General features: G+C 32.3%; 9 protein-coding genes, 1 long non-coding RNA gene, 1 other non-coding gene and 1 pseudogene across 16 annotated transcripts; 4 read left to right on the top strand and 8 right to left on the bottom strand.

The window, feature by feature from the left end:
* Positions 1–7,715: 7,715 nt before the first annotated feature.
* On the bottom strand, positions 7,716–11,533 carry LOC109791792 (uncharacterized). Its single transcript, XR_014431101.1, has 6 exons — positions 11,178–11,533; positions 10,364–10,441; positions 10,232–10,282; positions 8,957–9,015; positions 8,196–8,366; positions 7,716–7,962 (listed from the first exon to the last, which is right to left on the bottom strand). It is a non-coding gene; the product is annotated as an uncharacterized LOC109791792 (long non-coding RNA).
* A 15,658-nt stretch (positions 11,534–27,191) lies between these two features.
* On the top strand, positions 27,192–36,415 carry LOC109804396 (Endosomal targeting BRO1-like domain-containing protein). Of its 2 annotated transcripts, XM_083074124.1 has the most exons (14): positions 27,192–27,481; positions 27,865–28,029; positions 28,249–28,300; positions 28,792–29,067; positions 29,163–29,237; positions 29,330–29,388; positions 29,526–29,664; positions 30,500–30,596; positions 30,705–30,771; positions 31,791–31,889; positions 32,175–32,264; positions 33,289–33,443; positions 35,885–35,986; positions 36,092–36,415. In XM_083074124.1, the coding sequence occupies exons 4-14, from the start codon at positions 28,821–28,823 to the stop codon at positions 36,237–36,239; spliced, it is 1,278 nt and encodes a 425-aa protein (XP_082930250.1). In that variant the 5' UTR covers positions 27,192–27,481; positions 27,865–28,029; positions 28,249–28,300; positions 28,792–28,820; the 3' UTR covers positions 36,240–36,415. The 2 variants fall into 2 exon arrangements, with proteins under 2 accessions (XP_082930250.1, XP_020221801.1); XM_020366212.3 differs by lacking the exon at positions 27,865–28,029 and having other exon boundaries at positions 27,193–27,481.
* Positions 36,416–36,572: 157 nt separating this feature from the next.
* On the top strand, positions 36,573–46,888 carry LOC109803378 (uncharacterized; annotated as a pseudogene). Its single transcript, XR_014433720.1, has 4 exons — positions 36,573–39,347; positions 44,162–45,787; positions 45,883–46,289; positions 46,556–46,888. The product of XR_014433720.1 is annotated as an uncharacterized LOC109803378 (transcript).
* A 17,471-nt stretch (positions 46,889–64,359) lies between these two features.
* On the top strand, positions 64,360–68,928 carry LOC109803277 (uncharacterized). 2 transcript variants are annotated; one of them, XR_003804529.2, is made up of 5 exons: positions 64,360–64,750; positions 65,944–66,898; positions 67,094–67,260; positions 67,549–67,813; positions 68,331–68,928. XR_003804529.2 is itself a non-coding variant. In XM_029272368.2 (4 exons), exons 1-4 carry the CDS (start codon positions 64,560–64,562, stop codon positions 67,754–67,756), a joined length of 1,521 nt encoding a protein of 506 aa, XP_029128201.1. In that variant the 5' UTR covers positions 64,360–64,559; the 3' UTR covers positions 67,757–68,126. The 2 variants fall into 2 exon arrangements, 1 of the variants encoding a protein (XP_029128201.1); XM_029272368.2 differs by lacking the exon at positions 68,331–68,928 and having other exon boundaries at positions 67,549–68,126.
* Positions 68,858–74,674, bottom strand: LOC109803278 (GroES-like zinc-binding dehydrogenase family protein). The gene is made up of 10 exons (XM_020364783.3): positions 74,515–74,674; positions 74,282–74,418; positions 73,370–73,407; positions 72,684–73,006; positions 71,548–71,630; positions 71,378–71,453; positions 71,226–71,287; positions 70,676–70,771; positions 70,418–70,579; positions 68,858–69,153 (listed from the first exon to the last, which is right to left on the bottom strand). Exons 1-10 carry the CDS (start codon positions 74,552–74,554, stop codon positions 69,037–69,039), a joined length of 1,134 nt encoding a protein of 377 aa, XP_020220372.1. The 5' UTR covers positions 74,555–74,674; the 3' UTR covers positions 68,858–69,036.
* A 6,471-nt stretch (positions 74,675–81,145) lies between these two features.
* Positions 81,146–83,932, bottom strand: LOC109803915 (S-adenosyl-L-methionine-dependent methyltransferases superfamily protein). Its single transcript, XM_020365593.3, has 5 exons — positions 83,619–83,932; positions 82,913–83,055; positions 82,191–82,375; positions 81,474–81,587; positions 81,146–81,385 (listed from the first exon to the last, which is right to left on the bottom strand). The coding sequence occupies exons 1-5, from the start codon at positions 83,865–83,867 to the stop codon at positions 81,258–81,260; spliced, it is 819 nt and encodes a 272-aa protein (XP_020221182.1). The 5' UTR covers positions 83,868–83,932; the 3' UTR covers positions 81,146–81,257.
* A 4,265-nt stretch (positions 83,933–88,197) lies between these two features.
* On the bottom strand, positions 88,198–92,214 carry LOC109804030 (uncharacterized). Its single transcript, XM_020365769.3, has 2 exons — positions 89,407–92,214; positions 88,198–88,813 (listed from the first exon to the last, which is right to left on the bottom strand). The coding sequence occupies exons 1-2, from the start codon at positions 92,027–92,029 to the stop codon at positions 88,425–88,427; spliced, it is 3,012 nt and encodes a 1,003-aa protein (XP_020221358.2). The 5' UTR covers positions 92,030–92,214; the 3' UTR covers positions 88,198–88,424.
* A 7,550-nt stretch (positions 92,215–99,764) lies between these two features.
* On the bottom strand, positions 99,765–99,849 carry TRNAM-CAU (transfer RNA methionine (anticodon CAU)). Its single transcript is given in 2 exon segments — positions 99,765–99,800; positions 99,812–99,849. It is a non-coding gene; the product is annotated as a tRNA-Met (tRNA).
* Positions 99,850–104,962: 5,113 nt separating this feature from the next.
* LOC109804189 (ankyrin repeat protein) lies at positions 104,963–108,757 on the bottom strand. Its single transcript, XM_020365981.3, has 6 exons — positions 108,543–108,757; positions 108,374–108,444; positions 107,461–107,509; positions 107,224–107,330; positions 105,628–105,710; positions 104,963–105,533 (listed from the first exon to the last, which is right to left on the bottom strand). Exons 1-6 carry the CDS (start codon positions 108,589–108,591, stop codon positions 105,218–105,220), a joined length of 675 nt encoding a protein of 224 aa, XP_020221570.1. The 5' UTR covers positions 108,592–108,757; the 3' UTR covers positions 104,963–105,217.
* Positions 108,758–110,286: 1,529 nt separating this feature from the next.
* LOC145957439 (uncharacterized) lies at positions 110,287–110,982 on the top strand. Its single transcript, XM_083073712.1, has one exon. The coding sequence runs from the start codon at positions 110,287–110,289 to the stop codon at positions 110,980–110,982; it is 696 nt and encodes a 231-aa protein (XP_082929838.1).
* A 4,147-nt stretch (positions 110,983–115,129) lies between these two features.
* LOC109804308 (Cytochrome P450 superfamily protein) lies at positions 115,130–121,370 on the bottom strand. Of its 2 annotated transcripts, none has more exons than XM_020366122.3 (10): positions 120,304–121,370; positions 119,343–119,612; positions 118,692–119,016; positions 118,203–118,352; positions 117,812–118,051; positions 117,576–117,659; positions 116,892–116,970; positions 116,621–116,742; positions 115,822–115,949; positions 115,130–115,670 (listed from the first exon to the last, which is right to left on the bottom strand). In XM_020366122.3, exons 2-10 carry the CDS (start codon positions 119,564–119,566, stop codon positions 115,556–115,558), a joined length of 1,467 nt encoding a protein of 488 aa, XP_020221711.1. In that variant the 5' UTR covers positions 119,567–119,612; positions 120,304–121,370; the 3' UTR covers positions 115,130–115,555. The 2 variants fall into 2 exon arrangements, with proteins under 2 accessions (XP_020221711.1, XP_020221710.1); XM_020366121.3 differs by having other exon boundaries at positions 119,343–119,569.
* A 5,565-nt stretch (positions 121,371–126,935) lies between these two features.
* LOC109804062 (hydroxyproline-rich glycoprotein family protein) lies at positions 126,936–133,111 on the bottom strand. Of its 2 annotated transcripts, XM_020365817.3 has the most exons (6): positions 132,887–133,111; positions 131,935–132,094; positions 130,665–131,046; positions 129,020–129,491; positions 128,854–128,944; positions 126,936–127,442 (listed from the first exon to the last, which is right to left on the bottom strand). In XM_020365817.3, exons 1-6 carry the CDS (start codon positions 132,942–132,944, stop codon positions 127,328–127,330), a joined length of 1,278 nt encoding a protein of 425 aa, XP_020221406.1. In that variant the 5' UTR covers positions 132,945–133,111; the 3' UTR covers positions 126,936–127,327. The 2 variants fall into 2 exon arrangements, with proteins under 2 accessions (XP_020221406.1, XP_020221405.1); XM_020365816.3 differs by having other exon boundaries at positions 128,854–129,491; positions 132,887–133,110.
* Positions 133,112–141,404: the final 8,293 nt, after the last annotated feature.

Raw genomic sequence — 141,404 nt, 5'->3', positions numbered from 1 at the left:
CACTAAATATAAAAAAATATATTTGTGACAGATTTTGTGACGAAAAAATTTTCGTCTCTAAAAATCCGTCTCAAATTTCATCACTAAATAAAAAAAAATGTTTGTGACGGAATGAACTTCGTCTCTAAAAAATCCGTCACAAATTTCGTCACTAAATAAAAAAAATTTAGTGACGGATTATTCCCTCTCAAAATTTCGTCACAAATAGGTTAAAATATTTTGTGAAAAAATTTGTGATGAATTGTTCCCTCTCAAAATATTAAATTTTATTTATGAAACTTTTATATATAAGACTTATGCATTATTAACGAAAATATGTTAAATTTTTTTTAAAAAAAATAATAAAATTAAAAATATTTTATTTCATTAAAGATCTGAAAAAATTATGAAATTCATTTAATTAAATAAAAAATTGTCAATTTTGAGCATAAGAAATTAAGACATTCATTAAAAATATTTAAAAAAAAAACTTGTGAAATTAAAAAAAAAAAGAGTATTAATTTAATTTTGGCTTAATTACATTTTTGATCCCTCAAGTATTGTAATTGTGCAATTTTGATCCCTAAAGTTTTAAATGAATAATTTTAGTCCCTAAAGAATTGTAATTGTGCAATTTTAGTCCTTTAATTTTTAATTGAACAATTTTAGTCCTTCAAATATCATAATTGTGCAATTTGAATCTCTCCCATTAAAAATTTAATAATTTTAAAATTTTAATATATATATATATAATAATTTAAAATTATACAATTATTTGCTTATTTAAGTTAATATACTATAGTTTTTATTAATGTAACAAATGATATATATTTATTATTACTAAATAAATAAAATTTATATATTATTAATAATTTAATATTGCTAATAAATTAATATCAATAGTATTTTTAGTATATTTATAAATAAATTGATAATTTGATAAATATAACTTAGTATATATTAATATATATTTAAAAAAATATAAATATAGTAGATAAGATATGTATATTTATAATTAATATATTTATATTTTTGTAAAAGTATATTAATATATAATAAGTTATATTTATCAAATTATTAGTTTATCTATAAATATACTAATAATATTATTGATATTAATTTATCAATAATATTATAAAAATAATAATATATATATTTTATTTATTTATTAATAATAAATATATATCATTTGTGTGACAGCCTCTACCCCACGTACCATAACACAAATAACAAAAATTGAATAACATAATTTTTTCATAATTGAAATACCAAACATGTTTAATTCAAATCAAAACTCATGTATTTGTGGAATTAAATAGATATTCATACATCTCATGCAACAAGGAATACAACAGAAGCAAAATATAAACTTGCATAGTTTGTTTGTTTCTCTCAGGATTCTCTTAAGAACCCACAGAGCACTTTAATCCATACAATAAATATCTTACTCATATAATTGTCTCTTACAATTACAAATGCATTCCCTTAGGTTTCTCATAGGAACTCATAGAGATATTAAAATTATACATTTATATTTAAATATAAGAAAAACAATAAAAGAAGCATGTATATCCAGAACGGCCCGTTCTGGTATCAAAATACTTTGTATTCTTCTAACTTACTCATTGACCTAGTATCCTTATTAGTTTGATGACCGATTTGATTTTTAAAATATTACCTAAATTAAACACAATAACAACAACATTAATAATAATCAATAGAATATTTATTTAATTAAATTGATTAAACTACTAATTAGTCATCACATACGCCCAGTTTGTGACGGATTTTGGTCATCACAGTTAGTGACGGATTTTATCCATCGCAAATTGTGACGGATTCTAGTCAATTCTGGTCATCACAGTTTGTGACGGAATTCTGGCGTCGCAAATTGTGACGGATTCTAGTCAATTTTGGGCATCACAGTTTGTGACGGATACTATTCATCACAGTTTGTGACGAATTTCTTTCATCGCAAATTGTGACGGATTTTAGTTAATTATAGTTATCACAGTTTGTGACGGACTCTATTCATCACAATTTGTGAGGGATTTATAGTCATCACAATTTGTGACGGACTCACATACCTCTCAATCCCTCTCAAATTGCGAGGGATTTAGTCCCTCACAAATTACGACGGAGTTAGACGCGTCACAAATTGCGACGGATTTTTATTAATTTCTAAACATTTATTGTTATAAATTAGTGACGGAAATTATATTGTTTGTGATGCCTTAATTCCATCACTAATTGTGACGGAGAAAATTATCCGTCCCTAAATATTTTGTGACGCCAATTTTTGTGACGGAACTGATTCCGTCACAAATTCCGTCACTAATTTATTTGTGACGGATTTTATAAAGATTAGTGACGGATTTGTTCTCTCTCTAATTTTAATTTTTCTAGTAGTGTAATTTTCAAATCCAAATCATTTTGAACCAATCCAAATTTTTTCTTCCAATTTCACTGGATCATTAGGTTGGTTCAAACCAATACCCAATTTCCACCTCTTGTTATTTATACAAGTGAAAATATAACTATTGAAATGACAATATGAAAAAATATTTAATATAATAGAAATTTTAATATTTATTTTTGTTTATTTTTATTTTAAATCTTTATGGTTTGAATATTATTATTTAAAAAATTAATATATTTCCTCTATTAACTTTTTTATTCATAAAAATATATATAAATGATAATGGAGATTAAACTGAAATTCTAAGTATTTACACCAACTCCTTATTATTCCAACCACCAGGCAATCCTATTAGTCATTTGACTCATTTCCCCTTTTAATTTAGGTATTGTGTTGAAATTAGTTTTTAAATGTGTATTATACTTTTATTAACAAAATTTATTTTATAAGTATGAAAATGTTTTATAAAGAGTTTAATAATGATACACTAACATTGTAAAATAGTTTTACATTATCATTTAATCATAAATTATTAGGATCGGGCATGATCCAACTCAATCTGTTAACTGTCTTGGTTTAAGGTTGATTTGAATAGACTTGAACTTCGAAATTGGGTCTGGTGCATTTTTAGGATGAACTTGGATTCCATTTAAGACAGCCTAACCTATTTTTGACATATAATATTTTCTTATAAAATATAAGTATTTTTGAAGTATTATGTATTAATATTAAAAAATTTGTAATACATTTTATAACATGATATTATATTTATAATGCAATATATATATATATATATATATATATATATATATATTATCCTAATTTAAGTTTTGTAATTTTTTATTTTATAATTTAATTATACATAATGTTAAAATCTATAATTTATAACTATTAATAAAAGGAATATTTTCTTTTTAATAATATATCGCTTTTGTTTTCATTTTTTTAAAACCTTTTCGTTTTTGTTATATTGGTAACCAAAGTTATTGGTGACGAAGGAGTAGCAACCAAAATGATTGATACAATAACAAATTAATCATGTATCATTGTTTGAGATTTTAACCAATTAGAACATTAGTTTGAAATCACACAGAACTCAAGTTGTCCATGTTAATATCTTACACAAATCAGTGTTTATGTTGGGTCTCTCATCGAGTTTAGTAACACGTTAAAAAAAAACTGTTTAGGATGTAGAATTCATAATCATTAACTTTTTAAAATCACATTTAAGATATAAAAAAACATTTTATCTATTAGTGTTTATGATGTTGAGCTAATTTGCCCATTGAAAAAGGGGTTTTGTATTTTCTTTAACTAATCCAAGTGACATTGTTGTATTCTAAACATCATTTTGTTATTTTATTTCCCACAAAAGCTTGAGGACTATTCATTTTATCTATTTGGTTGTTTGCAAATGAAATAATGGCCTTGATTGGTGAATTGGTTGAACTATTACCCATTTGGTGGTTGGTTTTCAATAGTTTCTGTGTGATGGCTATGATATTTATTAGTGGAAAAAAATACTTTTAAAATCGATCATTTTTTACTTTTAAAATCAATTCTTTGACCGATTTTAAAAAGTTACACTTTAACATCGGTCATACATAAACTGATTTTAGAAGTTAGACTTTTAACATCGGTCATGCATAAACAGATTTTAAAAGTTAGACTTCTAAACTGGAACAGGTCGTTCCAGGTTCCTCAAAAGCCCTAAAACTGTAATCTGGAACGGGCCGTTCTGTAATCAGAACAACCCGTTCTAGATGAAGAACTGCCCGTTCTGGTTGTAGAACAGCCCGTTCTGTTTGTAGAATAGCTCATTTTGGTTGCAGAACGGCCCGTTCCAGATTCGAAATTTACTAGAATAAAGCAACAACGAAACTAGAGACATGGGAAGAGAATGAGAATGTTACCTTGATATAGTAGTCTTGCAAAGAAAATGAGAAGCTAGAGACTTTAGATGAGAGCGCGAAGAAAGGAATAGAGGGAAAGATCAAAGAGAATGGAGGGAAAGAGAGAAAGTATAGGCGTTGACATTTTTAAAATCGATTAATTAAGAACCAATTTTGTATACTACATACAAAATCGGTTCTTAAATAACCGATTTTAAAAGTAGCATCAGATACCTTTTAAAATCAGTTAAAAGATAGTCGATTTAAAAAGTAATGTTATTATTTACAAAATTGTCACTGCGTCACTTTTAATATCAACTACTTTTTAACCGATTTTAAAATCCTAATTTTAAATGTGATTTTTGTACTAGTGATTTTAGCAATAAAAATCATTTTTGCAATGACTTGTGATAATAAGATCGAGGAGAGAAAGATAATAGAAAAATGTTAATAAATCACTTTATAATATATTTTTTTAATACACAGGTTTTTTAATGTGCTAAAATTAATTTGCAAATAAAAAAATTAATGAGTCTTACCCTTTATTTAATAACTCTCTTTTTTAATAAATTATAACTAATAAAAGAAAGTATATCATAATAATAAATATATTAGAAAGTGTAGTGTGACTAATAACACTTCATAATATAATGATTTGGGGGTATGAATAATAGATGGTGCAAGGTTCTCTACTTCTCTTAGGAGAGGTCAAATGTTGAGACTCCATTTTTCTTTTTTTAAGAAAAAAATGTTAAATAATAATGTTATGGCAAAAAAAGGAAATAACTTAACAACATGGTTAATAGAGTTGAATTAAATTATAATAGGATAGATTAATTAGGTTAAATGTTTTGGCATGTTTGTATTGACATTCATAATTGTGATGGTGTGATTTCAATATATTTTCAATGTTAAAAAAAATATATCCAAAGTCTAGTTTTTTTTTTTATCAGTGCTAAACCCAGGTCTGAGATAAACGATTGAACAAAAGTATTCAAAAACAAACATGTGTATAAGTTAAAAGTATTCAGGGATCAATTTATTAAAAGATTTAAAATGTTTTGAAATGAAATTGTGAATGAGATAAACCCATAGTTTGTTTTATAAATTGAAATTACACCAAATCAGTAAAAAGAAAATGATGTTGCACCATCCTGCAGGTAAGAAGCTAGCGTTTCTCTTGTGCAGATGAGATGAACTGCTACGCACGTAATCAATTTCCATTTCTTAGACTTATACGTTCTCCTTAATTTACATGCATGCATCTGCTGATCTGAATATATTTTAAATAAATAAAATTTTCGTACATTAAGTTTGAAAATATAAACTAATAGTGACAGATATAGGTTATATTCTAACAATACTATAAATTACGTACATGTATTAGTATTAATATATGTTACACCAATACAACTTGCATTAATATATGACAATAGCTTTTAAATCCACGTCAACAAGGATACAAATGAGCTAAATGATTTGAAAAGGAATTATAACCTTTTTGTTTTGTTTTGTTATGAAAAGACTTGATGCATTTTATTTAAAATCTGCTAAATAATACAAGAGGGTTTTGTTATGAAAAGACTTGATGCATTTTATTTAAAATCTGCTAAATAATACAAGAGTGTTTTGTTATGAAAAGACTTTATGCATTTTATTTAAAATCTGCTAAACAATACAAGAGGATGCAATTGAAATTATAACCTGTTTTACATTAGATCTCATTTTCTTATGCATATTTTAAAAGTAGAACATAACGAAAAGAATAATAAAAAAAAAATCCAATTTAAAACTAGATAATAAGGAGAAAATTAAATAATGGTAAATTATTGTAGGAAAATCCTAGCTATATATACATGTGTTATAATAATAAAATAAATAATAATCATAATAATTTTATTAATATTAATTTTAATGAATTTTAATAGCAATTGAATCATTAAACTAACCTAGTATATTGAGTGGTTGGGTGAAATTTTAAAGAGTTTAATTATAATTTACTTGACAATATAAAAATAATTTTACATCATTATTCATTCAGATATTATTATTAATATATCTTTTTTACCTTTTGGTTATAAGTCTAATAAGTGTATTTAGAACATTAATTAATGAATTAATATGCATAAAATTTTTATAATAAAATTACAAGAAAAATGTGCAGTTACATTTTTTTAATAAGAGCTTTATATTTTGAATTTTTTTAAACAAATATAATCAGCAATGATTAGTTTTTTCTATATTATATTATTTTTTTATCCATAAATATAATGTATATTATCAAAAAGTTAATAATTAAATATTAATTTATATTTATAAGATATATATATATATATATATATATATATATATATATATTAGTCAAATATTATTTTAATAATATTTTTATGAAAATTAAAATTTACAATAAATAATAGTCTATAATTAAACAAAAATACAAAAATAAAAAGAAATTTGTGTAAATATACTTTTTCAAGTCAAAATTTTATACTACTTTTGATTGTTTATCCATCACATAAGCTTATTTATTACACTACAATAAATGTTACATATAATGACATATAAAAAATATTATTATAAGAATAATATATATAACACTACAAGAAAATAACGATTTTGCGACGGTTATATGGCCTATATTGCGACGGTTACAACTGCCGCAAAGATAACATTGCGACGGTTTGGGAACTGTCGCAGAGTTGTCCGTCACCAAGCAATTTTGCGACGGTTACTAAAACCGTTGCGCAAACCGTCGCAATATTTGAATTGCGACCCTTTTATCAACTGTCGCACGAAATGCCTCAAAATTAATATTACGACCCTTGATGTACTCGTCGCACGAACTGCCTCTATATTAATATTACGACCCTTTTTTTACCTGTCGCACAAAATGCCTCTAAATTAATATTACGACCCTTATATACTCGTCGCACGAACTGCCTCTAAATTAACATTGCGACCCTTCACTTAACCGTCACACAAACTGCCTCTGTATTAGATGACGTGATATTTTTTATATAATTTTTAAAAATACATTTTATATAATTTTTTAAAATTAATTTATTCTTTAACTGTTAATTATTTTCTAAAAATTAATTTATACTTTTAAATAAATTTCATATCACTTTTTAAAAATACATCAATCATTATTTATTTTATTTTATAAATATTTTGTATCACAATTTAATAAAGGTTAATGCATACTTATATTAATATTATATATATATATATATATATTACAATACAATTAAACATTAATTAAATTACAATTTAGGAATTATTACAATAATATATACAACAATCATTTTATATATTTTTTTGTTACAATACTTGTCTAATTATTATTTTTATTTAAACTGTAATATAACTAAACAAAAATAAATAACATAAGCTAATAATAAAATAAAATAAAATTCATAAACATATAGAGTATTAAATTATGCTTCTCATACAACATTAAACAAATTCAAAGAAAACACAAAAGTATCATACAACATTAAACAAATTCAAAGAAAACATAGAAGTATGTATTTAAATTTCTTAATTAGAGTGCATAAATTAAAAGCAAAAAATAAACTAAACAGTGCTAGGTGAATCTAAGTCATGGCCTTCAGGAATATGACTCCCTTCAGAGGAAGGCTTTCCATTTCTGGGTGATTCCAAGTCAGGTGCCTGGAACAAAACAAAAAATTAATAAAAATAAGTAAAAATCAAAAGCATACTAGTGTCAACATTTATCAAGTATATTCAATTTTTCCACCTCTCACTGTGAGTACAAAATAAGCAGCAACATACACTACAATTCATCAAGAGTAAACAAAAAATAATGATCAAAATATAATTTTTCGTTGCATTTCTTCAATACTAACTTCAAAGAAATTACTTTAACTGACAATTCATCATACCTGGGAAGCTTCACGTATTAAAAATTCTTGTATAGCTTCCCTAAATTCTTCATCAACAAGGTAATGACAGCTAAAAGTTGTCACAGGAAGATATCCACGTTAAATCTTGTGTTCACCCTGAGCTCCCGCCTCTACTGTTTTAAGATTCAGTTCTATAGCTGCTTCAATTGCCTGTCATGTCAAAACAAAGACTAAATATATTTTTTGTTTCCCTGATATACTACATCTGAGTTATATGCACACATAATGACAGAAAGATCGAGTATAATTATAGTTTTTCTTCTCTTGATAAAAGAAAAAACTATATTGTAGTCCAAAAATGAAAAGTAAAAGATATCCTCCTAAATCAAATCAAAAAAGAAAAATAAAGCATTTTCATGTTCCTGAAACTTCCATAAACACTGAAGCCAATATAACAAAATGAAAGTGAAAAAGGCGTGGGTGGGGGGAGGGAATTGATAAACAAAAAATGGCGAAGGGTGGAAAAGTTAGAACTCATAAACAACTTGAAAGAAGAGGGTAAAAGCTCCTTTCAACCAAACAATAGGTGGAGGAGTGGCTAAACTAGAGGTTCAAGAGAAAAAAAAAATTATAAGCTGACAATCACTAGGAATCAAAAAGGGAAGTCTATTCCTTAAAAAGATGCAATGGAGGAACGTCTGATTGAAAACTACAACATTATTCCCCAACCATAAAATTAAAACCTAGCAAAAATAGAAATAATCATCTTATAATAATTGAAGGGGAAAAATGAGAAGTACCTGGTAATAACATGCTTCAAAATGCAGACTTCTTATAATGCCTTAACTTTCTCAAATAACTGTATTGAATGAGAGAAATCTTAAAAATAGGAAAGTCAACATATTGAGCTAAAACTAAACAGGGGCAATCTCATCTCATCAAGGAAATCATGTGATTTTTCCCAAATTTTTATAAACACCATTGATGTGTCAAAATTAGTTCCCATTTCATCTCAAAACAGGATGTTTTCAAAAATAGGTCCAGATTCATACTCATCTTTATAAGTTCATAAGTAAGTCTCAACTCATGCAAAATAGGTGCTTCCAAAACCATTAGAACCATCACAAAGTCTACTTTCAACAAAAGTGCCAAAGAAATATAATTGTTGTTATAGCAGTACAGTTTGCATAAAAAACATAGAGCATGTCTAACTCGCAGGGGACAATACCAAACTCATCAAAAATCACACAAGCATCCAAATCATATGTGACCAATTGTGTTAGGATCTTCTTTTTGATGTAAAAAAAAAAAAATCGAACCTACCAAGTAAAACCCCACACAAAAAAATCGAACCTCCCCACATACTTCTTTTCTTTTATACTAAATTTCTCCTTTTATATTAAAGAACTTGCCTGATTTCTTTTTTTGGCCAACAGCGGAATTAAACCTTAATTAATGAATGGGATTCAGACTAGTTTTAAAAAATGGGTATATGGTTCTTGCACGTTCAGGATAATTTTGGTGGTTAACACTATTGATAGTACATGGTCATAAAAGCTTTGATACTATCTCGTGAATTAACTACTACTAACACTAACATTATATGGTTTAAGAAAATGGATTATAAAAGAAAACAATTCAAATTGATGGTACATATTTTTTGTCTGAGAAAGCTTTAATGGGCAGAGAAAGCTTTTAAATGATACCTTCACAGTGGAAAGAGTAACAAAAATTATATTTTTAGTTTATTACTATCCATAAGCACAGAATATTTTAAAAGATATGTGGAAGATACGTGGAATATATATTCATATAAACATGCTACCTAAATGCTAATATCTAAATGCTAGCTACCTAAATCATTAGAACATCACATTTAGTACATGAATCAAAATATATTCATATAAACATGCTACCTAAATGCTAATAACTCCAGAAATTCTGAATCAACCTAAAAATTGAGAGAACCCAAAATAATTATGCTTATAACAACAATAAACTTTACTGACACGTGATCATATAATTAATTTCAGGAATAATCTATATTTAATTGGTACAACAATGAGATTACTTACCCCTGTTTCTTCTTTGACCTCTCTTACTGCTACTACAAAAATATCCTCTTCCTACATAAATTGAACAAGTAGATTATATGCACGTAGTATAGATCCTTATTTCTTTATAACAAAGATATTGAACACATCTACCTGCTCAACAACTCCAGTAGGGAATTTGTAGACTCCAATTCCCTGAAATTGTCCACTATTCTCCTGAACAGCTAGGACCTAACATTGTTGAATAAATAGAAAATAAGATTTTAATCATCAATGAGTTTAGTACCAAGAAAATTAAGATGCTCCTTTGTAAAACTACAATCATGAAAAAGACAGACCAATTCACATGGGGAAACAAGCAAACCCAACACTTGATGTAAAGCTATTTTTTAATTTAAAATGAGAAAATGATCTTCTTAAAAACTAAAATATATTCTCATTAGTATTACTCTACTTTAAAACATATTTTTATTCTATTACAAAAGTGAGCCTGTGGTCTATATTCTATTGGAATATTTATATATATTCATTGAACTCACCGTTCTGGCTGTCATATGCATGTCTGTCTGGTGCTGATTAACAGGTATTTATACACTTTTGCACCGTTTAATTTATGGGTCAACAGAAATGAACATCACATGAAAGGAAAAAGCTCAAATTGTTCAATCATACACGTAAAAACATAGATTGTTATTCACTAACCATCACAAAGGAACACTACGAAGACTTGAGAACGGTTCACACCATAGGGAATCAAGGTAAATTGAAACCCCAAACATTGATATCAAAAAACAAGGCAACCCTAACCATGAAATGTAAGGTGTATTTCTCGCTCCCTCTCGCATTGTAACATAAATAAACTGATTTTTGGTTTGGCGAGTTATGAAAGACTCTCGTGTTTGGGGGTTTTTGAGTCGAGACATAAATGCTACCAATTTGGGGGTAAAAAGAGAAAAAAGATATGTACCAGGGTTTTGTGCTGTAGAGGAGTGGAATAGCTCTTGTGTTGTAGAGGAGCGCAATAGCTTTTGTTGTAGAGGAGCGTAGTCAACAATGTGCGCAGTGCGGCGGGGTGGGCTGCGGTCTCAATGAAGGAGGAGGGTTTTGTGAAAACGGAGCATTTCAGTGAAACAGGCGCGAACAAAATTGAAGCTTTTCGTTTTGTGGCTCATTCTTTATACATTGCGACAACTCTACTAAACTGCCTCAATATTTAACAATTTAACGACAGTTAATGGGAACTGCCATGTAAACCGTCGCAATGTAGAAGCGGAGACGGTTATAGTATAACCGTCGCAATCTCTGGGTCGCGATTTTACTATTTTCTTGTAGTGTAAGTATATATCTATTTGACATATAGTTACACACAATTTTAGTATTGATTTTGAATGAAATTTAATAATATTTGCGTGTTACTATAATTTATATTCATATTTTTTAAATATATACTAATATATATTATATTTATTGTGTAAGTAAAAATAATTTTTAATGATATAATATGTGTCACTATAGGATGTATCACTATATCACAATTTCCTCGTATATATTAGTATTTTCCTTACTTTAAATGTAAAAGTTTTGAACTCATAATTGTATTTAATTATAATTATAATATATAATATTTTGTGCTCCTACAAGGAGTGACCATCCCAATGCAACAGGAGTAGCCCATAGTGGATCCCACAAGCGATCACCATTACGTGTCACATTTCTTCACCCAAAAATGTTAAGATGCATTGTAACTCACACTTTACATCCACGTGGCGCATAGTGATTGGTCCTCAGTCTCCCCTTTTGTTTTGGTCAGACAAAAGAGACGAAAGCATTGCTGAAAACGGCAGCGTCAGGTGCTGCTCCCACGTGTCCATCATCCCGCAACGCTCGTCGTTTCAATTGACTACTCTTGTCGTTTAATTAGGGCGTTTCCACGGCAACACGTGCGAGTCATGAAAGATGATACACCTGCGTGCACGTGGAAGAACCAACAGCATTGGTCGGTGTGGAGATGAGTTATGATTAGGATTTTGGGACCAACATACCGAACCGTGCCAAACAGGAATATGAAATAATTTGTTGCAATAATATGTTATACTTTTTTTTCTTCTTATTTTGTTTTATTAATATCATTACAAAATATCTAAATCAATCAACGTTGAATTTTTTTCAAAAAAAAAATAAAGATAAAAGATTGTATTTCGAAAGCAATGATTTGGCACTCATTTCATGGATATTTGTTGTTAGCACGTCCTTATTATACGTTTGAGATCTCGATAAAATATTATTATATGTGATGCCAATAAAATCTGAATCTGGAAATATAATATTTCATCTTCACGTACTTTGTAAACTTCAAACATAAGACATTTTAACCCTAAAAAGAAGACAATTTTTTTAATGGTTGGTTATATTAGTTTATAAACTAAACTTTATGAGTTTGCTGGAGACTTAAAAGTTATAAAATGTGTTTACTAAAATTAACATATAATAAACATATTGAGAGTTTATAAATTAGTTAAAACTTATGAAATATAACTTTTAAAGTTATAAGTAAAACGTTAGAAATTCATAATTAATTAATTGAATTGAAAGTGTTTGATAAGATTAATTAATAATATACAAAGAATTAATCACTTATACATTGCTAGTGTAAACTTTTTTTTATATATTAATAATCAATCATATTTTTTAATAGCGTCATGTCATTTGCTTATTTAATGAACTAAAAATAAAAAAATAATTTAAAAGATATGATTGGTTTTCAGTGTAAAAAACTTTACACTGACAGTGTATAGATGATTAACTCATAAACAAAATAGTTTTAAAATTTAAATATAAATATTGGCTCTAAATATATAAACTTTCATATACTAAATAAATTTATTTTAATCAAACTGACTTATAAGTTTGTTAAATATGTTTTATAAGCTTTTCAAATATCATGCTAAACATAAAGACACATTTATTTATTTGATAATGAGAGGAAGGTAAAAGCAAATTAAAAATATTAAAAATATATTTTAAATAAATTAATAAAGATTAAAAATATTAAAAGTATATAATCTATAAATTGCTTCAATGAATTTATAAAAAATTTATAAAAAAGTTATAAATAAATTTCATATCAAATAAATTTCCTTTAGTCAAATTAATGTTATACCAAATCTAATAAACTTCTCATGTGACTTTTCAAATTTTATTTAGAAGACACCTTTTGTGCCGACGTTTTCAATAAGTTGTTTCGATTGTGTTAATCTAGCCATCAGGATAATTAATCTGATACATATATAAGTTATGCATTACCTGATGATTAAGTAATAAGACATTTAGTTATCTTTATTTAATATATGTTTTAGGTTGAAGTACTGTAAAGCAAAAAAAAATTAACATCACTTTATATGATGTAGGCATGTAGCTGTCTCTTAATTAAATTATTTAAAATTTAAATATTTATAAAATAAATTATGTTAAACGATAAATATTCACTTTTCTAAGGATTGCATTAATGAGGTGGGTAATGAGGAAAATACTATGTTCTGGGATGATGTTTGGTATGGTAGTGGTGCTTTGAGCACTCGGTATGCACGACTCTATTCAATATACAATAATAAGTCGGCAACTTTAGCAGACATGTATCTAAGGCGTGAAGAGAGTGTGGTCTAGAATTGGTGCTGGAGAAGGGATCTCTTTAAGTGGGAGGAAGAACAATTGCAACTCTTGTATTTGGAATTACAAAGCGTAAAGTTATTTGAAGAAAAATTTGATGGCTGGAGGTGGAAACATGATTCGGGAGGATCTTATTCTGTCAAATATGCCTATCAAGTTATATAATAAACCAGTCTATATATGCTGATTTTCCTATGTATAGATATTTGTGGTCCAAGTTGATACCCTCCAAGGTTTCTAGTTTTGGTTGGAGGGACAGAATTCCAACAAAACAAAATCTAAACCTTCTAATGTAGCATCTTGTGTTTGGTGTGGTCTATATGTTAGGAAACCTCATCCCATCTCTTTTTTGAATGTTTCTATTCTTTTAAAATATGGATGTCTCGTCTTCAATGGTTTGGATTCTCCTTTGTTCAGAATAGTACTGGTTTGGCTAATTTCGAGCAATTTGTGGGAGTCCCAAATTGTAATGTTGTTAACCGGGTGCGATGGTCTTCTATTTGGTTGGTAACATTATGGTCAATTTGGCTTGCAAGGAATGAGGCAGTTTTCTCTCAAAAAATTATAGATTCTGAGGATGTAGTGGATTTAATTAAGTTGAGATCTTGGAATTGGTTAAGGGCTAAAGATTTAGCTTTTCAATACCCTTTTGCTCTTTGGTCTAATAACCCAATTTCTTGCTTAAATTTCTCCTGATATGGTTCTTCGTGTCTTACTTTCTAAGTGTTGACTATTGTTACTTATAATTGCCGTTTGAAGATCAATCTATTGATGGTATATTATTTCTTGTTAATGCTGTCATAATATCTATCGTTTGAGATGCTACTGTCATTGAGTTCACTACTTGGTTTTGAGGGTTACTAATGTCTAGCAACAGTTGTCCAAGCATTTGACTGTATTCATTAGATAGTTGGTATTTTTGCTAGTTTCATATATCTATGTCTAAGATTTTGAAGTTAATTTTTTTGTATTATGGGTTAGAGTATCCCTTGTACTCCTTTTTAATATATTTTTTCTTTGCCTAAAAAAAAAGTATTCACTTTTTTTTATATGTGAATTTAATTTTAAACAAAAATTAATTACTATTTTTAATTATAAATACTTCCCACAAATTTGACCTGTTCTCATTTAATTTAGGGAGTCTAATATTCAGAAATTTAATTTAGGGAGTCTAATATTCAGAAATGTGTTATTGTAAACTATATGACAAATTGGATTCTGATGGATAAAATTTTTTATATATATATTCTTTAAAAAAATACTCAGATATATGTGTAGTTAGATGCTCGATGAATTGTTCTTTAATTAATGATGGACTTTTATAGTTTGAGAAATCCTTTCTACCTGCTAACAAAATAACGAAGGGTAGCATATGTGATTTTTTTTTAAATTTTATTAATTACTTTTTAACCTCAAGTTATATGTTTTATTCTATTGTTAAAATAGACATATATTGAAGTTAATAATTATTCCGTCAGCAGCATCCGTAGCAAATGCTATCTTCTTGTCAAAAATAAAATAAAAAAGCAAATGCTATCTTAATTAACTTTTACCTAAAACTACATGGTAAAAGTGTTATTTTTTGGTCACGTACCAAACCTATAAATAGATACAATTAATCGTTATTTTATTTAATTTTGTCACTATGCATGAACTTACTTGCACGCTAAAATGGAAACTGCACTTAATTGCTGAATAAACTGTAAACAAATAGAGTGGTCACTCTCGATGATTCGTCAAAGAGAAATATTAATGGCACCAACATATTGTACAAAACATGGTACATGATTTCTGTCAAAAGTTTCATTTTATTTAATTTCTTCTTTAAATTATAGTTTATCCAATAACTTATATAGACACTTCAACCAGTATAAATCGTGAAACACAGTTTTTCACACTATTTATCAATGTTTTGATAAAAATTAATGGGGTGAGACTCAGACATGTTGTATTCCAGTATTTCTGGCTTTCTTTCTTTTAAATTGGCAAAAGAATTTCAAGATAAGAATTATATCAAAGATGTAAAGTTATTTTTGATAACTTTATTTAGATTTAGAAAATCAAACTAGTCTAGTCGAGTATTCTAACTAGTCTAGCTCAATTAATTAAGTATTATTTGAGTTGTTGATGACTAATTTTTATCTAAAAATTTGACTGATCAAATTATTTTTAGTAAAGTCTTTTTTTTAATCATATATTTTATATGGCTTAAAGTTAAATATAATTTTTGTTATTGTAATTTATTATCTTTTCATTTTTAGTTCTTATAAAAAAAAATTTGTTGTTTCATCCAAATTTTTTATAATATTTCAAAAATAGTTCTTATCATCAATTATTGTTAAAAAAATCTTATGTGGCAAACAAAACATATATTTATATTCATTATATTCCACTTCATCATATGTAAGTAAATTGATTTAAAAAAAATTAGACAACTTTCAAAATGTACTTCATTGTTGAAACTTCACTCGCACCCTCTTCAGGCCATAAAACATCACATCTTGACTATCGTTAGTGGCAAAGATGAACCACTAGTCTTCCTTCTTCGATGTGGTGTGTCCTGTTCGTTGTTATTGCAAGGGATGTATTAAGTGGTGGTGGTCTTAATAGTCCTAAGCCAACTAACACACTTCTTCTTGACCTTTGAGGAGGTGACATTGACTGTGGCACCAGTAAAGTGGTGGATGCTATTGTGGCACATGAGCTCCTATATGTGATGGAGGAGTAGCCTAACTTGAGGTCGAATTCCTTCATGGTAAAGTGGCGGTTGATGGGAACTTTGTAGAGGCAATGATCGTTGAAGATAAACTCGATGTCATTGTTAAAATCACATGATTTGTGAGAAACTAGTCCTCATCGGGATTGAACTTTGGATCGAGAGGTCTAGAGTTTGTAGTGTTAGATTTTAGATCCAAGAGGAGAAGTGTGACCACAAGGTGAGGATCATGAGAGTTTCTGTGTGATAAAATGCATTTTAAAATTCTTTCTAAAAAAATTAAAATCAATTTATATGAGAATAGTGAAGTGGAATATAACAAATATATATTTAAACCTTTTTATATTTACAAACTTTGACGAAACCATTATTAAAGAAATTAAGTCTTGCTCCAACTATACCTATTACTTGTTGATTTATTTTTTTTTTGTTATACGACAAGTTAAAAGTTTTAATTGTTTTATTAAATAATAATAAATATGAGAAGTAATTAATTTAAACCGAGATCAAATTTTATTTAATTTACTAATTAATTAGTCTAGCTTATTTGCGGTGTCACTATGAGGAAGAGTATGCATCATACACTTTCCAATGGTAACGACAGGAAACATATATATGAAGATGGTTCTCTGAACGCTTTGTGTTCATCAATTTATGATTTTCTTGGTCGACGTCGTTTTCCATGATAGAATTATGACAACACTCAAGCTTTTAGATGAAACAAAGTGTAAATTGACACTTTTGCGCATATTATTATATATTCACTCTCCATCATTTATTGATTTTGATTTATGAGACATGCATCAATTTTGAAGGAGTATGTGTGATAGGGTGATAGCTCCAATGGGGGAAGAGTGGCAAAGTCATGACCGGAACAAAATTCAACCCTTGTTACGTGCATGTTGCATTCTTATTACGTGTTGTTTGCCAAGAACAACAACGTTTCTCACTTGCCACGTGTATTTTTTATGGTTATACACTCCTCATGAGTCCAATTTATAGTCTATACTATGGTACAAATCATATATAGGTGCATGCATATTGCATAAAAAATAAGATAAGGAGCATTTGTTACATAAAAGAAATTTTCAGGTTTGATGATAATTATAAATGTTGATAAATAATTTTTCTGCTTAATTAATTATAGATATAATTTTGAAATATTTATAAATATTATCTGAGAAAAAAAAATTTGTATTGCATTGAGTAAAAAAGTGTAAATGTAAGGTGATACTTTTATAGTATTAAAACTTCATTTTTAACGTGTGAACAATTTTATGAGAAGTTATGTAAAATCTATTTTCATGAAATAATGTTTTCTAAAATATTACTTTTTAAATAATAAACCAAACATGAAGTATTAACATTTTTAACTTAAAATTTAATAAAAAAATAAAAAAAATTCATGATCAAATACTCTCTAATTTCAACATAGTACTTTAATAATTAGAGACAACATTATCAATCGTACTTGATGATAATGATGATAGTGATAATAATAATAACAATGACAATAGGGTAGGTGGCATTGTTACCATGACAACCATTGTCATCGTTACCTCCACTACGACCACATCGATGACAAATCCAAGACTCTAAGTTAGTGAGACAGTTTATCTTGAAAATAAAAAATTAATAATCATCATCATCATATATACAAAAAATAAAATATAAATGTCAAAAACATTTCTAAGTGGGTTCAATATATAAAATTAGAGAATGTAAAATATAATATTTTTAAATATACACTCATAATTTAATTAAAGTGAAAAGTACATTTGTCCACCATCATTCTAATATAGATACGTAGGTAACTGGCTACGACAACAACAATGATGATAGTGACACTTGCAACAATAATGATGTTAATAATTATAGAAGAGATAATATTAATAATGTTTTAAGGGAGTGTCTATAATTGATATTTAATATTAACTATTAATTATTTTTAATAATTCAAAGTCTACAATTTACTCATTTCTTAGCACACATAAGACATCATTGGATACGCTTCATATATATATATATATATATATATATATGAAGAGAGATCAAATTATATCAGTGCAATTTTAACAACTATTATATCGTTTAATGACTTTTAATTCAATGATGTCTTATCAAAATACACCATTAGATTGAGATTTCATTTCACTTAAGTTATATATAAAAAGTTGTATATTAATTAAAAATTATTAAATACCTCATTCAATGGCAGATGCAAAAAAATTGTTAAGTGGGATAATAAAATATTTTATAACATTTTTTTGTTTAATATTTTTTTGGATAAAATATATTTTTGTGATAAAGAATTTAATATAATTTTTTTATAAATTACAATTTTTTTCATAAATAGAGTGACAATTTCTCCTTTTTCTTTTTCTGTATGACTTTAACTTTATGATATTTAAGTATGACTTTAACTTTATGAGACAATTATTCTCATTCCTTTTGATGTGGTTCCTCTCCTACCAATACACAATATACATATACAAATCTTTTAGTTAAAAAATATAGTATATTATAATAAAAAAATTAAGACAATTTGTTAAGTCAAAAAATAATTTTAGATCTCTCATGGTTTATAAGTTTTAATGATACCAACAACATATTTTTGTAAGAAAACACGCTATAAAAGTCGTTGTTTCAGATTGGGTAAGTTGAAGTAATGTCTGTAAGACAAAGTTAATTAGATGAAGCATACAAACTGTTCCTAACGATCATTATTTATTGTAATTGACGAGTTTAAATGTTTAAATGAATGTTTTATACTTTAACAAATCAAAAGTTATTGTCTTGGAACTCACATTTTGTTTAGAGTGTATAAAGCATGAAGAGTAGCGGAACAAAGAACAAAGATCTCAAATTTCACTGAAAAGGCGTTGAAAAAAGGATTGCATTCTTACTTGCACGTTGACTTTGCTTTTTATTGTTCCCACTGTGCTACTCTACTTTGATAAGTAGCTTGAACTATCAAAGATAAGTAGTATGTTTTAGTTAAAGACATTAATTAAAATATTTAATGCACTAGTGAATACTTCTTCTCTCTAAATATCATATAAAGAAGTAAGATGAAACAGTTCTATGAGTTAGACTCAAGAAATTGCAACAATCATTTCTTTCAAAGCTACTATATAAGAAACCCTGAAACTCAAGAAAAAGAAGAGAATCACATATAGAGAATACAAGTATAAATATAGAAAAATGATTTGTACTCATCTCTTAAAAAATCTTCTTTTAGAGATTTCTTGTATTCAAAAGAATTGTTGTAATCACGTCTAAAAGAGACGACAACTACAACCTTGTAATACTTTCATAACCATTGTTATAAGGTAGAACCTAGAGAGGCTTGATGGTAAAAGAATACCTGGAATTGAACTTGGAGAGACTTATTTGTAAAAGAATACTTGGGTTGTGACTTAAAAAAATCAGTCAAAGAACACTTGTTTGAGCTTTAAAGTGTCTTGGTAAAAGAATACTTGTAACTTTGTTGAAAGTTAGTGGAACTTAATCTAATTGGATTGAGAACGAGATATAGTCTCGATAGTTGAGATGAACCAATATAAAAATATTGTGTTTTATTGATTACTCTTATTGACTCTTCGTTTATTGTAGATATTATTTCACGAACTTAAAAACGTGTGAGATTTTTATATACATTATTGAATCGCCCTTCTAGCGTGTATCTTTTCTCCACATAATTTTATCACAAAGTGAAAGCAATTGCACAATAAAATAAAATATAAATAAAATATTAATGTATTTTAACACATTAGATATAGTAAAACAATCATTATAAAAAAATATTACATATAGTGGCATACAAAAATTGTCACTATAAATATAATATATATAGGTATAAATTTATTTAATATATAGTTATAATTTTAATATAAATTTTGAATAAAATTAAATAATATATGTAAGACTCCTCCTGCAAGTCTTTCTCTCTCATTTTCCCCTTCCTTCCATTACTCTCTTCTCATTCCCTTTCTTGGCTGAAATATGGGTGTTAGGGTTTGATTTGGAAGGTGGAGCTGTTGAGAATCAAGAAGAGCAGCAAAGCTAATCTTCCTCCCCGAAGCAATTTTATTTCTCTTCTTCTTCTTCTTCTTTTTCTCTTCCCCGGGAGCTCGGAACCAAAATTCTTCTTCCTCCGAGGTAAGGGAAGCTAGAATTTGTTGATTTTGGGATAAAATATTGTATTGTTACAACAAATTGCTGGTTGCATGTTGATTAAATTGGAGTGTGTGGAATTAGAAAGAGGGGTTTTAAGTTGTTTGAAGAATGTGATGGATTGGGTTGAATTTCTTGTTGCACGTGGGGTTTGTGATGTTTTCTGAGTTGCATGTTGATGGTAGGACTATTTTCTTGCAAGTGCAGGTGTTGGGTCTCTTCGGGTTTTAAGTTTTGATGGATTTTGGGTGAAAAACATGTGGGAAGCCATGGAAGGGCAGAAATTTTAATCTGGAGCGCTGAATTGAGCGTTGTAGTGCTAGGGTTAGATGACCGAATTTGGTTTTAGGATCTTCATGAAAGTTGTAGCCTTGGATGTTAGCTTTCCAATGGCATCAGAATCACCCAAAAAAGAGGTATGGAACTCCAGATATGGTTGTTTTAGTGAACAGGGGTTAAGTTGTAAGCATTGGTTGTAGCTGTTGCGGTTTTTAAAATTTTTAACAAGGTAGGTGATGGAATTAGGACTTGGTATCTTCATGAGAGTTGTAGGAAATATTCTTATCTTTCATATGAGATAAGGATGATAATGATAGGAGTAGTATAAATTCATATATGTTGTTTTATGTGAAGATTGTCATTTCATAATAAGTGATTTGGTTAAGTCAAAAGTTGTTTTGAGTGCTTAGGTTGTTTTATATTGTTTGTGTGTGTAAGTTGGTATGATAGATGAGTTGTAAACATGTAGTGTGAGTTGTATTATATGGTGAAAATGTTGATAAAATATTTAATAATGATGTGGTGGGTGATGCTTTTGTGATGATGATGGGATGTAAACGAGATGTATGAGTAGCTATGATGTGTTGTGAATGTTGTAAGTAGTTACAGATGATTGCATAACATGGGTTGATGTGTGTTGTGTTGAAAGATGATTTTGTGTAGCATGATGAGGATACTTAGTAGTGAGATGTGAGATGCATGTTGTAGTTGAGTTGTGAAGTTGTGTAGTTGTGTATAGGTGTTAAATGAGTTGAAGAGTTATACGTTGAGTGAGTTGTTGTGCTAAATAGAAATGTGTTGAATATGTGGTTTGTTGTTAAAGTTACTTTATGTTATGTGTGAACTATTTATATGTTGTGAAACATGATGAGATGATATAGTTGTGAGTTGTGAGAAACATGATGTGAAGTGTGTAGATGTGTTGATATTTATACAAAATTTATTAGTAGACTGTGTTGCTAAGTCGTTAGATGAGAGTTGTATGTTGTTATAAAGTTGTATGTTGTACTATGTGTTGAAAAGATATTACTTTACGATGATTGAGTTATAAATTATGAGTTAAGCTTTTAAGTTGTTGAGTTGACTGTGTTGTTTAAAGTTGAAATGAGTTGATAATTGAGCTGATGAAATGATAACTATGTTGTTTAAAGTTGAAATGAGTTGATAGTTGAGCTAATGAGATGATAACTATGTTGTTATGCCATGATGATGAGTTATTGATCACTAGGACTAGGAGAGATGTTTTTGAAGTTGTTCATCCCATTATGTGGATTAGAGTGTTGTGGTGCTCTAAGAGCCCAATTTGTTAAAAAACCCTCCTTGGGAAGTTGTCCCTTGGAGTGAATGATGTGTTGTTCTCCTATAGGACTTAGTTGATCCTGTGTGTGGGCAAGGTCGAGGCACACCTGTATAGGGGCCAGGTCGAGCTATACTGATTACAAGCGGCTAATTCGAGTAAAGTACGAAGTCAGGAACTTAGTTCCTAACCAAGTATCGGAGGGTTGTAGTATTTGGAGGATAGTTAGTAGGCTAATCCCATATGTGGCTTAGTTGAGCTAGCTAATGCGGTGGTAGGCCTAAACCTAGTTGTCATATCCTGACATAGTACTATATTTTATTGTTTAAGTGGCAAAGTCTGATAAACTATTATCGTGTTGTAGATTTTTATCCAAATTTGTTGTGTACCTAGCAAGCCCAAAAAGGTTCTGTGTTGTGGTTTGATAGAACCTAGCCACTTAAGCTGCTCACCCTGTGTTGTAGGAGATCTCCGAGTTGAAATGAGTGACGACGCATGTATTGATGAGTTGATATTGTGATGATATGAGTTGTATGTGTCGGCATGTTGTGAAGGTGTTGTTGAGATGTATGTTGCTTATGTGTTGTGTGTTGCATGATGAATAAGCTGTTATTGTTGGTAGTGACGTTGTGTTGCAGGTTGCTTTTACATTCATATGTTATTTTAGTATTATGTATTGTATGTTGAACAAGTTGATGAAAATGATGACAGTGATGCTAAGTTGCATGTGTTGTGTGTTGAACTATTTGATGATGATAGTGATGTTAAGTTGCTAGTGTTGTAAGTTATTTTCCTATATATGTGTTGTTTATGTGTTGTGTGTTGTATGTTGAACAAGTATGATAATGATGATAACGTTGTTAGATTACCAGTGTTGTAAGTTGCTTTTTAAATATACGTGTTGTTGAGAGGTATGTAATACATGTGTTGCTTGTTGTTGTGTTGAATGTGGTGACTATTATTATGAGTTGTTTATTTTTCTCTAGCTTACACTTGCATGTTTTCATATGGTTTGGACTGCGATGATCATACGATGTATGAGAGCAGGACAAAGATAGGCTGGGAGATAACTGCTAGAGGCAACATGAGATGTTTGGAGTGGAGTGGATGTTTCTTTTGTAGGCTACCTTATGGTAACATATTTGGTTGTGTATAATTAAATTTTTTTTGGTTGTTTGCTTAACAACTTGTGTTGTAAATATTCTTATGATACTATTTTAGTATATATTTCAGTAAGGTGTTGTGTTATTCCGTAGTGTGACGACTAAGGCAGGTCATTACAATATATATTGTGTGTCACAATATTTTATGCTTACATTTTTTATCAATATATCAACATATATTGTATTTATATTACAGATAAAAGTAATTTTTAATAACAAGTACTGTGTCACTACATAATAATTTTTTAATAAATTAAAATATAATTAATAATATATATTATAAAAATATTAATATTATATATAAAAATTAGAGAGAGGAAAATTTTAGTGGGGACAATTGCCCATACTACCATAGTCATGGATTCATCCCTAACCTCATTCATATAAATCAAAAGGGACTAGGGATGGCAACGAGACGGGTCGGGTACGGGTTTCATGATACCCATCCCCATCCCCGCGAGTTAAACCCATCCCCGTCCCCGTCCCCATACCTATCGGGTATAGATTTTCATCCCCATCGGGTATCGGGTATACCCGTACCCGTCAATTTTTTTATTTTTTATTTTTTGTAAAAAAAATGATATTAATTTTTAAATTATTTTTTTATTATATTCTAATTATAATTAGGTTATTTCTTTATCTTATGTTATAATAAATAATCACACATAAAAAAATATTAATTTTTTTTAATATAATTAAATTAAAAGTGAGTATTAAATTAAAAATGAGAATGGGGACGGGTACGGGTATGGGTACCGGGCGGGTAAGTACATACCCGTACCCGTACCCGTACTCGATTTAATATATCGGGTTTTACCCGTACCCGTACCCGGTCAAACCGGGTATTTTCCGTCAAAGTCGGGACGGGTTCGGGTATTACCCGCGGATACGGGTATGTTTGCCATCTCTAAAAGGGACGCAATACATGAAATTTCAATCTAATAGTGAACTTTGCAAAAATATCATTGAATTAAAAGTTATTAAACAATATAATAATTATAAAAATGCACACACGTCCACACATGTACACGTACAAACGTATATGCACACATACACTCGTGTAGGCACACACACATACAGAATGTACACACGTGCACACACAAAATTTTAATAAAGTACATTGAACATTACACACCCAATTTTATTAAAATATATTAATAATTAATTTTTTAATTATAATTGTAATTTGATTTTAAATATTTAATTAATATTTTTATCATTTAAAATTTTAATATTTTAATAAAAATATAAAAATTTACTTAAAGGTTAAAATTCAAAAGTATAATATATAATTATGATATATATAATACATTTTTTTATATATAAATTAAACGAGTCAAATGACTTTGTGGCTTTGATGGCGGTGAGAAAAAAATTGAGGGTTCAAATATTATCTTTAACACTTCCATTAAATGCTCAATTACACTTTATAGATAAAATATGAAAATTTTTTGAAAAAAAAAATTACAATTTTGGGTAAAGTTAATATACTTGGATGGTATCTCATGAATTTTTCTTGCTTTATTTTGATATATGAAGTATCCTCATTTCTCACAATAGTAGCTCATTTGAAATTGTATAAACTAAGAAGTAATAATTTATTTTAAACTTTGTATTTGCAAAGTGATGTATCCATTTACGTGTTTATAATCTTGTTTTATTTACAACTGAAGTGAAACTTCTATAATATAATTTTTAAATGATTCTAGACATAATCATATTAGGTAATAGGTATAGTAGATTAATTTGATTGTTAGTAGATTAACTAATTTTTCAAAATCAATCATAATATTAAATATTAACTAAATAAATAAGTTATAAATATTATCTTAAATTTACACATATAATAAAATTAATGTTTAAATTTATAAACTTAAAATTTAATAATACAAAAAAATAAATAAATATGATTTTTAAAATTAAATTGTAACTTAAATATTTTAAGAGTAAATTTTTTTTAAATAAAAAACATCCAAGGAGAAAACATTTTCTGTTAAAGTTTTTTTGAACAGGAAGTGAATAGAAGTTTTCTATTCACATCCATCATGGGTCATTTGAAAAGAAAACGTTTACTCTTAGATATTTTCTATTCCCCTAAATATTTTTTGTTCAAATTTTTTTAACAAGAAATACCTTTTCTCAAATGTTTTGTTTAAATATTTTATGTTCAAAACATTATCTTTGATATATTTTCTTTAATATAATTTCATATTGACACAAATTATTAATTTTGATAAATAATTTTTTTATAATTTATATTTTTAATAATTTTATTTCTTTTAATTTAGAATGGAAAAAGAAAACCTTCAACTTACTTGCTATTGAAATTATGTGAACAAAGCATTAAAAACTTGGCCCACTTGTCAGTCAAGTGATGTAAGTTTATTTCAGTAGTAACGTTATATTTTTCACTATATTTTTCTATCGATTCTCTTATTACTTTACAAAAAGAGTGCTAAATAAAATAATAAATACATTCAACATCTAAGAAATAAAAAAAATTATTTTCTTATTTATCAAGTAGAAAAATTAATATTTGAGGTGTCTCTAACCTAGCGAGAAGATTAGTCACTGCTATCGGCGGATACTCTAGGAACAAATTAAAATAAATAAATAAATAAATAAATAAAAACAAAGTAGAAAATATATCTTTTTAATTTATTTTGATCTTAACAAAGAAAACTGAGACAGCGGCTGGCAACCTCATTGTCTGTCTGTGCCTCGATGGCAGCAGTTATCAACTGCCATTGTTTTAATATTTAAAAAAACTTTACAACTCCTAAAGATAGCATTGTTTAATAAAACATATTAAATAAAAATAAAACATATTAAATAAAAATAAAACATTTTAAAATATACAATGTATTTATTTTAAAGTATCTATTATAAAAATTAATAAACTTATCCTTCATAATTATTATGATTATTTAGCGATATAAAAATCTTTACCTTATTACTCTTTAGATTATTTATTCAATAACTAAAAGTGATAAAAATATAAAACTTTATATAAAAATTTAAATAAACATACATTGTCAACATAACTAGATAATCATATATACAACCTTTTCATTTTACACAGTCAGTTTGTGTATTATTTATTATAAAAAAATATAAAACATACTAAATAATAATAAAATCAGGCATTTAAAAAATTTAAGAAAAATTCTTTCATTGTTAAAAGTCAATTTTTTTTACTATACAAGAAGAAATATCCTGACCTAATGCCATTTCACTTTCTAACAATTGCTTGTGCATCTCTGTCTAAGAGCCTACGATAGAAGCAATGATTGATGTGTACATACATATATAACACATTTTGTAAAATAAAAAATAAAAATGATTTTTAATCTTTTAAATTTAAAATAAATTATTTTTAATTTTTTAAATTTAAAATTATTTTTAGTTTCTATAATATTTAATTTTTAATAAGAAATTGGGATGATTATACATTAACAACATTTAATATTATATTTCTATTAAAAAAGATATTAATAAATATATTTTATGTGATAATATTTAATAATTTTTAAAAAAATATTAAGTATAAGAAAAAGTTTTGTAATTATAGATAATATTTTTTTTTAAAATTTAAAAAATAAAAAACATATTTAATCCAAAAATAAATAAATGCACACATATCACATAACATACTTTATATACATAAAAACAGAGCAATACCATATGTTAATGTTGTCCAATAATTAAAATCAAAATACATTTTTCTACTTTTGTTTCCAGTTTCCACGGAAGGTTTTCTCTATCTGTCTCTGTTGCTCGCTTTGAAGCAAAAGCTGTGTCTCATTCTTTTTGAATTTTGGTTCTGAGATCTTCAGCTTCACTTTCAGCTTCTGGGAACCTCTCAAAATCTCTGCTTTCTTTGATTTTCAATTGAATTGGATTGAGTGTCACTCTTGTGCTTTCAATTGACTGCCTCAGCTTCCTGAATTTGCCACCACTGTGTGCTGTTATTGGTAAAAGAAAAAGACCAACTAGCATGTGATTCTTTTTGTTTTGTTTTTTTTTTGTTATAAATGACAAGCTTAAGGTTAGGAAGAATGAGGAAAAGATTCAATGATTGCAACTATGGTAATTGCTCTTAAAAAATCTGTTTTTTAAGATGTTTTATTTGGGGGGTGGGGGCAGGGGAGTTTATCATTTTAATTATCCTAATCTGGAAAATCAGCTTAAGTTCAAGTTTGGTATTGGGGTGAATTTGGAAAAGGGTTTTTGGATCTTTTGTGTGTGTTTTTTTTCATCAAATCAATGGAACATTTTTCTCATTTGTTTCAAAAACTTTTGAACTTTTAATTTTGAGTTATCTTACTCTTACCCATTTTTTGTAATGTTTGTGAAGATGTTAACAGACACGTTGTTTCATGATTTGGAACAAGGAAGATATGAGATGGTGAAAGAATGCCAATATTCCTTTGTGTTTCTGCAATTGTTGCTTGTTTAGTTGTTTTGGATTTCCTTGGAGACCCTTTACTCACAAGAGTTTCAGCTGTTTTCTTCTTGAAATGTAAAATCCAATAAAAGCTTTTACTTGATGCTACTTTACCTTTAAGTGTTGTCACCGTGTAAGCATGGTGCAAACTTTTGAAGCTTTTTCTCTTGTTTTCACAGTTAAACGTTGACACGGACAACACTTGTCATGTCTCATGCTGTTCTCGTGATGTTGTCACTTTTAGCTCTATTTCTTTCTCAAACTCAACTCTCTACCTGTGAATTTTTTGTGCAGAGAATACCAGAACTTTTGACTTGACTAGTCAACAGCCAGAGCAAAGGACAAGGTTCGTTGGTTAGATTAATCTTTCTTTGGTGCTTATTTTTAAGTTTTAATTAAGGATTTAGATTATGAAACTTTTTGGCTTATTTAGGAAGTGGATAACAAGGAGGGAATCATTAATGCTGCTGAAAACAGACCATAAAAGGGTATAACAATAAGCATGTTGAATAAAATATTTGTCAACTTTTTTAAAATATTGTGGTGAGTCCCATTAGATGTTAAATGTGATGGTGCTCGTGAGTAACCTACTACCACTTTTTGGTTGGTTGGCAACTTGCTATTAATTAGTCTTTTTTAGTGTTAATCTCAGCTTCCTTGTAAGTGTTCTCTAGAACTTTAATATAATGAATAAACTTTTTTGTCATTGGCATGTATCCCCTACCAGTACTTTATTTTCAAGTTTGTACTGCTTGATGACATAGACAAGTGAAACTCACTATAGTCACTGAAATAGAGATTTTTTGGGGGTGATTCATTGCATCTTATTTGTGCCAGCATTCAGAAGATATAGTAACCCTTCAGAAATGGGCTGTGTGGTGTCAACTCCGAAAGATTCTGGTGGAAATAGAAGGAAGCCAGGGAGTATTGGTGAAGTTTCAGTTTATGTTCCTGGTCTGAGAATTCCTAAACCTGTTGATTTTGCTCAATTGCTTGGTGATTATTTGTCCAAGAATATAGTGGAACGCCTTTCAGCTCTTAGAACACGTATAGTTGTAATGGCCGGTCAAGAGGGTCCTACAATTACAAGAACAAAAAGAAAAACTCAGCATGGTTAGTATTAAGTATTAACAACAATAAGATTATTTTATGATGAATAAGTTACTCTAATTTATTGATGGATCGGCATCTTTTGATTTCTTCTGCAGGAGGTTCAACACTGGCTGATCTTCTGCAGGCTCTTGAAGATTACTTGCCTGTTCTTTTGGGATTAGTTAAGGATGGTAAAGCTTGTGTTTAGTCCATTTGTAAATGATGTGTGCTCTCTGCAAGACAAGTATTGATTATTATATTATTGCATGTGTTTATGGTGCAGGAAGCCATTTACAATACAAAGTACAATTTGTTTGGGTGAATCAAGAGGATGACAAAGAGGTATACTGAACTTTCTTTTTAAAGTCCATACATGTTTTTGGATTTGAAGTGGTAGTTGCTTTCTATACTGAAGAGTGCTGATTAATTTGTTCCCACTACTATGGTTTATTGTATGCCGTGATTGGCACTCTTTACAGGAAACATCCATGTCTAACGCTTGGTATGAGGTGTTGTCAGTTTTGCATTTGATGGCAATGCTATCATTATCACAGGCTAACTTGTTACTGCTTCCAAGATCATCCTCCAATGATGGTCATCAGCCAAAAGTATCAGAAGGTAGGTAATGCTACAAAAAGCTTTTTGCACATGTCAACAAATTTGTTGCCCCATCCTTGAATCTCTTATTGCTTAATATATCAAGCTGCAAAAATACATTGAAATATATTAGTTTAGACCTAATTGGAGACGGATTTGGATCCTATGCAGTTGTTTTTTAAACTGTATGGATCTTGGCCCTTTAAGCACTAAAATTGTTTTATAAAAGAAATACAAAACACTGAAAGCTGCCATCGAAAGCTGTTTTATTCAAACTGCACCGGATGCAGTTTATTTGTGACATTCCTGCTATCAATTCAATGCTTTACTGTTCTGTTGATAAATAGTGACACACAAATGAAATATTCTTAGAAGATTTCCAAAAAATCTTGTTTCTTCTTTTTTGTGTGGTGGATATGCTTTTGTATGTATAACACATCCATTATGTGTCTATGTGAACTCTTACACTTTGATTTTTATTATTTGGATTATCTGTCTATTAAATTAATGGCAAAAATTGGCTAAAAAATATTTTAATTAAGAAAAATAATTCTTATCCTTGTTGGTTTTGTTTTTTCTTTCTCCTGATATGGTGGGTACATCTTTTCCATAACTAGGACTTGAAATACATGCAATACAATACATATGCTATGTTGGAAAATTTATCTTCTTAATACAAAGTATGCATGTTGTTGTTTTTTTTTTTTATTATTTTTTTTATCTCCTAGTATGGTAGCTAGCAAACACTCTATTATCTCATATATTGCAACACTTTATTTCTTTGTTTTTATTTTGTTTCCCTAATAAATTATATTGCCTTTATGAGAAAGTTAACGCATTTGGTATCTGCTAACAGAAAGCAGACGAGCCTCTGTAGATATCTTCTTAAAGGCTGCTGGGTATCTGGATTGTGCTGTCAAACATGTTCTTCCACAGTTACCAGCAGAACTCAGGTTTGTGCATATCTAATGTATGCAGTGAATTGACTATTTCACGTTTTTGTATAATCTAAATGGCTCTCTTCATTCTTTCAATGTTTATTACTTTGGTTCTGATTTTAGGAGGACTTTACCCGTGGACCTAGCAGAAGGAGTTCTTCGAGCACTCAGTCTACAAGCATTAGGACAGGTATTAACGTTTTCTTTGTATGGACACATTAATTGAAGTGACTAAAACTAATGAGTTTCATTAACATGACAAATTTATTGTCCACTCAACTTCTCACAAAGTTATGGTATTCAAACATTTGAGTTAGCTTTGCCAGCGTATGTTTATGCATCCATCTTAATTGAATGCATACGGTTTCTTAAGTATTAAAGTACAGAGGATGGGACTGGTAATAATGCTTATGATTCTTCAGTAAAAATGTATTTTTATGGAGAGAACAACTTTATTCTCTTAACCCTGAAAAATATTTGGGATAGACATAAAGTTGTCCTTCCAATCCCATAATTGTATTTAATTTCTTAAGAAAATCTAGGCTGTTAGCTTTCTTGGTCCAATAGATTCTACATAGGTTTCTTCTTTAAGAAAATGCAGAAATTGTCTGAATAAGTAGTTATAAATTATCCTATTTTGTCAGAGGGTTGGATAGTAAACAAACTTTTTATTGCATGTTGAACAGCTGAATCTGAGAACACTGCATTTAACTTTCAAGTCTCTTATTACTTGATTTTGTCCACATAATAAAAGAAAGGAATGAATTGATAAGGGCGCAAGGTAGAAGAGAACAACACTAGACTTCATCTAAAACTCTGATGTTGGGTATTTTGGTATTTTCAATTACAATGTACTTATTCATTGCGGGGAAGTGAAAGCTACGAAAGGACTTAAAAAGGAGAGCTTATCTGATGCTTTTTTTTCAACTCATCATATGTAAATTCCTATGATTTTTGTTGCAAGTAATGTGTTAATAGTTAAGAATTAAGATGTTTTGGGTCTAATAGTGTGCTGTGTCACTTTAAGAATTTGTGTGATGGTAAGTATTTGTATGGTGAACCTTCTTGGAGAGAGAAGTTTCTTGGGTAATGAAATCGATATTGAATGGAAGCTTGGAGAAGATGAAGGTTCAATGTATATATACCTTTACTCTCTTTCAAATCTGTTTCAATGTATATGTTTATTTCTACCCTATTTTTTTTTTTCAGGGTGTAGACATACAACTTGGAATGGCAATTGATAGTACGAAAGCCACTCTTGCAGTGAAGCGTAGGCTTGCATGTGAGATGGTGAAATGTTGGCAACAGGTATGATAACTTGTTCTGTATGGGATCTATACTCCACTAATTTATTGTTTTATCACTGGGGAATTGGTCCTTTTTTTTACTTATTTTTTTTTTTGGTTGTATCATACATTTCTTATAGGGTAACTCATTTCTCTTATATGTATTGTATTGAATACATTTTCTTTTTCGCCTGACAAATCTTTGTTTCTATTCTATATGCTCTGTTTATGTATGTGTTCACTATAAAGTTAACATGGGTGCATTTGATCAGCATACATTGCTTTGATTACGCTGTTTATTTTACAGGCTCAAGATAACATTATGAATCTTCCATTAACAAATGGTTGGGGTGAAAAACATTGCCTTTTTGTGAAATGGAAATATGTTGAAGCAAAGGTATGTTCTTTTCCCCCCAAGTTATTTGCTTATATTTAATTATTTCTTTCTGTAGTAGTGTGAGTGTAGATTGATTTTCTAGTTTATCGATCACCTTAAGCAAATAATGGACATGAAAGTACAAATTGTTTCAAATAATTGATTTCCTTCTACAACTTCAAAGTTTGTGTGGAAAATCGAGTTGAGGGGATTGAGTCTTTGTGTCTTATGAGACCAATTTCAGCTGGAACTAGCTAAAGGGACATTTAATTGATTGTTTCATAACAGATATTTTTTGGTGCTGTAGTCCGATGAAATATTTGCCAAGTTGTTGTTAATTTTGTGTATAGATGAGGATGATTACATCTTTTACTGATTCTATCAACAAATCCCAAATTCCCTTGATATTCTTGGACCATAATATTGCGTCTTAAATTTCAGCACACTTTTATGTATACGCATTATGCAGAGTCTATACTCTGCAGTCTGGAAGAAACTGTATAAGTATTGGTTTTCTTGTTTTGTCAACTACAAACTTCTATAAATTTCCCCCTTAAAATTATTTTTTTGGGAGGCACAATGCATATTCATATTTAAACTTCAAGTCTATTGAGAACTTATTTGGCATAAAAAATATTCTTTTTGGAATAATGTGATTGATTGGCTAATTGGTTGCATCTTGGTTAATGAAACGCTCAACTAAAGGATGATTTGATGGTCTTTGTTTCTGTTTCTAGACTCTTGTGCTATTTTGATGAAGTCTTAGTATTGATCAATGAGAACTAGTTGATTTGGATATATGAGATACGTTATCTGCATAGTAGCTGCAGTGTGGCCGTAAATTCTCAAGGAATTTGATAATTTCTTATTTTTTTTGTTTGAAATAATCATATTTGATGGCACAAGCACCATAGGTACATATTCCTACATGATTTCTTCTGCTCACAGCATATTCATATATAATTTAGGAATGAGTATAGGGGGTGAATTCTGCTACATAAGCAAGTAATATATGTGTGATATTTTTGTTGTAATGATTTACTAGGCTGCAGCATATTATTATCATGGTTTGATTCTTGATGAGGGAAATACAGAAAAATCTCATGGGATGGCTGTAGCTGCTTTGCAAGCAGCAGATGAGTATTTCAAAGAAAGTAAGAAGTTGTGTGAGGCATTCAACGCATCGCCTCCATTGTCAAGGTTATTCTTTTTTTCCCTTATAGACACTTTTACGCTGTTATCTGCTTTCAGAAAACATGATTTTACCTTCCTTAAGAACTTTCTGAACCAACAGTTAGATGTAATGAGCATGTTTTCTAAATAATATAATACCATTATTTGTTGTGGTTATCCGCTGTAGCTGGAATTGGTATTGTACTGGAGACCATTATAAACATATTTAAAATTTATCAGGACTAAAATTCACAAGGAAGTTTTTGAAGGACTAAAACTAAATTTAGTCATTAAAAATGCATTTAAACCTTTATATTTTAGAATCCATGGAAAATTACTGTGAGGAGTTATCCATTATCCGTTTCCTTGGAATTCAATGACATGCCTTAAAAGGAAGAATAGTTTTAGCATATTCTAATTTCTAACATGTAGTATAGTGACATAATATGCCATTATGATCGATCATTTCCTATTATACTCCCACTTTCTTCCTTTTTCTCTTTTATTTTAAGAGTGAGTCATAATTTGATTTTTTTGAACTACAGTCAACTCTCTGCTTGGCCTTTATTATTTTTTTGAAAAGAATTTATCAGCAATTGTTTATGTGTTCAACCTAACTCATTGATAATTATCAGGACCATGGTTTTGGCATACTTATCATTGTTGATTGGTTGATAATTATCACGACCAGGGTTTATATTTATACCAGTGATGATTTCTTTGAGTGTAAATTTTTTTACATGGACATTGCATCAAAATTAATTATTAGTAAATAGTATATGCATTGGCAGTGTAAAAATGAGATTTTTATATTGTCATCTAATTACAAATTACTAATCGTGTTGTATGGTAAGATGTATTGGGAAAAACCCAGGTCCCGCCAATCCTGGATCATTAAAAGGACCACTCACCATTTATCTACGTACTAAGCCCAATAGTGCTGGACGTGAGGGGGTGTATTGGAAAAAACCTAAGTCCCACATCGACTAGAGATTAGGCAATTGAATGGTATATAAGTGGAAAACAACTCTCACCTTATAAGCCGGTTTTGTAGGGCTGAGTTAGGCTCAAATCCACTATTTTAAGATGGTATCAGAGCTATCCTAGATTCTTAAAAATGGGTCACCCACCATTTATCCACGTACCAAGCCCAATAGTACTGGATGTGAGGGGGTATATTGGGAAAAACCCAGGTCCTGCCAATCCTAGATCATTAAAAGGACCACGCACCATTTATTCACGTACCAAGTCCAATAGTGCTGGACGTGAGGGGGTGTATTGAGAAAAACCCAAGTCCTACATTGACTAGAGATTAGGCAATTACTTAGTATATAAGTGAAAAACAACTCTCACCTTACAAGCCGGTTTTGTAGGATTGAGTTAGGCTTAATCCACTATTCTAAGATGGTATCAAAGTCATTTGGATCCATTTTAAATGGGTCACTTACCATTAATACATGCACCATGGGCATGAGGGGGTGTATTGAGAAAAACCCAAGTCTTACATTGACTAGAGATTAGGCAATTACTTAGTATATAAGTGAAAAACAACCCTCACCTTACAAACCGGTTTTGTAGGATTGAGTTAGGCAATTACTTAGTATATAAGTGAAAAACAACTCTCACCTTACAAAACCGGTTTTGTATTGAGAAAAACCCAAGTCCTACATTGACTAGAGATTAGGCAATTACTTAGTATATAAGTGAAAAACAACTCTCACCTTACAAGCCGGTTTTGTAGGATTGAGTTAGGCTTAATCCACTATTCTAAGATGGTATCAAAGCCATTTGGATCCATTTTAAATGGGTCACTTACCATTAATACATGCACCATGGGCATGAGGGGGTGTATTGAGAAAAACCCAAGTCTTACATTGACTAGAGATTAGGCAATTACTTAGTATATAAGTGAAAAACAACCCTCACCTTACAAACCGGTTTTGTAGGATTGAGTTAGGCTTAATCCACTATTTTAAGATGGTACCAAAGCCATTTAGATCCATTTTAAATGGGTCACCTACGATTAATACATGCACCATGGGCATGAGGGGATGTATTGAGAAAAACTCAAGTCCCACCAATCCTAGATCATTAAAAAAGGGTCACCCGCCATTTATTCACGTATCAAGCCCAATAGTGCTAGACGTGAGAGAGTGTATTGGGAAAAACCCAAGTCCCACATCGACTAGAGATTAGGCAATTACTTAGTATATAAGTGAAAAGAAACCCCCACCTTACAAGTCAGTTTTATAGGGTTGAGTTAGGCTTAATCCACTATTCTAAGAAGATGTATTGACCTTTGCAATGATTATTTTGAAAATCATATTAATGATGATTTTTGATTGATTGATAATGTAATTTTTTTACATTGACATGCATAAATTTTCTTCTTCAAGGATAATAGTACTATTGATGGTTATTTGCTGTATTATTTTTGGCCCATCTAACACTGGAAGTCATGGTTGCAGAAATCCACCCCCTTGGGGGACCATGAAGTATCTCTCTGAAAAAATTCCCAAGGATACTTCAAGCAAGGTGCGAATTAACCGTGATCTGTACTCTTATGAGAGGTAAACCTTCCAAAGTGCATGAGTAAATTGTGACTTAACTATTCTTGGCTAATGAAAAGAAGTATAATGTCTAACAAAACCATATTTTGTTTTTTTCTATTACAGGATCATGGAGACAGCACCAACATTGCCTGATTTTTCCTTGGCCTTGAAACCAGATGAGTATCAACTTCCTCAAGTGGATTCCTCTTGGAGAACAGAGAACATAAAAGTGGGACAAAATGATCCTAACCATCTCAAGGGTGACAAGTGATAAAATACAATGAATTTGCAGACCTCAAAGAAATGTTGGTCTTGCAGAAAGATGTTAGTCAAAGGGTGTTTTCTTCCAATTTCTTGTTAATAGAAAAAACAAATTTGTTTATTTGAATACTTTTCTACCTTCCGCATTTTTTTTTACTTTATATATTAATTTCCTCCTTTCCTCTATATTATTTGAAAGATGCCCTGTAAATAGAGGTTCAATGTAAATTGTCCTCTGAGGGAAAAGAAAGGGTCTCCTTGCCAATACCTGAATAATTACACTGCTATTTCTTTGTAAATGCAGTCACATACATCACCCATTTTTAAACCAAGTTTGTGTAAGGATCGTGTGTAAAATTGACTAGTGCATTGGATAGAGGGGATTATTTCCTTTAAAAATTCCCAAATTTCCTTTGCTATAGAATCATTGTTTTTCAGTGCAAGAAAAAAATGAACCTTTGGTTACCCTTAGGAGCAAGGCGGGTTCATGTTTTCATTGTCAGTGCGTTTGGATTGATTTCATAGTAAAAGATGATCAATAATTTTTTCATGGTGAAGGCAAAGTAATAAATTATTGCTTCTCCTTTTTCATTTAATCACCATGATTTTGAGCACTTTTTATAACATTGACAATACTTGATTGAGATGCAAAACAAATTCTAAACACAACAACCCCAAAACTTTTTATCATCCAAAATGGGAATAGTGGCAACTTACCCTCAATGTTACGTAACATTTGCAATCACACATTTATTTTCGAAATCAAGCTCACAACTTACACATGAAAGAAAGGTTCCGAAACTACACAATCACGTAAACTTTTAGATCGAAAAAAGTTTCTAACATAAAGGCATTACAAAAATATAAAAGCATCATCATCAATTCATCATATGAAGAAACACAGCCAATATTAAAAAAGCCCTTTAAGGAGAAATATGGGAAAATGCATAGAGACATCCAAAAATTTTAGGTTTGTATTGCGACATTAACTAACATCCAAATATGTAGAGACAAGCACAAGTGAGAAAACAAAGGATGAAAAGAATCAAACATAAGTTAGATAATTGACAGAATATTATTTCAGTTTAATTAATAGTTTTGAAGATGAGTCCTAAATATTTAATTACATTAATTCTATCCCTTATAATAGTATTATTTTACTCGAGCAATATAATTTTAAGTAAAGATTTGAATTTAAGTTGATCTTAAGTTTAAGTTAAGTTTTTAAACAAAAATTAGTCATTCACATAATTGATGATTACTTCATGACAATAATAATAAAAAAACAATCAATCTATTCCATTATCTTGTTTTAAGATTTGATTTTAAGTCAGATCTTAAGTTAAGTTAAGCTTTTAAACAAAAATTAGTTATTCACATAATTGATGATTACTTCACGACAATAATAAAAAAAATTAATCAATTTATTCCATTATCTTGTTTTATAAACAATTCTTATTTTGATTATATATTTAAGGTGGTTTGGATGAAACGCCATGTCTGTGAGTTAGGACATGTGCCCATCAACTGAGTTGAGTTGACTTTAAGGAAGTTTTCATTTTATGTTATTGCAATAGCTATAAAAATTGAAACTGAAGATGTGACATATGGTGTTCAACTATTCCTTATGTTAATAAATTTCAATTTAGCAATCAAAATTCAAACCGAAGATGTCACAGCTGTTGCCTCTGTTGTATATGTCCACACACAGACGGTAACAAAGGGAATGGTCTTATTCTGAATTGTCGGCCAATAATCAAAGAATAAACCTTAGATACAGTTTGTTACGTGTTTTTTTTTTTTTTATTTTTTTATTTTTAATGTTATTTTAATCAAAATTAGAGTTTCATTTTTTTAATATGATAATAAAGATTTGCATCAAAAATCAACATCTATCATATAAAACTCATTCTGATTGGAGAATAGTCCTAAAAGCACGTAAGTAACTATTCAAAGTTTTTTGCATAATTAATCAAACCCCAACAGAGTTATATTCAGCAGAAGAAATACACACAAGCTTGTCTTTTATTCTCATGTTCCAAAACCAAAAAATGAAGCCATTTTCTCCCATGTTGTCTGCATTTTGGTCCATATGTCTTCACCTACTTCTTTTAACTTTGAACACAACACTGTTGTTTGGCCCTAACACAACAGCCTCAGCAACAACAAATGTGACCGACCACGTGGCATTGCTCAAATTCAAGGAATCAATATCCAACGACCCAAATGGAATCCTAGATTCTTGGAATAGTTCAACCCACTTCTGCATGTGGCATGGAGTCACATGCAACCCCATGCATCATCAAAGAGTTACACAGTTGAACCTCGGAGGATATCATTTGCATGGAGTCATATCTCCACATGTTGGCAACCTCTCTTTTCTGGAATATCTTGATCTCAGGAACAACAGCTTCTACGATGTGATCCCACCAGAATTGGGTCGTTTGGTACAACTTCAGAAACTCATTCTCGTCAATAACTCATTGGTTGAAGAAATTCCTACAAACTTGACAAGTTGCACTCTCCTTGAAGGCTTATTCTTGTCAGGGAACAATCTTTTTGGCAAAATTCCTATTGATATTGGTTCTCTTAGGAAGCTCCAACAAATATTCATCACAAGCAGCAACTTAACGGGACCAATCCCTCCATCTATTGGGAATCTTTCATCCCTTATTGATCTTAATGTGGGGTCTAATAACTTGGAGGGAAACATTCCACAAGAAATATGCAGATTGAAGAACTTGAAAATCATATCAGTGGGCATAAACAAGCTAACTGGTAAACTTCCTTCTTGTATCTATATTATGTCATCCCTTACAATAATTTCTGTTGATATGAACCACCTTAGTGGCTCTCTCCCACCAAACATGTTTCACACCCTCCCCAATCTCCAAACACTTTTCATTGGTGGTAATCAAATGTCAGGTCCAATCCCAACATCAATCACAAATGCATCTATGCTTCAAAGATTTGATAATACTGAGAATCATTTTGTGGGACAAGTTCCAAATCTAGGGAAGCTAAAAGATCTTAAGCTTCTAGGTTTAGCACAGAACAACCTAGGTGGCAACTCAACTAAAGATTTGGAGTTTTTAAAATCATTGATAAATTGTAGTATGTTGTTTCTGTTAAGACAAGCAATGGGCAGCGGAAGCATAAAACATAAAAAACCATACAAACCATGAAACAGAGAAGAGGAAAGGTTAGGGAACAGAGCAATTTCGTATTTGCTGAACAACCATTCCATTCTGCTTGTTTTTCATTCATATATAAGGCAAATACATGAAAAATGACAGCCATACATAGAGCCCATAAATGCTGTCAGTAAAACACATGTTCCCATCATCATTAAGTGTGTAGATTTGCCTAAAATCAGAAACCTAACAAGATATTATCTACTGCACTAAGTAAACATAATTACTGTAGAACTTTACCCACTAATACAAGCAACCATAATTAATTATAGCAGTAAAAACTAAATGAAAAGTTTTACTGCATTAACACTCCTCCTAAAACTTTTCTTAAGGACTCCCAACTTGCTTCTTAGCTCATTAAACTTAGCACTTGGAAGGGCCTTAGTGAGTATGTCTGCCAATTGCTCCTCGGACCTGCAATACATCAACTGAACATCTCCATTCTTCTCAGCTTCCCTTATAGCATGAAATTTGACATTGATATGCTTGGTTCTTCCATGTTGAATTGGATTTTTAGCAATTGAAATGGCTGACTTGTTATCACACCATAGCACAGTAGGTTCCATTTGCACATGACTCAAATCTGTCAAGACTTTCCTGACCCATATAGCTTGATTTGAGGCTGCTGCTGCAGCTACATATTCAGCCTCGGCAGAGGATTGAGCAACCACATCTTGCTTCTTAGAGTTCCATGAAAATACTCCACTACCAAGTGAAAAAACATATCCTGTTGTGCTCTTAGAGTCATCAATAGATCCAGCCCAATCACTATCAACAAAACCTTCAACCTTTCCATCACTTTTGCTATACCAAATGCCAAAGTCAGCAGTACCTTTCAAGTATCTCAACACTCTTTTGCCTACACCAAAGTGTGTTAAACTTGGTGAATGCATGAACCTTGAAAGTAAACCACTGCAGAACATCAAATCTGGTCTAGTTGCAGTCAAATAAAGAAGACTACCAACCAAACTTCTATATTGAGTCACATCTGCCTTTGCATCACCATCAGCCTTGGAGAGCTTTTCGTTGACAGCAAGTGGAGTTGAAACAGGATTACAATTCTCCAGTTTGAATTTTTTCAGCAAGTCATTTGCATACTTTTTCTGTGAAAGAAAAATTCCATCATCAAACTGATGCACTTCCATCCCCAAAAAATACCTCATCATTCCAAGATCTGTCATTTCAAAAAACTGCAACATGCTGTTTTTAAATTCTTCAATTTCATCAACATCATCACCTGTAATCAACAAATCATCAACATACAGAGAAACCACAATTTTCTTTCCATTGCCACAATCTTTCACATAAAGAGTAGGCTCATTTTGGCTCCTCCTGAAATCATTTTGCAGAAAATGAGAATCAATTCTGCTGTACCAAGCTCTTGGAGCTTGTTTCAGCCCATACAAGGCTTTATGAAGCCTATAAACTTTTTCTTCATGACCTGCAACAATAAAACCATCAGGCTGTTCAACATATATTTCTTCTTGCAATACTCCATTTAAAAAAGCAGATTTAACATCCAAGTGAAAGATTTTCCATCCATATTGAGCCGCTAATGCAACAATTAATCTAATTGTTTCATGCCTAGCAACCGGCGGAAATGTATCACCATAATCGACTCCAGCCATTTGAGAATACCCCTTCACAACAAGCCTTGCTTTGTGCTTGTGGATGGAACCATCCGGATTTAATTTTGTTCTATAAACCCATTTGACGCCAATCACATGTTTGTCCTTGGGCTTTGAAGTAAGTTCCCAAGTGCCATTTTTGTTAATCATGGCCAGCTCCTCCTTCATTGCATCTTTCCATTCTTCATGCATTTAAGCCTCTTCAAAACAAGAAGGCTCACTTACAACAAAATTGCATTTTTCATAAATTTCAGCCAAAGACTTGGATTTTAGCACAGGAGAATCAGATTCAGCAATCTGACTTTTATTTTCATTTGCAGCTTGCTCCTGGTCAAAATTGGTTGTCAACTGTTCTGTTTTTGTGCTCCTTTGAACTTCATTATTTTCCCAATTCCAGTATGCATTCTCATCAATTTGAATATCCCTGCTGATCACAATCTGTTTTGACCTCATATTGTACACCCGGTAACCTTTGGAGTTTGCAGCATAGCCTAAGAAAATCCCCATTTCAGCTTTGTCATCTAATTTGGATCTTTTTGCTGCTGCAACATGAGTATAACAAATAGATCCAAAAATCTTCAGGTGTTTGGCAGTGGGCTTCACTCCATTCCAAGCTTCAATTGGTGTTTTCTCTTGAACAGCTCTTGTTGGCAGCCTATTCAAAAGATACACGGCTGTATAAACAGCTTCAGCCCAAAAACATTTTGGCAATTTCTTTTCAGCAATTAAACATCTTGTCATCTCCATAACTGTTCTATTTTTTCTCTCAGAAACTCCATTTTGTTCAGGAGTATAACTTACTGTCAATTGATGAACAATGCCCATATCTTCACAAAATGCATTAAACTCATTAGATGTATACTCCTTCCCATTGTCGGATCTCAACATTTTAATTTTGCAGCCACTTTGAGACTCCACCATGGCTCTAAACTTTTTAAAGACATCAAAAGTTTGAGCTTTGCTTGATAAAAAATACACCCATGTCATTCTTGTCAAATCATCAATAAACAGAAGAAAATATTTGCTTTGGCTAAGAGAAGGAACACTCATTGGACCACACAAATCAGTGTGAATAAGCTCCAATTTTTCCTTTGCTCGTGTGACATTTGTTGATGAAAAAGACTTTCTATGCATTTTTCCCAATTGACAAGCATCACATAAATCATCAATAATACCCATCATAGGCATGTCTCTCACCATATCATGAGTTTGCAAAAATTTCAAAGCACCCATATTAAAGTGACCATATCTTTTGTGCCATAAAACAGAATCATCATGTTTGGAAACAAGAGCTGATTCATTCACTTGATTCAAACTGATTGGAAAGCTATTATCACACATTTCAACCTTAATAACTTCAGAATCATTTGAATCCAATATGATACAACCATTGTTTTTTAAATGAAAGAGAATATCCTCTCTTCATTAGTTGAGCAACACTTAGCAAATTCTGATCCAAATCAGGAATAAATAAAACATCATGAATAAATTTAGGACCTTTGCTAGTGTGAACAGAAACTGTACCTCTTCCTTCAGCTTGTACAATATCTCCATTTCCAAGCTTAACTTTGGTTTGGACAGCCCTATCCAAAGTAGTAAAAAGACTTGAGTCCCTCGCCATGTGGTTTGTGCACCCACTATCAACATACCATACATCATTTGAACCTGAACTACTTGTTTGAGCAGCCATAAACAAGTGTTCTTCATCTTGGAGTTGCTGATCGGTGAAGTTAACTTGATGTGCATGTTGTGGTTGAGATTGGTTCTGCCTGGATCTGCAGTACCTTTCTCTATGTCCCCACTTCTTGCAAATGTTACATTGGATTTGAGGCTTCCCCTTATACCAACAATCTTTTGACAAGTGATTTGTTCTTTTGCATGTAGAACAAGGAGGAAAATGATTGTTTGCTGCAGATTCACTACTCCCATCCATCTTCGTTTTCCCCTTTTGGTCACCAACTGCTTTATAATTTTGCTTCTTTTGATTTTTCTGACCAGCTTGCTTTCCCTTGTGTCTTGCTTGAAATGCACCTTCAGTTACATCATCCATTCTCATGGAGAATCTTTGCTCATGAGCTTGCAATTTACTGACCATTTCGGAAATGGTTAGTTTCTTAAGATCACATGACTCTTCAATGGCAGCAACTTTGGCTTCAAATTTTACGGGTAGACTGATCAACATTTTTTCGACTACCTTGTGGTCATGGACCACCTCTCCATACAATCTCATTTGGTTCACCAAGTGAGACAGCTTTGAAGTGTACTCCTTGACTGATTCACTTTCCTTCATTTTCAGCATTTCAAACTCTCTTTTAAGAGTCAATAGTTTGATGGATCTCACCCGTTCATCACCGGCATACCTTTCGTTCAACTCGTCCCATATTTGTTTTGCTTTTTCCAAATGCATAATGCTTGTAAAAACATCATCTGTCAAAGCTGAATGTAAACATGAGACAGCTTTTTCCTTCTTCAAAGTCTCCTCCTCATGTTGCTTCATTTGAGCTATTGTAGGATTAGCTCTCAATGGTGGAACTTCCTTATCTTGATCTACATACTCCCATAAGCCAAAAGACTTCAAACATGATCTCATTTTGACAATCCATATGTGATAGTTTTCCCCAGAAAATTGAGGAACAACAAATACACCATTATTCCCCGAAGCCATTTTATCACTCACTCACAAGTGTTTAATCTCTCCTCTCAATTTTTTTCAGACCCACAGCCTATAAGAACAATGCTCTCGATACCACTGTTAAGACAAGCAATGGGCAGCGGAAGCATAAAACATAAAAAACATACAAACCATGAAACAGAGAAGAGGAAAGGTTAGGGAACAGAGCAATTTCGTATTTGCTGAACAACCATTCCATTCTGCTTGTTTTTCATTCATATATAAGGCAAATACATGAAAAATGACAGCCATACATAGAGCCCATAAATGCTGTCAGTAAAACACATGTTCCCATCATCATTAAGTGTGTAGATTTGCCTAAAATCAGAAACCTAACAAGATATTATCTACTGCACTAAGTAAACATAATTACTGCAGAACTTTACCCACTAATACAAGCAACCATAATTAATTATAGCAGTAAAAACTAAATGAAAAGTTTTACTGCATTAACAGTGGTTGATATATCCACCAATAATTTTGGAGGACATTTGCCAGATTCCTTGGGAAATATGTCCACCAAACTCAATTATATATATGCTGGGGAGAACTATATATCAGGAAAAATTCCTGTAGCATTAGGAAATCTCATTAACCTAGTTCTGTTGACTTTGGAAAATAACCAATTTGAAGGAACGATTCCAACTACTTTTGAGAAGTTTCAAAAGATGCAAGTGTTAGAATTGATTGGAAACAAGCTATCAGGTGAAATACCAGACTTCTTAGGCAACTTCAGTCAGTTGTTTCATTTGGGTTTAGGACATAATATATTTGCAGGAAATATTCCTCCAAGCATAGGAAATTGCCCGAAGTTACAATACTTAGACCTTTCACACAACAACCTTAGAGGAACCATACCTTTAGAGGTTTTTAGTCTTTCCTCTATAACAAACTTGTTGGACTTGTCCCAAAATTCTTTGAGTGGTAGTATACCAGAAGAAGTGGGAATGCTAACTAATATCAATACGTTGAATTTCTCTGAGAATCATCTGTCTGGTGATATTCCTGGAACCATTGGAGAATGCATAAGCTTGGAGTACCTTTATTTGCAAGGTAATTCCTTTGGTGGAATCATACCATCCTCTTTGGCCTCAATGAAAGGTCTTCGACGTTTAGACCTATCACGAAACCGCTTGTCTGGATCAATTCCTAAAGGTCTGCAGAATATTTTTGTCTTAGAACACTTGAATGTATCTTTTAACATGTTGGATGGCGAGGTGCCAACCGAAGGTGTTTTTGGAAATGCAAGTGAGGTAGCAGTGACTGGAAACAATAAGCTCTGTGGAGGAATTGCGAAGCTGCATTTGCCGCCATGCCTTGTCAATGATAAGAAGTCTACAAAACATCATAACTTCAGATTCATAGTAGTGCTAGTTAGTGTGGTTATTTTTCTTTTGTTATTGTCATTTATTCTAACTATCTACTGGATGAGGAAAAGAAACAAGAAAGAATCTTCTGATTTCTCAGTAGTAGGTCAGTTGGCTAAAGTTTCATACAAAGACCTACATCTTGGAAATGATGGATTCTCAGCTAGAAACTTGATTGGATCTGGAGGTTTTGGCTCTGTGTATAAAGGAACTCTCGGGTTAGAAGACAAATGCGATAAAGGTCCTAGACCTTCAAAAAAAGGGAGCTAACAAGAGTTTCATAGCTGAATGTAATGCACTCAAAAACACCAGACATCGCAATCTGGCTAAGATTTTGACATGTTGTTCTAGTACAGATTACAAAGGTCAAGAATTCAAGGCTTTGGTTTTTGAGTACATGAAAAATGGAAGCTTAGAACAATGGCTACATCCAATGACAGGAAATTCAAGACTAGACTTATTTCAAAGAATAAATATAATTATTGATGTTGCATCAGCATTACATTACCTTCACCATGAATGTGAACCACTAATTGTTCATTGTGATTTAAAGCCAAGCAATGTTCTTCTTGATGATGAGCTGGTGGCTCATGTGAGTGATTTTGGTTTAGCAAGGCTTATCTCAACCAATACTAGTACCTCTCATGAACAAACTAGCACAATTGGAATAAAGGGGAGTATTGGTTATGCACCTCCAGGTATGTTTTGAACTCTTGTAAATTCGGTGTTTCTTTGGATTCTTCTTTATTAGATATTGCGCTTTGTGCACTAACAGTTTTGCTACACATTTTAGAGTATGGATTGAGAAGTGAGATGTCTACGCAGGGTGATATGTATAGCTTTGGCATTCTTTTGTTAGAAATGCTGACAGGAAGAAGTCCAACAGATGAAACACTCGTAGATGGTCAGAATCTGCATAACTTTGTTGAAGTTGCATTTCCTGATAATCTTTTACAGATTTTGGACTCATCTCTTGTACCAAGTCCAAGAGATACAGAAGATGAAATTGAAGAAGAAAACAAGGAGAAGCTATCAAATGTTGAGAAGTACTTAGTTTCACTTTTTCAGATAGGACTTGCTTGCTCGATGGATTCACCAAAAGAAAGAATGAATATAGCGAATGTCATTAGAGAACTAAATATGATCAAAAGAGACCTTTTTTTGCTTCATCTCCATATTCGATTGGAGAACAATATAGAGGTACCACTTTCACACTTCAACATCTACTAATTTATAATAGCAGTTCCATTCCATATAATATGTTTCTTATCCTTTGTTTTATTTTTCTAAAGTATTTCTCATGTTCATGAACCTTTCCATTTAAAATTTAATAACAAAATAAAACTGAGATTTGTTCATGCTTAATTGATGATGCCATCCTACTAAAGCTGTTGTAATTTCTTTCATCTTGATGCATGCATACATACACGTTTCTAAACTACAAATATGACATATTTGCATTTCAGGTGTTTAAAAATGTGAAGAATCCAAGTTGAAATCTTTCATGAAAAGCATTGTTGACTTGGAAGAAGGCATTCTATCAATAAGATAGATGACTGAGTGAGTTGAAATCACTAAATGACAGAATTCACGCAGTGAGTTGCATGTTGTATATATTATGTGAGCATTGAGTGATAAAGGAGGGTATCCAGACTCTGAAATGTGTCTTTCTTCCCAAGTATCTTTCTTCTATTTTCCTCCCTAAATGTTCCCATTTTCTATTTTGTATTTGATTATTACATTTGTGTTGACTCATGTTCACATTGTTACATAAATAAAAGTTATGTACTTGTCTATCAGCTGCATTTCTTGAATATTCCATGTGAAGTGTGCAAACAAGTGTATTTTTCTGTATTTGCTCTTATGGAGAAAAATTCCAGAACCTAAAATATGAGCATAAATCCAACTAGTATAAATCATGAAACCTCAAGAAACCAGGAACTGTACCATCATTGCCAGGTACACTAATAAGAATGTCATGTTGTAAGCATTAATGAAAATAATGAGTAAATGTAATCTTGATATGGTTTTCAAGATTTATGTTGATCAATACATTCAGTTGTATAAACCTGGGATCTATTATAGAATTCTTCGGCCAACCAAAGAACAAAAGAAAGTTGATACTAGTAAGCAATCTTTTTCATCGGTATATCTTCGCTCATATTTTTCATATCTGAGCTCGAAATTAGGATGCTTATCAAATTTTAAAAGGCTAAATGCCTAATTTAGTCCTTTATAATATTAAAAAGTTTTAATTTGGTCCACTTTAATTTTTAGTTTCAATTTAGTCCCAATTTATTTTAAAAGACATCAATGTGAGACTTCCATCCAAATTTCACAAACGGCGTTTAAGAGTGTCCAACGTGGAAAAAAATAAATGTTTCATTATTCATTGAAATTCCAACATGGCTTCCTTTCCCAAATGTGAGAGAAGAATCGTTCATCCACCATCACCGACGTTCATGAACTCCGTAGGGGACATTCGTGAAGAAGAAGGATCGTTCACGGTGAGTGACTGTCGCCACCCGCCGAAACGGACATTGGCATTCGCGACGATGGTTGGACTCTGTTTTAGTTTTGAAAAATGATGGATTGTTAGAACGACTTATTCTCAAATTGAGACCTCATCGAACTAACAATTTTGTTAAATGATTCTCACCAATCCGTGTTAATCCCAAACGGGACCCTCCATGGATTAGTGGTTTTCGCAAAAAGGGGTTCTTGGAGTCGCCACCAATGTTTTACTCAAAACATTGGAAAAAGACATAAGGCAATTGATTTTCGCAAATCAACTTTAGCCATTACAACCAGAGTTGGGTAAGGGAGTCGATTACGTGTGGGGAAGGTGTTAGCACCCCACAACGCCCCTTTCGGGTTCCCTATGACGGATTATTTCATAAATAATAGCGTAAAATTACTAAACTACCCCTATTTATTAGAACGATTATAAGTAAACTATCTACATGATGAAAGCTTTAAACGTGCAATGCAACAATCAAAAAGCGATAAATGAAAGCGGTAAAAGAAAGGATTTGGAAAGAAACCTTCGAAGCGGGCTTTTATATATTCAAAAAGGAGTTAGGAGGCTTTTTGGCGCTCCTTCCCACTACACGTTTGCTCGCTCCTTTCCCTAAAAATAAATATTAACTATGGAAATCAAAGAGATTTCCCTTCGACTTGTTCGAGTCTCAAGCTAAAGGCTCGTGAACTCAAGAACTTAGTCGGATCAGCTCTCGGAGAGATTTCTAGGGCAGAGAATAGCTCAAAAACCCAAAAATACTAAGCCAGAGGGTGGAGAAATGCTCCAAATGTGTGGAAGGACGAGCCAATGACGTCCTATTTATAGGATTGAGGCGCAGTACGGCCTAAGGAGTCAATACGGCCCGTACTGAGTTTTTGAACTACAGTACGGCCGTACTGAATTCAGTACGGCCGTACTGAAGTTCAAAAACTTCAGTACGGCCGTATTGATTTCATTATGGCCGTATTGTAGTTCAAATGGCTCAGTACGGCCGTACTGAACCTCTAGGAGGGCGTATTGAGCTCCAATCCTCACACACCCTTATTCTAAGCTACTCTAAGACTTCTAGAGCTACAAAGAATCATCCTAGGGTCTTCCAGGAGTCCTTCCGGCTGACTTTCCTTCGGTCTTCGAGAGTCTTTGAGTCTTATTTCCGACCCGGACAATTTTAGGGGTCTACAGCTGCCCCCCCTTTACTTAGTCGAACGACTTTTTTGGTGTACCGGTTGACAAGTAAAGGAGTTGACCCAATTGTCCGGGGAGTAAGCCATCCTTCCGACTTGTAGTGTCTTCAGGTGGGAAAATTGTTAAGTAGCCTCTCCAGGTTGAGTTTGCCCTCTCCAGGGTGAGTATTAGTCGTCGCCTCTCCAGGCTCGTGCATACCTCGGTGTTTCTGACGACCTCGGTAGCGTGAGTTTGCCCTCTCCAGGGTCTGCATGCCTCCGTGTTTCTGACGACGTTGGCAGCTGCATACCTCCGTGTTTTTTACGACGTCGGTAGCTGAGTATTAGTCGTCGCCTCTCCAGGCTCGTGCATACCTCGGTGTTTCTGACGACCTCGGTAGCGTGAGTTTGCCCTCTCCAGGGTCTGCATGCCTCCGTGTTTCTGACGACGTTGGCAGCTGCATACCTCCGTGTTTCTGACGACGTTGGTAGCTGAGTATTAGTCGTCGCCTCTCCAGGCTCGTGCATACCTCGGTGTTTCTGACGACCTCGGTAGCGTGAGTTTGCCCTCTCCAGGGTCTGCATGCCTCCGTGTTTCTGACGACGTTGGCAGCTGTATACCTCCGTGTTTCTGACGACGTCGGTAGCTGAGTATTAGTCGTCGCCTCTCCAGGCTCGTGCATACCTCGGTGTTTCTGACGACCTCGGTAGCGTGAGTTTGCCCTCTCCAGGGTCTGCATGCCTCCGTGTTTCTGACGACGTTGGCAGCTGCATACCTCCGTGTTTCTGACGACGTCGGTAGTTGAGTATTAGTCGTCGCCTCTCCAGGCTCGTGCATACCTCGGTGTTTCTGACGACCTCGGTAGCGTGAGTTTGCCCTCTCCAGGGTCTGCATGCCTCCGTGTTTCTGACGACGTTGGCAGCTGCATACCTCCGTGTTTCTGACGATGTCGGTAGCTGAGTATTAGTCGTCGCCTCTCCAGGCTCGTGCATACCTCGGTGTTTCTGACGACCTCGGTAGCGTGAGTTTGCCCTCTCCAGGGTCTGCGATTTGCCCTCCCCAGGGTTGCATACCTCCGTGCTTCTGGTCACTTTGGTAGCGTGAGTTTGCCCTCTCCAGGGATTTGTGATGATTTTGTCTCCACAGTCCACGATGCTGCTTCGACGGTTGTTTTTGATTTTGGTGCCGCTGAGGGCTGGATAACGCAGGGATCCGTCTAGGGGATGTGCAGTTACTCATAGGTTCTTGTGTCCCAACTTTCCATTGCGTAGTTGGTGCCCACTGGGGAAATTCTGATTCCTTGGGGATGCAAACACAAAGATGCTCTTTCTGAGGTGAGCGATGCCTTATGATTGGATGACATCCTTTCGACGTTGGTGGAGTATCCCGGTTATCCTTATTCGGGTGACTTTTTTGATTTTCTGGTTTTGTTGCCTCTGCGTAGGCTGTTATCCGTTGGGGGATTCTGTCGTATTGATCTTGATTGGCCTCTTCTGTTAGGCAGATTATCTTGACGTTCGGTGTTTAGCTGAATACCGAATTCTGCTTGGGGAATGGTTATTGATCTTTTCGGATTTTCTGTTTTTGAAGGAGTGACTCTGAGTAGGCGAATGGGGATTGAGGATCTTATGTATCCCAGAGTATTATTTAGAAAGCCTCTTCAGGCTTAGCTTCACTCGTCGCTCGAGTTGGAAAGCTATCTTCCACTGAGGAAGTCTAAGTCCTTTGACTCGGATATTTTGTTTGGATGATCATGCTTCCATTGGGGAATCTTGCTGATCTTGCTCTGATAGCTTTCACTGGGAATTCGGCCCAAGAGTGCAAGCTGAGATGTCTCTGGGGAGTATTATTTCGGCAAGCCTCTCCAGGCTCAGTTATTCTGTACGATTGTTGGATTTTCTGAATTTTTTGCCTTTTTTGTCGATTTCGGCTTTTTCGGCTTTTTCTGTACAGAAGTTAAAGTGCTAAAGAATTTTGAACTCGAAAGTGGAAAATTTCATTAATCAAACGGAATGAAATTTGTACAATGATGATAAAAAGAGTGGGGCACAGCCCGATCAATCAAAATAAACAAAAAGCAGGAAAACACAGCAAATGGCCGGTCTTCATTCCTCTGCCGGCGGATCCTGTGGAGGGTCTGGGAAGCGACGATGCAGCCAGACTGACAGGTTGTCAAAATCCTGTCTCAGGGCGTCAATGCTGTGCTGTGCATTGTCGAATCGGGCGTCGATGCTCTGCTGCAACGCGTCGAAACGAGCATCAAAGTAGGCCCTGTCTTGCTGCGAGGTGTCGGCCTCTGTCTGCGGGTCCCCTTCACCCGGGAGCTCGATGTTCTCGAAAAGCTCACTGAAGGTGTCGTGGGTGGTCGCACGTACATATTGCCTCCCTGCCTTAGCAATGATCTTCGTATTGAGCAGGGTGGCAGCATTGATAGGCTTGGGCGCCAACTCCCCCGCATCTACGCCATCAGGGCACCCCCAAGTCTCGGCGAGTCGTGAAAGAAACGTAGAGACCAAAATGTATCCTCGCCGAGCGTCGCTGCCCTCTCTTGCCCCCAGATTCTTTATATGCTCGAGAAAAAAGAATCCGGGGTTGGCCTTCTGCCTGGTGGCCATGCAGTAAAGAGCTAGCAGATCCTGCCGCGTTACTGACTCTGGACTCTTCAGTCTGGCGTGGATGGAGCCGGTGATCAGCTTGTGGCAAATCCGGAGCGCAGTCGGGAGCCGGGTACCCTTTACTCCAGCGTGATAATCCATCTGACCCGTGACCTCTCTCCACATCTCGGTCGGGGTCAGATTATCAGGGCACTCACAGACGGCGTCCCGATATTCCAACTGATCGGCTCGCCGAAAGAAACCAGCCTGGACGTTGAATTCATCCAGTGTCAGGGAGCGGTATCCTCCCTTCATCCAGAAGTCTACAGAGTAGACCGTTGCGCCGTAGCTGTTCGTCGACTCTGTGACATCGACGGTAGCCAGAAATTCCTTTGTCGCGGTCGGATAGATCTTAGGGTGGGGATCAAGGAGGAACCCCCATCCTATGGCATCGATGTAGTCTCTGACCTCATCTTCCCATTCCATTGCCTGAAGGATGCTGAAGTCGAGCACCCTCGACGGCTGGAAGACGAATGACTCGAGGAAATCCAACCTCTCTTGGTGCCGCGCGGTCATTTCAAGTTGCGCAGGGACCCTCTGCCTCTTCCTTGAAGACTCAGCCATTTTTTCGGAATCGGAGGGATCTCAAACACACTCACAGATAAAGTATGCAGAGGAATGAAGATGTTGTGATGAATGAGAGGAGGAGAGACGTATTTATAGAAAAAATTAGGTCAGTACGGCCCGTACTGATCTTACTGTTGATGTACAAAAGAATGGGCCAATACGGGCCGTATTGAATTCAATACGCCCGTATTGGTGTGGACGTTATGGCCAATACGGCCGTATTCATTTCAGTACGCCCGTATTGAGTTGAAAATTTGTTCATAACCCTAATTTTAGTACGGGCGTACTGAACATGGTACGGGCGCATTGTTTTTTCTAAAGTTCATTTTTTTTCTTCAATAAACAGAGAATAAGTGATCTTCCAGTACACCTATCATCTGTATGCATGTATGCGGTATGATGCACCTAATTCTATTTGATTTATTTTTCAAAAGAATTAACCGATGCGTTTCTTTGCTTGGATTTTTGCCATTCCTGTAGACAGGCTGTGCACTGCCGATTTCTGTAACCGAGGAATGATGCGTGTTATATCGAGATTGGTGTCATCAACCCAGTGATCCTTCCCTTCCTTTAGAAGACGTATCAACCTTCCTATTGACCACTATATCTCCATGTTTCCACTAGATTATTCTAAAATCGTTTGGGACAAGAGAAAAGAAAGGAAAGATATTTTTGTTCAAAAGTTTGTGTTTTAGAGGGGATTATTATTGTTTTGAAAACGGTTTTTGTAAGAATGGTTGGCCAAGGTAGGCTCATGTGTTTAGGCTTGTTTGATTAAACACTTATGAAGTTAAGAAAGTCTTGTTATTGACGTTGTGATTCGACAACTTAGATAGTTTCCCTTGAACCTTTCTTTTTGAATTCAGCTCATGGTACCATCATGGATTTCTTTTGCTTTTTGATTGTCCTTATTTTTGCCTAAAACACCCCTTTGTGGCGTCTCAGCGGACCTTTGTTTTTGTTCATTTTTGCAACCCTAATTTTTGCCTAGGTCACCCTTTCGTGGGATTCCTAGCGGGTTCTTTGCTCTTATTTTTGCGCAGCCCCCTTTTTGGGTTTCCTGCCGAGCTTTTTTTGTTTTTAGGATTTTGTCCTTAAAGGATTTCTTTTTTATCCATGATGGCACTTGTCGAGGCCAAGGAAAGGTGCTCCAAGTTGTCACACACACTTCCACATAAAAATGATGCGGGTTTATTGTTATTAAGACGATTTTAACCTCATTCATGCTTATTCAAACAGGGTTAAAAATAATGTGGTCTAGAAATTTATTGCAAGTAAGAAAAGAAGCAATAAGAACTAATAAAGAACGATTTTATTATAATTCTAGCGGAAACATGTGCCCTATCGAGGCTCGGGGGTCGGGCTGTTCCCGAGGAGTGATCTCTAACAGTCATCAGGTCTATACATCCCTATCGGAAGAAGAAGAGCACTTGATGACGACGACCGACCTTGACGCTTGTGAACCGACCTTCCTAAAGATCTGGCTTAAAGAACGTCGAGAAGGATCTTGGTTCCTCTTCGTCCTTTGATCTTTATTAGGGTTGTATCCTAACCCTTGTTTCCCCGGATTATCCTTAATAATGGGTAGCTCGGGAATTCCTTGGGAATCCTTGCCAAGTCCTTGTCCAGGCAAGTATCCGTTCTTGGTGAGCATGTAGGCTACCTTCTTCATTTCTCGGGGAAACGTTTTGACATTGGCAATCTCCAATGCTTGGAAGGCGGTCTCTAGAGCTTCCTCTGCTGCATCCACGTAAGGTATGGCAGATGGCTTGCTGATGAGTATGTCATCTTCGGCTTGTACGGTCACCAGCTTGTCACCCACTATGAATTTGACTTTCTGGTGGAGCGTAGAGGGAACAACTTTCGCATCATGAATCCAAGGTCGACCGAGGAGACAACTGTAGGTTAAGTCTCAATTATACATCTTTTTGAATGAGAATTATTGTACAACTCTACTCATTCTTAGCACCATTGCAAGATAATTGTTCCCTTTTTGACTTATCTTTTGTGCAGATATAGCTAACCCATTTTAGCTAACAATACCTTAATACACCTCATTTTTTGTGCAGGTATTGAGCTAGAGATTAGAGGATTGAAGATCTTTTGGATTGGAAACATAAGGAGCCAAGGAACAGAGCAGTGGGCTTCTAGAAGTCATACATCGCCGGGCGCGAGACTCCACCACGCCGGGCGTGATCGAGGCAGAGAGTACCTCAATACTCTCTGGAACGAATTGCGCCGGGCCTAATAGAGAATTGCGCCGGGCTTGATCTAAGGCAGAGAATGCTTGAAAGCCTCTGGAAGACACTGCGCCGGGCGTAAAAGTAATTGCGCCGGGCTTATAACGAGGCAGAAAGTGCTCAGAAGACTCTGAGCCGGGCGCGAAGACTTAGGCGCCGGGCGCGAAACCCTAATCTGACCTCCCAGGCTCGTATTTGAAGCCATTTTCGAGGGTTTCTCCCTCATCTACACATTGGGCGCGTTTTGGGAGCTGTGGAAGGGATTCCCGGAGCTTGGAGCCGTTCGTGTGTGGGTCTTTCCTTCGGTTCTTCATTTCTCCCTTCATCTCTATTTTATATTTACCCTCTTTGTTGAGTGGTTTCACCCATTTTTGTGGGGTTAGATGTAACCAACGAATTCTATTGTAATCCTTACGGTTTTTATGATATATATACATGTTGTTTCATTCATTGTTGTTTATGTTTCTATTCTTAATGCTTGCTTTGGATTTAATCTCATTGCATGATATAGGTTCCATTGGGTATTGGAAAATAACCCTTGAAACTAGCTCTGAAACAAATGCCTAGTGGGAAATGTATCTAGGAATGGAGCTTAGCCCATTAGTAGTCTTAAACCCTAGCCCGTAATGCGGATGTAGATATTGGGTACTCAAGGGATTGATATTCAGTATCCACATCTAGGCTCTTGCTCTAAGGGATTAGGTTTGAGTAAACTATTGGGTTGACTAAGCAATGAATTTAACAAGAGATTAAGGATTCATTAGTTTGATGTTTGGTGAAATCTGACCCCACAATCTCACAAAACCATAAAATCATTTCTACCCTTTCCACTCACAAACCAATATTTATTTACAGCTTTCATTCCAATAGTCTTAACCTTGAATTCACATGACAAATTATGAAATTGGAATTATTTTTTAGTCACGAATAGTCAATAAATGCTTATTTTACCTTCTAATCCCTGTGGATACGATATTTTTACTACTTGAACGGCCGGTATACTTGCCGTGTTTGAGACCGTTGATAGAATTAAACGAAATTTCAATTATAACAAAAGTACTTCAACGGAAATCTCAACACTGTACGCGGGAGTAATGTCCATCACTTGAAATTCGACATTAAAGATGGTGGGTCCAATTTGGATTGGAAGATTGATTTCTCCCACCACTTCTCTTTTAGAACCGTCGAAAGCTCGGACGATCATGTTGCTCGGGCGCATTTGGATTCCCTTGATTGCCACTTGATCAAACGTTCTTTTTGGCATCACATTCAAGGAAGATCCATTATCCACCAAGACTTTAGCGATGTGATATTCCTTGCACTTTACAGAGATGTGCAAGGGCTTGTTGTGATTCGGTCCCTCAGCGGGGATTTCTTCATCGGTGAAAGTGAGGTGATCATTAGCCGTGATGTGACTAACAATCCCCTCAAACTTGTCTTGGGAGATAGTGTGCGACACGTACGCCTCGTTCAAGACTTTCAACAGAGCTTGCCGATGCGGTTCGGAGCTTAGGATCAACGACAACAGAGTAATCTTTGCTGGCGTCCTATGAAGTTGATCCACGATGGAGTACTCGCTCTGTCGGATATATTTTAACAGCTCGTCAGTCTCCTCCTCGGATTCTTTATTTTCCTCGGTTTTCTCTTTTTCTTTTTCCTTTCCTTTATTCTTGGTAGCTTTATCATGAAGATCTTCGGGAGTGTAGATCCTGCCACTCCTAGTCATGCCCCCAAGTCCAGCGATGTTAGAGATATCGCTGTCGGCAGAAGAATGGATGTCGTATATCCATGGCACAACTTTATTCGATTCGTAGGGAAAAGGTCTTGGAGAAGTGATCTTCAACGGTGTTGGACCTTCCCCTTTATTCGTCTTGATTACCAACAACGGAGTTGATGTGCGTTCGCTTGGCGCGGTTGTTGGCTTACACTTAATAACAAACGGCGTGCGATCCATTCTGAACATACGCATCGATTAATCCTTTCTTTTTATTAATGTTATTAATGAATTACTAGGAGAGATGTATGCAAATGAATGACTATGAAATGCAAAGGCAATTGAAAGATTTCATAGATCTCAAAAATTCGATTTATTAATCAAAGAAAGTGTACAACTCATTATACAATGCTTCGAAGCAAATTTTTACAAAATGAGAAAAGCCGATAGAAACCCACAGGCGGGTTCATGTTTCTTCTCCATTCAACTTCGGCTTCCTCTACATGACGGGCCATTGCTTCGGCTTGCGTATGGACCGCTTGGCTCATATTATCACTAATCTTTTGAGCGTCCTTCGCCTTTTGAATATAGTAGTTGATCATGGCTTGCAGCTCATTAAGCTCGTCTTCAGCTCGACCCTTCTCCTCTCGAAGCTTAGCCATATGTGCTAATCCTTCCCTTTCCTTCTTGCGAAAATCGGAAAGGCTTGCGGTTTGTTGTTGAGCAACTTCCCGCCATTGCTGCGCATCGGATCGAGTCAAGAGTAGATCATCTTGCATATCCTTGATCAACTGTGCCTGCCTTGCGTACTCGGCTTCAAGGCGTGTTATCTTTGCGTCGACATCTCGGAGTTGACTACTCGGTTCGACCTTTGGCATTTTGGATGCCCGAATAGCCTTCTCATTAAGGTTAGCACACTCGTCCTTAAGCCGCTCTATCTCATGGTCTTTTTTCTTGCACTGCCTTTGTAGACTATCAATGGCGAAACTGGATTCTTCACTTTTCTCCTCAAGAACTCTCATCTGAGCTCCCATGATTTCCAGCTTCTTGGTCAAGGCATCGACTTGTTCTTGTAGCAACCTCCTCGTGACTGCGGTTGCGCAAGAGGTGGATGGTTGGGGCACTCCCCTCTCGCTCCTCCAAGTCTCGTAGTCGGTGGAGACGGATACCCGAGGCTTTCCAAGCTCTCGATCTCCCTCGTAGATTGGTCTCTCCCATGTTCTAACGACAGCGTGCATGTCCCTTTGATGCTCGGAATCAAAGGAGAAACACAATCCTCCAAGCTCCTCTTTAGTAGGAACAATCTGAGTCCTCATAAGTTGCCTCATAGCCAATCTAGGTGAATAAGCTATGCAACCTCTGAGGCCCATCAAAGGTACGCTTGGGTAACTGCCACATCTCATCAATACGTTGCTCGGACGGAACCAAGGACAAACCCATGTGAAGTGCTCGATGCTCCACTGTTCCATCTCTTCCTTCCATTCGGAAGCATAACGGCGGCATACGGGGATCTTCGAAAAGCTCCTCAACGGATCGGGGAAAGTCCCCATGTGACTAGAGGCGTAGAAGTGTGTGATGCTCCACACATATAACAAGGAGGTGCAGCATCGGATAATCTTCCCTTGCTTCTGCTGAGATATGTTGATAGAAAGCAAGGTGTCGGCAAGAATGGCAGACACGAGACTCTTCATGTGCACGTTCCATGCGAAGAAAGAATCCATAGCGGCATGGTCCACTGTGTTAGCGTGAAGGGGGAATAGGACTGTCCCAAACACGGCTAACGCTAGAGTCTTGTTGAAAGCTAACCAATCTCCCTCACCAGCTAAGGAAGAAAGGTGATCCTCAATCAAAGCGAGCTTCCAACCTTTGATACTGCCGTTCCCCACTAAGGTAGATGATCGTGATGGTAGTTTGACTTGAGTAGCGACCCTCTCCACGGTCACATAATTACCATGAAAAACATAGACTCCTGCTGATTTGGGCCATCGCAGCATGAGCTTGTACTCCTCGAGAGTAGGAACTAAGTCAAACTGGGGGAACTCGAAGCAATGCAGATCGAGACTCCAAAAGTGAACCAATGCTCTCAGAAAGGCCGGATCCACACATATCTTCATCAAATCGAGGACTCGTCCATATGATTTCTCGAACTCAACACGAGCCTCATGTGGCATCAAAGAACAGAGGTGGTCCAACCTCTCGGCACGGTATAACAAGAAGTCCACTTTCTTCAACTGCCCTTGCACTCCCCTAGATCCCTCCATGATCTTCGATAAAAATGCATGATATGAGATGATGGCGTTGAATATGCATGCATTGTGTTTATTCAACTAAGAATTATCATGTTTTCAGGATGCTCCTAAGATGATGCATGATATTGCTTGGTTTGGATAAATAACTTTTTTTTTTTGGGTATTTTGTTTTTTGTATTTTTTGGGTGAAAAGGGAAACTACCTACATGAATGTGATGAGGGTAGATGTTAACACCATGTAATGGAAGATTCTTATTCCTATTTATTCTTATTCTAAAAGGGGAATGTTGTATGTTTAAAGAATGCAATGTATGCTCAAACAATGTCACATAAACAATGCACAAACAATTCACTCATCCACGAACAGTCACGAGCGAATCACGAGGTAGGGGTATCCTGCAGACAAGTGCATATTCAAGGAGGTTCTAATTGTTCTCACTGGTCTAAGGCCCCCAAGGTGCCCCCATTATAGGGACCCAATCCCTTTCGTCGTAAGTCGATGGAAAGCTCCAACGCACTGTCGGACTTGAGTTCATGGTTTTCACCTTGAGTGATGCTTTCCGACAACGGTCTACGGGCACCTATAGACCCATTCGACAACCGGCCGTACTAGCATCCACTCCCTATGGCTTTCCACTCATGCCCCCGGGTATAGAGGGAACTGTTGTGTGCAAAGGTTCGTGTGCAGTTTATATTTCAAACAATTGCGAAAATTTAAACACCCAACAGTTATTAAAGCCAATTAGGTAAAACATATTATCATACAAGCGAGGGGTAATGAAGTAATTTTAAACTATCATTTTAGAAATAATCCATCACTAAATGGGACTGACTCTCGAGGCTTCTCCAGTGGAGTCGCCATCTGTCGCCACCCCGCCGAAACGGACATTGGCATTCGCGACGATGGTTGGACTCTTTTTAGTTTTGAAAAATGATGGATTGTTAGAACGACTTATTCTCAAACTGAGACCTCATCGAACTAACAATTTTGTTAAATGATTCTCACCAATCCGTGTTAATCCCAAACGGGACCCTCCATGGATTAGTGGTTTTCGCAAAAAGGGGTTCTTGGAGTCGCCACCAATGTTTTACTCAAAACATTGGAAAAAGACATAAGGCAATTGATTTTCGCAAATCAACTTTGGCCATTACAACCAGAGTTGGGTAAGGGAGTCGATTACGTGTGGGGAAGGTGTTAGCACCCCACAACGCCCCTTTCGGGTTCCCTATGACGGATTATTTCATAAATAATAGCGTAAAATTACTAAACTACCCCTATTTATTAGAACGATTATAAGTAAACTATCTACATGATGAAAGCTTTAAACGTGCAATGCAACAATCAAAAAGCGATAAATGAAAGCGGTAAAAGAAAGGATTTGGAAAGAAACCTTCGAAGCGGACTTTTATATATTCAAAAAGGAGTTAGGAGGCTTTTTGGCGCTCCTTCCCACTACACGTTCGCTCGCTCCTTTCCCTAAAAATAAATATTAACTATGGAAATCAAAGAGATTTCCCTTCGACTTGTTCAAGTCTCAAGCTAAAGGCTCGTGAACTCAAGAACTTAGTCGGATCAGCTCTCGGAGAGATTTCTAGGGCAGAGAATAGCTCAAAAACCCAAAAATACTCAGCCAGAGGGTGGAGAAATGCTCCAAATGTGTGGAAGGACGAGCCAATGACGTCCTATTTATAGGATTGAGGCGCAGTACGGCCTAAGGAGTCAATACGGCCCGTACTGAGTTTTTGAACTACAGTACGGCCGTACTGAATTCAGTACGCCCGTACTGAAGTTCAAAAGCTTCAGTATGGCCGTATTGATTTCATTATGGCCGTATTGTAGTTCAAATGGCTCAGTACGGCCGTACTGAACCTCTAGGAGGGCGTATTGAGCTCCAATCCTCACACACCCTTATTCTAAGCTACTCTAAGACTTCTAGAGCTACAAAGAATCATCCTAGGGTCTTCCAGGAGTCCTTCTGGCTGACTTTCCTTCGGTCTTCGAGAGTCTTTGAGTCTTATTTCCGACCCGGACAATTTTAGGGGTCTACAGTGACTCCTAAGAGGGTATTTCGTATTCGTGAAGAAGAAGTTGCATTTGGATCTTATTCACATCGGATAAGTGTTGTGTTTAGGGTTCCATTAAAGGGTCTTATTGGGTTGTTGTTCATATATAGGTTTCAATTTAGTGTTTGAAATCGTGTGGGACCGAAAATGGGTTTTTTAATAAAAGGTTTTTTGTTGTAGGGTTTAATTTTGTTTTTTGTGTGGTCCCAAACAATGGGTTGCTGACATCTTGTACTGTCTTTTGCATATTTTGGCATGTATAGATGCATATCTTGGCCCACTGATACAATGATAGACTTATCCTAATTTAAGATGAAGGTTCAAATATGTTTCCAAATTTTAAGATGCCCAACAATATGGAAGATTATAAGTGAAAAATGGGATTGTATTTTTTGAGTAGAGAACAATTTAAAGATGCAATTACAATATATGTTGTTCATTCAGGGAGAAATTTCAAATTTACAAAAAATGATAAAAGAAGAATAAGGGTCACATGCAAACAAGGATGTCCATGGGTAGGATGCTATGGCAAAGTACCTTATGAAGAAAGTTGACAATTAAGGAAGATTGTTGATAGACATACATGCAGTAGGGACCACAACGTGACTTTGTTGAGTTCAAAGTGATTAAGTGAAAAACTTAAAACTTCAATTAGGGAGAATCCAAAACTGAAACTGAATGATATTAGATAAAGAGTGCAGAGGAAGTGGAATGCTAACATATCTAAGGCCATGGCAGCAGGTGTAAAAGTTTTGGCCATAACATATCTACTTGCAAGGAAAACCCAAGTAATACGCCAATACCAAATGAAGCACCTCAACCCACCCAACTACCTCAACCCACCCAACCATGTGAGCCCACCCAAACCTCTGAACCCACCCAACAATGGAAACCATGACAAAGTTGAAGATTGTTGTGTGTTGGTTTTATTTTGAAATAGTATTTTGTGTTTAGCGTTTATTGATGATTTATGATGTAGTAGACTTTTGAGACAGTGTTGTGTATGACAATATTAAGTGTTAATTATATGACAATATTTAAGTTTATAAGACTATTATGTATGACATTACGTATGACAGTATTAAGTAAATGTGATAAAAAAAAATGTGCTAAGTAAGAGTCGTGAAAATCACTCCCGTGATTCTCAATCATGCTCATGATTTCACAGTGTGAATCACATAAATAAATCTACTGAGTAAGAACTATGAGAATCACTTAAAAAATGTGCTATGTACCAGCGTGAGAATCATGCCCGTGATTCCCACAGTGTGAATCACTTCAGAAATGTGCTATGTACCAGTGTGAGAATCACGCCCGTTGGCATCTACGTAATCAACATTTAACACCATTTGTGAAATTTGGACGAAAGTTCCACATTGATGTCTTTTAAAATAAATTGGGACTAAATTAAAACAAAAAATTAAAGTGAAACCAAATTAAAACTTTTTAATATTATAAGGGACCAAATTAATCATTTAGCCATTTTAAAATCTACGATTCATGAACATATATTTTAAATGTTTTTTACTTGTTAGTCAATCCTAGGTGCTGGATATTTGTTTTTGATATTATGACATTACCGATGGCTGCAGAATGCGTGCACCGAAATAAATTCCATGTTTTAGGAGCGTATTAATCTGTCCAACTATACGATGGAATAAATAGAATTAGTTTTCGACAAAAATGACATGTACAAACGTTAATGAGTACATCATCTCAATTTTTTTATTTATGTTCTACTTACAAAGGAATGAAAAATAAACTAGGCATGAAAGAAACAAACTGAAAAGCTATGTCATACACATAAAAAAACTGATTGCACCTATCTTAATAGGAAAATCACGATAAATGTTAAGGAGTATATCATCTAGGAAACTCTGGTGCTAGTACAAACTTAGAATCAGGTGCCCTTGAAAAATATTGCTATTAGAGAAGGTGGTAGAGACTAGAGATGGCCTGTAATGATTTAAAATTTGCACTTTAGTTGTGTAGTATCTGGTGGCTCCCTCAAATATAGTATGCTAACAAGTACATTATTCGTGTATTCGACATGAAAGCAAAGCCAGACAGATAGAAAACCAATGAGTTATCCCCCCCGAGATAAAACAAAATCCTAATGTTTACAACACAAATATATTTCAATGTTACCACAAGAAGAAATTACTATATAATAATAATATCATTATCATATTCAATTGCTATCAATTTAAGATATGAAAGCACTGCACTTGGTGAGTTATAAGGTTTTTCTTTCGAGGGAAGAGGGTTGACTTACAATATCTTAATTTCTGCAGGTCGATGTTATAATATAACAGTATATATTCAAAAGGATCTCTAATGCAATATTTATTTCAATTGGAAATTGTATTTCTCTCATGCGTGATGGACTAGGTCTAGGTGTTGTAGTATGTAAAAAGAACTACTTGAATTAATAAATGCCACTCTCTGGAGCAACAAGAAAAACCTTGTCTCACTGGGTAGCCTTATCTGATAGGACTTAGGAGCCAGAAATCCAATAAACCAGAAATGAAATTCAACAAAATATGGAGTTATTTTTATGGTATTTGTTTAAAGGGATATTTTATAAGGTTATTTCACACGTAATTCTATAATTAATAAGATATTGTCCGTTTTGAGACTAAGTCCTTGTGATTTTATTTTTGATCATCATCCAAAAGACTTGAGATATTGTCTACTTTGGACTCAAGTTCCCATGATTTTACTTTTGGTTATCACTTAAAAGATCCCTTAATCATTGAAATATGTGTCTTTAATAAGTTTTTATTCTTCTCTTATTTTATCGATGTGAGATTTGTTTGTATCCCAATAATTTCAAATATAAAATTTAGACAAACTAGATGGTATTAAGTGGAAACAGAAGATAGAAGAGTGACGGAGGTTGATTCACGCTTAAGCAAGGTCAGGGATTCGAATCTTTCCTTGTGTATGCAGCCGCATTAAATCTTGGAGTCAGCTATCCCACCCTTTGAGGTGCCTCTCTCGTAGCGAGGAGATTAGTCACTGCTATCAGCGGTTATTAAATGAACAAAAAAAAAGATAGAAGATAGAGAAATACTCCTTACAAGAAAACAGGATCAAGGTAAAAGGGCCACCTATCATGCTCTGTTATGCCCCCTAACAGTTTCCATGTATCCATAGGCCTATACAGGTACATCTCACTCTACAAAAATCTTCTTAAATTTTTCTGAGTTCTGACCATTCAGCTTTGATTCTAGTTTGTGTTTCCACTGCCAAACCATGCTCTTGTTGCAAATGAAGTGCTTTCTCCACCATCTCGTATCTCCGGGTTTTAAGTGTTTTTCCTTCCTCAAAGATATTCCTCTTTCTGATAGATTATTTTTTTTTTTCAATTTCAGAATCAGAGTAGTTAGCTTTAATGGCCTTGATTTCCTCTTCTAGATTCTCTTTTCTTTTCTCCATCTAAGCTAACTTTTCTTGCAGTTCATTTTCCAAAGCCACTACTACTTCCATGAACCTGTTCTTGTTACTCCAAACCCGCTTCTAATTCATCAGTTGTCTGAAGACTGCAGTCGGATATCAATTTTCTTACTGGCTTCAGTGTAATTCCTACTCTAATGACTGAACTTCTTGAAGCTTATATAAATATATGATATCTATGATTTAAGTAAAATATTTGAAAATTATAAAAATTAAAAATAATAATTTTAAAATTAAGAAAAAATTAAATTTATTTTAAATTTAAAGAACTAAAAATATATTTAATTTTAATTTATATATATAAAAAGAAGATTTATATATTTATAATATAATTAATATATTAAAAATATTTATTGTAAACTTAATTATATAAAAATGAACATTATCTTATCCAATATACAAATTAAAATATTAATTATCTTAAATTAAATTAAGTTAGAAAATATTTTATATTTGTTTACTAAAATATAATAAAATGATTTTAATTTATATAAATAAACAATTGTTTATAAGATATATTTACTTAAGTTAAAATTGTTAGTTACTAAAATACATGAAATTATGTGCAAACGTTAAATTAACAAATCATATAAAAGTCAACTTTACACAAAAATAAATAATTTAATAAATAATATAGGAAGAGAAAAAAATTGATGACTTGCAGAAGAAATGGAAAATGGAAGCGGTAACCATGAAATTGGTACTAGGGTTTTAAAGGGGGTCCGTTATTATTTCACCAAGCTCCAAAAAGGAACAAGAAATAGGAAATTGGAGGAAATGGGTTTGCAATTAAAGAATAAAGTCGATTCCTTGGAAGCAAAAGAGAGTGATTAACAGAATGATGGAGGAACAGAGGGTTGCACAAGTTGAATTGGCGAAGCAGAGGTGCAAGTGCGTCATTGATAGCATTGACAAGTTACCTTGTTCCACCAACATCACTCACTCGTGCAGGCGAACCCTCCTCAAATTGGCACGTGCCGAGCTCGCTTTCCTCTCTCGCCCCTCTTCTTCTTCTTCTGCACCCCTCAGGTAACTCGTGTTCAATTTTGTAAAATGTTTGCATTTGATTAAATTATGATCACTCTTTTGAGTTGTCAGATATGGTTAACTAAAACCTACATAGTGGATTTGAATCCTCTCGTCATGTCATGATGTTGAGTAACATGATATGGTCATGGTTGTATTGGAGAGAAGAAAAAAAAAACAATTTTTATCAAGGAAGAACTTACCATGATTGATTGTAGCATCCAGTGTTTTAAAAACCAAACTTTGGATGGATTTAGTCAAGGTACTGGGTCATTGAGATTCATGGTTGAATCGTGATACTTGGTATAATATATACTTTTTGTATTGAATATATAATACAAAAATTATATTTTTCCTAAAATTAATAGAACAATACCTTGGCACAGTTGGTTCCATCCCTTTTAAGCAACCTCAAGGATATATGACATGGGGGAGCGTGAGAGTTTCAAGCTTTTTTTTTTTTCTTTCTTAAATTGCATAAACTGGTCCAAGTTATAACCTGCTGGTTCATTGGTTTGATCGGAAAACCAGTTAGGTCATACAGTAAATACCGAGTTGATGGCATTTTCAATTGAATAAAAGGCTCAGATTGGCTAGACCATCGGTTACTGGTCTCCAACTGCCTGAGTCCGTTTTTAAAACATTGGTAGGACCAATAATTATATTAAATAAAATTTTGTCATGTCTTATTATTTTGAATAGTGGAGTCCAGAAGCAATCTTTGTGACTCATCCTGTAATGTCTAATGAAGCTTTGAGAAATGCTACCAACACAATATTTTAGTATGTTGAATTTAAATGGGCCCTGCAAAGAAGAGATTTGATTCAATTATTTGTAGAACTCACATGAAATGCTCCTAATAATAAGGAGTGTGCTGGAAAGAGTGCATCTAAAAGCATGTTATTACTTGTTTGCATTCTTCATGAAACATTTACCAGTACCTATTACATTGTTTGTGACTGGAAGGATTTATTGTAACTTTACTCTGCTGTGGTGGCTTTCATTTTGTGTAAATTACTTATTTTTAATCTTAATAGAGAAGAGATAAAAAATGTATGTCTCCTTTTGTTTGAGTCATGTTTTCGTCTTTAATACGAGTACTCTTGGTTAGGCGTAACTATTGATGTTTTCTACATTACTTTTCTACATTGCTTCTCAATTTATGAGCATTTATATGTATGTGATGAATATACCAGTGTCAACATCGGGCACCTCGAAACAGTTGTACATATTCTCCAGCAGCCTTTCATAACTGGTGTTTCTCGAGTTTGCAAGTCAGTCCCACTCTCACCATCAGTTAGTAGTGAGGAGAGACGTGGTTCTTCTCTTAAACACATCCATGTTGACGTGGTTTGTACCCTCAACAGGAAGCCTGTCTGGATTATAGCATCTGATAGAAATCCAGAGTACATTTCTTGGAATAGATGCCGTAAAAGTAAGGGTTTAAAGCAACGCATTCAAGAAGTCCTTGCTGCAGCTCAATCTAACTTAACATTAAGACCTTCCTCAGTTATTCTTTTCTTTGCCAATGGACTTGCTACCAACATTTACAACAAACTTCAAGATGAGTTTGGGGCATCTGAAATCGGCTTGGATTTCTCAGTTTTCAGTTCTGATGTGTTGGAAGAAACTGAAGGTGACTGGATAAATGTTATTGCAAGATCATATAGAAATGCATGTGTTCTTGAAATCAACCCTGCCGATGGCAAGCATGTTGTTCCAAATTCTGGATGTGGTGTTCAAGGTTCAACTGTGGACTCTTCCCAACTAAAGCTTTCAGTAGGAAAAGCTGAAACTCAACCACAACTATTGGAAGAAAATGCCAGAAGTGGGGACTCCTTTCATATTGAGCTTTCAGTAGATGAAGCCAAAACTCAAACACAACCTACCAAAGAGAATGTCAGAACAAACTTGGGTGATACATTTTGTTCCATTCTTATGGGAATTAAACCAAGTTCAACAGAGAATAAAATGTCTGAATCTGCTTCTGGGAATCTTTTTGGTGAGACTGATCTGGTAAATTTTGATACAACAGCTTTGATAGCTCTTGTATCGGGAATTAGTAATGGTGGAACAGAGCAACTTTTGGCCACTCCAGAGAGTGAAATGAGGCAGCGGTTTAAGGGAAACTTTGATTTTGTGATTGGTCAAGTAAGTTATATTATTGGGATTTCCACCACTTGCTTTGTGTTCTAAATTTTTGCATGCTTACACTTATATTATGTAGTGGTAGAACATTTGATGATTAATAAGATCAGCCATTATTTTATGTAGTTTTTATAAATTATTCTGATTGTTGTCAGCATCAGTTGAACTGATAAAAGCTTTCCTCATTTTTTTTGGTAGATAATGTCTGAAATTCAAAACCCAATCCATACGGAATTTGGTAGATTCCTACAGGGTAAGACTGGCCTAATTTGTGATAGTGTTCTTATGGAATTTAAGGAGTTAGTATCAATGTGTGGTGGGCCCAGTGAGAAACTGAGAGCTGTCAGGTTGATAAATTGTCTCAGGTGAGTTTAATCTATGTTTATATTTGCCAAAAAAAAAAATTGCGAAAGAAAATTATTTTGACATTACTAGTTTGTTAACTGTGCTACATAGTCAATTGGAGGATGTTTTGCTAAACTTATGCAGTTGCATTTAACTACATTTAATGATTTCTTTTACTACCTAATCTTATATGTATATAGTTCACACTTGCATCAAGTGTCTGTGTACATGCTATTTTTTGTCCTTTTGCAAATGCCTAAAGTACTATTTGCAATCTTTTGCACTGACAAGTTGAAGGATCATCGCAGGGTTGTTCCTGATACTCCTTCAGAACGTATGATGGGCCTCCCAACAACTAGAAAGCTGGCATTGAAAAACAAGGTTGTATTTGGCACCGGTGATCATTGGCATGCCCCAACTTTAACTGCAAATATGGCGTTTGTCAGAGCAGTCTCACAGACGGGGATGTCCCTTTCTACTATTGAGCATAGACCAAGAGCCTTAACTGGTGATTAGTGACATACATTCATGAAAACATGTATTGAGGCATTCATTCACACTCCACAATTTCTGGTACTAAAATCTATTTTCAACTAAATGTTTGTCATGTCTAATAATAAAAAATCTATTGCATAAAGAAATAGGCAGATTCTCTTGGTGACTGTTGAGTGTCTTCTTAGTTAAATAAAGGTGTAATGGTAGTAATTTGTGAAAGATGAACATTATTCCCAGTGGTCAGTAGAATAACAACATTTATCTGATAATGTATTTGGATGCTTGTATTGGATTTTTTTTTTCTCTCTTTCTGATTAGTATTTACTGAAGTATTATAATCCCAAATTCCCAATTCTAGGTGGCAATATTAAACAATTAATTTTTTAATGGATATATGATTACCATATAAACATGTTTGTGTCATCAATGAGTTGCTTCACCCAAGCATCACAATATTTTGTCTCAACACTAAGATAATTACTAGTTGATGTTTCATTTTCTTCCATAGCACTTATAAATTTCCATAACCAAAATAACTGTTCAGTTTGCAAATTTTGAACTTTTCCATAATCTGACAACTATGATATTTATGCAGAAGAGTCAAGTCATATGGGCTACGACTTTTTGTATTTGATGCTTCAATCATCACATCCTTTTTACCTTGGTGCTTTAGCAGTGTCAATGTTACTTGTCAAATGGAATCATCATATTTAATTCCGGAAGCAGCAAGGTTTAATTGAATAGTCACCAAGAAAAATTGGGAAGATTTAAAGGATTCCTGCAGTTGCTGTGAATATAATGATCAGGAACAAGCAAGCATAGTGTCCAACGCATGCACTTTTAAATGCAGCCTCTTTTTGGTAGTGTTGAATGTATTGTTAACACAGCACATAGTAATGATCTTGAGGACCCTTTTCTGATCTTGAGGACCTGGAGCTACCAATGGAGCTCTTTGGTGGTGGTGGTGCTTCCACCTCACAGGTTGGATGCCAAGTCTATTTTCTGAGCTGCCATGAATACAAGCATACTGAGTGCTCTTATTATCTCATCTTTTATGATGGCTACACCCCTTGTGTTTGGTTCAAGTGAACAATGAGTGAGAATAATATAATGTTACTGCTCTGAGCAAAGACAAAATGGCATAGCATATTATTATTAGCATAACCAATATCGTCGTTTACAAGATGCAACTATCTCCAATGTGCAATGATAACTAGGCAAAATAGTTTCTACATTCTCCGGGGAATTGATTTCTTCGATGACTTTCTCTTTTTTCTTTTTGAAAAAATAAAACGCAGGTGTTATCTTGGCATGTGGATGACACAACGAAGACACTTTCCTTCCTTCATGAGATTGAAAGCTTTGTTAATGTCATCAAATGGCAAATTGTGTGTTATGTAGTCATCAATCTGGATTTCCTGCGTATTGTTAATCATAATATTAGTACATATTGTTTTTGCTAAAAACACTGCTTGAGGGAATGCGTATCCAAAATCAAACTAAATAACTATTACTTCCGTCCTTGGTTATAAGACTCTTAATTAAATTACATTCTTTAAGTAAATTTGTCAATAATTTTAATTATTTTTTTTTATAATCAACCTTTTTTATCTAATTAATTAATATTTGGAAGAGAGAAATATTTATTATGTATTTATCTTTTTCAATCTTAATAAGGGAGAAAATTGTTTTATCCGATTAATTTTAAAAAGTTATTAATTATAGATACTTTAGAAAAATATAATTAATATATATATAATCTTATATATAGATACTTTTAAAAAAATATTAATTAAAGATGGTCGTATAAAGAAGATAAACAAGAAAGTAAAAAAAAAAAAAATCTTATATATAGAAGGATGAAGATAGTATAAAATAATCCATGAGGGAAAAAGCACATGAAGCAAGAATCTATTTTTAATATGCATTTGGAGTTGCGTTTCCAAATCTTTCCACCCTCTCCAGTCTCCCCTCCAAAAAAACTAAAAATAAAAAACTTTCAGACTTTGGATAGCTCATCACAGACAGCTAAATAGCTCATCACATCCCCATTCTAAACAATGTAAGCTAGTTTTTTTTTCTTCTTCAGGTAATTAAGATAACGTGAATTTTTCCTCCACTTCAATGCGCATTAACAATACAATTAAAGCAGATAGAAGTAAAACAAGCGCATGCAACAGCTAAATCAACATAGACTAAGACATTCATAGACAAAGCATATAAAAGCAGAGTAAAACAGAATGTTCTCAGGGTAATGCTACAACAACTGTTTACCTTTGCAAAAACTCATTTTTGAACCATTAGATTTACCTTTTAATCTGTGTGGTGTCAGTTCAAAACATTATCTACACAAATTAACATGAAATATAATGGCTCTTCATATTTGTTGTCTTCTCTCCTTTAGTGTTATATATTCATGTAACATTACTCAATTTCTATGTTTTCTATAGAAATGTTCTCATCACTGGCTAATGAACATAATTATCTACGGACAAAAATGGCATTTTCAAAAGTCATAGAATACAATTTATGCAGAAGGTAACAACCTAAATTGCCAGGCTTCCTAGGAATTGGTTAGATAAGTATATGTATCCAACAAGGGGATGGATGACATTTTGGTCAAGAAATATATAAAGTATTCATGCACAGATTGGGAAGTATTTCTGGTACTGTTGTTGTTACCTTGTTGATATACTTCTCTACTAATGAAGGCAAGTCAGATTTTGGTTTCCATCCTCCAAATAGAGATCCTTTCAATGTTCTTCCCATTAGGAGAAGTCCATAATGAGCTGACATCTCAGGCTTCACCTTTGGCACACCAAGTGTTACAGCCGTACCCCATCCCTATGTAAAGCAAGGAAAGATAGAATGGAATACAAGTATAAAGAATATAAAGCTTGTAAATGTTAAAACATGAATTTTAGCTATATAGAGTATTACATCACAGCATGACTGCAATGCAGTGGTTATCATATCAGTGTCACCGACACACTCGAACGAAAAATCTGCCCCACCATCAGTAATGCGCTTGATAACCTGGAAATTTTCAACCTATGTAAATGGTTGTGACTTCAAAACTTTTCTTTGTGTACATTTTTTTTGTGCCGAAGTAAAGTCATATTTAACCATAATAAGATTAACAAAATATAAACTTGTATGGATCATACACAGGACAGTACCATAGGTGTAATTGTTGTTGTTCTCCAATCAGAATGGAAGTTTCAGATCAGTAATACATGTAAATATATATCAATGAGGTTTGCATTAAATTTAAATGTATATTATCAAAGTGAAACTCCAATTTTGATAGAAAAACAGCCCAATTGCACCTGTAGTATTGTACTAAGTTTTTTCCTCATACATATGTAATATTTGATCTAGCAGCAAACTTTTGATAGTCATCAATTACAGTTATATACAATCTTCTCCAAATGATAAAATATGAAAAAGTCAAATCAGATAATTTTGTAATGAGAAGAACAAAACCCACCTGAGCAATAGGTTCTTTACAGGAATTTGGGTCAACAACTTCTGTTACCCCAAAAGCTTTAGCTGTGGTGTCAACCAGCAAGACAACAGTAAGTAAATCAAGGGATTAATTGAATATAAATTTAGACTAATACGAGGAATCAAATATGGTACCATTTTCACACTTCTGTGGATTGTTGTCCACACCAATTATGCGAGATGCACCTCTTAGTCTGGCAGCTTGTGCAACCTAATTGAAAAGAAAGTTAATTACAATTTGGAAAATATTATCACCCATCTACTAAGAGCTAAGCTAGATACAATTGTTTAGTCTCTGTACTTACAGATAGGCCAACAGTTCCAAGACCAAAAATCACCACAGTTGACCCTTTTGACACGTCAGCAACATTCCATGCTGCTCCCAAACCTAATGTTGTAATACAATGAGTCCCATAATCAACGACGCACAATTGATCAATAACATTGACAACACTAAATGGGATCTAAGGCTCTCACAGTGCCTAGTAACAAAAGTTCGTAGTAAATTATATGTGAGGATTAAGAAAGAGAATGAAAATGAGTCCAGCATTTGTGTTATGGACTACAAATTCATCCAATGCCACTTGGAACTATTGCTTCAATGGCATTCCAATCTTCACTTATGCCAGTCACAATAGCTCAAGCATCATCGAATCTAATTTAATATTTAAACATTTACACTATTTGGTGTTTCCTGCCATTCATTTCTGGACCTGCTTTGGTTAATAATCTGGAATAACAGTACTGAATTTTGAATCATTATACATTGAATTATAATCAACTTAGTTTCCATTTTATCTGGAAGTCCTGAAGCTGTAACAAATCATCAAGTAACATCCCTAAACTTGCGATTAAAAATCCATTTTCCAACAAATTATTGGGCTCAAAGTCATTAATTAATATTATATTTGTTTTCATTCAAAAAAATTATCATCAATAAACAAGATATTAAAGGAATCAATACGAAACAAAAATAGATGAGGACATTTTAAAGGGTAACCTATGTGACAAGCAACGATGAGCCTGGTGATGGAACACTTATATGCCCTAAAATCAACTTAAACTGTAAGGAATGCTAGACCTTTGACAACCAGTGTCAGATACGCAACAGCAATTGTTAAAATGCAAAACAACATAAATGGAAATCATTATCTTGGCGACTGCAGCTAAGAGGATCACTTTTGATGATTTTACAATTATACATATTCACTTTGTTCATTTGCAAAGTTAATACTGTTCCTTTATAATTCAAACTTCTGAACACACAGATACAAGTCATGCCTCTTCTAATTATCCGCAGGGAACAACAAGAAAATAAGACAAAAGAATCAGACAGACAAATGGCTATTAACCAACACTACCTCAGTTAAATAATTTAAGTACAACTCCTTTGATCTATTCCCTTCTATTTCTTAGAACTAATAATAAACTTGAAACATACCTGCAGCAACCCCACAGCTCAGAAGGCAAATTTTCTCGAGAGGAGCAAGAGGGCTAACTTTCACTGCACATCCGGAATGGACTACTGTATATTCACTGAAACTTGAAACAGCACAATAATGATAAACAGGCTTCCCTTTTACTGAGAATCGTGTCTTCTGATCACTATGCATTAAACCCCTTCTTTCCAACCCCAAAACTTGACAAATGTTACTTTTTCCAGATGTGCACTGCCTGCATGCCATGCATTCTCCAATGAATACTGTTAGCACATGGTCCCCCTCTTTGAATTCAGTCACTCCCAGTCCCACACTCTCTACAATCCTGCAAAACTACACTTAACATTCAATATCTCTTGGGAAAAATATAAATTTTGCAATGATTTAGCTAAAGTGATGTCTATGATGCAATGTATCACATTCCCATATGCATAGTGTAATAACACTCTCTAACATCTATATTCAGTAGTATTCTCTGTGTCTGTGCTGATGCTGCTGCACACTCATAGTTGATCATTGTCACCCTAACTGAACTTGGAACATCAGTATTTGATCCAATTCTCATACTAGCCAATTGGGTAACTCTTACAAAAACAAAAATTCTTAAGAAATTCAAAGAAAATGACCTAAGGATCAATAGTGACTCAATGTTGCCTTATTCCAAAAATAGAACATAAGTGTAGATTACCCTGATGCTTCATGGCCAAATATGCGAGGAAATATGGCCTGCAAAAACAAAAGCACCTTGTGTTGAGCGCTTAACTCAATGCAGTCCATGGTTTTTTAACACAAGATACAATAATCATGACAAAAAAGAAATATTTATCAGCATACTAATCCACCACCACTTATCATTTTTAAAAGAACAGGAGACATACTCTGGAGGAATGAAACATTCAATTCAAGATTTATTAGTAAAACAATAATCAATCAAATTAAACACCAAATGTTGATAGGTATACAATGCCTAAGATGTTATTGAAATAGTGGTTGCAGGAAGTGCACCTTGTTACCCAACATATGATTAGATTAATATCCATGAGTTCAATTTTAATACATTGTCAGAGTAAAAAACTTTTACACTATCAACTAGTTAGAAATAACTTTAGTTATGACTTTTAAAAAAATTAGTAAAGAAGTCAATAATTTTCAATGATATGACAACTCATGATCACATGATAATATAAAAAACCTTTACCAAGTCAATATATTTTCGATCTTAGGATTTTATTAATCAGTGCCCTTCCGTAAGGGAACGAACACTGATTAAAGATTCAAAAGTAAAGGTTTCTTTTTTTGGCAATCATGGAAGTTGTGAAACAAAAAAAATTTCCCTTTTTCATTTTTTAACTAATGCACAAAGGGAACTTGTCAACATTTTCCTTTCAATAAAATTTTAATTTTCATATTCCAAATGATCAATGAAAAGTTTAATGAAACAAACTCTACATAAACGATGGAACATTGACACACTTCAAATTGGGCATGGCATGGCATGAGTAATCAACATGGTGGGTGAAGCAAACAAAACAAACACTTTGGTTTGGAGTGAGCAAAACTAGTAAACTCAATCAAATCAGAGAATAAGAAGTAGACTTACATGAGATTCCCAAGCAGAGAGATCACTGCGACAGAGAGAGGTGGAGACAACCTTAATCCTAATCTCCATCTGTTGGGGAGGACTCACTTGCACTTCCTCCATCACCAATGGCTCCCCAGCTCCCCATGCCACTGCAGCTGTTCCATGTCTCCACATAATGCCATTAACAATGTCCATTAAGTGATATCAAAACAGGAAAAAAGAGGGGGAAAAAAAAGGGTGGCTGAGTTTACCTTTGCAGGTGATGACTTGATGAGAGGTTGAGGATGACATGTTGATGTTGGTGAGTGAATAAGATTGAGAAAATGGAAAAGAAAAGGGTACTTGAAGTAGTAGTTGTTGGTGGTTGTGGTGGTAGGTAGAGTCTTTGAAGCACAGGGTTAGTTGGTGTTATTGGTATGAAACTATGAATGTAATGTCACACTGTGGAAGTTGGAACTAAATTTCCTAGTTAGACTGAATTTTATGAAAACTAGTATTTCTAGTTAGACTTATATAAGATAAATATTTATTTTATATAATTTTAATTTATAATGGATAAATAATTTAAATATATAAATTATATTCTAATTAAATTTATAATATATAAATATTTTTAGCATATGAAGTATAACTTGAATTTATAATAAATATTTTATATTATGATGCAAGAATATTTTTAACTATTGATAAATTATTAAAAATATTAAAATTTAAGTTAAAAATAAAGATAAAAACAATAAATCAAAAGAAATAACAAGTTTTTTTTTCTTCTTAAAACACCTTTGTTGGAAAAACAACTCAAAAATATTCTCATTAAAAAATTTCTCTTAAAAATACTGTCGCATAAATGTTCAATTCATATACAAAGGAGATGGTATTCAATAAATTGATTATTAAAATTTCTCTAAAAAAACTATACTACTTTTTTTCTTAAAAATTCACTTGATATCAGTTTGGCTAAAGCGCTTATCATACAATTTCTTTTTCTAAAATTGTTTTAATTTTTCTAAAATTATGTTTTAAATATAGATGAGATTTATAATTACACCGGTGTAACTTTTATTAAGTATTATACCGTTCAATAACTTTATATTTATTGTGAATTTTGTAAATCCAACTGTTAGATTGAAAGTTCATATCATTTTATATGTATATATCAATTTTTGTTAAAATTGAGCAATAACTTAAAGATAATTAAAGTATTCATATTTTAGTATATTTTAAAATAAATATATTACGTCAATTTTGTTTTATAAAAATGAAGTATCAAAACATCTTGAATTAATATAAAATTTTGTATATATGATCTAAGAGATGTGAACTTTCAGTCTAACGGTTGGATTTTTAAAATTCACATTTAATATAAAGTTAGTGAGCGGTATAATATTAGTAAAAGTTATACCAGTGTAATTATAACCTCCCTCGTATATATATATAAGACAATTCAAATTAATTTATTATTTTTAATTTATTTAATTTATTTTTATTTCTCTCTAACTTGATATTAATAATCATTTATAAACTTTGATGGTTAGACTTGGACAATGCTGGATATACGCGAATACTATAGTTTGCTTGACTTGTACTGCTTCAACTTTACTATATATTTTTTTAGTTTTTTAATTATTTTTTTTATTACTTCATTATATCCCAAATTGTATTAAGATATGTATTTTTTTATTATAATATTGACAAAAATATCCAATTTTTTTTTAAAATTAGTCTCTTATAAAAAATTTGACTGCATTAAGATTATCTTTTACAATATCATTTTTTTTTTGTTAAACAACACTTGGAAGAATAGTCTTAATACAATTAAAGTTTTAAAGGGGACTGGTTTCCAGCAAAATCAATAAATATTTTTGTCAATACTATGGTAAAAACAAAATACATATCTGGCTTAGTACAATTTGAGATATAATGGAAGAATAATAAATAATAAAAAACCACATCATATATTTAAAAAAGGATTTTATGTTTCATTTATAAAATTGAAATATATTGCCAATAAAAATACAAAGCAAAAATAGTATTCAGATTCTTTTATCAAAATTTGCAAATGTACTTTTAAATCACATATGCTAACATTAATAATATAAAAAAAATGGAAATTATTATTAAATAAATATACAACAAATGAATTACATATTTATCGTGCAATAGTTTTAGAGTGGAACTTGTAAGGACAAAACTAAAACTAAACAAAAAAAAAAAAGTAATAAATAGGTATGAATATTGAAGCATGTTTTAATTTATTTATTTAAGATGTATATAAGATACATATTTTCTAATTTAATAAATTTACTATTATTTTGATATCTATTAGTTTAAATAATTTAGGAGACTAACCATAAAAATATAAAAATTGAAAGATTAAATTACTATTTTGGTATCTCATTTTAATTAATTTATTCACGTTAGTTTCTCTATTATTAAAAGGTCTAATTTGGTCTCTCTTTTTTTTTTTTTTTTTTCCAATTGAGACTATTTTCTTGTACATGTCACACAATAAGAAAATGATACCTATGCTACATATTAAAAAAAGAGAGTTGAAAATGCATATAAAGTGGTTAACAATGTAAATATAAATGAGTGAAAATACATGATACTTTGATTTTTTTTAATCCAAAACGAAATAATCCAGTAATATTTGGTTCAGGTGGATTGATGGGACTTGTAAATAAAATGGAAAAAAATAAAAAAGATGAAAAGAAATGAAAAACAATTATGAAACTTGTGTCCCTTGCTGTAAGGATCAGTGAATCAAATATCTCCCATGCTGCTTTCTTCTTTGAATACACGAATTCCTAACTATTTGGGGGTTGATTGTAACAATCCCCCTTATATCATATTATTATTACATTACATTAGTTCTGATCTATTTTATAGATTGTTTAAATTTTAGCAAAATTACTTATAGAAGCAATTTTACTAAAATTTAAGCAACCTATAAAGTAGGCCAGAGCTGATTTAACAGTGATATAGTACAAGAAATTGCTTACTATAAATGCTTTAAGAGTATCTGTAATAGAGATTGGTTAGATGCTCTAACACACCTGCATATGTAATCTCCACATGCTTCCATTCCCTTTCTAAAGGCACTTCAAACACATCATCATTGAAACGTAACACGTGTAACTCTTTCATACAGGTTTAGCATCTTCCCATTTTTTAATACTTTTTCCAAACAAGTTGGAACCTATTACTTCCAAAGCCAATGGAAGGTCTGAAGCAAGTTACTACATGATTCAAGACCTCATTGTAACTTGGATTAACTTCTTCTCTTTTAAAAAGCAGTCCACGTAAGCAAACAAAGTGCATCCTTATTATTCAAGTCCTTCACCTCATGTGTTCTTTTAACCTCATGACATGCCAGCTATTGTTCATTTCGAGTGGTGATGATGTCTTTGCTGCCATCAACAAATGTCTAGAACCAAGAGAACCTTCTTTCAATGGAGCCTCCGTTGTATCATTGAAGGATGCTTTGGAGGTGTTTTAGCCCATGTTTGTTTGATTCTTCTCTCACATTTTGAAGAAAATAGAAATCATCAAAATTATCGACAATCAAATTATTATAGATAGCTCGAGTAAGTGTTGATTTTCCTACCCCACCCATTTTGTGAATCCCTACCACGCGGGCACCATCATCAGATCTAATATCCAAAAGCCACCTTACTTGTAGCACTTGTGACTCTAGTCCAACTGATAATCCACAAGATGTAAACAAACAAGATTAATCTTGTCGGTGACCCAGTCTACTATACTTTCAATAAACTTGTATTCATAATCATCTTTGATCAAACAAAAAAAATGCTTCATTGAAGTTAAACTTCAAGCCTTGCATCCATTTCTTGATACATACATTATCAGGGTTAACAAGCGTTTAAGGTTAAATTATTAGACAAGTAAAACTTAATCCAATATAAATTAGTTACCTCTTGTCTAATTATAAGTAAAATGAGACAAATCATCAATTTTAAGAAAGGTAATTAATATAGTTATTTTTATTTAATTCTACCATAAATTTCAATTTTGTCCAAACATGTCATATATTTTAAGTATAAGTAGGTCTTATATTTTCTAACTTTGTAGCATTGCAGCTCTTTCGGGAGGTTGTCATTCTCGCTGATCTGCCGGATAGGCTTAGGCTATTGAGAAAGAACATTGAGACCAATATGAAACATGTTACTCTACGGGGTTCTGTAACAGCAACTGAACTCACATGGGGAGATCTTGATGCAGAAATCGTTGACCCAACACTACGGTCATAATTCTCCCTCAACAGTCAGCCCCTTCCAACATTTAACGATGTGTTTCAAAATCAGTTGAGTTAAATTTAATTAAAGTTTAAAAAAAGTTACATTCCCAATTTTTTTTTTCCATCGGAAAACATATTTTCTCATTCCATGTAATTTTAAACTGATATCTAAAATATACTAACAAGTGACAGAGAGCAAACAAGATTCAACATCAGGTACCGTAAAACTTTCGACACCACACAGTCACTTGTGTTGCTGTGAATTGTGATTATAGCTATTATTGTGCACTAGGAGGGGGTTACCACGCATATACACATGTCTCCACATTGGTGAGATATTGTCCGTTTTGGGCTCAAGCCCTCACGAGTTTGCTTTTGGACATCACCCAAAAGGCCTCTCAACCAATAAAGACAATTGTGTGTATATAAACCCATGATCATCCTCTTATTTGAACGATATGAGACTTTGCTTGCATCTCAACTATCCTCCCCTCAAACAAAGGACCACGGTTTACCCTCCTCTACAACAAAAACTACGAGTATTATCTGATGGTGGTCCCACAGAGCTCACTCACGCACAGAGTGCTTGCACCGCCGCTCCATCATGACCTCTCTCATGACAGCGGGACACGCCTCCTAATCCTACATGTTACTAGGAAGCCTCTCTTCCACATGGACCCACCGTTAGAAAGACTTTCGACACAAGGGATCCCAAACTTGATCCACCTGCCAGCCATCATACCCGTCGAGCCGGTCACCTGATTAGACCATCATGACTTCCCTCAAACTTCCTTGATCACACTTGTAAGCATATCCACCTTGATCCAAAGTTCCAAGAGAAATTAAATTTCTCGAGTTCTGGAACATGTCTTATATCTTGTAGCACTCTGTCCATGCCGTCAAACATTCGTAGCCTTACGGAACCAATTCCTATCACCTTACAAGCTTTATTATTTCCCAACAAGACTGTGCCTCCATCAACTTGGTTGTAAGTTTCGAACCAGTCCTTATTTGGGGTCATGTGGAATGAACAACCAGAGTCCAAGATCCATTCTTTGTGTGTGTCTTGGTCTGTAACGGCCAACACCTCAGCACTTTATAACCATCTTGAGTACAGCCACATCTCCAATGTGTTTGTTTCGTTCATTGGACCTTTCTCTGTTTGGACAGTCTTTCTTGAAATGTCCTTCTTTGTCACAAATGAAACACCTCTTGTTCTTACCTTTGGATTTTGATCTTGAAGATTTCTTTTGCTTGAAGTCTTTCTTTTCTTGCCTTCCTCGTGTGAATAGGCCCTCAGCAACCTGTTCCCCTTTTGAGTCACCGTTTCTTTGGATTTCCTTCGAGTTCAATGTTGCCTTAACTTCTGCCATTATAAGAGATGCCTTCCCATACAACATTGTATCAACAAAATGCTCGAATCTCTTTGGCAAAGAACTCAGCAAGATGATTGCTTGATCTTCATCATCAATCTTCACATCAATACTCTTCAAATCCAGGATGATTTTATTAAAATCATCCACGTGTTTCTTCAAAGATTTTTCTTCCTCCATTTGTAGCATATACAACCGTTTCTTGAGATATAATCTGTTGGCTAAAGATCTCTTTAAGTATAAAGACTCTAACTTCTTCCAGATTTCCACGGCGGTCTTCTCCTCTGCAACTTCACGAAGAACTTCATCTCCAAGGCTGAGCAAGATTGCACTGTGGGCTTTCTTTAAAACCTCAGTGCGCTTTCTTTAAAACCTCAGTGTGTTTCCTCTCCTCCACCTTCTTGATGGCTTCATCCAACAATGCAGCACCCAAGCCTTGATGAACCATTACCCGCCAAAGACTGAAATCATCTAAGCATGAGAACTTCTCGATTTCCATCTTAGCCATCACCATTTTTCTCAAACTCAACCAAAGCTCTGATACAATTTATTGTGCACTAAGAGGGAGTTACCACACATATACACATGTCCTCATATTAGTGAGATATTGTCCGCTTTGGGCTCAAGCCCTCACGGATTTGCTTTTGGACATCCCCTAAAAGGTCTCTCAACCAATGAAAATAATTGTGTGTATATAAACTCATGACCATCCTCTTGTTTGAACGATGTAAGACTTTACTTGCATCCCAACAACTATTATTCTAATCATAGATTTGTAGTTGATTGTAACTTTTACTTCGGTTGATTTGTAATTTTGTATGCCTTGTTAAATATTTGAATTTTGTGACAAGATACTTTGCTAGCATTCCTTTTTAATACCTTTTTTTTTAAAAAAAAATTTAATCTGAGATTCTTTGTTTTAGTGATCATTGCAAACATAAACTTTTCTACAAGATTAGAATTATTAGATAATGTTATAATTTATACCACCATGGTCCCATGAAAATTTTCATTTGGATTCATATTTCAAACGTATCCTAAAATGGCTTTAATACTAGCTAAATAAGTCTTGGTAAAGGAAACCACTGTTCCAATTCCATTTTCCAGCTAAGAACCACGACTAGGAGACTACCAAACAAAATCTTCAGCATTTCATCATATTAAAATGTCACAAAATCGCAAACTTTTGTTTGGAAATCATCAAACCAAACCAAACTCGCATGGATGGAAAGTAACAAAATACTAGGGGGCTAACAAAGAGAAAATATAGTGGTCAACATGTTAAATTCTTTATGCAAAATATGGACATTACGTAACCAGCATTAGAACATTACGCAAGATAGCTAAACATTATTCTTAACAATCATTTCTTTACTAGAACATAAAGAACGACACGATTGCTGCAATAATCAGGGTGCCAGAGTGTTTGCTCCACACGGCCAATAGTGAAATTATTCATTGCAGCTTCTAAGAAGTACTCAAGAATGGCATCTGAAATCAGAAGACACTATTCAGTACTATGTTATGAATTGTGATCACAATCTCCCAGAAAAGAAGAAAAAGGAATGGAATTCTTTACCATTTCGGAGTTCTCCAGCCAAAAATATTGTTGTATTAGGTCCAGAGAGCTGCATAAGTGTCTCTAGCAGATCCACAACTGCCCTCTCACTGTATACTACATCAGACCCTAGCACTGAAAAGTGAAAACAAGAAATCAGCCAATCAGGTATTAAATCAATCAATAAGCAAATTCACATTACTAGTTGAAAACAAAAAAGGCATCTTATGGCACTCTTTCTCGTTCAATTAGTCATTAGCCCAAAACACCAAAATGGACAGTTTTTATACGCATACATAACATTAACAAGAACCCTATGATGCTAATCTGTAACAAAAAAATTATACATCTATTATGAATCCAAAATCCAAATGGTGGTATAAGTTGTAACAACATTATCTAATGATTCTAATTCTAATATTGTAAAAATGGTTATATTTGCAATGATCACATCACAAACAAAGAATCTCAGATTAAAAAAAATAAAATAAATAAAAAGGAATGCTAGCAAAGTATCATGAGACAAATGAAATTCAAATTTTTAAAGGGGCATACAAATCAATGGAAGATACGGATACAATTATCTACAAACCCATGAATAGAATGATAACTGTAATCACAATTCACGGCAACACAAATGACTGTGACATGTCATAAGTTTTCTGGAGCCTGTAGTTGAATCTTGTTTACTCCTTGTCACTTGTTAGATGTGAGAAAGGGCTGAGGGAAAATTATTACCATAATCCGGTGTGGGGTAAATGATTTCTGCATCAGGATCTTCTCCCCATGTGAGTTCAGTTGCAGTTATGGAACCCCGTATAGAAACTTGTTTCATATTGGTCTCGATGTTCTTTTTCAATAGCCTCATCCTATCTGGCAGATCAGTAAGAATGACTTCACCACCTAAAAGAGCTGCAATGCAACTAAGGAATAAAATATAAGAAAAGTGGATTATATAATTATTAAGAACTAGCTAAAAAATAATTCTCCACCATTTGCTAGACAACTTGAAGCTAGTTTGGATTTGTATATATTTCTCAGTTCTGGACAAGCACTTGTAGGAAAAGAAAATAAGATGGATCAATGAGGCAAAATGAATCATTATCAAACTCCTCTCATAAAATAAAATCATCTTATGCACAACAATTCAAGGAGTAGCAAGATTAGGACTTATCAAAAAGTTAAGGTGCATAAATTGATTTAAACTCATGGGAGAAGTTTGATTCATTTTACCTTCTCCTTAGTTCATCTCATTTTCTTCTCCTATAATATAAGGGCTTATTGAGAATTTTACCCAAATTGTCTCTTAGTTGTAAAAAAAAAAAAAAAAAAAGCAAAAGCTCAAAGCTCTACTTTCCTAGTTCATTAAATCCATGTGGAAAAGGCCTAAAGCTAATGAAGGAATTATTCTCCTTTTGACATGAATTGATCAACAAGACTGAACTTGCAATTGTAATTACCCAACTAATCCACAGCCAGATCCCAATTCAACAATTTTCTTGCCCTGAAGGACAAGCATCCCTGAATCAACAGAATGCTCCAGAAACTTCCCCAATACAACTCCACTGTCCCACATCACTGCTCCAGTCACTCCAGGAGTTCCCTTAAATCAAAAGTCCAAAATGCCATAACTGTAAACTTCAATTCAACAATAGCCAATTCATGGTACAATGGTCATTTCACCAACAAATCTTAAAACTAGATATCAACAATTAGAATAGCCACACGCTAAAGCAGCAGCTGTTTGAGCACTAATGTGAATTATCCATATCAACAGATTCATCACAACACCTAAAATCACCAAAAATAAATAAAAACAACCAAAACCACGTCTCTATCTCTGAATCACCAAAACATGCACGAGCACAGGCACAACAAAAATTAAACTAAGTCGGTCACCAAGTTAAGTTTGTTTCTTCTCTTATCTGAGTTCTGTTCCTACAAAACAAGTGCACATCATCCAAGACACTATACATATTCATAATTACTCGGTGTGAAGTTCATATGTTCATTTTCCCCAAATTCAGACCCTCAACAAGGGCCAATGCAAGCTTCTAACTTTAAGCAACAACAACCACCAGCATGGAATTTTACGAAATGGGTGACCAAGTTGAGTTATAACCCAAAGCATGATAAAAATGAAAGGTTGAAGTAAAGCAGTGATACCAAGGAAGAAGGTGATTGGAGAATGGAGAGAGGGTGGCCACATGAGTCGAGCGAGAGTTGCAAGGAAGATTGAGAAACAAAGGCGTTGGGTTTGGAATATGTGGGTTGCTGAATACCCCAAAGAAGCATGGTCTCCTCCGCAGCAGATTCGTCTCCATCAACCACCAAGCGAACCTCACCGCCGTACGAACCCAACTTCACCATTCGTGGTGCCGCGCCTTCATCTTCCTCTTCATTGTTGTTGGCCATGTTCACTTGTCACCTGTCCTTCAGATTCAAATGCCTTTTCTTATGTTATGCCTTTTTGGTTTAGATGCCCTTTTAGTTTCTGTGATGTAATGCCTAGGGATGGCAAATAAACCCGTACCCGTGGGTAATACCTGAACCCGTCCCGATTTTGACGGGGAATACTCGGTTTGACCGGGTACGGGGACGGGTACGGGTAAAACCCGATAAATTAAACCGGGTACGGGTACGGGTACGGGTATGGTGTCATACCCGTACCCGTACCCGTACCCGATTTAATTATATTAAAAAAATTTAACATTTTATTATATGTAATTATTTATTATAATGTGAAATATTTTTAATTGTATAATTATTAAGAAATCTCTTGATTAAAATATGAGATAAAGAAATAATCTAATTATAATTATAATATAATAGAAAAATAACTTTAAAATATTATATATATTTTTTTTGCAAAAAAAAAATAATTTTTTACGGGTACGGGTATACCCGATACCCGACGGGGACGGGGATGGGGATAAAAACCACATACCCGGCGGGTACGGGTACGGGTACGGGGATGAATTTATGTGGCGGGGACGGGGACGGGTATCATAAAACCCGTACCCGACCCGCCCCGTTGCCATCCCTAGTAATGCCCGATAACAATTTTTTTTTTTTTACTAAAACCCTATTTTGGTCCCTTATAATCTTTTTTTGTTTCAATGTAGTCCCACTTTTATTTTTGGTTTTAATTTGGTCCCAAATTAATTAATTGGTTTCAATTTAGTCCCAAATTAATTAATTGGTTTCAATGTGAAACTTCCGTCCAAATTATTTAAACGGAATTAACTTTTGAGCACGTGGATGTCACGTAGATGCATACGTGGATGCCACGTGGATGACATTTTTTTTGAAAACACCTGGACCTAGAATGGCCCGTTCTGAAACCAGAACGGGCCGTTCTGGTTGCACTTTTCTTGTGTTAATTTTGCAATTGAAACGGGCCGTTACAGATGCGAAAATTAACACACCACCAGTGCAGCAGAACGGGCCGTTCTGAAAACAGAACGGCCCGTTCTGGTTTCAGAACGGAACTGAGAATAGAATATTCTTTGCTTAATTGTGTTTTTGATCGCTCAAGTATTATAATTATGCAATTTTGATATCTAAGATTTTAATTGAGTAATTTCAGTCCTTAAAAGATTTTAGTTGTATAATTTTAGTCTCACAATTTTTAATTGAACAATTTTAATCTCTCAAATATCAAATATCATATATTTTATAAAATTATTAATATTTTATATTTATAAAAAATGAAACCGGAACGGGCCGTTCTGAAACCGGAACGGGCCGTTCTGGATGCACTTTTGGTGTGTTAATTTTGCATCTGGAATGGGCTGTTCCGGATGCAAAATTAACACACCAAAAGTGCAACCAGAACGGCCCGTTCCGGTTTCAGAACGGGCCGTTCTGGGTCCAAGTGTTTTAAAAAAAATTGTCATCCACGTGGCATCCACGTATGCATCTACGTGGCATCCACGTGCCCAAAAGTTAACTCCGTTTAAATAATTTGGACGGAAAGTCTTACATTGAAATTAATTAATTAATTTGGGACTAAATTGAAACCAATTAATTAGTTTGGGACCAAATTGAGACAAAAAATAAAAGTGGAACTACATTGAAACAAAAAAAGATTATAAGAGACCAAAATAGGTATTTAACCTTTTTTTTTAATCTTTTATCTATAATTTATAACATGGATAAAGACAAATTTGATTTAGTCTACATTTTTTTTTTATGATTTTGCTTTTATATTTTTAAATAATAAAAAATAATTTAAAAATTAATTATCCTTACCTTCACAAAATTCAAATTTAAGATTTTAAATTTAAAAATCAAACCCAATACATTTATTTAATAAATATTATTAATTTTTAAATAATTTTATTAAATAAAATATAAAAACATGAAATATCATGGCTCAACTAATAATTATAATGACAATGATAAATTTTAACTTAACACTCTATATATCTATTTGAAAAATCATTTAACACTACTTGAATGAATTTTTTCCACTTTCCAATAAAAAAAATTAAGTAAGTAATATGTTACTTTTGGATTAAGTTATTTGTAACGGTAAAACAAAAGCATCTTTAGGCATGACAATTTAACCGTCTCCGTGGGTACTCGCCCGAACCTGTCCCGATTTGGACGAGGAAAATCCGTGTTTATCGGATTTGGGTTTTCCCCGATTAATAAAATCGGGGACGGGAATGTTAATACCCACCCTGCCCCCGCCCCCCGCCCCGCTTAATAATATAATTAAAAAATTATGTATATATATATATAAACTAAAATTAGAAATATTTATATGTAAAAAATTATATTATTTTACTTTTTTTATTTTTTTAAAATTTTTCATATTTATTTAAAAGAAAAAAAGAAAAAAAAAAATAAGAACGGGGACGGGGACGGGGCGGGAAAACTCGAACCATGCCGGGAACGGATATGGAGACCTAGATTTTACCCCGGCGGGTATCGGGACAGGAGCGGGAGCGGTTTAAATCTGCGAGAGCGGAAGCGGGGAACGTAAAACCCGCCCCCGCCTTTCCCCGTTGCCATGCCTACACATCTTATATATTTTATCTTTAACTCTAGTAATTTTTTTAACTATTATTACATTTTGTGTAACAGATTAAATATTATTATAATATATTATATATATAAAAAATATATTATATGTAATATACAAGTTATATTTAAAATTTATGTAATCCAATTTCTAAATCTATCAAATCCTTTTATTTTACAATAGTTTCCAATCAAGAAATTGAAATGACTCAAGAAATTGATCGAATTGTATCGATTTTAAATTTTTTCACCCGAAATCATCAATAACCAACCAATAATCAGGCCTAATTAATTGTGAAGTTTGTTGGTGTATTATCTAGTGTGATATGTAATAACTTTATACTAACTTACGAGAATGTGATAGATAGACTTGATTGAAATTAACTTGTAGCATAAGCTTATACATATTACTACTATAAGGCATTTAACAATCAATAAAGCCAAGCTTTTATATTCATCTTTGTTTTTCTTTATTTTACTTTCCACACACTCAAGCTCTTTGCTACGACTTTACGTCAAAACCTTTCATTTATAGCTTTTGACTTGACTTTTCTTTCCATATCTATTTCTCAACAAATTTAGATAATTCTTATTTTTCACAGTATGCTTTCTAGAATAGCATCAATACCTAAAGTTGACTAGTTGAGGAGTTGAGTCCATTGGTTAGTACACCTTCATTTGCATTCCACATGTTTACATACCTAAAAAATGTTGTGATATCAAAAGTTTAAAATTTGGGAACAGTTTATATGAAAGAGGAGTTTTTCATTTAAAAATTAATTTCACAAATACTCACATAATTGTACTAACAAAACGAAATACATTTTTTTTTTCTCTTTTATCATTCTATGAATAAACACTTTCCTACTATTTAGTTGATAATTACAAGTTTTCTCCATACAATAAAGTCAAACTTAAGTTATCATACTTTTTTTCAACCTCTCATCATTATGTTAAAGTTAGTGGTTGTTCTTACCTTTTTATGATTCAACCCAAACATATTTACCATGTATTTCAAATTATTTTAATTTTTAATAAAAACATCTCTTTCTCAAAGTATCTTAAATTACAAATTGATTGAAGTAAAAATAATAATCTAAATACATTTTCATACTCGGAGCGAAAGGTTTAGCTTGAATTAAAAAATATATATTTTTTCCTAAAGATGTTGAAGTTCATCCACCCCACTAAGTAGATATTGGCTAGTTTATTATGATTTTGAGTTGTTTCCAAGTTTGCAACTATCCCAGCATTCAGAGTCAAAGCACTTAGGTCGTAAAGGCTATTACCAGCTAGAAATCAATATAAACAACTAATCTTATTGCAGAAATGAAGTTATATTCCTCTTTATTTAATGGTATATATCTACATCGCACATAGTTTCAACCTTGCAAAACTAAATTTGGCTGTCACCAACTATTGTTCATTGAAACAAATTTCATTTTTGATATAGGACATGTTTAAATAAATCTCTTTCCAAAAGCATTTTTAGGAGAAAAAATATTAAAAAAAATGTAATAATTTTTTTTATAAGTTAAAACTAGTTTATACATGAGTTATAAATAAGATTTTAAAAAAGCTAATAAGAAAACATTTTTACAAATTAACTTATACATAAATTAATTTAAATTTATGAAAAAAAAATTTCATTTTTTCTTTTTTATTTTATCTCTAAAAGTATTTCTTGAAAAAGTTATCCAAAAATACCCATAAATTAATTTCAACTTTGTTTATTTTCTTTCTTATTTTCTCCTTCAATAAATACTTATCAAAAATTTGATACAAACATGCGCTAAATCTATTCCATAAAAATCATTGCCTCAAATTGCTGAACCTGTTCCCCATCCTAAAATCCTATGTACTAGAATTTTCACAAACATGGCATCCTCTGGAATCCAGTTGGTTAGTCACTATCATTGTTACATATCACCAACATCCAACCTAGTGTTCCCCTTTTGAATTCTTAAGAAGGGGAATAGCATCATAGTAGTGGCTAAAATTCTTGTCTCCATAAGGATATGGTTCACCTAATGTGAGCAATATTTGTAGTGCCTCCTTCATGGAAGGCCTAGTAGCAGGAAGTGTTGCAGTGCACATGACCCCAAGTTTGAAAACAGTGCACATTTCATCTAAGTTAATGGCTTCCTTGATATCTTTGTCTAGCAATTCTTCAACATTGCTTCCAATGAGAATGTGACGCCAAGCCCACTCTGAAAGAGATGAGTGTTGGTCTCCATAATTTGCTTCTTTTCCTGTTGTCAGTTCCAATAGGACTACCCCAAAGCTAAACACATCAATCTTTTCACTAACTCTTGTTGTTTGAACATATTCTGCATATCAAATATGAAAAGTTACATTGAGAATAAACTTGTATGGTTATGGAAAAACAACAAAGTAAACCTCTATTTTGTGCAAAAGATTACAAGTGTGATCACTCTAGCTTCTGACTTTACAATACCTTCAATTTAGTCATACTTTGCAAAAAAAGTCATTCATTTTAGTCCTCATTTCATTCTAGGATTTGACTCATCTAAAGTGGAAAATGCACTTTTGAAAACAAAGTGCAATAATAAGTTGATAACTATTAAATAGAAATCAGCAATGGATATTGCAGTTAATTTTAGAGTATTATAGTTGTATTTTATTGTATCACAATTCTCAACGGTTGAATTTCTAATCAATGATTTTGAATGCGTTTTATTTTGTAAGGTGCATCTTTTCACTTTAGAGCAGCCAAATCATCCAAAGTGAAAGACTAAAGTGAAAACCAAGTAAAATCTTCAACTAAATAACTAAATATGACAATATTAGAGACTAAAATGAAGGTTTACTCAAAAGGAGACACATAATTTAACTAAGCAAAAGCAATATATTTGTTAGTTAGGATTTAGGAAACAAAAAGATTAGTATGTCTGTCACTCACCTGGAGCAATATAGCCAAATGAGCCAATCACAGATGACATGGTGTTAAGTTCCCCTGGCTTGATTAACATCCTTGCTAGTCCAAAATCAGCAACTTTTGCATTGAATTGAGCATCCAAAAGGATGTTGCTTGTTTTAACATCTCTATGAACAACAGGTGGTGAACAATCATGGTGCATGTAGCTCAAACCTTGAGCAACCCCAATGGCTATTTTCAACCTCTTTGGCCAATCAAGGGCCACTTTATTGACTGCACCAGACACAGCCAATGGCTTAACGTTCTTGTGCAGCCACTTATCTAGGCTGTGATTTTCCATATACTCATACACAAGTAGCATAGAATCTTCATTAGAGATACAACACATCAACCTCACAATGTTGGTATGCCGAATATTGCCAAGTATTCTAACTTCTGCACGGAAAGAGCTCTCAAGCTTCTGGTCTAAATTTCTGTTGTTCCTAATCCTTTTCACAGCAACACAGCCAAAATCATCAACATCAACGCGGTATACTGTACCATATCCACCACTTCCAATAATGTTCTGTTCAGTCATTGATGAGACAATGCTTGATTCTGTGAAGTTCAGCCTCTGAAAGGAAATGAGCTTCCATGAGTTGTCCAATGCATGCTTTCTTTTTCTGTGAAATCTAATGAACAAGACTGATGCCAAAAGGGCCAGTAACAAGGCCACTACCACCAAGGTTATGATCAAACCAATAGACCAAGATGAACCATTGCTTTTTCTTTGAAGGCCAGAATTGCACAAGGTAAGGTTCAGTGTTGGGGTATCAGCACAAAGGCCAGAATTTCCCAAAAAGCTACTAGCATACACTGAATTGTCATATTCCCTTGGAATCCTCCCCGTGAAGTCATTAAAAGACAAATTTAAATTGGTGAGTCTGGGAGGTAGATAAGGAACTTGGCCAGAGAATTCGTTTTCTGATAGATCAAGTTGACTAAGGACAGGTAATTGACCAATTGCATTTGGGATTTGTCCAGAGAGTTGGTTTTGGCTTAAATTTAGAGTTACTAAGGATTTCCATGATATTATGTCTGATGGAAGTGGCCCAGTGAGTTGGTTCTGATCAAGCAACAAGGTTGTTAACCTAGAAAGAGATGTTAGCTCTTGTGGAATACTTCCATTAAAGTTGTTCTTACTGGCATCAAGCACTACCAAATTAGGCCATAATGACACTCTTGGAATTCCACCAGAAAACTGATTGTAACCTATCTCAAACCTTGAAACATTCCAAGATAGCCTTTCAGGAAGCTCACCAGTGAACTTATTATGGCTCACCATGAAATTCGACAAATTGAGAAATGTCCAAATACCACTGGGAATGTTACCAGAAAACTCATTATTGTGAATTTTCAGATCCATTAAACCACTGCAATTTCCTAGTGATTCTGGCAACTCACCACTCAGGTTGTTATCATAAACAGACAAGTTAAGTAACAGCCCATTATAGCACAAGTTCTCGGGTAACTTCCCAGTAAGATTGTTAGATGCAGTCAAAAAGGTTTGAAGCTTTGAGTAACGGCCAAAATCAGTAGGAAGAGTACCTGATAACTTGTTGAAAAACACACGAAAATCCTTGAGAGCTGGAAGATTCCCTAGGCTTTCTGGTATCACACCTGACAAGCTATTCAAAGACAAACTCAACCATGACAACTGTTGCAGCTTTCCAAAACCATCAGGTATTTTCCCTGTGAGATTGTTCCTTGCAAGATCAAGGTTGACCAGGTTCAATGCCTCAACCACACTTGGTATTTCCCCAGAAAGACTATTTGCATAGAGATACAGTGTGGTAAGATTCTTCAGCTTGAACAAACCAATTGGAATTCCACCAGTTAAGCCATTTTTTGACATATCCACCTTCTCCAAAGCCACCATATCCCCAATTCTCTCAGGAATTTCCCCAACCAATTTGGTGCTATACAGATAAAGCACCTTCAATTTGTTAAACTTGGTCAAGTTCCATGGCATCTTCCATTCAGGAAACATGAAGTTGGAGGACAAGTCCAAGTACTCTAGGTTGGACAAATCATCAATCTCAGCAGCAACAGTGCCATTCAACAGGCAATACTGAAGCTTAAGCTCTCTCAATTGCTTTAACTTTCCAACACTAGGTGGAACACCACCAGCAAAGTTGGTGGAACTGAGGTTGAGATATTGCAAATTGGCCCCCAATTTGTCAATATCATGTGGAACCATGCCATCAAAGTTGTTCCTGGACAAGTCTAGGTACTCCAACTTGGAACAATTGTAGAGGGGTGTGGGGAAGCCACCAGGGATGAGGTTGAAGCTGAAGTCAAGGTGTGTGAGGTTGGTGAGGTCACAGATGAAGGGTGGTATTGTGAGGGTGATATTGAGATTGGAGAGGGTGAGGGAAGTGACTGAGGCATTGGTGCATGTGATCTCTGGCCAAGTACAGTGAGAGGAAGTTGAAGTCCAGTGAGAGAGGAATGAAGGGTTCTTAAGGTATTGCTTTATGTTCAACAAAACTTCATGTTCTTGATCATACAACTGAGCTTGTGAGGCTGTGAGGCCAAGGAAGAAGAACAGAACAAGAAAGAGGTAATATGGAAGTTTCATACATGGTTGAATTATTGATATTGTCATCTAGATGAGCGTGTGTGAGAGAGAGAGAGAACAAGTTCTTTTTTTCTGGTTTTCTTTGTTTGTATGATAAGGTGTGTTGTGTGTGTTGCAATGACACATGAGAAGGATGATTTTGGTCAGCACTGGTACATTGAATTACGAATGTTTACACCAAAAAGTCGAAAATGGTTGGCTTGCGTTCAGACTATTCAAACGGTACTGTATCTGAAATCTAATATATATAGATACTCAATAAGATAAAAGTTTGGTAGATTATTATGTGTGGTCTCTCTGATTAGCTTCAAAGTTTTAGTAGATCTGTATTAAATATAATTTCATAATATTGAAGTGAAACATTAAATTTATCAGAATATCAACAATAACTAATAAACTGTACTTACATTTTTTTTCATAATTATATACAGTTTTCTATATTTTGAATGGTGTAAAGGATTAACTTAAGGATAAACTTAAATTTGTTTAATAATAGAAAATTTAAGAAGCTTCTGCGTAATAACAAAGTTTGGGGTCAAAAGTTTCCTGTGTGACATAATTATATATGAAGTCAGAATAGGAAGAACATCTTTGGATAGTGACCTTAATTATAAGGGCCGTGAGTGAAACACAAACCAATAATTATAAAATTTGGTCAACTCAACTCAATAACAATTTCGTATTCTGTGAAGAAAAAAAAAACAGTATTTCTTCTTTTAATAACTTAGTATATGGATTTTCCTTGCTTACGATATTAGCTTCAATTTGTCAATATTCTCATTAATAAACCTTGGTTAGCTTCCGCACGCACAAAACTTTGAACCAAATCCACCACTAATAGTTCGTGTGTCACTTCATTATATTATTTATTATTATTATTAAAGACCAGAGCTACAAATGCACTTTTTACACATTCCTTTGAATATATTATTTTTTATTCATGCTAAATCATTTAAGTACAAATTTTTATGGGAGTTATAAAAAAATATATATTTCACTCTGTATAATTTATTTCATGTATAACATTAAGATTTGAATTTTGAATTATGTAATTAAGAGGCATAAATGTCAATTAATATTGATTTTTAAATTTATTCTTTATTATTTTAGTCAAAATAAAAAAAATATATATATATATTAAAAAAATCAATAAATAATAAATGAGACCCATACAAATTTGTGTTTTCAATTAAATTTTACTAATATTAAATAATATATTTAAAATAATTTTTTAAGTAAAATTTCCCTCGCACTTTACAATTTTTTTAAAATTAAATCACGTTGAGGTTAAATAAGATTATTATAAGAAAGCAACATTTATTTTCCAACTATAAACAAAATCGTATATTTAGGATTTAAATATGATATTGTTATTTAAATTAAAATAAGTTCATATTAATTAATCCATACATTTGCTGTTTAATATTTCTGTTTGTATGTTTTATATTATTTTAATTTTTCAATTTTTATAACTACAAAAAAATTAACAAAAATATGTATTAAAAATATGTAATATTATATTATTTTTAAGGTAATAGGTGTTTATATAAAATTAAAAATTATTAAATAAAATTTGTTAAATATCAAAAAAGTGTAAATATAATTTACCCTTTGTAATTATCATAATAAGATGATATTCTAGGTACTAAAGAACATAGAATTTTTTGTATTATTATTATTATTACAATATTCTTTTGGGCTTTGGAATTTGATTGCGTGACGAAATTGTTAGCTTCTAGAATCTGACGAATGATTTGATTTCATGTAATGAAGAGAATGAGAGACGAGAATATAAATATTTTGTTGCCGTAAATAAACAGTTACCAAATCTTTACTCTTTTATCATACTGAATTATAAAGTCATGGAATAATTCCAAATAATCTACAGCCTGAAACCCAATCATAAACAACGAATGAAAATTTGTTAATACCAATTGGTTCAATTTTCATTTTGAATATGAAATCGTATCATTTTATTTTTAAAATAGATAAATTCCATCAAAAACAAGTTATACATGCTGGATTGAATATATTTGGAAATTAGATGTTTAATTTGAAAGTTTTAAAAATATATTGTCAAATTAAATAATATTATTAACAAAATACTTAAAAATAACTATAAACAAATAATATAGACAAAGTCATCCACGAGTTAATGTAATGATTAAATATTTTACATTCATATATTGTGGAGATGATTTATTTAATAAGAAGTTTATATTCAATTTTCACTTTTTTTTGGTTGGTAAGTTAGATATCAGGGAGCACTTCATCACTAGGTAGTGAGTAAATCACATAAGTGAATTTGACATCACATCATAACTCAAAAACCTGAAAACATTATTAGGTTGGTAGATCTTTCTTACTTATATATTGTACTACTAAACATGTCTAACTCTATCCTATGTGAAAAACTTATTCACACTTAACTTCAACACCCTCCTCAAGTGTGAGTCTCTTCTACATGGTAATCATGTTCTCCTTTAAGCGAAGGTCTTTTTTGTCTAGGGTATTCAATGATGGTCTACTTGCACTGTCTTTAGAAAGACTTTCAATACAAGAGATGATCTCACTCTTAGATCCTATGTTAATTCACTATTTAGCGTCTACAACTAACTTCATTGTTTAATACTCATCTGAGTCGATCACTTAGTTGAACCATTGACTCTAATATTATTGTTAAGTCAAAGTCGAGGTTTAAACACTGGGGAACACTTCACAGTTTACACAATGGGTAATGGATAAACCACATAAGTGAGTTTGACACTACATCTTAACTCAAAATCTTAAGACATTAGGTTGATAAATTTTTCTCACTTATCAAGTAACTTAACATGTCTAAATTTATTCGATGTGAGACTCATATTCACATTTAAACTCCAACAACTTTATATGAAGACTTATCAAGTTAGTAATAGTCATAGTATTGTGAACAAGATTAGTCTTGAAGCACTTGAATAGAACTATGCTTCACAATAAGGAAAAAAAACTTCATTAAAGCCAACACCTTCTCTTTGTGTAAATCATTTTGCAACAAGTCTCGCTTTGAACCTTATTACATCTTTCTTCTTGAATATCCACTTGCAACCTGCAATATTTTGATTAGTTGGTTTATCAACAAGTTCCTAAGTCTAATTCTTATGGAAGAATTCAATGTCTTCTTTCATGGCATCAATCCATTGCGACGCTTCATCACAATTAATTGTCTCATGGAATAAACTAGGTTCTGGCTCATCAATATTTTTTGTCATACTAAGTGCAAAAGCGACAAAATCGCCATACCTTTGAGGTGTTCTAATTTATCTTCTTGGCCTATCTTTAGTCAATATATACTAAGACTTTATTATTATGACTTCATCTTGTGTCTCCTATGATTTTGTTTAAGAGCTTCAGTTTCAAGCTCCACCTTTTTGCTAGCACCATGAAATTCAAGTTTACTATCATGGTCCTCATGTGGTCTTGAGTTAAGCATGATTATCTCATCAAAGGTCACATCTCTAATAATCATGAGTTTTGATTCTTAAGGACCCCATAACATGTACCTTTTTACATCATCTTGATAACCCAAAGATATGCGTTTCTTAGTTCTTAGTTCCAATTTTCCTTCATTAACATGAGCATAATATAGACACCTAAATACATGAAAAATTGAATAATTTGTTGTAGAGCCTGACCACATTTCTTTTGAAGTCTTGCATTCAATGATTGTTGAAGGAGACCCATTCACCAAATAACATGTAGTATTGACTACCTTTGCCCAAAATTTCTTAGGCAAACTTGCATTTGAGAGTGTGTAGCGAGCTCTCTCAAGCAATGTTCTTTTCATTCGTCCTATGACACCATTTTGTTGTGGTGTGTGTCTCACAATTCTATGACGAGTTATTCCTTCATTTGCGTAGAACTAATTGAACTCCCTATTGAAAAATTTCAACCCATTATCTGCCCTGAGTTGTTTGACCTTCTTCTTAGTCTACTTCTCCACTAGATATTTCTAATGCTTGAACTTGAGGAATACATCACTCTTTTGTTTCAAGACATAAATCCAAACTTTCCATGAATAATCATCAATGCAAGTTAACATGTATCTTGGTCCATCGTGAGAAGGAACACTTGACGGATCCCACATGTCTAAATGGATATAATCTAGAGTCCCTTGCATTCTATGAACTTCAAAACTAAGCATTATTTTTCATAAACACAATGCTCACAAAAACCTAGCTTCCTAGTTCTTTATTCACCGAGCAAGCCTCCCTTGCTAAGCTCATTCATTCCATGCTCACTCATATGGCCTAACCTCATATGCCATAAATGAATCTAGTCAAGATTTGAAATAGAAGAAATTGCGACTGTACCACCATGCTGTCTTGCAAGATATATAATCCATTTTTAAACTTTCCTTTCATAACTATTAAGGCACCTCTAGAAACTCTCAAGACTCTTCCTTCATCTCAATATGAACAACCAAGGGAGTCTAAAGTGTTCAAAGAAATTAAATACTTTTGGAGTTCAAGAACATGCCTCACATTGGTTAATGTTTTCGCAATACCATCAATCATCCTAATTTGTGTTTTACCTTTAGCAACTATACTACAAACACCATCATTCCCCCATTTGAACTTTGCCACTGTCAATCTCTTTGTACGTGATAAATCAATCTCTATTAGGAGTCATGTGAAAGGTACATGCTAAATCAAGAATAATCCAATAATTAATCATCATTTACATTAGATGAGACAAAGAGAACATTCCACCATCTGATTTTTCCAAGGCCCCGATTGGTCCACCATACTTTGAAGTACTTGTTTTATCTTTCTTGAGCAATTACTATACTAGAGAGGTGTGTGATATCGCAATGGTAATTAGCGAGTTAATCCCATAAGTGACTTGGTTAATGCATGTCAATGTCGTCATATGTTCACACCCAAGTTATATTATACCTGACACTAGTATTCCAATTTAGTTGTCGATCTAGCAAGCGTGTAAGGAATGAAAAATGATTGATTGGTTTGGTAGGATCGAGTCACTTAAATTGAATAAGTGTTGTAGGACATCTTTGTAAGTAAATGTGTGACAATGCATTAGTTGAGGTGGGTATATGATGTGTTGTTATGGTGATTTTTCATGTTATATGAATGACATTGGTGCAGTGCGAATTCGATTAAGTATTTACCTTTGATACAGGTGTTGGATGTCATGTTGATATGTATTTTTGTTGATATGATGTTTAGTATAGAAGTTTTGATCCTATACTTGTATGTGATGATTTCTTTTAAAATCTAGTTTACCCTTGTATGTTTCCCGATGATTGGACCGCAATAATCATATTTTTCATGGGAGTAAAATAGGGTTAGTCAGAGATAGGATGTGGCATTGTGAGGTCATGCTAATAGCTGGTTTTGCTGTGATTTTTGGTCTAGTTACTCCAATGTAATCATTTGTATAGGTGTTACTTGACCGACAAACCTAGGACTACACTTATGATTTTTGGATTACCACACACACACAAATATGATTTAGCTATTTTCTATTGCTAATTGGTGATTTGTAAATGTAATGACCATAATAGATTGTTACAAATTATATATACAAATAAATATTATATTTATATATATAATATTTAAATTTTATATAAATAAATATTTTCAAACATATACATTATATTTTAGATTAAAAATAAATAATTTATATTGCGATACAAAATTATTTGTATTTTTTATACTTTATTTTAAAAATATTAAAATCCATAAATAAATGTGAAATTAAATTAGATATTTAAAAAGTTAAAATGAATTCCTAGAAATCCTTCCATTAAAAAATAACTCCTAAAAAACGTTTGCATGCAAAATATCTATTCATGTTTAACGTTTCCCATATAATAAGGAGTTGATAGAAGACCTACCAACCACGTGATACACGAAAAGATTCCCATTCCTCCAACAATGATTTTATTTTAGGTTAAATTACAATTTTAATTTTACTATATTTCTTAATATGTAGTTTTAGTTTTTGTATTTTTAATTACGTAATTTTGGATTAATAGTTTCCATACCTTAACCGTTTAAATTTAGAAAAGTATTTGTATAAAAAGTGGAAACTCAATGTAGCATAACAATGGTCACTTTAAAGATTGTATAGGGATACATATTACAAGTGTGCAAATTTGATGATTGAATAAAAATTGTAAACCTTTTAAAATTGAGAACTAAAATCACATAATTAAAATTTAAAAAAATAAATCTTTATACCGTTAAACAATTATTTTATATCAAAGTACTTTTAAAGGATTATTATTTGGTAGGAGAGATTTTTTTTAACTTCTTATTTAATTTAATTTTTTTATAAATTATATTTTAATATTTTAAAATTAAATCCCCCAATCTCATATTAAATATGAACAACTATCTTGCGCAAGAGCATTTTAGGAGTTATTTTTAAATAAAACAATTTTAATAATTTTTTTAACTTTTTAACTAATTCAATTTTTTATATGTCATATTTATTTATAAATTAAAATTTAATATTTTTAAAATAAGTCATTAATAATCAACTTCTATATATAAAATACGAATGACTTTATCATTTTAGAGAAAAAAAAATTATGAGAGAATTTTTGGGAATTCTTTTAACTTCTTATCTACTACGATTTTTATTTATCATAATTATTTATGAATAAAATTTAATAATTTTAAAATAAATTATCGATAAATAAAAATAATTTTATATTACAATATAAATTATTTATCATAAATATAAAATATAATTTATATATTTAAAAATAAATATTCATACAAATTTTAAATATAACTTATATATTTAAATATAATATTTATTCATATATATATATATATATATAATTTATTATAAATTTTAATTATATATAATAGATATTTAATGTGTGCATTGCAATGATAAAATATTTAGTTAGAAATTAAAAATAAAGTACATTGAAGATATTTTTTGGACATAGAGAAGCATAAATATCCAACACGTGAAAACTTGTGTATTTGAAGTCTAACAAGGATGACAACATTTGGAATGCAGCAAGAAACAGAGAATAGAAGAATTAAAAGAAAGAAGAGGTGAAGTACACTGTACATTCTCTTTTTAACAACGCCTATCACGTTGATAACGACACTCATGAACAGAATCCATCCATAACAGGTTAACAACAAACACAAATTATCAAAGAATAATCGGTAGTAGAAAAAATTATAATTTTATTAAAATAAAAAATAATAACAAACTTGTATGACATAATTATCTCTAATAATATATATATATATATATATATATATATATATATATATATAAACTTCTTTTTTCCATCTAATTTTGGACTAATGATAAAAATCAGTCTCATATTTTTTTTTCCTCTCTCTTCTCCCACTTTTTGAAACGTTTCAAATGAAATGAAATGGTTAGAAAAAATGTTTTTTTTTTGGTCAAATCGTTCCATTTATTTAAATGTGAAAATAGTTGACTATTTTTTTATATGATGCCATATACAATTATTTTTACAATTTAACAATGATGTTTTTGGGTGTAAAATTTTTACACGTTCAATTAAAAAAAATTATAGTTTGTATGATGATTATAATAGAAGTTAAGAAATTTATCATGTATATTGACTAGTTATCATCATTAAACTCTTATTTATATCTCTTACTTTTTTATTTATTTATTTATAAAAGAGATAAATAAAAAAAATAATGATACTAAAAAATTAAAGAGACAAAGTGTATTTGATAGTAAAAAGGATGAATGGGGTGAGAGAGGCTCGAACTCTCGACCTCAGGATAACTCAGAAGCTATGAGACCTACGCGCTAGCCAACTGCGCCACCACCCCATGACGTTCACTTGCAATACAAACCCATTATTAATAACTGAAGAACTCACCAAAACACAAGAAGCTTAAATTCGTTATTTCTGGCAAATGATAGCAACTTGGAGTTGCAAGTTATTTTTCCTATTAAGCAATTGTATGCACTACTAATAGGAATTCATAAATTATTATCTGTTATGATAAATAATTTAATCAAGATCTTATTATTCAATAAGCCCTTCTTACATAAGAACTTCTGATAAGTAATTAAAATTTAATAAATTATTTACACTTGATTATACTTTTTGAAAGGTTCTTGTACAATTTTAAAGTGTTTGAATGTATTATGTATTGTTATATAAATATTTACAAAATTTTCTCATTTTGAAAAAAAAAATTAAGAACCAAATCATGATGTTTTTTTTATGTAGCCAAATCATGATTTGAAACAAGTAAAAATTTAAAAAGAAGCTAAATAATTAAAAAAAATTATATATACATATCACAAGTGTTCAAAATAAAAAATCTCAGTGTGACACTACAAATTTTAGGGTGTTGTTAATACTTTTAATTGATTATATATTGTATAGATTGTTGTTTTGTGTTAAGTGATTTTGAGATATGAGGATTTCTTATAAATTTTAGTAGTTTGAGGATTTCTTTATGCAGAGGTCTAATTTGATTATAAGGGGAGTTAGTATATAAGGTTTCTATTTAGAATTAAACCTCCTAAGTTTAATTCTTCAAAGATTTAGAGAGAGAAAATCTAGAGAAAAGTATTTTGGCTCGTGAGTCTTCTTCTCCTCTAAACCTTGTCTTGCAAGGTGATTCTTGTCCTTAAATCTCATTCTTGTGTTGTTTGTTGATTTAGGTCAATAAGAACCTGGAATCAAGTTGTTGATCCGTTCGGAGTGGTGTTGCAAATTGTACGGAGTTTTCTTCTTCTCCTCTCTAAATTTACTTAACTTTTGAGGTAAGGGGAGCTATAAATTTGTGTTTTGAAGAGTTGCTTATTGATTTATGTAGTTGAAAGTTGTTTGTATCCATGGAAATCGTGATTGTGTTGTCTGATATGGTATAGAGTGAATGTGAAGGTGGGGTTTTTGGTGTGGTGAGAAGCATGATGAAATGTTTTATGATTTGGATGAATTTTAAGTTGCATGTTTGACACGGTGCTAAAATTGAGTAGTATATAGTATGTACAAGTGTATTAGTGTGTTGCATGTTGGTTTTATTAGATTTCAGGTGAATGGAGAGGCAGATTCGTGTTCTGCTTTGGTGCAGAACACTCATCATGTCAGGTGCGCCTTTAAGGCACTAGGTACAGTTTCAACATGAGACCCTCTATCTTGTCACACCGGGTATAGGATTGGTAGCGTTAAGTGTGAGAAGAGAGACTTGTCTTGAGTTGAAATGTTGTCGAGCATGGTTTAAATAGTGTCAGACGTGAGGGCACTAGGAAGTCTCTGACTTGGTGACATCAGACCCTGGGTTGAGTGGTACCCAACGTGGCCAAGTTAGAACTCTTTGCATAGACGATGCCAAGTGCCATTAAATTGACGATGAGCATGAGACAAGCATAAACTCTTTGCTTAAAATGAGGTCAAGCGTGGGACTTTGTCACATTAGACGTGAGGTTCAAGGGGCCTTTACCTTATCCGTACTAGGCTCAAGTTATATAGGTCCAAGCGTGGGCGAGGTAAAGAGTTCCTTGTTTCAATGGCATCAAACACTGGTTGCTTAATGTAAACTAGTTGTTTAATTTAACAATTTGTGAAATGAGTAGAATAGATTAATCTATTTCATGTTTTAAGTTGCTATGTGTTATTTATTCTATATACATTGATATAGGATGATATCTATAGAGGATTGATTGTTAAAAGTTGGAATTTAAGTTGAGTGTATGTTGTGTAGTTGTATAGTTGTGTTGAATATGCTTTATGTATGTTGTGTTGTGTTGTTGAGATGATGAATATGAAGAATGCTTTAGGCATTTAGGCATGATGTTGAACATTGTGTTGATCAACTTAGGACTAGAGGAGAAGTTGTTTTAAAAGTTATATATCTCATTGTGTGAATATTGTGTTATGGTGCTCCAAGAGTCTAATTTATTAAAAATCCTTTTTAGGAAGTTGACCCTTGAAAATGTTAGTTAAGTCTTCTTTACAACCTTAGTTAGTATCGTATGTGGTCAAGTTTGATGCATACATATATAAAACGGCCACAGTATAGGGGCAAGGTTAAGCTATACTGATTACAAGTGACCAGTTGAGTAAAATACAAAATCAGGAACTTAATTTCTAACCGAGTATCAGAAGGGTGTAGTATTTGAAGGATAGTCAGTGGACTAATCCCATAGGAGGCTTAGTTAAGTTAACTAATGTTGTAGTGTACTCATACTCAAGTTGTTTTACCCTAATAGTAGTACTAGACTTCGTAGTTTAAGTGGCGACATATGAAAAATTATGTTGTGTTGTGGATTGATATCCAAATTTATTGTTGATCTAGTAAACCAAAAGATCACCTTGTGTTGATGGTTCAGTAGAGACAAGCTATTTAGTTGAAATGTGTTATAATGCATATAGGTGTGTTATACATATGATGTGTTAATTTAGTTGTGTTGTTCATATGTAATGTTGATCTATGATGAAATATGTTGATGTGTTGAAAACTGAGTCATTAATGTTGTGTTGTTTAAGTTGAACTTGTGTTGTAGTAGATCGATTTGTAATGTTAATGCTGAAAAATATGAGATGTGATGTTATACCCTATTGCTCATATTTCTTGTTGTATATGTAGTTACTTTGAATTCTAGTTCACCCTTACATGTTTTCATGTGATTTAGATTGCGATGATCATACGTGATATGAGAGTAGAGTAAAGATAAATGTGAGGTGTTCCACTAAGGTGGTTTTTAAGAGGATGTTGATGTTGTTTATATTTTTTGTGCTACTATTGTGTACTAATTTGTATAAAAGTTGTTTAACTGACAACTTAGATTTATAGTTTTCATTTATTGAAATATTGTATCTATATTGCATATATTTGTAAAGTCATTTCACCTTTACATGTATGACATATAGTACACATTCATGTATCGATATGTATACAATTCTAGGTTATTAGTTATTTTTTCGCTATTAATAATTATGTCGTTAAGTGTAAGGATAATATGATAGGTTGTCACACTTGGATCATAATTTACCTATTTTTAATTTATTAAAGATAAATTAAGAATCATAAATTAAAAATAAAATAAAATAAAATTAGTTCCACACACATACATTTATACGATTAAATATGATATATATATATATATATATATATATATATATATATATATATATATATAAATAAAACAATTATTAAAAAATAGTGTACACTTATCCATAGTTTTAAAATTTAAATATTTAATAATCAAATATAAACTTAAGTGTTAAAATTAAAATAACATATAACATTAACAAAGGGCATGTATTTTCAAGCAAAATTTATATAAAATAATTAAAAAAAATGATATCTTAGGTTATGCGGTCTTTTGAACAAGGACAACATTTAATTTAACTTTAATATATATTTTTTATTACAACAACCTCTCCAATTAAAAAATAGTCTAAGGTTAACTAAATTAATAATTAGAAAATAATTCGATCTATACAAGCATAAATATACATGTTTATGCCTTCAATCCTCTTTATTTATACAAGTAAGAAAAAGACATTATGTGTCTTGTAAAAAAACAAAAGAAAATGATAATATTTGAATGATATTTTTTACTACTTTAATATTTATAACAGTTTTTGACAAATTTTTTTAGAAGTTATTAAAAATAAAATAGATATATAAATTATGGATACCAAATAGAATAATCTCCTTTATTACTAGTATAGATATTAATAATGATAATTTATTAAAAAAAATATTCACTAAAATTACAATGACAACACTAAAATTTGTCTAAAAATATTTTATAAATTGAAAATGAGTTTTTACAGAAGTTAATAAAAAAAATATTATTTTTTTGAAGAAAGATAAATTTAACTTATTAAAAAATTATTTTACTTTATTTTTTTAGTTTTTTCAACAATAAGTATTATTCAAAGACCCTATATACAAATCAAAGTTTACTACATCATGACACGTGTCTCTTTACCCGAATAAGACCATTGTAAGCTGAGTAAATAAAAACGAATCTACCCTTCATTCAGTTAAAAGGCACTGTAATATTAACCCATTAAAAAATAGAAAAGTAAATAAATTCTAGATCACCTTTAAAGGATCTTATTCTCCTTATTAGTCCACCACTGAAAAAAAAAATTATATATATATATATGACCTTAATTCAAGAATAAATCTATTTATAATTACTCCACTCAATATACATACACACCCACAATTATCCCTTCTCATGCCTCCATGACAATATAGCCTTAAAGTGAATTTGTAAACCAGTTAAATTGAACACAACTGAGGCTGAAAAAAAAATTACATTTACAAACTTTTACTTTTTTTTACATTAAAATAAATATTTTTTCGTTGAACATAATTTTAAATCAGTAAAATTACATTTACAAACTCTTACTTTTTTTTACATTAAAATGAATATTTTTTCGTTGAACATAATTTTAAATTAGTATCCAATCATGGACTTAATCTTTGGTAGCATCAATGCAAATCCATGCTGTTTTGGGACCATCATGCTGTTCCAAAATGCTCCATGTGTTACATACATACACCAAAAACAAAATCCAACTCAAGTAGATAAGGATGTACCAGATACCCACCACCAAACAGTTTTGTTTGCTTCAAAATTGTAATACCTCATGCCTAAACTTTCTATATACCTAAATGATACTTTACAATCATAGGATACCTATAAAATAAGTTTTGTGTATGTACATATAGGATTAGAAAATAAAATACATTTTTTTCCATAAACTAAAATGAACTCATCTACCTTAACTTTTAAAAATATTAAATAAAATGAAAACTTCTACAAAAACTAAATGCATAAATTAATTTTACTGGTGTAAATAGCTTATACATTTTACCTTGTTTTCTTCTCCTGTAAGTATTCATATATAGACAAATTTATCCAAACATGCAATTTTTCAAGGACTACCATCATACTTCAAAATTATAGCAAGAAAAACAAAACTGTCACATTTAATAAGATTAGATGATCGCGTACAAAATTGTATCTTGGATCTAGTTGTATAGTAATGGACTAACACTTCATTTTCTTTTCCAACCTTCAACTTCATACAAGGAACTTTTTATACCTTGGCTATAATTTAATACTTACTCTAAACAAATCAAGCATTCTGTACTAAAACTACAACCTACAAAGATGGCGGAAAGAAGTGATCTACCATCAAACTGCCATTACTGATCATTCATCGTCATCATCGTCAGAACTTGCATATGCTAGGCCCAGTAATCCCCCGCCAGAGATTTCAGCCTTAGGCGTGGCTTCGGCTTCATGTGACCCCAGTGAAGCGTGTTCCTCGGCTTTCTTTGATCCAGACAAAGGTTGCTCCTCCACTTTCTTTGGTCCCGGCAAAGACTGCTCCTTCTCTTTCGGAGGATCATGATCAGGCTTACGAGTTGTGAATGGGGCATTACTAGATGCTAGTGTTGGCTGATTGCTGTCAGATCTTGGCCGCTTAGGTTTAATCTCAACAACTTTCTTCAACAAATCTTGCTGCCTATATCACAAAAAATATAAGTGCCATGAACAATACTGACGTCGAGAAAAGACAATAACTTGCGTGGAGGGATAAGAAGGATTGAAAGATCTACCTGATCCCACTTTTTGGCTTCGGTTCAACACGAAATGCCAATGGTACTGATGCAGGTGAAGAATCTGCTAAACTTGCAGCTCTGTATTCATTGGTGAAGGGAAAACAAAAGAATATGTACAAATTAAGCACAAGCAATTTTATCAGAAACAGTTTTACTAAGTATCATTGATATATTTCACAAACTACAACAAAAAAGGCACCGATTGTCAAAATGCATAGGTCGCATTTTGGTAAATCAGTTCAGTAGAAGTTCTTTGGATCAGACATCTGTTTCAAAAAATGTAACAATTGTTTAAACTTATCGAGTCTAAGTTTTATATTAAAGCAGTAATACAATCATAAAGCTTGAAATATATATATTTCAGTCATTCAAATTGTGAATTTTTGTTGATAGTCAACAAAATGGGACAATAATTTGATTTTATTAAGAATGGGAGCTGAACTGTGTCCACTTCCAGCACCAAATAACCATTTGAGCTATTAATATCACAAAATTAACGAAGTATCAGTGCTATTACATGTCACTAAATTCAACTATTCAAGTGACCATTTATTTATAGGTCCATTATTTTAAACCTTGGTGGAAAAAAAAAAGGCCAGGAAGGAGAAAATTTTAAATTTACACGACAAGGATGGGAGAAATTATATACCCCCAGCAACAAAGACACCACAATGCTAGAAGAAAGATCAAATCCTATTCCAACTCATACATTATTTCTTCACCAGTGCACTTGCATGCGTGGCATTCAATGTCTCAAATGTAAGATTCACTGCACAGTTTCAAAACTTGACCAGACCAGCCAGTTTGACCGGGCTGACTGAACCAGCTGAAGAACATAACTGGTCTAACCATGTGAACAAGTCAAGGTATGACCAGTTGAACCAATGCAAGCTTAATGGGGGCACAGCTAGAGACATGCACACAGGGATTCAAACCCTGTCTGGCAATTAATGCATCTACCATCATACCACTAAGCGAGGACCCAGCTGTTACAAGTTCAAGTAAATCGTTATGTTTATAGTATTTCTTTAACACGTGAAAATAATTTTAGAGACTCCTCATAAAAGGAATCAAACTTGGGCCACATACATGAGCATGAAACTATATACCAATAAACACTGCTATATTTAGATTTACTGATAGAAATAAGTTTATTATAGAACATATTGAGATATTAATATAGAGTAACATTCATTGATTGTAATTTTGTAATAACTGATTTATCATAAATTGCTTCTATCATTATATAGATATTTTAAATATACTTTTACTTACATACTTAACACATATAGGCTATACTTTTTATATACTAGTATACGTTGATATGTCAACATGTTCAAAATCCTGGCTCAAACCATCCTAAAACCTTATACATCTCCCCATACCAGTTCATAGACAGATCCAGATTTGAGTACATTGATTCACAATTTTCAAGCAGCATTGAGATCAAACACTAAGAACAATACGTGCAAATTGCAATAAAGAGTAAAGCAAGATACATGTAATTGTAGCACAAAAATCAGTTTCAACCAAAGCTGGAGAAGAAAACATGGATTGTTGTGTTGCAAACTTGTAATGACTACAAAAGGATATCTTAAATGCAGCAAATGCCCGTTTTTCCGTGCGGCGCAGGAGGCGTTCTGCATCCTCCTCAGCTTCCATTTGCTCCTTGAGATAAAGTAGATCATCACTGTCCAAAGCTGCATACTTAAATTTTAAAAAGAGAAGAAAGAAACTAAAGATGATATATGAGCAGAAAACAAAAGCAGGTGGAGCGGAAGCACAAGCACCACACAGACACACACAAAAGCAAGAGAAAAAGAGCTGTACCGCCTCGCCCATGAAGGTAACCTCCACGCTCCCCAGCAACCTCTTGCATCTGCTTGCATCAGCCACCCAATACAGGAAGCCAAGATCCCTGCCGGGGCATGTTATCAGAAGAATCCCTCAAATTGCACAAAAAATTGCTTGAAAGTAGAAAACGATATAGACAGGTAGTACATAACCAAAAGAGAAAACCAACACAGGAATTGCAAAATTCTGAATGGCTACGTTCCTTAATCAGGAAAGATTAAGTTCAAAGAAACCACCTACAAAGCTACATTAAACACCCAATACTGATTCATCACTTAATTAAAAATTAGTTCATGCATAACACCTAGTTTCATGCTGAGATGTTCTGTAACTTCTATTCATTACTAGAAATGAATTCACTTCACTCAAAACTTGTTCTTTGCTTAAATTTTTTTATTAGTCTAGTTGCTACATTATGAAAATTGGATTCACATTATGATTTTAATACTTTTCTCTTATATTTTTAGATTTCACTAAATGATATACCATTACCATCCCATATCCATAGCATATTTTTTAAAATTTTGTAGAATCCTCATACCCGTACCATACCAATGCTAGTAACCATATCATGCAACACAGCTACAGCCTACAAAGCTTATTCTAAAGCTACTATCTCATTGTCCATACAACAATTATGACAATCAGAGAATAGTCTCATAAATAACCACAGAAACTGAATTTTGGACACAGAGAAAATTCATGATAACTAATTCCAAATTACCATCAAACATTAATTACAAGGGTTTCTTATACTAAGGATCATAAGATTAGATTAGCTCCATCAGAAGAATAAACTATACATGCGAAAGGGTACGCAAATTACATCTTACATCACATATATACACACATGTATCGAAGAGAACGGAAGGTGAATCAATGCGCTAACCTTTGCAACCATGCGTTGGAAAGTAATGTCTTCATCGTCAATCTTATCTTTTCCTTTACCCCATTTTTTATCTGCGAAATCAGCACACACCCAGAAATTAAAATCGACGAAAAATCAAAACTTTAAACAATTGAAAAGTTTGAAAAAGAAATTGAGATGGAATGAATACCTTTGGGGTCGCTGAGGTTGGTGTATTCTCGAACCTCTCTTCCTGCCATCTGCAGAAAAGTCCGTTAGATGAGTGGAAAGTGATGAGAGGAGAGAAGAGTGAGTGTCTGAAATTTTCGATTTGATTCCTTCGCTGCGTGCCAGAGAGACCCTTCAAAGGTGGAGATAGACGACGCTTCTAGAACGTAACTCTCTTCTTTTATACTTTTATTATCACACTACAACGTCCTAACTTTTCTTATATTAAAAGACAATGATATACTACTAGAGAAACAGATAAATTCGGACTTTTTTTTTAATATATCAATTTTTTTTATTTTTTAAAATAATTTCATCCTCATTTTATTTATTAAAATGACCTATTTATTATTTAAGGTGAGAAATCAGTTCCCCAGTTCTTATAAAACATTTATAGGCATTATGAGAAATCGGTTGTTAAGAAATTTTAACAACTGATTTCTCAACAGCCTTACTTTTCTATTTTTTTTTGTTTTTGTTTTTTTTATTATTATTATTTTTTTTTTATTTTTTCGTTTTTGATTTTTGATTTTTGTTTTTTTTTGTTTTTGATTTTTTTTAGATTTTTGATTTTTTTTTCCAGATTTTTAATTTTTTTTATTTTCGTATTTTAATTTTAAATTTTAAGTTTTTTTTTTAATTTTTTAGTATTTTTAAATAAAATAATTTAGTTAAGTTTTAAGAATAAAAATAAATGATGAAATAATTATTAATTAAATAAATAATGAAATAAATATTAATTACTTTTATTTTTTGATTTTTTTTTCTAGATTTGTTATTTATTTTGTTTTTCAGTTTATAAAATTTAGATTTTAAAAAAAATTATAATGAAATTTTAAAAATTTATTTACCTATGTTTTGTTTTTTTATTTTTGATTTTTAAATTCTTTTTTTCAAATTTGTTAATTTATTTCTTTTTCAGTTTTTAATATTCAGATTTTTAAAAAAATTATAATGAAATTTTAAATAATTAATTTAGTTATTATTTTAATTTTAGATTATAAAAATGTATTTAAAATTAAATTTAAAGAATAAAATTGAATAAAATTAATTTTAAATAGAATATTTAAAAAAATATTATGATAAATGACAACTTTAAATAAAAACAACATTAATTGAGATGAACAACTTGAAATAAAAACAAAATACAACAACAAAATAGGAGATTGAATAAAAAAGAACAACAACAGAATTACAATCCAGGAAATTACAATCCAACTTTAATGATATTTATGCCCACCGTTCCACATTTCGGAGGTTGTCGGTTCCTTGTTGGGTTTTGACGACCAATGCGTGGTTGTTGTGGTTCAACCTGGTCCTCGTCATGTTCTATATTAACAGTATTGGTGACTGGATTTGACGAACCACTTCCACCGACCTCAGAGTGATAAGACGAAAATGAAGGGAAATTCATGTTTTGCATGTAATTATATGCACTTTGTGGCGTGTGTACGTCGACGCCGAAAAGATTGCTCATGAAATCCCCTGTTGGAGTTGTTGTTGATGGTGGTGTGTACATGAATTGTTCATGGTGCGTATGAAATGATGGATAAGACTAAGGATGTTGTTCCACACTATAAGGTGGGTGATTATCTCTAGCCATTGGGAATGTTGTTGCAGTTGTTGTTGGGAGCGAACCAGAAACCGAAGGTGTAATTGAATGGCTCAACACCATACCAAAAGAATAATGGACTCTTGCATGGGACGGTGGCCGACGATGGGGACACATGACTACTAACTTGGCTGAGGCAATTAACTCCATTCTTAAAAAAACAAGAAATTTGCCAATTTCTGCAATCATCATGTCGACTTATAAGAGATGTAATGCCTTATTCATCCAAAGGGGGAAGGAAGTCGATGCTAAACTTAGGGCTGGCCAAGTTTTTATGGAAATAATGAATAGGGCCATGAGAGATGCAGAATTAAAGGCTAATAGTCATCATGTCCTTGAATTTGATCGTTACGGTACACGTTTCCTGGTGCAAGAGACCATTAACCCAAGGGAAACACGACCTACTAGAACTTTCACGGTTAGACTACATGATAAGTGGTGTCATTGTGGGAAATTTCAGAAGCTACACATGTCATGCTCCCATGTTGTTGCTGCATGTAAGCATGTTCACCATGATTATAAATCTTACATAGATCCGGTATACACATTACAATATGTTTCAAATGTGTATAACAAATTATTTGGTGAACTGCCCAATGAATCTTATTGGCCGGATTGTGAAGAACTGCAAGTCATACCAAATCCGGAAAAGATTAGAAATAAAAAAGGTCGTCTAAAGTCATCAAGAATACGCACTGAAATGGATATGGTTGAACCAGGACAACCAAAAAGATGTTCTTTCTGTAGAAATGTAGGTCACTCAAAGAAGAAATGTCCTTACCGCCAAGGGAGTTCAAGTCACCAAGCTTAAAATGTCATCAAACCTTCCAAATATTGTATTTTGTTTTCTAGTATTTTATATAAATATTTTATCTTTTGTTAAAAATTTTAATTAATATTTATTTCATTATTTATTTAATTAATAATTATTTCATTATTTATTTTTATTCTAAAAACTTAACTAAATTATTTTATTTGAAAATACTAAAAAAATTTTAAAAAAACTGAATATTTAAAATTAATATACGAAAATAAAAAAATTAGAAATCTGAATAAACAAAATCAAAAATATATAAATAAAAAAAAAACCAAAAACAAAAAAAAAAAACCAAAAACGAAAAAAAAAAAAAAAGGCTGTTGAGAAATCGGTTTCTTAACAACCGATTTCTCATAATGCCTATATATGTTTTATAAGAACTGAGGGTGAGAAATCGATTCCCCACCAACTGATTTCTCACCTTAAATAGTAAATGAGTCATTTTGATAAATAAAATGGGGTGAGGTTATTTAAAAAAAAATTAATATATTAAAAAAAAGTCGATAAATTCGCAGTTAAAAAGTCGATAAATTCGCGGTTAAATTTTATTTTGATTTCAATTTTTATATTTTTTTAATTATCTTATTTGGATAAATTAATTCAAATTTTTTAAATTTTTAATCTTTAATTTAGATAAGATAATTTAATTTTTATTATGGATGAAATTAATTTTAAACAAATAAATGTGTTGAAAATTTAAGATTTAATTTTATAAAATTAGTAAATTTTTAAAAATATTTTAAAATAAATAAATAAATAATGTTAGATAATATTTAATAATTTAAAAAATAATTTTACATATTTAATAATTAAAAAAATTAAATAATTTTTATGTCAACTTTGAAAGATAAAAGAGAAAGGTAGGAAAAAAAAAAAGAATTTCAATTTCTTATAGGGGAATTTGAAATTCTACATTCTTTAAAAAAATTCACAAATGCTTGAATTTTAATTTTTTTTGTAATTTCTTCATATAAATAAATCATTTCACGTAAAAATATTTGAAATTCTTTAGAAAATTAAATTATTCCACTAAAATTCCTGATCTAAACACATTCGTAAAAAATTTAGATACTAAAATAATTTTTTTTATTAATTATTAGTATAAAAGAGATATTTTATATATATATATTATTTAAAAATAAAAATATTACATCACAAATTACTTATAAGTTATAAAGAAGTAGGATGCAAACATAATCACATCACTAATCTTAATATAATGCATTTATGTCACTTTAAGATAGAATAAAGTATTAAAGAAAATATACAAAAGATCATACAAAACTCTAATTGTGTCACTTAGAGCATCTTTAGCGTGAGTTCTTACCTCATATCTTATAACTAAGCACATGTTGCTAACAAGCAACTAGTGTTGGAGCACTAAGTTGGCAAGTTAAGTTGCTTAAAATTATGCATCCTCCCTTATATAAAGCACGATCACTTAGATTAAGAAAATGATTTAATTGCTCAACATCAAATACTAATGAACCTATGTAGTAGTGAGAACCAAATTATAGAGAACCTCCGCATCATCCAAATCCAAAATCACATTGAACCTCCATATTAGGAGACTATAATCATGATCAACCTCCATTTTTTTTAACCAAATTATAAATGAGGAACTTGTACACAACATTGACGAAGAAATAATGAGGATAACACTTGAGATGTAACAACAATCTAACAACACTACTCATCAAAGAAAAAAAAAAGGAAAAAAGAATGATGATAGATCAGTGTCATGAAGAAAGACACAATCAATTGTTCAATGATTACTTCTCTAACAATCTAGTTTACATAGATTTTCAATTTCAACGAAGGTTTCGATTGCAAAGACACGTGTTTCTTTGAATTGTAGAAGCTCTTGGTCATTATGATGAATATTCCCACATGAGGGTTGATGCAATTTGAAAGAATGACCTTTCATTGTTATAGAAATGCACCACTTCCATTCATATATTGACATATGGATCAACTACTTATAGTATAGATGATTATGTTCAAATTGGTAAAATCACTATTGTGGAAGGCTTAGAGAGTTTTGTATCAAGTGTATGCACCATATTTGAGGATGAATACCATATGAGGTCTACCTATGAAGACATTGAACAACTACTTCAAATGGGGAATGCATGTGGCTTTCCAAGTATGTTAGGTTCTATTGATTGTATGCATTGGAAATGTAAAAATTATCCAATCACTTGGAAATGGAAAATTTGTCCAATCGCTTGAAAAGGACAATTTTGTCAAGGTAATCATGACAAACCTACAATCATGCTTAAAAGTGTGACATCACATGACTTGTGGATTTTGCATGCCTTTTGTCAGAACTTGAAAGTAATATGTTAAATGCTTCAAATGTGTTTAATGATGTTTTGTCAAAACAAACTCCTATTGTACAATACGCAATGAGTAAAACCCAATATAGTATGGGATACTATCTAGCCGATGATATTTATCTAGAGTGGACTATATTTTTTAAGACCATGCCACAATGAGAAAAGAGAAAATTAATTGTCCAACAACAAGTATTGGCAAGAAAAGATGTGGGACGAATCTTTTAGAGTATTGCAATCTCAATTTACAATTGTATGTGGATCAGCACATGCTTGGCATGTCAATACATTGAAGAATATAATGTATGCATGCATCATACTACATAACATGATTGTTGAATATGAGAAACACACATACAATATCAATTTTAATTATGATAATGGTGGTAACAAAGTCTCAACTATCGATATATCTAATGGTTCTCATCCTATTTTTATTGGAACATACTTATAAAGGAAAACATATTTTCGTAACAAACAACAATACTGACAACTTCAAAATGACTTGATGAAACATATTTGACAATGTTTAGGACATGAAAATAATGAAAATTAGTGGATATTTATTGCTATAAATAATTTATTATTTTCTATTTCTAATCTTTGTGTATTTCTATTTACTATGTATTTTCTTTATTTTTAATATTTAATGTTTAATATTTTTATGCACATTAAAATAATTGTGTGAATTTTTTATTAATTTTTTTATGTTTGTTAAAATATTATTTAGTATGTTTAACTAAATTAATATTTAATTATAATAATTAAATTATTTTTTAAGTTGATATAAATAAAAAAATTATAAAAGTGAAGGATGTTTATAAGAACTATCCATTAAAATAAAACTTGTAAAACTATAATATGAGTTGTTTAAAAATAATATAGTATCACGAATTCCATTTAAAATAAAATAAAAACTCTAATGAATTACTTATGAGAATTTAACTAGTGATATTCTTAATCAGTGAGGATCAGACATGCTTGCGTTTTAATATTAGTTATGATACATTTTAAGAACTGATTTGTATTATTCTTTTTGATGTTTAAATTTGGTTCAATGTCTTATAGTATTTTAAAAAATCAATTTGTTAACAACTGTATATTAATAATAAAATTATTTTATTTAATAAGTAATATTTTATATAACATGATATTATATTTAATAATAATATTATTTATTATAAAATATATCTTAATTTAATTTTTATTTAACAATTTAGTCATATATAATTTTAATATTGATATATTATATTAAAATGTCAGAGTGATATCATTCCGTCTCGTATTTTTTTTAGGTCTCAATCAGGTTGAGTGGAAATTCAAATAAAGGACCTGACGAAGTTTAGAGTTAAGCAGAGACAAAGAGAAATCAAACGTAACCCATCTCAACTCACCTTGTATGTGTGAAAATCACCCTTATGCTTCGTTTGGTAAATTAATGGGAAATTAAAATATGAATGTTAGGAAATAAAGAAATAGAAAAAAAAAAAAAAAGTGACGGGATCTACCACTTTTTTTTTCTTCACTCAAACTAAAATAAATGACAGAAATAAATTATTAGGCAAAATTTAATCGAATGGATATTTAATCGATTAAATTTTGATTTATATGCGAAATAAATATACATGCAATGTATATAAATTGATGTTTAATCAGTTAGCGCTCTTTTGCAATCAATTAAATATTTTTCATTTAATTTAGTTTATTAATATAAAAATAATAGATTAAAAATTAATTTTATAATTTTTTATATATATATATTTTCTTTAATCAAATAATTTTATTTTTATTTTATTTCTTACCTTTTTTATATATATTTTTATATACACTAACTTTTTTTTTTACATGTTCCTTTTCATCCTATCAAACATAGATATTTATTATTTATTTTCTGTTTCCCTTAAACAAAATATTCCAAATTTCACTTTTTTTATTCATTTTCATTAACCAATTTCTTGTTACTTTATTTTTCACTTATTTTTTTCTTCATAGTAAGTAATGAACATTGGAGTATGGAAACCCTAGACTCAATTGATGCATGCTATACAAGCTTTCATGAATAATTTACATATTACAATATACAAGTGTGAAAACAGAATTTAAACTCTGAAACACATGGTTGTGGTGAAAACTGAGTGAGTGTACTCAGCAAAAACATGAGGCAGAGAAAACAAATACTGAAAAATAGTGAAGAAGTTGGTGCATTTTGAGATGATAGAACATTTCATGGCTTAACTTGTTTCATTAATAATATCATCATGTCTTCTGGTTAGGCGAATTTCAAAACCATTGACCAATCTAGCAGAGGGAAAGAATGACATGCTATCTTCCTTCATCTGAGTCCATCTGTTGATCAAAACATGCAACAACATAGCTATGCTTAGATTTCCTACTTTATGCTTTTGCCAAACATTATGTAGCATTTCTCTTTGTTAGTTGATGCATATATAATTTGTATATCTTTTGGGGCATAAAATGTGTATAGCAGAGGCATTACCTATAGTTAGTCAGAAAGCAATGAAGAAAAAGAGCAATTTGAAGGCGAGCCAGTTCTGCTCCTGGACAAAATCTAGCACCTCCTCCAAAGGGTGCATAGAATGGACTACTTCTCCAGTTTCTCTTTTCCTGCATTCAGATCACAGACCATACCAATTAACAAACAAATTAAATGCAAGTAAAGAATTATATCAAATATGCAATGTGTATAAGTGGAATTTCACTCAATTTTTTTAGACTAAATTTCAAGTTCCAGTATTATGAATTGGAAAAAATGTAATTAAGAAGGTAGATTCTACTAAAAGTAGCAGAGATCATATTATAGAGATTAATTATCTACAAAAATCAATAAATATTTTACATCAATCACATAGATAAGAAAAATAAACTTAAATACATTTTTGGTTCTCAAATTTTAATTGAGTAATTTTAATCTCTTAAATACTGTAATTGTGTAATTTAAATACTACAATTATATGATTTATTATCAATTTAAGTTACATATATTATTAATTTTAGTGATAATAAATATATATCATCTAATAGATAAATAAAAATTATATTATATGTAACTTAAATAGGTAAGAAAAATGTATAATTATGGTACTTAAGACAGTAAAATTATACAATTACAATATTTTAAAGACTAAAATTACTTAATTAAAATTTAAAAATTAAAATTGTACAATTATAATATTTTAGGAATTAAAATTACTCAATTAAAATTTTATGGATCAAAATTATATAATTACGATAAATAAAAAACGTGCATATAATTAAAATATGTTATGTGGACTAACCTCATTTTCTGGCTCCATCCATCTCCAAGGATTGAAGTTTAGAGGTTCACTGTATACATTCTCATCTAAATGGACTGCTGAGAGAAATGGAACCACAAAGCACCCTTTCGGAATAACAAAATCTACTCAAAAGCAGATAAGTTGCTTGGTGTTATTTAATTTATCAATATACTAATAACTAATAAATATTAAAGTGTCAATTAATATATCATTGGATGTTCATGTAAAACATAATTTCCTTTAGAAATAATTTACACTCAAAATCTTATACCTTGATATTGAACGTCTTCTTTTGCTTCTCTCATTAACCAAATTGCAATACCCCCAAGTCTCAGTGTTTCATCAATAACCTGTTCTTGGAAGACAAAAACATGAAACGTTAACACACTATTATTTTCTATGACTTAATGTATGTATAGACTTCGAGTTTAACTAGTACCTTTCACAAGAAAATATTTATTTATGGTACAATATGAAACTATAGCATTGACAACTATGTTATTCATTTCTTCTCATGAAACAATTTTAACTGCTCTGCTGCAAAATACTTCAAATCCTTATTTCTCTTACTAATTTACATTTACATCAACAGTCCCTATTCTTTTTAGTTTCTCAATAAATAAGAAACTATCGGTTACATTCTAAGGCACATTTATCAATTACTCAAAATAATGAATCACTTCTAGTTAATTATTATAATGCAACACACTTTTTCTCAATAAATATTTCCACAAACACTTGATTGGTTTCTCTAATCACGTTGACAATATTTTAAATCTTACAAAAATACACACCATTTAAAAGACTTAATATTTCTCTTTAATAATATGCAATGTATTAAAATTAAAATATACTTTAAATAAATAGAATCTAAAATAATTTTGTTGATCAACTGCATAACTCGTAGATCTAAATCTAGTCTAATACAAAAAACAGGGAAAAGTTAATCACTTACACATTGAGTGAATGTCATTGCTTTATAATCCTGCCATGTAAGCAATTCATCTCCAGAATTACTTCTCAGAGAATCATGTTCTTCCTGTCCAAGAGAAAATTTTGCAAAAATTAATAAAATATTTTTCTTCAATTTAAATATCAAAATCTTGGAAATCACTTAAGGATAGTTTTGTGTACCAAATACACAATAGGGAAAAAAATTTCATGATGAAAAGTTGTGTTATATATATATACCAGCAATTGGTTCATGGCTCTTGGACATTGAGTAAGGAAATAGACTGCAAAAAGCATTGTTTTGGTGGTTGTTTCATTTCCAGCAAAGAGAAGATTGATAATGAAATCTGCAACAGCATCATCAGGCAAGCTTTCTTCCTCTAGTAATCTTCCAAGTACTCCATTACCTTCCATGGGAGCACCATTTTTTCTATGTGCCTCTATGATCTTGTTTATCTTGCTTATGATTTTCTCCCTTGCCTGATATCCAAAGAATGTCAACTTCAATACCATTTGACTTGATAATCCCATCCAATCATATTAATCATAGAACTATACTTTATAAAACTAATTTCATTTATCTCTCTGGGGTTTGAATATATGATTGTATATTTTAGAAATTGTGTTGTACCTTCATTGCAGTGTGGTATGCATAGCCTGGAATGTTGATGGGAATGGATAAACAACCATCAACAAAGTCAGAAAACAACTGCGCCATTTCATTGACTTGAGACTCACTTGAAACCCCCAATAGTTGATTAACCATTAAATGTATAGCCACCTGCATTAAATCATGTAAATATTAATTGAAAATGAGTCACCAGTACTGAAACCTGTTTGGATAAACTTTTCAGAAAGTACTTTTAGAAGATACAAATAAGAAGAAAAATCAAAATAAACTTTTCCATAAGTTAAAACTAACTTATACATTAATTAAAAACAAGTTTTTAGATATGCTGATATGAGATAAATTCTACAAAAGAGTTTATAGAGAAGTTTATTTCATTTTTTCTTTTTTTTTTTCTCCTAAAATTACTTTTGGTGAAGTGTATCCAAACAGATCCTCCGTATTGATGGTAAGCTTACATACAGAAACACATCATCAACTAAAATTACTTACTTTTCTACAAACATCCTGGAGAAAAATGACTTGGTTGTTGTTAAAATTGCTCAAAGTTTGGATCATGACACTTTGTATATCATTCAAGAAATGGAACTTGAGCTTCTCTAGGCGCATCATATTGGAGGCAATTCCATGTAGTTTTCTTTGTTGCTCTCCTTGCACTGTGATCACACCATTTTTACCAACCAAATCTCTGAAAGATTTTGGGTAGCTTGAGATGAATAATCTGCCTTCATTTTGCATTACAAAGCGGTTGAAGCTTGGATCTGCTGACACCACTGCCCATTTTCCAAATAGGCTGCATGAAAATATCTTACCATACCTATGCCAATTGAAGGTTCAGGATTTTGAGCTTATGCCAAATATTCTTTAGCTTAGTTTACAAATAAAGTGAATTCTAAAGAATGACTCTTTCAGAGCCTTTTTCATTAAAAAAAAAAAAAATAGATACAATTTAATAGTTTTAATGTTATTCTCTGATTAGAATTGGAATTTTTGTTAGTAACCTATGTTAACATTCAATGCAAATCTTCATTATATTGATTACCGAGATAAAACTTTAATTCATATCAACCAAAATCAACTATTTCCAAAGCTATAATATATAGGTAGCACGTTTGTTTCTGGTGGCAAATTAGCACTAAATACCTCTTCACCATTTCTTCAACAAACTGAGGAGGATGAGAACTTGCAACAGCATTGTACCAATTGATGCTGTCACCAATCAAAGGCCAGCCTCTCCTTCCTGGTGGTAATCTGCATTTGCTTTTATCTTCCTTCCTTAGCTTGAATTGAATTAGTTTTGCAAATATTGCGGTGGCCAATATCACAGTGATCATAACTAGCCATGATTCTGGAATATGTTCTCTCATTTTCTGTGAGGAATAAAATGGAGAGAAAAGCAAATCACACCTCTAACTGTCAGAGAAAATCGAATATTCACAGTGAGCCAGGCATGTTAATCATTTGACAATGCAAATATATATATATATATATATATTTAAAAAAAAAGGATATGAAAAGGAGGAATTTAAAAGGGGAGAACATGCCTAGTTGACCAACCTTAAGAAGATCTGGTAGGGCCATGCTAACTTAGTATTTTACATGAACAAATCATTCCCAAAATCTATTTTATTAAAACAATTTTGAACATGTAAACATACAATGAAAGTTAAATAAAAAATAGTGGGAACATGATCACAGCATTATTTGGTGAATATGAATCCAATTTTTGTCTTAACATGGGATAATCACACGACATAAGACTCAAAATGTTTACTATATATAAGATTTGTTGACTTTTCACAATCTCACAAAAATACCTCGCCCTAACAACCAAATGATAGATACTATGAATCTTTCCTGTGTGAGAAATACAACCAAGTTTTTTTTGTCTATACTACATGTATCTATCACTCTAGCCAGTCTTATTTGAGTTAGGTAGAACTTTTTTTAGCCTATGTCAAGAACTCAAACTCTAGACCATTGATTAAGTTAAAATAATTACTTATCAATTGATTCTAGTGCTTGTTGGTGAAACACAATCAAGTTGATGATGAAAAGTAGAGCAAAAAGTGAGAGTATTTTTGATACCAAGTGGCTAACATACCTTAAAACTCTGCTGATAGAGTAATATACACAGCATTTAAGAACTTGCTGTGTGTTCCTTCGAACATAGGAGTTTAACTAGAGTTGAAGAGAATCAGAGAGAAGGAGAGGGAAGAAGGTGTGCTGTGATGACTTTATGATTGGAATATATAAGGAAAAGGGTGTCTTAAACTGTTCCAAATGAGTGCTTTTGGTGTGCATTTAATAGTGTCATGAACTCATCTGGTTCAAATTCGTGAGCACAAAACAAGGTGAATGATCATCAAGTAGTAGGGGTTGTCATCTAGAAAAGTTAGCTATAGTTTGACTTGTCCCTCTTACGCTATGTAGTTATGTAGCAATGCATTAATCAATTTGCCACATTTCAGTGACGCAAGACACGCCTTTTCTGAAAAAACAAATCATCTGAGCAAATATTCTAATTGGAGTATCATATTAATTGAGACTATATATAGTAGGAAAGACCTTAAATAGGTGTCTTCCCAGTCATCTTGAACAGACATAATTGACAACCATCAATTAATGTAGGTAACTAGAAGTAGGAGCCACAACTTTATATATCTCTCTATTTAAATCTACGTGGACATTTTGCCATACATTCATCCCTGTACACATTTTCTTATTGGTCAAAGTTTGTGGAAAACTATAAAATATGGAGAGAACCACCTTTAAATGAAATGAAAATTCACTAAATTTTTTATGATTTCACTAAATTTCAATCGATTAGAAGGAGAGTATTCAAATAAATATTTGAGGGAAGGTGTTTCTAATATTTCTTAAAATCTTATAAGTGAAACAACAAATAGTTGACAACAAACTACGTTATGGTGCTTTATAAAATCTAAAAAGCTTTTTTTTTTTTAATAAATCAATTGTATAGTAAAATAATACACCACAACAATAACAACAAAGCATTTTTCAATTAGCCACATGGAAATAATATCATTAAGGTTATTAATGTTAGATGGATTGTGTTGAGGATTTAGAGTTTAAGTTCAAATAAGAGAAACAAAGTTGAGTTGCTAAAATTTAACTCATTTATTTAAATAAGTTTAATTCAAAACTAAAGATTGACATGCTAAAAAATAATAAAGTTTGAATTTAATTTGTTAGGCTTATTCATAATTCAGTTATTTTTTATTTTATGAACAAAAAATATTCAATTATTTCTTAACTTCATCAATTTTCTACAATAAAATATGTACTCAGTATGCGGTATGTGAAATAAAAAAATAATGATAGACTATACAAATAGTATACTTTATGAAAATTTCATTTTTTCTATGATGTACATTCACCGAATTGTTAATGTTGAATTTGTAAAACTTAATATTTCACTCATTTATAATAATCAAACTTAATTGCAAGTTTGATTTTGTTTATTTAATTAAACAAATGAGTTTGATCACATATTTAATAAGTCAAGTCCGAATAATTTACAAATAATTCAACTCATTTCATCCCACTATAATGTTTTTCTTTTGTTTGAAATATAAACAGAAAAATTATTAACTTCGATTTATCTGAAGGATATTATGTGGAAACGATATAGAATTAATATGAGGATATGTGATTGGAAAGTGATCCTATAATTCTCTCATGTTTAGTTTTCATATGAATAGTTTATATTTATATTGATACGCATTTGATAGGCAGGGCATTATTAATGTTTATGAATATTTTAAAAAAATAGATAAATACAAAAACTCCACATGATAAAGTCGTGTAAAAATTTATCATAAAATATGTTCCTATCAAAATTGTAAACTGTAACATAAATCTATCTATAACAAAACAACATATGAAAGTTTTGAAATATTATTTTCAGGCACTCAACCCAAACATAAAAATCTTGCGATCTTCTTTTGTTTTATAATCAAACTATCTTCTAATTGATATTTTTTTTTCTCCAGTTATTCTTTCCATTGATTTATTTGAATTTACACAATTTAAAAATAATTAGAAAATGAGTTATTTTTATGACTTAAACTCCATTGTAAGGTTAATTTATTGGTTCATATTTAACTATGCTTTGTCTCATTTTTAACTTACCTAGTGAAAATATTATAATTAATTTTGATACACTTTTAATTAGTAAAAGAGATCCAACTATGTGTTGCAACGTTTTTATTTACTGGGTGTAATATATAATTAGTTATATAATCAAATTCATAAAATAAGTAATCAGAAAATATTGAATAATAATAATAATAAAATAATAAAATAATAAAAAGAAACTTTTACATTTCCTATACTTCAAAATTAAACTCAACGAATATTAAATAACCTTTCAAAGGAAGTATCCTTTTTTATATGAGTTAATCACCTATACACTGTTAGTGTAAAGTTTTTTTACACTGACAACTAATTATATCTCTTAATTGTACCATGTTACTGTAAACACATTTATTTTTAACTGTGACATAACACAATTAAGAGATATAATTGGTTGTAAGTGTAAAATTTTTTTACATTGACAGTGTATAAGTGATTAACTCTTTTTATATTGTCATACGACGAGATATACATTAAGAGGAAACAATCACTTTATTCTCCAATTTTAAAGGAGTTTTTTATGTAAGTTTTTAAAACTAAAAAAATGTCGGATAAAATCTTGAAACTGCAAATTAATATTTACATTAGCCAAAAAAAACTACAAAAACAAAGTGTGACTAAAATGATAATTAATATAATATATCTTCAGAAATTGAAATAATAATAACTAGTTAAATTTAGAGACTTATTTCACATTCAATTATGTTAAACATTCTAAAATCTTATTTAACATTTTCTTAGTTTTAGAAATTATCCTCACAGTGCTCACTATTTTCAGGGACTAAAGTACTCTATATATTAACACCCTAAACAAGACCTTTCATACTTTATTTATTTATTTTTCTCATCTTTTCACCTGATGTTAACAAACACCAAACCCATTTTGAGGAGGAAATATTCCATTTCTTAGGTCACAATAATGGGTCTAATGGAAATGGAGTTGGGTTATTATGGAGCCACTCAATGGAGAAGTCAAAGTAGTAAAAGCTTTGAATCCCATTTTTAAGGCCTCTTTCAAGGAATGAGCACCCTAAAGCGATGCAGTAAATTATTTAAGCATATAAATGTTTATGTCTTATTGGGTGATTGATGTGCACGCAATTATTATAAATGCCAGCAATGGCCAGCCATGCAAACAATGCCAGTTATGTCAGCAAACAAATGTAGTTTGCTTCAATACAATACAAAATAATCAAAGGAAAATTATAGATACCCTATAGCTTCATCAGCAATTAAAAGTAAGATTAGTTTATTCACCATTTATATACTTATTCCAATAAAGTAAAAAAAGAAAAAGAAAAACACTATTATCTTTGAGTGATGATGTGCATGTAACACTAATTTGCTGTGAGCACACATCTTATAGCTCAAAATAAAGAATATAGTCATTGTATTGGATTGAATGAATAATTTTGTGTACAAGTGTGCCTACAACATGAAATTATAGAAATGAACATTTAAGTAGGATTCTAGGTAGGTGAATAAAAGTCTGGTAACAGAATGAAGTTAACACTCAAGCTTCTAACTAGTTATATCACACATATTAGTATTAACATGCTTATTGTCTATCTCGTAAACATAAATTACTCTTTAGATTTTGATTGTCAACTTTAAAATAATATGTAGATTATATTCATGAAAAAAAATTGTATATTATTTAATAAGCACTCAACGTTTGCCTTTATGCATTAATAATTATTTAATTTGGCCTTTCTAAAATTCAATTACATATTTTGTTTTCTTGAGGCATATAAGTATTATATATGAAATTCCAACATATTGAATTACAAGTAAAGTCCCACATTATTCAAATAAAAAGATATACATGATTTATATACACTTAATTGTCTCCATTAATAATTGTAAAAGATCTTTTAGATGATACTCAAAAACAAAATTATGAGAATTTAAGTTTAAAACGAACAATATGTTATCAATATGGTGACTTGTGTGTGTGATAAAACCTCTTAGTTCAATAACTAAGTTACCATGGTCTTTTATTTAAAAGAGAAAGATTGTTGAAATACAACAAATATTATATAGTCATACTAAAGACCAATTTGACTGAGATTATTTCTTTTTAAGCATGTCGCTCATACTAATAGACACAAGACACACACTAATTGTTTATCTAGGTTGGAAAATTTTTCTATTAAGAGCATTCCAATGATTCTGGGAGACATAACATGAAATGTTGATTAGTGAACTAATCTGAGATGCTTGAATCGGATATGAAATTGACGTTGCTTTTATTTAAAACAGTTGAGAATTGGCGTTTCTTGTTTGCGAAAGCCACCACATTAATTTTATCAACAAGCATCTTGCAGTGTAGAATATACAAATTACTTGAGTTATAGTTATCTTGCAATATCAGCTAAGAGCTGTCATTCTTCAATTTTATATTGCAATGTTGTGCCAATGGTTCCTCTACATGATGAAATCACTGACGCAGTTTTGTTTTCCACAAAAGAAATATATGAACAAATACTATTCAATTCAAGCAGGCAAAGGGCACAACAAATATTAGCCTCTCATTCCCTGCAATTTATAAATGCACACGTTTGTTGCAACTTGCAACATGGATCTTTCTTATTAGAATTTTTGCTATATAATAATATTTATAAAAACAAAAACAAAAAAAAAACACAACAACAACAATAACAACACCGGTGAAACATATATATATATATACTTTCTTACTACCAAAATAATTTTTGTTGCTAGACTAAATGCTACTTTTTTTATTAAAACATATAGTCACCAAGGCCAAAAGTCACCTTCACACTAAAGCTGAATTCTATTTAATGTTGCATGTTTTCTACGAGCTCCAGCTCTTTCCTCTTATTGTGACAATCCCAGATTTGATTTTAATCCTTACTTTTAGAAAAGTTTCATCCTATTCAAAATAAATATTACTACCTTTACCTCTATATATAACCCAATCACCTAATTTACCATAATTAAAAAAAATAGTTAATTTAATTAATAATAATAAATTTGTCCTATTTATATATTTTTTTCTGAAACAACACTTCCACTACTTTTCTTTCCTAATTAATATTCATATATCTTCTAACCAATTGAAGTACATGCTTTACACTTTCTTTTTTTTTTAATTAATGCTCATCTTTTTTCTAGCTAATTAGAATGTATATTCTCTAATGAATTTATAATTAATGTATTTTAATTAGAAATATATTAGTCTAAAAATAATTAATATTTAAAATAGTATGAATTGAATCTAATATAAAAAAAATACAATTATTCAAAATTGGATCTTGTAAATAAAATCAGAAATAGTATCTTGTTTCCCATTTGTACTTGAACACTTGATTATTGTAGCTATTTTGATAATCAGGTATTGTTGAACCAAAAAAAAAAAAAAAGTGGCTTCTTATGCGGCAACATATCACACTCCCAATTTCTTAGCAGCAGCATTGTCTTCAAATAACTAATTTTTTTCATTCCAATTGCAAAATATAATTTAAAATAAATTAATACTAGATATATCTTTTATTACTTTAGACACAAAATAAATACAATGCAACTTGCAAGCCTTCATTGTGACACATGAGGAACCTTTTCACATGGTCCACTACCCTCAAATGTCTCCTACTCATTGCCTTTCGAAGGCAATGTAACAAACTATATACATCAATCCAAGAATCTCTTAGTAAACAGATACCTGACATCGGAATATCACATTATCCTTATTCAAATCCCAATATTACATATAAAAATAACATGTTGCAAAAATATAAAATAAAAATAAAAAAAACCCATCCCTATTAATGAATACAACACGGATGCAGAACTAGTTTTTATTGGACTGTCATTTCATTTGTGCATATGGGATGGCAGAGAGCCAATCAAACAATACCCAGCTTTACATGTAACCTGAATTGTTGTCCTCTCTACCAGATAGCATGGAAAAAAATATATTATATTATATCATATCATGCATTAAACAATGCATAGCTTTACATGTCATTTATAACCTGGACAGTAGTTCACTGCCAGATAATATTCGGCATTGAGAGTGCAACATATGGTAGATGGTCCTAACATAAATGTATTATGTAGGGCATCACATTCTAATTTTTCCATATTTGAACATCGCTCAGATAACAGACAGGAATGGATAGACGTTTTAAAGTGAAAGGACAGATGAATATAAGCACGATGTGACAGTTAACTTTTTTATATAACTCCAAATAACAATAGTTTCTAATCACAGCAATTGGTGCTCAATGCTTCATGCTCATGCTCTGCTAATTTGGACAATATAAAGAATATAATTTGGATGGAGAGTAATCAGTATATTTAATACTGGAAATAAAAATTTCATAAACCCTACCAATTCAATTTTTCCGACTCTCATGTCTATGGTAAGAAAAACTGCGGTCCTTGAAAATCTATTATTCTCAAGTTGGTTATTCTTAGAAAGCTATCCAAAATGCAAAAGCCTCCCCATCATAAATAGATGTGAAAACTGACCTTGGCTTTCTTGCACCCTCTCACCCTTCCACTCTGCACCTCAAATTCATATATGAACACAACCCATAAACAAAAGTTGAGTAAGGGAGCAAATTGCAACAGCGTGCATTTCCTTTCCTATTGTTCACAACATAGTGAAACACATTTACAATGGGAAATTAATTTACTGGATTGGGAATCAAAGTACTGATTTCCTCCGAGATGGGGCCAATGGAAAAGAGGAGCTAGAAACTCACGTGCAACTGTCTTACATTTAAAATGAGCAGCCAGCTGGATCATTGAAGATACTTGGCAACAAAACCTCTGGAAACGTTGAAGGATAGCAAGAAAGGAGAATAGAATTTGCAAGAACATGCCAGCTAATAACAAGTTAAAAAGAGCCAGGAATCTCATAAATCCTATATATACCGTCCGTCTGTGTTGTACAGTTAGATCAAGTTTCTTACCGTTGCACCATAAACCTTCATAAAGCTTCAAAAAATTTTCCAGATATCCATGATGCCATTGGCAAATGACTTCAGATTTCCCCAAAAAGTTGATTTCTCTGAACCCACTGCATCACTGGTCTCCCTATTACTAGAGCTGTCACTGGATATTTGTGAGAATGTAAGCAACCTTAATATCCCATATAATTTTGCCAGAAAAATGTAGACATGAAAAGAAATGGGGTCATATTAAGAAAATAAAGAAAAATCTGGAAAGATTGCACAAAAAAACTGTATGTTCTTTGCGCATGCAACCATCCATGAATGCATATTTCAGGAAAAATACACATTAGTTTCAAAACACAAAAAAAGTATATATAATTTATAATCCATAAATGTGCAAAGAAGATGAACCGGTATGTGGTATCTATTATGCTCTGATGACTAGCACAAGTACCACATACTTCAACTCTTGTGTGTGTATAATTTTAGTCTACAAGCACAAGTAGATATATTTGTGCATAGAACTTATAAGTTGCATCATCAACACAAGTACTATTGTTTTTCTCTTTGGAACCTTTTTTTCTTTAACTTTATGATTCTTTCATTTCATTAGTATAAAATTATACTTTCATGTAAACTATGTCGCAACGTTTAATTTTTAGACATTAATTAAGACCCAAGGTAACATGCTTTTTTGGATTTTATGTTGCTCTTCTAGTATTCTCTCGGTATATTAAACAGACTCAGTATGTGGGTGTCAGTGTTGTGTTTTTGCTTATTTGTATTGTATATTAACAAATCCTAATTTTACAATTATCTACAAGTGTTTTTTGTGCTTCTCTGCATTATTGTTTAAACTATTATTTAAATTGGAAGTTGTTTATCAATGTTTAATGCATAAACACTGCAGAGTGCACATGGAATATTTAACTGCGCAATTACATGTATCCTCACAACACCCATTTTCTGTATCAATCCAACATCGTTCACAAGTGCTAATATTTTTCAAGTTAAAATGCAAAAAAACAAAAAAATATATTGTAATGGTTATAATAATAAATTGGTTTTCGGTTCCCTGAGTATTGCATGCACAATTTTGGTCTCCAAGGTTCCAATTTCATGGATTGGATCCTCCAAGTATTGTAATTATGAAATTTTAATCCCTTCATCGGTCTTCTATTAAATATTTAACATTTTTTCTTGGGTGATGATGTGGCAGCTAACATGTTACCTGTCACATGCTAACATGACTTAATTACACTTTTGGTTCCTCATGATTGTGATACTAGAGGGACCAAAAATGTAATTAAGCCATGTCAGCATGTGTCAGGTAAAATGTCAGCTGTCACGTCATCAACACACCATCATCTAATGCCACATTAGCAAGATCTATTAAATAGTTAATAGAAGGTTAACGCAGAGACCAAAATTACACAATTATAATACTTAAAAAACCTAATTCATGCAATTAGGATTCAAAAGACTAAAATTACTCAATTACAATACTCAAGTGACTAAAAGAACAATTAAGTCTAATAAAGCTATGCATCTGAAGATATGAAAGGACTTACGTTTTGGACTCATCCAATTCTAAAGACCTTTGAGATTGCTCTATTTTATGCATTGGACCATCCACAGCATCTTGCCCTTCTCTCTTGTATCCTGTTTCTTTAAAGCTCTTTTTCTCAATTGCTGAATGGTTTTCCATATCAACAAATTTAGAATCATGACTCTTACCTTCACCGAGAGATTTTTCAATAAATGGAACAGAAAATTGTTCAATTTCTTCTTTTAGTAGGTGTCTTTCTTGTGTAACAGAATCGGAAGAACTAGATACAGCTTCCCCATTTGGCACCTGGGAACTTGAATGGGAAAGCTCTCTAGACAGGTCTTTCAAATCAGGTTGCTCCTTTCTCTCAGAATCGGCTTCCTTAATGCACTTTCCCTCCACTTTTTGATGATTTTTTATATCAAGAAAATCATATTCGAGGTCCTGAGCTTTGTCATAACCAGTACTATTTTTTTGACTAAATGAAGGAGAAGAATGTTCTCTTTCCTCTTGTAGAAGCTGACTTTCTGGTGCAAAAGAATCAGATTTAGAGACAGCTTCCTCGGTGTTAATATCATTTGGCAAATGGAGACTGGATGGGTAAGGCTCCTTAGAACACTTCTCCACGAGATTACTTTCAGATGCAATGCAATAGTCACTCTGCCATTAAAACAGAAGGTAAATTATAAGTATCACAAGGAAAAATTGCTCATTTTCTTAATATAATAAAACATTATTCAATTAATATTATTAAAAAAATAATAACAATTAACAGTGAAGATTTAGGATGCCAGAACCAAATGTGATGCAATTTTCCCAAAGTAGATCAATTAGAAAACTTATGATTCCTCTGCATTCATTTGTATGTGACTTCCTAATAGAATGCATTTATTAACAATTAAAGTTTTTCACAATTTATATGCCCACTACCTATTTTGATGCCAGGTATAGGATAAAGTGGTTTAAGTCTGAAGCTTAGCAAATTTAGGGTTACTTTAGTACGGGTTAGAAAAAAGAATGAAAGTGTATTCACAATTTTACTACTATAATTGATCCATGAATTCTTCACTCCCTAAGCTTTTTACCAGATCAAATTGTCCCTTTTAGGGAGCGTTTGATACGTGGAATTTTTTACTTTCTCAAGAATCTAAAGTTTGAAATGTTAATTTCCCATGTTTAGTTTATCATCTAAAAATAGCGTTCCTAGGAAACATAGTTTCCCGGGAATTTTTTTATATAGGTTTCCCACCAAATTCATGAGGGTAGATGGGAATCTAACATTCTTGAGTTAAAAGGAATGTTTTAATGGGTAAAAATATTTCGTTATCTTAATTTGTCTAGTTGATACAGTAAAAATCTTTGATTCTCATGTAACATTTATAAACATTCTCAAAAACATGTATGACCAGCCAAACAGATTTAATCATTCCTGAGAATCATAATTCCCAAGAACCATGATTCCTGGGCATGAAAAAAAAATTCTTCTACCAAATGCCCCCCTTGGAGTAAACTAGAACAATAAAATGTTCAAATTTCAGATCAAAATTAAATATTAATTATCAGAAGCATTCGACAATAGACATCAAAATAATCTTTTGAGTCAGCAATGTATTTACATTTGAATAAAAAAGATTGCAAAATACAAATTAAAATAATTTGACTTTACCCTTTTGGTCACTACAAGATATTTACACCTAAACAAGAATGAATATAACAAAAATCATACTCTGATCAGGTAGACCTAGGTCCTAGCCTCCTAGGAGCATTGCTTATTTGTAACTACTATATTTAATATATTCATAACTAAAAGTGGTGCTTAATGTTGATGCTTACCGGTGTGGACGTAATATCAACTTCTTCAGACAACCTCCCCTCCCAATAGGAAGTCTGTGGCTGTCTCTTGTCTTCAAGATGCTCATAACAAATGTTAATGGTCTCCTTGTCATCTAAAACTACCGATTGAGAATTGTCTTGGATCGGGCAGTCTTTAGCGATCTCAATATTACCAGATGAAACATTAACAGATTCAGTGGTAAGAAGTTTACTCTCATCAAATTGCTTTTCCACCAAAATCTCATCCACACCCTTTGAAGAATTCATTTTAGACTTATATTGTAGCTCCAAAACGATTTCCCGGACAACATAATAACCACCACCAGCTTGTTTCTTGGTATCTGATATTGTTGGGAATTTCCCAGCATTCTCTGCTCTATACCTGCAGAGAAAAACGACATTTATTCAACAATAAGTTATAAGACACAGTTCTACAATAACAGAAGTCCATATCATTGAATAGTTAACCAAAATCCATATTCCGTAAACAATGGCAGTGTTTCTGATGTTGACATTATTCTTTCACGAATAAAAGAAGGGATCTTCTAGTGAAATCCAGTTTTTCACCATGAAACAGAGACAATATAAAAAATGAAGGTCGTGTGTATTCTCCTTTTCTGTCCTTAAGAATCCCCTTGTTGCACCTCAAGGAATAAAACTCACACAAATGTGAGATATGTAAAGATATTGGTTATTCCCGTACGAACTAAACCAGAAAGTGACCTGAATACCTTAAGATAGAACAACTTAAAGAATTTATGTAAACACGTTCTATTGTCAACCATAGCAGACAAAAGATTGGCATTTAGCTCAAGCACGAAGATGAGAAAAGTTGAATAAGTGTTTTTTTTAATTCCTCCTACCAATAATTTATTCTATTACCCTTTATAAATTGTTGGGATGCAATAAAATTGTTGACTTTATTCTTGTTTTAAACATGAAGCTGGGTTATTTACTTTTGAAATCCTTGCATTTGGATGAATGTCTTCTGGTCCCAAACAGTAGGTTTCTAATAAAAATGTGGATTTTGTATTAGTCTGCTGAATAGACAATATAAAGCATATATAATTACTAAAAATGACAAAAACAAAGGGAGAAAAATACTATAATATAATAGAATATGCCAAATTATTTTAATTTTAATTTTAATTACATGCAAAAAATAGTCTAAAAAGGTCAGGTATGCTGCAACACAAGGATCGCTGACTAACTGGTACACAAAAATGCCAGGATCAAGCATAATGCAGGAAGCTCATAAACAAAGAAATACTTGTTCACAAATGACTCCACCATAGCTCTCCTTTCTTGTCTTGTAACCCTTTTTCGGCCTTTCTGGGCATCTGGTTCATCAGAAGAGACAGAAGCAGCATATGACCATCCACGCTGCTGGACTTTCAATGGATCAACAGAGTAGCATACCTCAAAGGATACTGCCAAACAACACAGTAGATATATGATCAGACGATTCAACAATGGAATCAATATCCCAGTAACAACAATTCCAACAGAACACATTGCAAAACAGTAATCAATACTAACAACTAGAACCTCGAAAAGTTTAAAAAATACCGGTTCTCATTGATATACTTCAAAAAGAACACAAAGCATTCAATAGATAAAGGCTAGCAAAACTACAATAAGCTCCAATAAATGCTTCCCCAGAAAATAATAATCAAGAGCACGAAGACAAAACCTTAGCCATATTTCTATGGAAGAAAAAGAACTCAATCCCACACATGTAACTATTCCAAAATCCCAAACTATTCCTCTTGGCTCTTGCTTTAAAACATTCCTCAAACTATTCCTCTAGCTTTAAGATCAATAGCCAAATTCCATCCAAACATGACAAACATAAGAAAAACGTGACAACGTCACTGACCCAATCCCCACCCTTTTTCCAAACTCCATCCAAAACATAAACACACCCAAAAAAAAATCCGCAAACCCCAACAAACATAAGAAAAACATGACAATGTCAGCGAACCAATCCCCAATTCTAACGTAATCTCTACGCAAATGAAACTAAACACGGGACTAAGCCTAAACTAATTAAATCGCCACGAAATAGTGTCTAGAACAATACCTTGATAAAGGAACGAGCTTAGTTTCATTCTATGTCAGTGAAAAAAAATAGAAAAATCATTTGTAAATAACACAAAAACTTGAAGAGTGGTAATCTGAGAAACCCAATAGATGAAGGTAATGAGAGGGAAGAAAGTTACAGTGATTGGAGCGGAAGGAGAGGCCTTTTGTGGTTGCGATCAGAAGCTTCTTCCTCATCTCATCTATGTCCAGCGAGAGAGAGAGAGAGAGAGAGAGAGAGAGGGTTTAGGGTTTTACGGGTTGCGTCATTCAAATCCCAAAACGCGCAGAAACTAACATCGTTTTTTGCGTTTCGCTGTTTCCGAATTCGATTTGCGCTTGCAGCGGGTGAACCTAACGCAAAATTACATTCAATATTATTTTATGGACATGAAATTTATGGTTTAGTCATTTTGGTCTCATTTTTATTTTTTTACCCCGACCTAAAATTCTCTTTCTATACTAAGAATAAACTGATATTTTTAATTATAACTTTACATTAATCGAACTAATTTTTAATCAAGATATATAGAATTATTTGTGCTAACAATTTTCAATAATCCTTTTGGTTGTTATAGTTTACAAATGAATAAATGATTAACAAATGAACTATCACCCATATTCTAAGATAGTCCTTAAAATTTTATAAATAATCTCTTAAATATTAGAAATTGTGTGAGTATTGAAAGTCCTTCAAACTATTTGCTAAAAAACTCGGGCATTCAATACTTTAAGAACAACTTATATAATTTTGTTAGTTTAAGGATTTTTTTTTAGAGACTGTTATACTTTAAAGACTAAATTCATGGTCGAGTGTTTACCAACTTTATTTTTTTCTCTACACTTAAAAATCATTCATTTTAATCCTTTTACAATTAATTACTTTTTTATCCTTATTGTTAAAAAAAAAAACTAACTCTATAAATTGTGGATGAAATGACACTTATAACATTGACTTATATTGACTTTACATTTTAGTTATTATACTTTAACTATTCATACATTTTGATTTAAATACCAGCACAATTTTACTTTAATCTCTACACTTAAAAAATATTCGCTTTAGTTCTTATAGGAGCAATATTTGTTATGTTTAGCTCTTATCAACATTTTCTCATTCTTTCTTCCTCACCCTTCTTTTAATCTTCCTTTTTATCTCTTAATTATTTTATTTCTCCTTGTCAATACCTCTTTCTTCATTGTACTTTATAGATTATGTTTCTTTTAAATTATTTTATATCAATTAATTTGTATTGACTCTAAATTAAAAAATCTTAATGTTGCATCTATTTGAGATTGTTCCAATTTATTTAATAGTTTTAAATTTGAGTCCTAAATATATATATTTTTATTAAATATGAAAGAATTTTGTTATCAATAGAAATTTTATTTAATTCAAACAAAATTTACAAGATATATGTGATTTATAATATATATATATATATATATATATATATAAAGATATATAAAAGACTTGATGTTACATAATTTATTACATTTCTTGGTAAAGATGAGGCAATTTTCAAGTAAAAATTTATATCCACACTTCTTATAGTGGTAGAGACTTTTTACATCATTTTAATTTTATTGTATACAATGCTGGAAAAGATAGGCAATTATATTTAATTCACTTATTATTTCACATGATGTTTTTGTCACACATCGTAGCTAAAGATTGTCTGAGGTAGCAATCCGTATCAAAAGCATTTCTTTCTTAAATTTATAGCATTTTAACAACCAACATTTTTTATTTTTTTTTTCAATCTTACTGTAACGACCCGCCAGGTCTCTCACTATCTATAGCATGAGCGCGCCTGGCCTAATCCCAACCCGAAAGTCCTAAAACTCATTCACACCTGGCACGTTCAACTCGCGCCCGGCATCCTTGGAACAGAAACTCATAAGAGTTTCCATGCCCAGAGCACCCACCTTGCGCACTGCGTGCTCCAAACTTGAAAATCAGGAAAACTATCCACATGCAAATAAAGAAAACCACTGCACAGGCTCCCTACAACTCAAAAATGAATAATTTCTCCAATCCAACTATGGATTCTCAACATTCATGCACCAATTGAGTTTCTAAACTCACATACAACCAAACAACAAAACATCCTAGCTTCCATTAGGCTCGACACAACTTAACAACCTATCAACACAACACAAAGAACTACACAATGGAAGCCTAATGAGATCATCCCTACAGAGTGTCCATTAGGCTCGACCTGCTCTGATACCATAAAAGTGTAACGACCCGCCAGGTCTCACACTGTTTATAGCGTCTAGATACAAGTATAAAATAAAATATCACCACTACACAATTATATATATAACCATAAAAATGTAACGACCCGCCAAGTCTCACACTGTCTATAGCGTCCAGATACAAGTATAAAATAAAATATCACCACTACACAATTATATATATAATGAGAATACACAACTAAAAAGTCACATAATATATAACTGAAAGTAGGGAATAATACCCTAAACAACAACTAGGTAGTCAAATGCTACCAAATAACTAAATATAACGTCAGCCCCAACCAAAAAGAAGCTCACCCAGTCCAGCAGAGCACCTAATCCTGATCTGCTCGCATACTAAGATATGGTCATCGCAGTCCCAACCACAAGGAAAAACATGCTAGGGTAAGCTCATAACAATAATCATAAAAAAATAACATCAACATATAATAACCAACAATAGAATTCTACTTTCAACTTGCAACTTAAAGCAACACAACACATACAACAATAGATATACAACATCAACAACACTTTCAACACATCATACTTTACTCAAATTGGCCGCTTATAATTGGTATAGCTCGGCCTGACCCCTATACCTTGGTCGCTTCATACACGTGTGCCTCGACCTTGTCCACACACGGGACCAACCAAGTCCTAGAGGAGAACAACACATCATCCACTCCAAGGGACAACTTTTCAAGGAGGGTTTTTAAACAAATTAGGCTCTTAGAGCACCACAACTATCTCAATCCGCACAATAGGATGAGCAACTTCAAAAACTTCTCCTCTAGTCCTAGTGATCAACAACTCATCATCACAGCACAACCACACAATTTTTATCACAATAGTTCAACTATCAGCTCATTCATACAACATTTTATGCAACTTGAATGCAACAACATATGCAACATCAACTAATGCGTCGTCACGCATATACAACTAGGAGATCTCCAACAATTGAGGTTGAGCAGTCTAGGTGGCATAAACTCTACTAAATCCAACGTTTGACCTATCTCAACCAGGTCAAGTATAAGGCATCGTTAGGAACTCTGAAGAGAACCAGATATAAACAACAATAGACGATTGCTCAGGTGTGCCACTTAGACTCGAAGGTCCAATACTACTATTAGGGCAAAAGGGTTTGGGTATGAACTTACCATGGCCTTGGTCTGCATAACCAATCCACATATGGGGTTAGTCCACCCACTGCCCTCCAAGTACCACGCATCCTCTAGTACCTAGTCAAAGACTACATCTCTAACTAGATACGTTACTCAATTTGGTCATTCAACCATGACATGGATCGACTACTTCCACATCGCCCACACAGTACTAAGGGATTCAACTTTAAAATAACTTTCAACTTATCACCTTAGTACTATGTATCTCAACATAGGACATATATCTTCACCATATGTCCCCAACTGAGAAGAAGCGGAATTTCCTCCCAAAGCTCAACCCAGGAACTTCAATCTTCCAAAAGCAAGCTTCCTAGTCTAGAGTCCTTCTCTCTAAACTTCTCTCTAAGTTCCCATTTTTTTCTCCTCAACTACATGCATGAGGCCTATTTATAGAAGTCTAGAGTGGCTAGAATGGCCTGTTTTGGATCTGGAACGGCCCTCTACTTTTCTTTATTATGTGTAAAACTTACATGCAGAACAACCTGTTCCGGAGTTGGAATGGTCCGTTCTCAACTAGGATTTACAGGCTTATTTAGTAGTCTAGAACGGCCCGTTCCAGTTTGGGAACGGTCCGTTATAGGCTACTAAATCACATTTATTTTAGTAGTTTGGAATGACTCGTTTTAATTTAAGAACGCTCAGTTCCAGTCTACTAACTACGTTATACTTATACTATCAATTTTAATTGGTGGTAATGTTAGAATGCCTGCATATAACAAAGTTACATAACAAATGACAACAAATATTAAAGCATAAAAAAATATTTATATAATATTGGCACAAATATCTAAGCATTTTATTTTGTAATAATAAAATGATTAAATTTGTAGTAGGAGTTTGATGCATTAAATATATAAACATTTCATGCATCAAGATTAAAACAATGCAAAAAAAAAAATATATATATATATATATATATATATATATATATATATAAATATATATATATTTAATTTCCATTTTTAATCCTTTATATATTATAATTGTACGGTTTAAACCCTTCAACTAGTTTTTCACTAAATATTTAACAAATTTTTTTAACATGACACTAAATGACAACTTGTTAATAACATGGAAGTTAATGTGTTATCTAATACATTCTAATGTAACTTAATTACATTTTTTATTCCTCTATTATCATAAGTTCATAACTTCTTGAGACAAAAGTGTAATTAAGTCACATCAATATATGTATAAGATAATATATCAATTATCACATCTTCATCTAATGTTAAGTCAACAAACTTTTTTAAATATTTAACGGGAGACCGATGAAAGTGTCATAACTTTACAAATTGTAATGATTATATATGTATTTAATATGATTTAAAATCAAAATCATATAATTATAATATCTAATGATTAAAAGTGTAACTAAACTTATATTGAGTAATGATTTTTTTAGTATATGCTGCTTAATTAATTTTTTTAATCGATAAATTAACATAGTGATCATTGGTTAAACATTTTTTACTCACACTCACATTATAGAGATGACCTGTTGAATGAAAATTTATATTTGATCTATATTATGTACGAAAACATGCTGGGTTAATAATAATCATCGCAAATGAGTTAGTTTTTAGTGGAATGAGTTGGATATGTTTGAGCTAGAAACTTTTTTTAAATATTAAATGCATTTATAGTTCATTTACGTGAAAGTTGTAACTTGATAAAAGGAAATTATCATATTTGTTAGAATGGAGTGAAACAGTATTTTAGTTACAATTTTTTCTTAAGATAGTTATATTAATTTTTTAAAGATAAAAAATAATATTTCTGTTTTAAAGAATATAAAATATCAATTAATTTAGCCATTTTTAATAGTGTAGAAACAAAAGCAGTAACTTTAATCTTTTAAAAATTAGTATACGTAGATGAAAAAAAATAGTATACGTATAACCTACTTTAAATTTTTGAGAGAATAAAAATGTATCTTGCTCAATTATTATTAGTGATTGAGAAGAAAATATTTCTTTTCATTGATCAACTCATGTTATTGGAAAGGGAACTACAGAAAAATATATGTACAAAATATTGGAGTTGTTGAAACAGAAATAAAATCTTAGAGTTGTCAAAATGGGCTTGGCCCGGCGAGCCAACCCGGCTCACCACCAACCCGGGTTGAACCCGTGGTGAGTCGGGCTGGCCCACCAACCCGTGATTTTTTTTTTTGAAAAAATACAATAATTATTAGGTCATGGAGCAGTCCAACATGAGACAATAATAATTTAATGTTGGATTGTGATTTGTAATTTTTGTGATTTTGGATTGTATTTGAAGTTTAAGATAATTTTGGATTATATTTATCTATTTGAGATTATTTAGATTTGATTTGATTGTATTTAAAATTATCATTTAATGTTTGGGATGAATAATTCATTTAAGGATGTCTTAATTAAGAATCTCATATTTTTAAAATAAGTTTAAATTTTTGGGTTTTAGTTGTATATTAAGAAAAAAAAATGAAAAAAATTATTTTTTTTAAAGGTGAGCCAACCCGTTTAACCCACCAACCCGTGGTAGGCCGAGCCGGGCTCGATTTTTTTGAGCTCACTGATAAATGAGTCGGGTTGGGTTGACCCACCAAATGGCCAACCCGTGGTGGGCCGGGCCGGGCCGGGTAGCCCGTTTTGACAGCTCTATAAAATCTAAATAAACAGAAATTATTCTGTAACTGATTTAAAGAATTCAGTTATAGGAAAAGGAAAAGATATAATTATTTTATGCTTAATACCCATTCTCAAGGTGGGCGATGAATGTTAATGATGCTCAACTTGGAAATAGCATGCTGAAATGGTTTGGGATAAAGTGATTTAGCAAGTTGATTTGTAGAAGAAACATGGATTAAGTGTAGTAATCCTTCTTGAAGCTTGATACAGATGAAATGACAATCAACTTCAATGTGTTTGGTTCGCTCATTCTTTGCTATCTGGATGGCAGATCCACTATCAGAAAATGTGGTAAAAGGTGTAGGGACTCTCAAATGAAGATCACTGCAAAGATACTTTAACCATTGTAATTCACATGTAACAGAAGCTAAGGCGCGATATTCTACCTCTAAAGATGATCTGGAAACAATAGACTATTTTTTAGACTTCCAAGAAATTAGAGCTTTTCCTAGAAAAACACAATAATCAGTTATTGATCTGGGAGTGGTAGTACATGTAGCCCAATCTGAGTTAGAAAAAGGCTTGAATTCGAAGGGAATTAGAGGCAAGGTAGAATGAACCAGTGTTTGGTGCACTCTTCAAATATCTAATGGTTCGCATGGCAGCTTGCATATGTGGCTCTCTTGGAAAAGCAGCAAATTGACTTAAATGTTGAACTGCAAAACTAATATTTGGACGAGTGTTTGTAAGATAAATCAGTTTACCAATAAGTCTTCTAAAAGAAGAAGGATCTTCTAAAGGGGTTCCATGATCTGTATGAAGTTTAGTAGCGGGATCTGTTGGAGTAGAAGCAGGTTTGCAGCCAAGAAGACCAACTTCATCAATTAATTCTAAGCAATACTTTTATTGATTAAGAACCAATCCTCTTTTGGAACGAGCAACCTCCAAGCCTAAAAAAAATTTCAAAGGTCCAAGATCTTTGATATGAAATTTCTTGTGCAGATGTTGTTTAACCTTAGTGATTTCTAAAAAAAATGTTTCCACTTAGAACTATATCATCAACATACACTAAAAAAATAGTTATAGAAGATCCTTGAATTTTAACAAATAAGGAATGGTCAGCAGAACTTTGTTTATAGTTCATGAATAACAATTCTGAAGTAAGTTTTTTATTCCAATTTCTACTGGCCTACTTTAATCCAAAGAGAGATTTCTACAATTTGCAAACAAGATTAGGTTGTGGTAAGTGTAAACCTTGAGGAGGTCGCATGTATACTTCTTCCTCCAAATCACCATGTAGAAAGGAATTATCTACATTTAACTTATGCAGAAACCTGTTTTGTGTCGATGCTAAGGCAAGAAGAAATCTCATTGTAGTGAACTTGGTTATAGGGGAAAAAGTTTCAAAATAATCAACCCTTTCTTGCTCAGGTGTGTCACTTAGACTTGAAGGTCCAGTACTATTGTCAGGACAGAAGGGTTTGGGTATGAGCCTACCACGACCTTGGTTTGCATGACTAATTCACATATGGAGTTAACCCACCCACTACCCTCCAAGTACCACGCACCCTCCAGTACCTAGTCAAAGACTACATATCTAACTAGATACCTTACTCACATTGGTCATTCAACCATGACATGGATCGACTACTTCCATGTCGCCCACACAATGCTAAGGGATTCAATTTTAAAACAACTTTCAACTTATCACCTTAGTATTATGTATGTCAACATAGGACATATATCTTCACCATATGTCCCCAACTTTACAACTTTACAACAATAGACTACGTCAACTTATACATCTCGACTTATTCATAATTCAACAATAAACAACATGTAAACAACTTATTTTCATCAATTACACAACATATAAACAACTTAGTCAATAACTACTCAACTCATCTTCATCAGGCAACTTAGCAACTTAACCAAATCATTAAGTATACTCACTCCCGGCGCAGCCATCTTGCGCCCGGCGTGATATCCAACCTGAGAGCTCTAAGGTTTCCCCACGCCCGGCTCAACCAACTCGCGCCCGACACCCTCAAGTCAGAGACTCTTAGGAGTCTCCGCGCCCAGTGCACCCACCCTGTGCTTGGAGCCAACCAAACAAAGACCTCTAGAGGTCTTCACGCCCGGCGCAATCATCCTGCGCCCGACGCTATATCAGCAAACTACCAAACAAGGTTTCTATTTGATATCGCACCCGACGTGGTTCTCTTCACGCTTGACGTGACTCATCCAGAGACTCCCATATATATTTGCGTCCGACGTGACTAACCTTGCGCGTGGCATGAATTTAAAATGGTTTCCTTTGATGAATGTTCGCCTGGTGCCAAGAACTTGCGCCTGACGCAGATTCAAATAGCAACCTCCCAAACTTCAAAAATTTTATCAAAACCTGGAAATCAAAAGATTTCCACCACATGCAATCCAAGAAATGCAACACATAGACTCCATACAACTCCAAAACAAGCTCAAATTCAACATGCAACCACTCAAGCATCAAAATCACCCAAAAACCCCATTGTTTCCCGAAACCCCGAAAATGAGGAATCACCCAATTCAACCACTTCTTCTCAAAATTCATGCACCAATTGAGTTCCTAAACTCAC

Source organism: Cajanus cajan, chromosome 1 (assembly GCF_000230855.2).
Source record: "Cajanus cajan strain Asha chromosome 1, NIPB_CcT2T_4, whole genome shotgun sequence".
Lineage (NCBI taxonomy): Eukaryota > Viridiplantae > Streptophyta > Magnoliopsida > Fabales > Fabaceae > Cajanus > Cajanus cajan.
The sequence above is the reverse complement of the archived record's forward strand: the minus strand, read 5'-3'. Positions and strand labels throughout refer to the sequence as shown.

Bases quoted from the DNA above. Each gene is read 5' to 3' on its own strand.
- LOC109804396 (XM_083074124.1), top strand. From the start codon at position 28,821: ATGGGCTGTGTGGTGTCAACTCCGAAAGATTCTGGTGGAAATAGAAGG. The intron at 33,444-35,884 runs GTTATTCTTTTT...TCATGGTTGCAG, and splicing joins GCATCGCCTCCATTGTCAAG to AAATCCACCCCCTTGGGGGA. The intron at 35,987-36,091 runs GTAAACCTTCCA...TTTCTATTACAG, and splicing joins GATCTGTACTCTTATGAGAG to GATCATGGAGACAGCACCAA.
- LOC109803278 (XM_020364783.3), bottom strand. From the start codon at position 74,554: ATGTCATCCTCAACCTCTCATCAAGTCATCACCTGCAAAG. The intron at 73,408-74,281 runs GTAAGTCTACTT...TTGTTTTTGCAG, and splicing joins TCTCTGCTTGGGAATCTCAT to GCCATATTTCCTCGCATATT. The intron at 70,772-71,225 runs GTGGGTTTTGTT...GAAAATTTCCAG, and splicing joins GTAAAGAACCTATTGCTCAG to GTTATCAAGCGCATTACTGA.
- LOC145957439 (XM_083073712.1), top strand. From the start codon at position 110,287: ATGACTACTAACTTGGCTGAGGCAATTAACTCCATTCTTAAAAAAACA.
- LOC109804062 (XM_020365816.3), bottom strand. From the start codon at position 132,944: ATGAGGAAGAAGCTTCTGATCGCAACCACAAAAGGCCTCTCCTTCCGC. The intron at 131,047-131,934 runs GTATTTCTTTGT...TTTTCTCTGCAG, and splicing joins GTGGAGTCATTTGTGAACAA to GTATAGAGCAGAGAATGCTG. The intron at 129,492-130,664 runs GTAAGCATCAAC...TTTTAATGGCAG, and splicing joins TTGATATTACGTCCACACCG to AGTGACTATTGCATTGCATC.
- LOC109804189 (XM_020365981.3), bottom strand. From the start codon at position 108,591: ATGGCAGGAAGAGAGGTTCGAGAATACACCAACCTCAGCGACCCCAAA. The intron at 108,445-108,542 runs GTATTCATTCCA...CTGATTTCGCAG, and splicing joins CAACCTCAGCGACCCCAAAG to ATAAAAAATGGGGTAAAGGA. The intron at 105,711-107,223 runs ATATCCTTTTGT...ACCAATGAATAC, and splicing joins GGGCATTTGCTGCATTTAAG to AGAGCTGCAAGTTTAGCAGA.
- LOC109804308 (XM_020366121.3), bottom strand. From the start codon at position 120,339: ATGCTGTGTATATTACTCTATCAGCAGAGTTTTAAG. The intron at 118,353-118,691 runs GTAAGTAATTTT...GATTTAATGCAG, and splicing joins TCCAGGATGTTTGTAGAAAA to GTGGCTATACATTTAATGGT. The intron at 118,052-118,202 runs GTACAACACAAT...TTTGGATATCAG, and splicing joins CATACCACACTGCAATGAAG to GCAAGGGAGAAAATCATAAG.
- LOC109803277 (XM_029272368.2), top strand. From the start codon at position 64,560: ATGATGGAGGAACAGAGGGTTGCACAAGTTGAATTGGCGAAGCAGAGG. The intron at 64,751-65,943 runs GTAACTCGTGTT...TGAATATACCAG, and splicing joins TCTTCTTCTGCACCCCTCAG to TGTCAACATCGGGCACCTCG. The intron at 66,899-67,093 runs GTAAGTTATATT...TTTTTTTGGTAG, and splicing joins TTGATTTTGTGATTGGTCAA to ATAATGTCTGAAATTCAAAA.
- LOC109804030 (XM_020365769.3), bottom strand. From the start codon at position 92,029: ATGACAATATCAATAATTCAACCATGTATGAAACTTCCATATTACCTC. The intron at 88,814-89,406 runs GTGAGTGACAGA...TTTGATATGCAG, and splicing joins ATTTGGCTATATTGCTCCAG to AATATGTTCAAACAACAAGA.
- LOC109803915 (XM_020365593.3), bottom strand. From the start codon at position 83,867: ATGGCCAACAACAATGAAGAGGAAGATGAAGGCGCGGCACCACGAATG. The intron at 82,376-82,912 runs GTAATTACAATT...TTTATTCCTTAG, and splicing joins TCTGGCTGTGGATTAGTTGG to TTGCATTGCAGCTCTTTTAG. The intron at 81,386-81,473 runs GTAAAGAATTCC...TTCTGATTTCAG, and splicing joins GGCTGGAGAACTCCGAAATG to ATGCCATTCTTGAGTACTTC.